Here is a 144,179-nt window from a genome sequence, read left to right as displayed (position 1 = left end):
CGGGCAAAGAGGGGCAGCTGTGAGCAAGTAATTTTTACCCTATATGAATTACTCCCATAAATTCAACACAAAATAATTTCTTTTAGTAGTTGCAATTTTGTGAATTTTCGTGGCATTTTAGGTTAAATGTTTGCATCTGTCTATGTATTTTTTTTTGTTTAAGGAAAAATACAAAAATATGTGCATTCGCATTTAGGGTCTAATTTAACATTTTAGGATTAATCAAGTAATTAAGTTATTTTATAAAAAGGTGAAAAAACACAAAAATGGTCATTTTGCACCTTTTAATTTTAATTTGAATCTTGAGTAGTTTTTCTTTAGTTTATTAATTGTGGCAATTAATTTGCTAAGACATTTGAGTAGTAATTAATTTAGGTTTAGATTGAATTTTAGTTTGAATCTAAAAGAAAATTGAGAAATTAGAAAAAATTGAAAAGAAAAGAAAACAAAAGGGGTTTTGAATCAGATTTTTTGGTCCTTATTTAAATTCTCAATTTCCAAGCCCAAACCAAACACCTTTGAACTCGCCCAGTCCAACTCATAACCCGTCCCTGACTCGGTCCGGTTTCCTCCATTTATCCAAACGACCCCGTTTAGGCTAGGTGTTAATCTGGGCCATCGAGATTAGTTAATCAGACGGTCGAGAACTAAGGGGTCTTTTAATACTTATATGTCCGAATCCAGACCCCCCTCCTCTTATCGTCTCTCATTCTCACCTCCTCTCAGAGACCAATAGGAACCCTAATCCGCCGCCCCTCTTTTCCCCACCTCAAGCGTGGCGGAGCCTACTCCAATCCCACTCAAATTAACACCAAACAACCATCACACTCTCCTCTTTCCAAATCCCAGACCAGTTTCCCTCGAACATGTCCCGAGCTCGTCGAATCTTAAGTTGAAGATGAGACCTAAAAAATGTCGAGCTCCAGAATCGGTAGATTTGGTACCGATTAAGACCAAACGGGCCTTGTTCAGGTGTTTTCATTTGAGAACACGTGATTGGGACCCTTTTCGGTCAAAATTGAGAGTTTGAAGAAGAACTACGCGGCTTGGCCAGTCTGTTTAGGTATCTTTACATTTTGGTTGGTTCTTTCCTTGTATTTTTCTGTTTTCTAAAGTCATCTTTCTTCATCGCGTTTCTGTGTTTGTGTTTTCATAGTATGCTTGTTGTTATTCATGCATGATTTGTCTGATAATCAGCTTAATTATCTTGTTGTTTGTTTAGAATTAGGTAAATCATTCTCGTTTTCTGTTTTGGTTTTGGGCTTTGGTTTAAACTTCCCGTCTCTTCTTTCTCCTAGTTTTTTTTAGGTCAGTTTTGTTTAGAATATTGAATCTTTGATTGATCTAAAGTGATGCTTAAAGACCAGCCCAAGAAGGATTTGAATTGGGTCTAGTTCAGACCCATTCACTTGGGTCATTTGGACCCGGGTTCTGCTAGGTTGGGAGGGTAAATAATCAGGGCTAGAGGGGTAGTTTAGGAAATTGAGGAAGGGAATATTTCTGTAACTACCTAGGGAAGCTTCTAGGAAGCTGGGATTGGGGTTAGTTGTGAATTTTTGGTTTTCAACTAGGGGTATCTAGGCTATAATGAAAATTCTAAAAGGTCTTAATTGCAAAACTGAGACTTGGAAGCTGCCCTAAAGGTCTTGCCTATAAAGGCACTCTACCTTGATATTCAAGGCAGAGGGGGGAAGGGAAATAATCTGAAAAAATCAAAACGACTAAGACTTTGAGAGAAAGATACTGTTCCATTACGTTCCCTTCTCTGATTCCTGAATTCTACAACTTCTGAAGCAACTTGTGATTCATTTGGAGTTTTAAAAAAACGGTTTGAATTAGAACTTGTGGCTGATTTTCTGGGATTTGAAAAGAATCTGTCATTTTGCTGGTATTGGATTTCAAAAATGGACTGAAATTGTTATTTTGCTATTAATCGTTGCTGCTAGATTGCTGCTGATCTCACCCTCTTCTCCTGATATTATGTAGCTATTTTGGTTGCCCCAGGTACACTTTCGAATCACTGCAATGGAACATATGGATGTTGAATGAAAAATGGTGTTCACATGTCCAGATTTCAGTTTTTTCTTTTTTTGTCTGATTTGAGTAATTTTGTTATGGTCTGATGTTCATTGATCAGCTTATTTATAGTTTTCAGTAAATATCATATAGTGGTCTGTAATTGTGAAATTGGACTTTCAGTGAATGTCATGTAGCGGTCTGTAATTGTAGAGTTGGACTTTCATTTTATTTCAGTAGTTTCAAGTGCATTTGAATGGATTTTTAGTTTTGCATTAGAGGTCTAATGGCATGGTGTACTACTGCTGGGTTCACTAGTTGATACACTTGAAGAGTCGATAACTTTTGCTCAAATAATATCAATTTAAGGGCTCTTAAGGTTGTCATCTTTGAGGGTTGATTGGACTATTCTTATATACATCAGTATATTCAAATAGGTGTATGCATGCTAGTAAAGAATCTGTGTTGTTTAATGTTGAAGGTTTCATGGAATTGGTCTATTAATTGACTTGGACCCAATGTTTGGAATTGGACAAGGTTGAGTCCACGTTAGCAATGGCATTCTTCTGAAATCATGTGGACAATGGGCTGGGTCCAAATATCGCGTTCCCTTTTACATTTTGATGTTGAATCCATGTTAGGAATTCCATTTTGAAATCACGTTGATACTTTGTTAGAGGTCATGAATGCTATTATACTTTAATGGTGAAACAAACTGTAGGTGAACTTTGTAACGTCATGTGAGGCATCTCTGTTCTTGAATGTGATTTGGTATTAAAAAAAAGACATTTCATAGCCGTTTAAGTTTGGCAAAAGTGGTCAATACTTATTTAACCTTAAGCTTTTTTATGAGAAATGTAACTTGTTTCAAACAAAGACCATGAACCCTGCAGTTGGGCCTTTGTCATTAACCGAGAGACGTCTGAAGCCTCTCAACTGATCTAGTCTAGTTTTAGGCTTTACGTCGAGCCCAGTTCCTTTTAATTGCTTGGTTATTATTACCTGTGTTCGGGAGCCGTTCCTTTTCCAAATTTGGTCCAGTATAATAATTGCGTAAGCTACTCATAACTATCTAATTTGATTTAAACCTCGACTCATTAGCTTTATTTGTCTTCTTAAATGTGATCCACTTTAATTGATCGAGGCGAGCCATATTGTATAATACAAGTAATTTATGGCCCTCATGAGTTTGTTTAGAAACCCTTTAATTAGAAATTGAGGCGTGCATTTAGTGAATTATCCGTGGCCCTCACAAAGTCGCAAACGCGTAGTTGCTTTAGGCGCGTTATTTTAATAATTTACCTTCCTAAACTCGGGTGCTCATTTATGTGACCTAAATCCAAAATCTCAATATTGTTAAAATATGTCAAAGACCACGGGTGCATTTATGTGACGTGGTTCAAGACATATCTAATAACGTTGCAATCTTCCTAAAAATGAATAAAAGCGGTTATAAAGTTAAAATTGCACCATAGGCTAAAACATGTACTAAAATCAAGTAAATAGGCCGATTATAACAGTTGAGCGACCACGGAATCCGGGAATGTCTAACACCTTCTCCCGGGTTAACAAAATTCCTTACCTGAATTTCTGTGTTCGCGGACTGTAATACAGAGTCAATCTTTTCCTCGATTCGGGATTTAAACCGGTGACTTGGGACACCATAAAATTATCCCAAGTGGCGACTCTGAATTATTTTAAAATAAAATAATCCCGTTTCGATTGTCACTTAAATTGGAAAAACTCCCTTATACCCTTGCGGGGGTAGGAAAAAGGAGTTGTGGCAGACCTCGATTTTGGAAAGAAACCTCGATCCCGAACTCGACATCCTGGCCTTTTGACGTGGTATCTTTTTCTCCATCGAAGGACGAAATCGTGTAGCCCCAATTTCCGCCGTATACAATCAACTGTGATATCAAATCGGAAATCAATTAATATGAATGTAATCACAAATTTTAGAGTTAACCTCAAAATATATTCGCTATCAAATGTTTGAATTATAGCAAATCTCCCCATTTTGTTGATTCTCAAGTAATTGACTAAGATAATATTATATGCATATACACCTAGCTATTATTTTAAATAAACTAATCAAAATTTTCCTTCTCCAAATTTTAAATTAAATATCAAAATGCACCTAATGTTACCTAAGATAGCACGTATATTCATTTAATTATAATATGAAATTTTTCGCTCCATAAGATAGTTTATAGTACCAAATTTGATTAGCACGTTAAAGCACTTTTTGATTAATTTTCAAAATTAGGTACAACAAAGCATGCGGGGCATTTAATCAAAATAAATATTTATTGCCATAGCTCAATTGTTTAAGTATCACAGTGGCGACATCATCATAAAATCAACAATTTAATTTATAATTACTTTTTTTTATTTGTCTGTCGTAAATTCATAAAATGTAAAAAACAAACATACAACACAATAAAACAAATATTTTTACTATTCAATCTAATCAAAATGATACGCGATTTTGCCTTCAATCAAGATTAATGGTTTTGGCAATATTACACGAAGACGATATAATTATATTATTTGACAATTTGTTTATGAGCTCAACCACAAGTTTCACAAATCTTCACATAGATTCTAGAGAAGTAAAATATACATTTCTATTGTATTTAGTAACTAGTGTTAAATAAATTTCTTTTTTTCATGTTTTCATACAACTTTTCTGAATTTTCTAAATATCCAAAGCAGTAAATACATTGAAATTCTAGAAATATGGCTTACTTTCTGACTATTTTCTTAGAACTTTCTTTCATGTTATAGATAGAGTACTTTTTTTTATTTCAACAGAATGAGTATTTTCTTTTCATGATGTAAAGAAAGTATTTTGTTACATTTCAACAAAAAGAGTATTTTTTTTTTCATGATATAGAAAAAGTATTTTCTTTCATTTCAACAAACTAAGTATTTTCTTCTCATGATGTAGAAAAAGTATTTTCTTTAGTTTCAACAAAATAAGTAATTTCTTTTCATGTGTAGAACGAGTACTTTATTTTTTAACAAAAAATGAATATTTTCTTTTTATCTATGGGCTCAAATTTCAACGTTGTTCTTGTGTAAAAAAAAGTAAAGCAACACATTAGTTTCTTTGGGTTTATGTGACTTTTTTAAAAGAATAATTAAATTATTGAAGAAAATAAAATCCTGACAATGTTGGGTAATTTTTTTTTTTTTTTTGGGGGGGGGGGTGGGGGGAGGAGGGGTTAACCACAAGAAACATGGGTATTTCTGAGAAGGGGGGGCGGGGGTGAATAGGATAGCATAAGAAATTATTTTCCTAAAAAATATTTTTTTACTCTCTAACCAAATACTAGAAAATATTTGCCGAAAAAAGTTTTTCTCTCAACCAACCGAATAAGAGAAAATAAGTGATAAAATCACTCATTTTTCAGGAAACTGTTTTCTTTCATACCAAACACGCCCTCAATGTAATCTTTTTTTTTTTGCAACAAAAAAGAAAAATCGCAATTCAATTAAAAACACCAAGCTACTCTAGTTTTTAACCTTTAGGTAAAAGTATGTTTGGACCAAAAAAGAAAATAAATTAAAAAACGTATATGATTAATGTTTGGACCAAAAAAGAAAATAAATTAAAAAACGTATATGATTACAAAGGTGAGTGAAAAGTCGTTGGGAGCGGCCTTTCAAAGTAATTAATAGCATGTTTGGCCAAGCCGGAGAAATCAACTTATTTTGAGAAGTGCTTTTGAAAAAAATGTTTTTGAAAAAAGTACTTTTGGAGAGAATCAGTTTGTGTTTGACTAATCAGTCTGAAAAACACTTTTGAGAAATAATTTGTGTTTGGCCAAGCTTTTTAGAAAGTGCTTTTAAGTGTCAAATTACGAATAAGGACATGAATAGATTTACTTAATAATTAATATTATAAGTAAATAAATAATATCAAAATTTTGTTATTACATGCAATAATTAAAAAAAATTATTTTATTTAAGTAAAATATGAAAATAAAATTAAAAAGTACTTAATTCTTTTAATATAAGTTAAATATATTAAAATTCCTTCAACAAATATAAAAGCATTCACCCCTAAAGTCACTATATATTAGAAAGTTTCCTAAAAATAAGAAGAAATATTTATAAATTGTTATCTTAAGTATTAGGTTTAAGGGTTATTTTGGTATATACTATATTTTGTTAAGGGTATTTTAGGTAAGAAGAAAAGCCAAAACTGCTTCTGCTTCTGCTTTTGGAAAGAAGTTACTTTTTTCTGCTTATCTGAAACTGCTTCTGCTTCTTCCCAAAAGCACGTTTTTTTTTTCCAAATAAGCTTGGTCAAACACCTCAAATTAGGAAAAAAGTACTTTTGGGGAAAAAAACACTTTTTTTGTCTTGAGAAGCTTGGCCAAACAGGCTATAAGCCTGGTTGGAGCCAAAAGTGTTTTTTTTTCCTCAAAAAAGTATTTTTTTTCCTCAATTTGAGATAATTGTCCACTTTTTGGGGGAGAAAAATTATTTTTGGATAGAAGCAAATATAATTTTTTGAGAAGCAGAAAAGGTAACTTCTCTCCGGAAGTAGAATCATTTTTGAATATCTTCTTACCAAAAATACTCTTAGCAAAATCTCATATATAAATAACCTTACTTAGCTTAAACTATTAAGTAATATATATTATATATTATATAATGACTTTTCGGATGAACTTTCATTGTTAAATGATTTTTTGATTTATTTAAATCATCTCGAAAGAATAAAGTACTTCACAATTTTATTTTCATATTTTACTTAAATAAAATATAATAACTTAATTATTATCTGTAGTAATAAATATTTGAGATGATTTATCTAGTTATAAAATATTAACTATTAAATAAATCTCTTAGTATCATCATTCATAATTTGATACTTAAATTGCTCAAAAGTACTTTTAAATTTATTAGGCAAATATAAATTGTTTCTTTACAAAAATATTTATTAAGCTGATTTTTCATTTTTACGGCCAAACATGCTACTCCATTAGTCTTCTCGTATTTGCCCATGTCTCCCGGTGGGATATTTTTTGAAAAAGCGGCTTGGGCGTCACAAAATACTACTCCTATTTATTTTTTTCTTTTTAAAAAATCTTTTATCTTTTTAAACACTCTAATGTTTTGAGGGAACAGATAATGTGGAAAACCCGCCTTCCTCAGCATACGTTACAGCTCCATTGATACGCCTATGGTGGGTAGTTAACTTTTAGGGGTTGGATTTGGTGGGGAGTTGGGGATTTGAAAATTTTAAGCTAGAAAATTCTTCTCGCTCGTCACTCGGAGCTTTTACAAGTATAGCAGTTTTATCCATCCATGGCCACTGCAGCAAAGGCATCCCTCCTCTTCTCTCCCTCGCCGGCGCCTGAGGGCTTTCTCACAACTCGTCTCTGCAAACTCTTCCCCACTCAAAAGCCTTCTTTTCCCACTCCCGCTTCCTCCTCCTTCTCTTCTATTACCTTATCTAAGGTCCTCAGTGCCGATGCTGTATATACCAAATTGCCTCCCCGACTACGGACTGCGAGGCAGGAGCAGGAGCGCGACGCCATTTCTCTCCTAAATGAGCGAATTCGGCGGGAGCACGCCAAGAGAGATCAATCCCACCCTCTTAGACCGGCCATGGATTCGGAGGAAGCTGATAAGTACATTCAGCTGGTGAAGGAGCAGCAGCAAAGGGGCCTCCAGAAGCTCAAAGGCGACAGAGCAAGACAAGCTGGTGCAGGTGCAGACGATGCAGCTCAAGCTACTTTTAGTTACAAGGTGGACCCTTACACTCTCCGTTCCGGCGATTACGTGGTGCACAGGAAGGTCGGAATTGGACGATTTGTCGGCATCAAATTTGACGTTCCCAAGGATTCCAAGGAGCCTATTGAATACGTCTTTATTGAGTATGCTGACGGCATGGCTAAATTACCCGTTAAGCAGGCTTCTCGTTTGCTCTATCGTTACAATCTGTACGTACAACTTACCTTTTTACTTACCACGTAGAAGTTATACATTTATATGTACTAGTAATTCTTTATTCCTTGAAGAACTACTTTGTCAGTTGGCTACATTGTCCAAGTTCCCAAGCTTATTGAGCTACAACTCATTACACTGCTATTCATTTCCCCCCTTTTTATGGTAACTAAAGTCATGCAATAACTTCTTTCATTCATTTGGAGAAGATTTTTGCATACTCACTGTCATGGGCGGCTTTCCAGCCATGCCCCATGACCCCTGGATAGACATCTCGTAAAGCAGAATCTCATTAAGAATCTCAGGAAGACATTAAGACATCAGTTGCTTAGGCTTACGTCGCCCTTCCAAGGAATCTCAGGAAGGCGCCGCGTAACAATTACTTAGGTCAGTGCAGTTACTGTCCGCTAACTGAGGTCCCCTCCGTATGCTAGACTAGATTGTCAGTGTCGTACGGGAAAACCAATGTCAAGAGCAATTGAGAGAACAGAAATGAAAATTGAGATTGAAAGAAAGCTTGATTGTATTAATGAAAGCTATTACAGAAAAGCAACACGGTGTCGAGGGGGAGAGACACCAGTACACAGAATTGTTTGCTTGCTAGAAAGTTTGACTGCTTGATCCCCCCCTCTAATAGTACTTAAAAAAAATAAACCAAAGCTACAAGACTAGACTTGACTAAGCTAGAGAAACATAATGGAAGTAATGAAATAAAACTACTCTATATTTACAATGAAAAGAACTTAGTTTTCTACAAGGCAGAAACAGGTCCGTTGTCAGTAGCATTGTCTTTGGCATCACGGTCTGCGCGCGGCACTGTTGGCATCTGCCTGCGGCTGTGCGTTGGCGAGGGATATCGGTAGGGCGACAGAGGCACATGCGCGCTTGTCACTTGGCGCGGCCAAGACCACGGGGCCGTCCGTGGCGTTGGGAGGCTTGCTAGGACGTCACGGGGCGCGCTCAAGGGGTCATGGGGCATGGATGGAAAGACGCCCATGACATCACAAATGCATATATTGCTCCAAGCTCCAATACATCTCGAAGGGGCCTTCTCCTTTTGGGTTCCAAGTAGAGGGCATACCTCCAACAAAGAATCATGTTCTGTCTAACGGAGTACAGTAGTTTTCTCGAGTGGAGACTTAGATTTGCAGCTCTCAATCCAAGCAGTATCTTGAATAATATTTTTCCCAGTCACGAGGACAGCTGCTCACTAGATCGCTTAACATGTCTTTTCAACTCAAGGTAGCTTCATTTTCTTTACAAGCTTATCTGCCTTCCAACCCTTGTTAATCCAGCATACTTCTTAGTGCCTAGAAAGTAGGCATCTATCACAGTTTAACATCTACAAGACCTACTGGAACATGTTCCTTGTGCATGAATGGTGGAGAATTACAGTATTTAAGAATATCGTCATTTTTACTGCATAAAACGAATGATGAGTTTTTAGCAAGACCGGCCCCTCTTACCAGCTATATCATCATGGAAAGATAGCCAAGTAATAAAGGCCTATTTGCTGGTTTCAGCCGATAGCATATATCAAGACGCCGTAGGAGCTTTATATTTTGAACTGTTCTAGCTACTCTTTATATTGCTCTGGTCCTTTTGATTTGAAGGCCTCTCTTTCAATTACCAAAGGCTGAAAAGAAAAGGAAATGGATCTGCTCTATCTATGATTATCCTTAGCGAAATCACTGCATATCACATTTCCGGAGGCGAGATCAGGGTCTGATTCTCGTTTTGGAAAAAATAGTAATTATTAAGACGGAGATACATGCTTTTGCCTTTTATAATCCTTCATCATCATCCTTGGAATGACTCTCTGAGTTATGAATAACCGTGGGACCAAGGGAAACCTGGAAATGTTCTTTATTATCAATTTCGTGTGTCAGAGAGATAGTCTAACTCTGCAATTTGATTGGTGCATTTTTAACTTTTCAGCCCTAATGAAACCAAAAAGCCACGGACTTTGAGCAAGTTAAGTGATACTAGTGCATGGGAGAGGAGAAGGATGAAGGGAAAAGTTGCAGTTCAGAAAATGGTTGTAGATTTAATGGAGCTATATCTACACAGGCTAAAACAAAAAAGGCCTCCATACCCAAAGACCCCAGCCATGGCTGAATTTTCATCTCAGTTCCCTTTTGAGCCCACACCGGATCAGAAACAGGTTTAATTGTCTCTTCTGTATCTTTTAAATTCTGACGTCAACCTGCAACGTGTTTTCTGCGAAATATCAGCTGTTGTAGGTTCTTGCCATGTGTATACTTTAGCTGCAATTATTGTTTTTCATCCAGCTGGTTCAGCAAGACATATATGAAGAAATTTTAACAACAAAGTAAATAATAACAGTGTTATCTCTTGCCACATTCTGGTCAAAATAACTTATTGCTACTCTTGGTCTGAAAAGTTTAATCATTTTTACTGGTTTACCTGTAATGGGAACCTTTCTTTGTTTCTTACAGTTTGGGTTCCAATGACAGGCTTTCTTAGATGTGGAAAGGGACTTGACAGAGAGGGAAAATCCGATGGATAGATTAATTTGTGGAGATGTTGGTTTTGGTAAAACTGAAGTTGCACTTCGTGCCATCTTCTGTGTTGTCTCTACAGGGAAGCAAGCTATGGTTCTAGCACCAACTATAGTTTTAGCTAAACAACATTTTGATGTTATCTCAGAGAGATTCTCAAGATATCCTAACATCAGAGTTGGACTTCTTAGCAGGTTTCAGGTGCATAACTCAATCCTTAGCTATACATGGTTGATTCCTAATATGCACTTTCTACTTGAACATCCTTCATCGTTTGAATAGTTGTTGGTTTGGTAAAAGAATGGTGCTTGCCTTCAGAGCTTCAATGTTTAAATTGCTCTTCATATAGTTTTTGACAAAATCTATCTTCTTGCATCTCATGATTTCTTAAGATTAGCTTTGACAAAATCTATCTTCTTGCATCTCATGATTTCTTAAGATTAGCTTTCTTGATCAATAGGTCCACGGCATGAAAAAATTATCTTAAGCTCATTAGAGTGCCTTAAAATAAGGGATTCCGTTAATAAACTGCATGCAAGTCAAACTGACGTAGACACATTAAAAATTATGTCTGTTGAGGATTTTATACAGTTTGAGGTCGTGTAAGCTGTTTCACAAATCGTGCTTAGTTGATTGTTATTTATTTTAAAATTTTTACATTGTTGAAATGGTTTAATATTATTTTATATCTGTATACTGCATTTAATTGTTGTCTGCCTGTTTGATTTCATTGAGAAGAAACAAAAAGAATGACTTTTTGAATGCGCAAGGGAAGTGTACGAAACTAGAAGTGATGTCTTTTTCCTCTTTCTTTTCTGGTGTTTTCCTTCCAAAATCTGAGTGGTAATGGTTTCTCAATGTGAACTCTTTACATATATTATTTTTGTTTTAGTTCTTTGGCGTTGACACTGTTGTTTACTTCGTCCAAGTAAACACCATAACCTGTATTCTAAGTCCTAATTTTAGCTTACTTTGCAACCTACTATTGCTCTATCAAGACCAAGTCAGAGAAAGAGGAGTACTTGAGTATGATTAAAGACGGACGCGTGGATATTATTGTTGGGACGCATTCACTACTTGGCGATCGGGTTGAATATAATAATTTGGGTCTACTTGTGGTTGATGAGGAACAGGTATGCCCACATATCTAACTGCGATTGTTTTTTGGATCATTTGTTTGTCATTTGCATCTAAAGGCAGTAATATTTCGGATTTAGTCATGGATGAAATAGGTTGGTGACTTGTGCAAGTAAGGCCTTTTAACGAGGGAAAAGTATGCCTAATCTCCCTTTTTTTAATTTTTAGTTTCCCTTTTAATTTTTAGTCTCCCTTTATAATGAGGCCAACTATGACTACATTTTCTTATTGTCCTATGATGATAAAAAGCTCGAAAAGAAACTTTATCCAGAACCCAAAAAAAAAAAAAAAACTTGGATAGAAACACCAAGGCTCAACATTCTTGCATTCTGCACGTTTTCTAAAATTGCTTCTTTTGATTGTTTCTTATTAGTAAAGAGTGATGTACATTCATATGGCCAACCCAGCTAGCTTGGCATTGAGTCATAGTTATTGTTGTCATGAGTGATGTACATTGGAGAGAAGCATCAAGGAGGTGGAAATGTTACATGTTCAAAAAGGAATATGAACAAACTAGGAGTGGGCGAGGATCTGCAGAAGGTTGTACAAAAGAGTAAAAACTAATTGGCATTGGAAGTTGACAAACTGCAGAATTCTTCACACCCACTCACACTCTCTCCAATACCATAGATAAATTTGTTCGAGGCAAAGGCAGGGGCGGAGGGATAGCATTAGCTGCGGGTTCGGACGAACCCAATTGCTTTTGCTTAAACCTTGTATTTGTATTAGAAAATTCATAAAATATGTATAAATATTTAATTGCAAATCCAGTAACTAAGACAAACTATGGCTATGAATAGTAAGGTGAGGCCTTTTATTTGCCTCAATAGGAATAGTAAGGTAAGGTTTAGCCCGGTATGTGTTGCCTTGGTCCCATGTCTTTGGAAAAATATCCACACGGCTATGAGATTATATGCCCTCGTGAGACTTTGCCGGCAGCTACACCATGAATCCTCTACATGAGGCTGCCATCTTAAGGCAATGTGAGGCGCAGAGGAGTGATTATATAGCCAAGGCATATGGGTAACAAAACCGGTGCTATTGTCCCCCTTATTTGTACTTTTCCTAATTGTTGCATTTTTATTTTCATTTATTAATAAAAAACTAGCCCTAGGCGCTTGCCTAGCGGATTGCCAAAAAAAAAAAAAAAAAAAAAGACAAACTATGGGTTCAGTGATAAATTCAAAACCCATAAACTTCAAATCTTAGCTCTGTCTCTGGGCAAAGGTGTATTAGCTTGTTAGATTGGGCAAGCTTAGAATGCTATTTCTTTCTTTTGATAGGATCCCTATGACCGATTCTTCATATTTGATCTCCATCTGAATTGCTCTTCGTCTTTTCAGAGGTTTGGTGTAAAACAGAAGGAGAAGATTGCTTCATTTAAAACCTCAGTGGATGTTCTTACACTTTCAGCAACGCCTATTCCGAGAACTCTCTATTTAGCATTAACTGGATTTCGTGACGCTAGGTAATACCACCGGGTTTGTTTCAATTTATCAAAGCACTGACTGGCTGTTGATGAAGTATCCACTATACTGTTGGGCACCTCCAGCAGCTGAAATTGGGTATCATTCATTTAGCAGTGTCAATGTTGGCTAGAGTTGACCAATTGTGAAGTTACATTCAACTCTACATTTTGCCTGCTCAATTTTTTGACTGTTTTGCTTTATGGCTTCCCCCATTTTCTTTTCCCACTCAAACAGTTTGATCTCAACACCACCTCCCGAGAGAGTTCCGATAAGAACACATCTTTCAGCTTACAGCAAGAACAAAGTAATAACAGCTATCAAGCATGAATTGGACCGTGGTGGCCGAGTTTTTTATGTCTTGCCCCGCATTAAGGGTAATGCATTCTGTGCCTTTTATGCACATTAATTGTGAGTAGCATTATGTAATTTGGTGGCCATGCTGTAGAGGAGTTTGCTGAAGTTCATCCATTGTACTCTTTGTAGTTACATGGGTTTGTCTATTATTCGCAGGTCTTGAAGATGTTATGGAATTTTTAGAACAAGCATTCCCACATGTTGAAATAGCTATTGCTCATGGAAAGGTGATTGTGGGATTAATTGAGTTTGCTTTAAGTTCTGGAATTGATAGAATATTCATGTTTATTCAGTCTTTTGACGTTAAAGATATGAACTCATACTTACATAGCATCTACACTGCATTGTCCAGTTCTAGTGGTCTGACATGCCATTTCATCTTTTTTGGCAGCAATACTCAAAACAGCTTGAGGAAACTATGGAAAGATTTGCACGGGGAGACATTAGAATTCTTATATGTACAAACATAGTAGAAAGTGGCCTTGATATTCAAAATGCAAACACAATCATCATTCAAGATGTTCAGCAATTTGGACTTGCACAATTGTATCAGGTTTTTACATTCTCTTGCCTAAACAAATAGAAAACTTTTTGTTGTCATATTGTCTTCCAGTCCTATTGGTAGTTCCTTCATGCATTGTATAAGTGACATTGAAACCAGGAGGCAGATCATTTGTTTTTATCTGCTTAGTTTTCTTAGGAATAAGTGATGAAAACATAGTTTACTTTGATACAAACTTTTGTTCAATTTTAGATGAAGTAGACATTCTTTGACAGCATGTGTTGTTAGCGCAGCTCTGAATTAATACAGAGTCTCCCTGTTTCCTTAATGTACATGATTAATTATACAAGATGATTAATGCTGCTAAAAGAGAAAATTTACCTTTTGGGATAAATCATACAAGATGATTAATGGTGCTAAAAGAGAAAATTTACTTTCTGGGATAACTTAGGTAGCTTGGGGTTTAGTCAGTTCAAACTTTGGTCCTCCAGGTGGACAGCGAGTATTTGTCACATTCAAAAACTCCTTGTAGTCTTGAGATTACATCGAAGTTCAATAGCATACATAGTGCTATTTTCCTTGTAGTGGCATTTGAGCCAAGCTCATTTTTATGAGACAAGGGATTGTCGCAGAGAGAGAACAAATGTGGTTGAATCAGTCTTTTGTGGTATTGTAAAGTCTTCTATTGTTTCTTTCAAGAGGAATCTCTGGGGTTTGGTTCTCTTATTGACCATGGGGAACCACCTGGCCTGCTATTGCAGCTGAGGTGAAGCCAATTGATTTCTTCAACTCAAATAATGTAGTGATTTCAAACTCCAATGAAGAAGCATCTTTTTTCTCTTTGCCGGTTTCCCTTTCATTGTATTTACTACTAAAGTTGATTGGTCAAAGATTTTCAGCCCTTAATTTCAAAATTTGGCCCCTTCCACTGCTAGCTAACTGATTAACTTGTCTCTCTTAATAGCTTCTGTTGATACTGTAGTTTTTGCAATTCAGATGTCCTTGAGCGGAATTTATGAGACTCATATATTTTTACCATGTGCTAATCAGGGCATGATGACGTGCTGCTGACAATTCCATATCTTAACTTTGCAGATTCTTAGCGATTGTGGTTATTGATCCTTGGAATGCTAGGTGCTGTGACTTTGATATTCCTTCTAATTCCTACTCCCTCTTTGATTACTGTAGTTGCGTGGAAGGGTCGGACGGGCAGATAAGGAAGCTCATGCACACTTATTTTATCCTGACAAATCACTTCTTTCTGACCATGCACTAGTATGTTCTCTTTCCTCTATATTCTTCTATTAACAAGATATGTAGGAGATGATTCTTATATTCTGTCATCTTGCCTTTATTTTGGTAATGTTGCGGTATTTTCCAACAGAACAAGGGTTCTAATTTTATCTTATCAAGGACGAATTCTAAGATTTTTCTTTATTATGGCTGTAACATGGCATTCATTTGACTATTTAGGAGAGGCTTGCTGCTCTTGAAGAGTGCTGTGAACTTGGCCAGGGTTTTCAGCTTGCAGAAAGAGACATGGCTATTAGAGGATTTGGTAATATTTTTGGCGAGCAACAGACAGGCGATGTCGGCAATGTGGGCATTGATCTCTTCTTTGAGATGCTATTTGAAAGCTTATCAAAGGTCTGTTTCCGTCATCCTTTTACTCCATTATTTCTAGTTACAAAGATAAAATTGACTGGTTTGTGCCTAAGCTAGCATTGCTTTCTGCATGCTATCCTCCTCCCTTATTTTGAGATTACTAGTTTCTCGGCACGTGCGTTGCACGTGTATGTCGAGTCATGTATTAAAATAAAAGGTTTTAATGAATAATTATACATGAAGACTATAAATTATAAGTTTCATACAAACATGTGATTTCTTTTACTTATTTTGATTTTATGAGGTACAAACATGTAAAGTTGGTCATGTAACAAACATATTATAATTAAAAATTGTTTGACTCTATGCTTTATTTATCGTTATCGTAAAGTATTATTTGTGGACAAATTTGAAAAGATATCCTTGATTTTTAAGGGGATAAAGTTGAATTTTCTTGGGATAAACACGAAAGTTCATTCTAAACAAACACCAATATCTGAAAGTTTGTTCCAAGCAGACAACAAACTTTGCAAACAAACGATTAACTTTAGGCACAGAGTAACTCTATTACCGAGTAAAACCTCCTCATATACATGATGTTGACTAAATGAGCAAAGTTTATGTAAAAGAAACAATGCCAAAAATGTCACGACAAAAAGATCCATCGCCCATGTACTCATAGTAAACAAAATATATTACCTTATTGTAACCTTTTCAATATTGTTTGTCTTTTCAAAAATTAAATAGTCTCTTTTACTTATGAATAATTGACAGACCCTAGGTTAATTGAATCAAATTGCTATTATGAATTAAAATATATCAGTCAGCTAAAATTAAATCCAATTAAGTGTTTAAATCATTTAAGCACATGTAGAATAGAAATACAAATCTTAAGTTTCAGTATGAATCACTTGATTTGCGTAGGTTATTCTTTACCGTAAGCAACATTGATCCTCAAGTGTTTTTAAATATCTCTAACTCTATCTATACAAAACTACAACTTTTAACTCCAAAAGGATCTGTAGCTAGATTATTGAAAGATGTTATCCAAGGCATTATTTAAGATAGTACCTGCAATTTCTTTTCTATTCTTCATCCATCTAAAGAACTTCATCCTAAATATCATATGCCGCAGGGTGGCGGCCGCCATCAAATCATTTCCCCCTTTTTTTTGTCTTCAAAAGTGAGATGTGTATTGGATCTATATATACCGAAAGGTTGAAAGAATTTTACTAATTATACTAAGTGGCAACACTTAGTGTTTGTGCAGCCTCTTAAGAAATATTGTGGGTGCCACGAATCTCGATTTCAGGGGAAATATCTTTGCCTTTCATAATTTTGAATCAAGGAAGCAATTACATGGCTTATACACATGTTTTCAAGTTTCGCACTCTATGCTCTAAATATAATTAGAACCTAAATTGTTTATCTCGTCAGTTTCTACTTTATTTAGAATTGTCAAGTACAAGGGAAAACAAAGAAAGTGAAATAGAAAACAAAAAGGATTCAAAGGAGTAGCACAATCCTTTATTGAATCAGACCACGATACACATAAATTGAAGAATCACATTGGATCATAACCATCCATCCTAATATTTATATATATTGAATTTCATAAATCACAAAGAATAAATATTAAAGAATGAATAGAGTAAAGAAAGGAGAACCCGATTTTGTTGTCACTTTATTGTTTAGTCACTTTGGAATTGACTTTGCCTTCCATGAATATTACTTTATTTCCTCAAAATAAACTATGAGAAAGAAGGACGATCCTTTGGATAAATATAGTAGCATTGGCAAGAATCATTGCATCCAAAGTTTGCATCCTTTGATCCAAAATGTTGAAACGGCATGAAAATATTTGCACGACAGTTTTGAGAATATGCTTCCTAACCGTGTAAACTTATTGGCTTCACATAAGGTGTCTCTTTGAAGCGTCGGGTCTCTTTGGAGGCTTTATTATTATTATTATTATTATTATTATTATTATTATTATTATTATTATTATTATTATTATTATTTTTGAAATAATTAAATAGGATATTAGGTTAATAAGAGGGGTATTAAAGTATTTAACTTTTCACTTTTGGGGTTCTTGCTTTTAATATAGATGATACATCTATGGATCAGCAATGTACCTCTCAAAATGAAAGAAAATTGTAATGAGATCTGTTATCTTTATTTGTATTCCAGGTTGATGAGCATCGTGTAATATCAGTTCCTTACCATGCAATGAAGGTATTTAATGCTCTCATATTTTCCATAAGTTGATATGTTTTTCAAGTATAAAATCCATTATACGTCTGCGGTTGTGTCTCCACTCCCCAATACCTAATGCTTGCTGCTCTTTTGAGGAACTGTCATTAATCATTAAGAACCAGAGAAATTCAAATCTTAAAAAATGAATAATTTTACAATAACAAACCCAGTGTAATCCCACAAGTGAGGTCTGGGGAAGGTTGTGTGTATGCAAATAAGTGTAACCCCACAAGTGGGGTCTGGGGAGGGTAGTGTGTATGTACCTGGTAAAGGTGGAGATATTGTTTCTGATAGACTCGGATAACTACTATAATTAGTACTCCCCCATTTTAATTTGTGTGAACTTATTTGACCGGCCACCGAGAGGGAGTAACTGTTAAGCCGGGTTTGTTAGCTAAAATGTTGAGTATGATCACGTTGATTTCCTAGGCACGTGGAAACAGCTTCATATAGGAACTTTAGACTAGTGGTTCTACAAATAGCTTGTACGAATTTGTGCCTCCTGTTTAAAGTTAATCTGCTTTTGTAACATCGAATTGTGAAAGATATAGCCTATATTTTAACTGCTACTTTCATTGGCAATTGCAAATAATGTGTATAACCTTTTAAAATTCTCACTTCCTGTCTCAGCTTGATATCAATATAAACCCTCATCTTCCTTCCGAGTACATAAATCATTTGGAGAACCCCATGCAAATCATTAATGGCGCTGAAACAGCAGCTGAAAAGGACATTTTCAGCTTGATGCAATTTACAGAAAATCTGAGGCGTCAGTATGGCAAAGAACCTTACTCTATGGAAATCCTATTGAAGAAGCTTTATGTCAGAAGAATGGCAGCAGATTTAGGAATTACCAGCATATATTCTTCAGGAAAGATGGTTGGCATGAAAACAAACATGTCAAAAAAGGTTTTCAAATTGATAACTGATTCAGCAACTTCAGATGTTCATCAGAATTCTCTGATTTTTGAAGATGGCCAAATAAAGGTATGGTTTTGCTGAGTTTTACTACCTTGCTATGCCTATAATAATCCCCTAAGGTTCCATTTTCTTCATTTGAAAGAATTGGAATTTAATTAATGCGAAAGGCAAGTTTTCCATATCTAAGTGGCTTTGTGTAATGATGTGTTCAGGCTGAACTGCTCTTGGAGCTACCTAAAGAACAGTTGCTGAATTGGATCTTCCAATGCCTAGCGGAATTATACTCTTCATTACCGACCTTAATAAAATATTAGTCCTTTCAGTGAACTGTGATTCTTTACTTCATCAAGTAGGCAGCCCCATGTCCATCGCTATTATAGGGTCCTGGGCATTTGGTTTTATTAAGAACATTAGAAGCTTCTCTCTCCGGGGCAGTTGGTTTAATTATGAACATTAGAAGCTTGTCTCTCATAAGCGGCTGTCTCCCCATGTACATACAGTATGAAAAAAAAAGAGATAGACCTGTATCGGCTATTAAAGCATATATATGAAAATCCAACTGGCACTTTCTCCATTCCTCTTGGGCAATCAATCCATATCAGAAGTAAAAGCCACGGGGAGTGCATTGTCTTCCTGATACAAGGTACTTAACTTTCGAATTCAATGAGGTTTATCTCTGGTCCGTTCTTTTTATCTTTTCAGTTTCTATTTTTGCCTTTTTACTTTTTGTCTCCTAATTGTCTGAGATCTGGTTTGTTTTTTACTGTGCAGGACTAGCACCTTTGTTTAAATAAAGGATATAGGATATATTAATGGACTATCAAAATGATTTTCTGTTTCTTGTGAAAGATTTGTTTATGTGGCAATTAGGATCCTCATTCACCCAACTTGAATAGGGAAAGAAGACGGGATCATAATTTGTCTTTCATGTTTTTCCGGATCCATGACTCCTTTCTCTTTATGTTAGAAGATGTCACCTCTTCATGACATTTTCTCTGAATTATGGCGCTTCATGGAATTTGTGTTGCATATTTTTTTCATATCATTTTGGCAAAATGTGATTCAAATCTAATTTATGTGTAATTCTTCTTATTAGCTAAAATTACAAAAAGGATCAAGAGATTAAAAAGCGAACGATCCAATTGAGACCAAATTATTTTTTCTTACGGACAGTACAAAGAAATTTCTTGTCAATTACTGACATTAAATTTCTTGTCAATTACTGACATTGATTCTAGCGGTCTAGCCTACGAAATTCCAATCGAAATGAATCCTAAATTACTGTCTATTGTTTATATTATACCATGTAGCCACCTTTAAAACAACTTATTGTAATATAACCAGCTTTAATATAGTAGTTGAAAAGTAGCCAGTTGTCCAGTTAAATAAGCTTAAAGGACTTTTTCGCCCTTTGCTCATCATCGTACCTGAAACCTATTTGCGAAAGAGTGAAACTCAAGTGGAAAATCGATCTCATAGCGGGTACAAACACACTTTTTACAACATTAGGTTCAGAATCCAAAATGGATATGAGAAATTGAGAATGCGATCAAATAAGAACAACGTTCCTTAAGCTTTCGCTCTTTTCTCACCAAGTGAGAATGGACCTCCTTTTTCTGTCCAACATGTTTTACTTCAACATGGTCATTTGGTTGGAAAGAAGTTATCTCAAGATTAATTATTCCGGGATTAGATATTCCACCTTTCATGGGATAAAAAAACACTATAATTCCGGGATAATTAATTCCGCGATTAATTATGCCGCAATTTTCTCCCAACCAAACATGAGATAAATTCTTCTTAAATTTAATCCCGAGATTAGTTATTCCTTATTCCTCCATGTACTGTTTGATCAATCTCCTTCACGAACTGATAAAGATTCAAATTGCATTTACATCAGATCTTATGCTAATTTAGTTTAGTCCTTCAAGTGCTCTGATTTGGGTGTTCACTTATTCTCAGAAACTTGGGATGATAATTGTGTTATATCGTAGTTGTAATCACGTAATTAAAGAGGCAATAAATCATAGTATCAAATTGAACAAACTTGTCCTCATATTCAGTCCTCCATTAAAAGATTATCAACTATGAATTTATTTTTAGTCAAACCGACAATTTGAAAAGCATGAGGCACTAGTCACGCGCGTTGAGCTGTACACGTCTTTTTTTCTTTCTTTTTCTTCTCAAGATATTAACTACAGTTCTATCAATTTAGCAGATTACCTCAATGAGGAAAAATATAAAATTATACGTTCTCACTATCACTGGAATTCAAGTGGAGCTCTATTAGTGCACCCCACGACTTGTTTCTAACTTTGATTCTTGCCATCAACGTAGTCATTTCTGTTATACATCTTGGCAGTTCCCCAGTCTTTACTCTTTACTTCCGTTGGGTGGGTGGGTTTTGCCGGGGGGGGGGGGTATTGTAAGGAACATGTCTCCACAACATGTCCCCCTTCTCCTCCAGCCAATGCCCTATTGTTCTAAAACTAAATGAAGAGAGCCACATAATATCATATGTTAATCTTGGACACTTATCTTTCTTTGTTTCTGGTGGAAGTGCATTTCCTCTCTCTCACCCTCTTTGTATTCCGTTGGCAACAAGGGGAAAAAAATAGTGAAGGGAAAAAAAAAAAAAAGTACTCTTCCATTTTATCAGATAGTTATAGTCCTAACTGAAGGATGACAAGCCGATGTTGAGGTGGCATCCATCTTTCTATGATTTCGGAAGGTAACAACATATGTCATCTCAAGTTTTAGCACCGTTATCCAAATTAGATGCAGCGAGCCTTTTCTTGTTTGGTGGTGAAAGTAATTTATAATCGAGCAGATTTCCAACCTCAAAACAACAACAACAACAACAACAACAACAAACCTATACCAACTGCATTTTAATAACTAAGTCCTGAAATGATGCACAAATTAGACGAGCCATGAAATACAACATCAAGAATAAATACGTGTTCGCACAGCAGCAACACCAAATCTCGTGGTTCCAAGACGAACCAAGGAAATCCACCACTGCTGAAAAAATTAATACCATATTGCCATTTCAAGATGTTGATAGAGGAATTTTAAAACACTCAACAATACCATATAATATAAGAGGAGCAGCGGACAGTGTGTCCATTCACAGTGCGCCACTATTGTCTATTTCCAACCTCAGAACAACACCTTTGTTGCCCAGCCGGTAACACCATTCCCATTTCAATAACCTAGCTAATTCACTTCCTAATCGCCTGAAGAACAGCTCCTCTTTCAGGCTTTCAGCCACTGCTGAAAGTACGATTGCATCTTCTCACGATATACAGCATTTCCAACATTGACAGTAGGAATTATCTTTTCTGGCCTCAGAAACTGCAAAACCAAATAGTTCCATTATTGGGATATAGCATAATTTTGTAAAATATAAAAAAAAACATCCACTTGGGAATTTTACCAGTTGGCAAAGATGACATTAACAAAATATTCAAGTAGCCAAAAGAAATATGGAAAAACAACTCAACCTGAACAAATTCCTGCAGCTCTGTGAAACTAGAATGCTCACTATATGGAACTCCTGCAGGAAATTAATGCAGTAGAGGAGTTGAATCAATACCTCAGCCAAACAGGTCCCACAAAAAGCAGTTGTAACATACACTAAATGACACAAATTATAGATTAGAAAAATTGTGGGATCTAAACCTCCAAAGAAGCACCAGGTTATCTCACCATAAATAGTGATGTTGCCTTTAGAAGTGGGTTTTATTAAGTTTAGATTCTCCCCAATGGTCTCTGAGTAAGTCCAACCTGAAAAAAAGACAACGGTAACGATCCTCTGCATGAAAAAAGGGACAGAAATCCAATTAAAAAGACGGGTCACAAGCTATAAGTAACAAATATGAGTTACCTGTTGGTCGGAATGCCAACATTCTAGTGTACTGTCCGTCTTGTGATGCCAAATAACGCTCCAGCATCTTAGAAACATCAACAGGAGAAGTTATAAAGGGAAAACGCATCAATCATCTAAAGGAGGTACTAATGCAAACCTCAAATTTCAAGGATGATATAGGCAATATGTGTAAAGGTGTATCTTTCCTGTTTGTTGACAGATTTTCAGAAATTCCTGCCCAGCCAAAAGACTGAAGAATGCGCCTCCTGGAAGCATTTGCATATATTTTTACCTATGAAGTATTTATAAGAAAATCCAGTCAGCTAATATTTCGTACAGAAGTTCACTTTGTTAAGAAAATAGGCAGCATAAAGTTTAGCTTTGAAGAGGACACTTGAAGCAAACTTGTAGCAAATCGTTACCTTGTCCCAGAAAGACAATGAAATTTCAATAGTTTGGTGCCATATGACATGCTATTCATCCATAAAGAGAAGGATTTTAGAAACCTAGTTACACGAGTAAAGCAGTTTCATAACAACAACAACAACAACAACAACGAACCCAGTTTATTCCCATTAATAGGGTCGGGGGAGGTAGTGTGTACGCAGACCTTACCCCTACCTTATAAAGATAGGGAGGTTGTTTCCGATAGACCGTCGGCTCAAGGCACAATGGAGATAAGGCAACAAGTAGCAAACAATAGTAACAACAATACATTAAGGTAACGTGCACGAATGACACAACATGTAATAGCAAAGAATCATGAAGAGCAAAGCAGTTTCATCTTCTGTTAAATGGTCAATGATGTATTTTATAGCAATAACTGACAATTGTTCATTGCCTTTGATGCCTTTATAGGGCTGCTAGATATTCATCAAGTGATAATATGGATTAATATCGTAAAATCGACCAAAAAAAGCATGAAATAGTCAGCAGCTAAGATACCCCGAGTGCCTTGGAAATTGCAAAATACACATGTTCTTTTCCGATGCTGTATGCACCAACAACCACGATGGTTTTTGGATAATTATTCAAATATGTTCTCGTGACGCCCACAACAAATTTCAAAACTTCTTCTTTGGAAGGAAACCTGAAATATCTCAAAAAAATTTAATATCCACCACAACTGTGAACAATATATATCCACGACAGAATACAAAGAGATTTAACACCTGTACTTTGGATTGCAATATGTTGTGTCAAGGTATAGTATATTAATACGTTGGCTTGCAAGAAGTGGATATGATTGCATCAGCTTCGAAGCCCTAAAGTCTCCAGTGTGCAAGTAACATTGTCCATTTGGGAGACGGAAGTGAATGAGAGCAGCACCAGGACAGTGATTAGCATCAAGCATAGAAACTTTGATTCCTTTAAGGTCGTATTCAGTACCTAGTTCCAGAGGACAGATGAAACTGCAAAAGAATCAACGGGACTTAATATCCTGTACGCTTGTTTGAGGTGGGAGGGAGTAAAAGAACCCAAAAGAGAAGAAAAGAATATGAAACTTTTATTGTTTTTCGAGTAATACACCTGACAGGGCAAAAAAGAGTCCTTACGATGGACTAACATTAAGACAGATTCTAACTAGGCGAGCAGTCAGGTTGGTACAGTAGATAGGGCCATGTGACCATACTTTCGTCAAGCCAATATAATGATCGGCATGGAAGTGACTAAGGAAATAGGCAGAGCAGCCTTTGACTGGACCATAGCGAAATGCGTCAACAGTGAAGGGCGTTCCTGCATGAATAAAGGACTTAAATGCTGAACAACAGGACATTGTGGAGTAGTTGCACTCAATATACATGAGAAAACCATGAAAACCAATTCCCAATTAAGTGTGTGTTAAGAAACATTGACTGCCCTAGAGCTGAGCAATACAGGATAAGTTAAGATGCCAGACGGCTAAAAATATGATGCCACAGTAGAAAGCTCAATAGTATTGTATACTTAGCCAGTGACTGTGCAAGGGCTATCAGGCAAGACAAAGCTTGGACATTCAGATCTTACATTGTTCAAGGATAAGTGATAATCAAAATCCTTCCTGGGACTGAAACACATAAAAAATTTCACCTTTTAAGCATCCCCCCCCCCCTTTTTTGAATGTTATCTAGCTAGAGATTTCAGAATGAGTCATTATTAAGAAGTTGACGTTCAAAACGAAATTCCCACAAAGCTTATAGGTCCTGTGTTTACTGATCAATCTGCAATGGATGTGTAAAAGATTAGTAGCCTGAAAGAATGCATCTTTTGCTCAATACGGGGGCACGCTTAATCTAAGAGTGATTTAAAGAAAAGGAAAAGAAAATATCAGCAGAATTTAAGGAGGGTCCAAGAAGAATTAAGGATGAGACAGGAATACAATGGAAAATGGAGGAGGGCTAGGGTTGTGAACAGACCCGGAATCCTCTTATAGAAGGGGCAAACGCGTTGGCTTTTGCAGGAAGCAAGAGAAGTAGTGGTCTTTTGGACGCTCTTGCTCTTTCCAGGATTCTCAAAGCCCCACAGCTGGAATAGATTCGTCTGCTTGACGTTCTTGCTCTTGCCATGGTCAGCAGGATTCTTAAGGCCCCACGACTGGAATAGATTCGTCTGCGTCAGTCTTCTCTTCTTAACACTGGAGGAGCATATCTGCTCTGAATATTCCAAATGGTGCGTTGTTTCATCGTCCTCAAGGTTATCGGGTTGAAAACAGTTCTCGCCGTCGTCGTCGGAATACGAATGGAAATCATCAAAGGTACAATCACTTATTACCGTCTCTTTCATCAGCTTTCGCCCCTCCTTGCACTTCTCCATTTCCGGACACCGGCGGACATCCTAACTCTTAGGCCCCCCCATTCTCATTTCACATTCTTCCCGGCGGGAAACTATCTTTTACTCGCAAAAAACAAAACATATGTATTATAGAAGTAATAAAGGGAGCTTTCTTTTTCTCTTCCAACAATAAAGAGAGGTCGAACGTGGACCTTTGTACTCCTTAGGTATTCCTTTGTTGGACATGAGTAATCGTTCGGTTTGGATCGGTTTTTCCCTAAAAAAGAAATTAAATCAACTAAGTCGGTTTTTTAAATATTAGAATCAAACTAAATCAATTAAGTCGATTTTTTCTCGATTCGGTTTATGTCAGTCTTTCGATTTTTCTTGTCGGTTTTTTCTTAAACATAAGACGTATACTATCAAACACACATTTCGGCGACCACATTTTCAATGTAGCACTATCAAATCAATTGCTCTTTGAGAAATCTATTATTTACCAAGATATATTGATGATAATTGAATTCAAATAGTGATGAATAATTTAAGTAATCAATTGAAAATATATTATTTTTAACATGAAATAGATTCTTACACTTAACAAAAGAAAACTACCAATTAAACTATAATGTAAAGGTAAAGAACTGTACTAAAAGTGCAAATGATTAATATTTACTATAAAAATTTTAAAATTTTGTATAAAAGTATACATATATATAAGTGTAATAATAAATTTAAAATAGCTACTCCTATATTCGGTTTGGTTCGGTTTTTTTTAATTAAAACCAAAATCAAACCAAATTTGATCGGTTTTTAAATTTCAAAACCAATACCAAACCAAACCAAAAAGTATCGAATTTTTTGGTCGGTTTGGTTTGGTTTTCGGTTTAGTTCGGGTTTTCGGATTTTTATAAACACCCCTAATTGAGACTTAGAAAAAAAGTAGGTACTATTACTAGTTGAAATTGCATAAAGAGTATTTGAAAATTTCCTGTGTTTAAACAGTTGTGAGAGAAAACTTTTAATTCCTTTTTTCAAATTCTATTTTCCACACCAAATTTCATATTATATATTTCAAGTTTAAAGTTAAAAATAATTTGATAAATAAACACTTATCCTGAAACTCTCCAAATATTATTTCAAATTTCTAAGCCTGAATGTATGATCAAATTAGAACGAAAAATTGGCCATCCGAAACTATTTATACGACTTAGAACCACACATAAACTATAGGGTGATTTGCAAAAAAAAAATTACAATTTAAAACTCTCGATTTGAGAATTTTATGTAAAAACGAGCTAGTGGCTCGTAACTTTCACAAACGATTTATGATGTTATTCAGAAGTTATGCCAGGCGGAAGAATGAGAAATTTTCACATATATTAAGCTCCCGTTTGGCAATAAATTTTGGAAACTTTTTTCAAATTTTATTTGCAAATATGTTTATTTTGGTAACTATGGACAATTTTATTAATTACCAACGCAAGAAATGCAAAGCCTAGCTAGACTTACCTAGTCCGGCTGATCTATATCTACATGTTTCTAACCAACCCCTGAAATGATAATCATCTGCTTTGCTAGGGAGATATGGCACACCTCATATGGAGGGTTTCCGTTTCTCCATGTAGCTACAGTCCCCCATTACCCCAAACCCCAACCAGACACTGCACCACAAATTAGAAAATACAATGTTTCAGCATATTGTTGACTGCAGGCTTAGCTCTCACATTGCAAACGCATTCTATTTCTTTGGCTATGAGATCATATGCTTTTTCAGTATTCTCATGGACTCTAGTGTTTCTTTCCCTCCATATAACAATTACATACTCAGCATATACTTTTTTGAACAAAGATGCTTGCTTGGTCTTCCTTCTCGGTCTTTTCAAATATGTTTGTTTATAGATTTTAATCACTTTTTGGAAGATTTTGAAAACACAATCTTCAAATTCCAAAAATAACTCTAGAGTATTATTTTTTTTAAAGTTTTTGAAGTTTTGAGCTTACAAACTTTAATTTTTTTTCAACTAAAATGCATGTCCAAATACAATTTCAACTTTCAGAACCCACTATTCATCTTATGTTCAAAAACTTATTTTTTCAAGTTTCAACCAAATCTATATCCAAACGCTAGCTAAAACATGTATAACTGAGAAGTTTCATCATAAATTAAGACAAGTATTCACTTGATTAAAATAGTAAACGAATTATTCCGCATAACTTCAAAGAATATAAAAATCAAGCAAGGACCATCGTTATGTCTATAAAACTTTTTATGACAAAAAATATACTATAAATTATTACAATAAAAATAAATACTCGTGATGATAAAAATAATTGAATTAATAATATATATATATATATATATATATCGTCGGTTTGATTAAGAACTTTTGGTTATCAATGTAGTAAAAGGAGTGATATTGTATGACAATATAGTGAAAGGAGTGAGATTGAACGACGTCATTCATGAACGAGGGAAGCGCCAACAAATTACCTAGTTATTTAAACGGGGAAGGGTCAAAAATACCTTTTTAGTTTCAAAAATTATTTAAAGTTACCCTCTGTCATACTAATCGAGCAAAAATACTCTTTCGTCACGCTATTGGATAAATATACCCCCGAGTTAAAAGAGAGGCCACGTGGCAATCATTTAATCTATTTGATCCATCTGGGTTTATTTTTATACTGACCCGGCCCAATATTCTGTACACATCCTAAATGCTAAACCCTTATTCAACCACTTTAAAATCTGAACCTAACTTTTTGGTCCTTACTTCATCTCATTCGTTGGACCCTTTTATCTGCAAGTGCACTCCGAAGAACACAAGAAATGAAGGTCAATCTCTATCTACACATCCACGTTGATAAACCCAAGAAAACAAGGGTTAAATCTCCGTAAGAGTAAAAGATACAACATGTTTATATTTCTTATCACTTAGATCTAATTATTGTTGGCAACTTTTTAGAGTGGTATAGATGAAGAAGGTGGGTTTATTTCTCACTGTTTATCCAAAAATCCGAAAATAAACCTTATAACAATAAGAAGAAGAAATTGTAGTAAAATGACAACAGGAAAATTACAATAACACTGCAATATTAATATAAATAAATATACGGACTAGCTTGAGTCGTGTTGGGCACTATCTTAATAAACTATTTCAGCAGTATGAAATGTTTCCCCAGGATTAAACAAGCTTACCTCTATTTTATTTAGAGGATATAGGAATCAGCAAAATATTTATATTACAATAATCCAACAAGATTGAAAAGAGAATAAGGACAAAGAAATTTTATAAATAAAATTGAAAATAAGAGAAGTTAAGCGAGAAAGAGAAGAAAGCTAAGTAGAAAGAGCTTTTTGTTTCTGATTATGGAGAATTGTGTAACCAATGGTGACTATTTATAGTTGTAATTGCATGAGACTTGGTTTTTGCATGGCAACAACGTGGCAGAAGATTTGCCGCTTATCATAGCCTTCTAGAAGGGCTAAGACATTTGTCAAAAGGGCTTTAAAATATTGCCACAGTCCTCCACTATTTTAAAGACCTTCAAAAGTAAACTTGTTGGATTTGTATGGTCCAAATGCACTTGGTTTGGTGTCTTTTGGACTATGAATCAAATTAGACCGATAAAATTTAATTCACATAATTATTGGTAAAATATAATATTTCTATGAACCAATAATTCTTATTGTAAGTCAGAGATTTTTATCAATCACAATTCGACCCTCACAATTTTGTTGTTCAACGCGGTTTTGCACCACTAGGCCATGCGCGTACCTGGTAATTCATGAGAGCTCTAGAGACTAGGTCAAAATCTCATAGCCATTGCCTCACTCCACTCTCATATAGGTGAATTCATCAAGTGTATACTGCTTTTAAATACACCATAGTCACGACCCGAAATTTCACCGTCGAAACCGTAATGGCGCCTAATATTTCACTTGCTAGGCAAGCTAATGTTAGAACAATTTATCCTTTTTAATAGTCTAAAATTAATTAATGAAGAAGAACTGATTTAATTACAATAATTCGAAATATAAATGTGGAAGCTACAACTGTAAAAACATCTAAAAATCCATGAACCTGGTGTCACAAGTGCATGAGCTTATAGAGTAATACATACAAGGGTCTGAAATAAATACAAAGCTGTCTGAATGAAAATACACAGCTAACTAGAAAGAAGAAGGGGGCTCCAGGAGATGCGGGCACTGAGCATCCGTACCTCAAGTCTCCGCAACTGTCCAATCCAAGCACGCTAATAACATCCGTTGGGATAGACTCTAAAATCTGCATAATGTGCAGGGTGTAGTATCAGTACAGCCGACCCTATGTATTGGTAAGTGCCGAGCTTAACCTCGATGAACTATTGACGAGGCTAAGGCGAGTCACCTACACTACAACCTATATCGCAGTATATAATAATGACAGAAAATAGGATTGCTAAATAGAATTAAACAGTCAACTGAAAGTAATAACCACAGCCTCAAGAATAAACCAGTGTCATCTAGAATCTACCAATCTTTAATAGTCTGAATACAAATGTCGGAAAAACCAACACATCTCAAGAAATGGAAACACATAAGTTGTTGCGGCGCGCAACCCCATCCCACCAGACAACACAAAATCCTCCCTTGTTTTACCGTAACAATATCATCAACAGTAAATAATATGTATATATTGCGGCGCGCAACCCGGTCCCACCATATATCAATATCAATATCACAGTTCACCCTTATTTCACCATATCAATCTACTCTTATTCCACATGTTGCGGCGTGCAACCCTATCCTACCATATAGTATGAATTCACCCTTATTCTACCATATCAATCCACCCTTATTACACTTGCTGCGGCGTGCAACCCGATCCTACCATATCAGTACCAAATACTCAAAGCACAATCAAATCAATAGTCAACCACAAAGTCTTTACGATTAATAAATACCAAACTGAACCAAATGGAACTTGTACAATAACAAAATCTACACGAGTAATACTACACAACGAGACCAATTCTGCAATTGACAATTAGAAGGTGCAAGTAAATCAATTTAAACAAATAGCAGGGAATCATGAAACTATGGAAGAACTAGCATCGTTAACAGAAGAAGATATTGATTAATAAGTAGCAGTTAAGCATGGAAAGCATTTAGAGCATATAATAGTAAAGACATGAAAGGAAATAATTAAGGAAAAATGAAAAATCAAGGAAAACAGATAATTTGGCAGCGTATAAGCAATCGTCACCTTGCATATATGCCACTCGCATGGAATTCACATAGCACATAGTCTGAGGGGTCCCTAATTCTCTCAAGTCAAGGTTAGACACAATACTTACTTCGCTCCAAAGATCACTCAAAGCTCAACCACAACCTTGCCTTTCAAACACGCCTCCGAATCGACAATATCTAGCAAATTACCAACCAGACGATTCAAATTAAGTCTTAAGAACTACCCATGATTGTAAAGAATTCAATTTAGGTCATTATTGAAAAAGTCAACAAAAGTTAACACCCGGGGCCGCTTGGTCCAAACCCAAAATTCGGACCAAAACCCGATTACACATTCACCCCCGAGCCCGGTTATGTGATTTATTTTGGAATCCGACCTCAATTTGAGGTCTAAATCCCCAATTTACTAAATCCTTAATTTCTACCCAAAAAACCAAAATTCCATCATGAACACTTTAAATTTTAGATTAAAACCTTGTGAAATGTAATGAAAGATTAAAAGAAAATGGGTTAGAATCACTTACCAATGATTTGGGGAAGAATGGTTCTTTGGAAAATCGCCTCTAAGGTTTCTTGTTTTGAAAATTTGAAGAATGAATTAAAAATCCCGTCTAAGTCATATTTACCCAGATGCAAATGTCGCAAATGCGATATCATGTTCGCATTTGTGAACATCGCAATTGCGAGAAAGAGGTCGCAATTGCGAACTCCTTCAGAAATCCCATTGATTGCAAATGTGATAAAACATCCGCAAATGCGAACCTTGCACCCCTCACAAATTTGGTCTTTCCTTCGCAAATGCGAAGATTCTCGAAATAGTACTGAGTCGCAAATGCGACTCTACCTTCGCAAAAGCGGACAGGACAAGTTCGCAAATGCGAACTCTAGCCTCACAAATGCGAGTATATGGTGGCCCAGCTACTCTTCGCATTTGCGATGAGTAGTTCGCAAATGCGAACCCCTCAGAGGTTGTAAATGCGATGCCTGATCTCGAAAATGCGAGATCAGAGGCCTGCAACAAAATCTGAAACACCACCAACATTTTCCAAGTCAAATTTCACTATGTAGCCTATCTGAAACTCACCCGAGCCCTCGGGGCTCTACACCAAACATGCACACAAGTCTAAAAATATCATACGAACTTGCTCGCGCAATCAAATCGCTAAAATAACACCTAGAACTATGAATTGAACACCAAATCAAATGAAATTTTCAAGAAAACTTTGAAACTTCTATTTTTACAACCAGTTGTCTGAATCACGTCAAACCAACTCCGTTTCTCACCAAATTTCACATATAAGTCATAAATAAGGTTTTAGATCTATACCAGATCCCGAAATCAAAATACGGACCCGATATCCAAATTAACTATTGGTTAAACATTTCAATTTCATTAAGCCTTTAACTTTCAAATTTCAACAAAGTCCGATATATCAGGATATGGACTTCCGAATTTGATTCCGGGCATACGCCCAAGTCCCAAATCACGATACGGACCCACCGGGACCGTCAAAATACGAATCCGGATTTTGACATCTATTTGATGGATAAAAAAGTTTGCGGATTGAAGTTAAGGCAATTAAAACTCGAATAGAAGAAATTTTAGTCATTGGTGCAAATGTATCAAAATAATTTATATTTTATTTTTGAGAAAATTCTTTAGGTACTAACCGAGCTTTATATTTATATATAGATCCATCGAGACTAAATTTCTTTTTGAAAATCCATTTACAACCAATGGGCTTTGCACTAGGAGTTAAATCTATTAAAATCCATGTTTTATTTTTCAAAATAGAATCGATTTCAACTTTTATTGCCTTTTTTCAATAATTAACTTATGAAGACGATATAACTTCAGAATAATTTGATGGTTCATTATCGACAAGAAAAGTCTGAAAATTATTTTCATTAAAAAATATTCTTTCCTAGGCCTTTTACTTCTTCTCAGTTCCTCGTTAGAGGTAATTTCATTATTTGTTTTAACAGGTGTATGAGAAATTTTATTAGATAGTGGATATAAATATTCAAAGAACTCAGCATTCTTTGCCTCAATTATAGTATTGTAATCAAGCATATCACTTTTTAAAATAAGAAATCTATATGCAACACTATGTTCAGCGTATCCAATAAGCATGCAATCAATAGTTTTGGAACTTATTTTTCTCTTTTTAGGTTCAAGAAAAAGAACTTAAGCAAGGCACTCCCGCACTTTTAAATATTTCAAGTTAGATTTATAACCCCTCCACAATTCATACGGAGTTTTGCCAGTTCTTCTATGTGGTATTCTATTTGTAAGTGACATGCAAATAAAATAGCTTCACCCCACAAATTATTAGGAGCATTAGAAGTAACTAACATAGAGTTCATCATCTTTTTCAATGTTCTATTTTTTCTTTCAGCTATTCCATTTGACTCGGGTGAATAAGGCGAAGTTACTTCATGAATAATTCCATTTTTTTACAAAAATCATTTAAAGATAAATATTCTCCACCTCTATCAGATATAATTCTCTTGATTTTTCTACTAAGTTGATTTTCAACCTCAGTTTTATAAGAAATAAAAGCATTAAATGCATCATTTTTATTTCTAAGCAAATACAACTTAGTATATCTAGAAAAATTATTAATAAAAGTCACATAATATCTTTTACTACCTCTAATCATAGTCTGCTTTAAATCGCCTAAATCAATGTGAATCAAGGATAATAGTTTAGTTTCTCTATTTACAGAAAAATAAGTCTTTCTAGTACTTTTAGCTTCAACACATATTTCACATTTGTCAATATTATTTGAGTCTAAACCAGATATTAATTCTAGTGACTGCATTTTTTTTATATACACGACATTAAAATGTCCTAGTCTAACATGCCATAAAGAAATAGACTCAACCATATAAGCAGGAATAGATACATTTCCATTTATAACATCATAAACATTAAGTACAAAGAGTTCTTGGTTACAATAGCCCTTTGCCACAAACACATTATTTTTGGTCATTATGATCTTATCAGATTCAAATGACACTTTCACTCCGGCTCTTCCCAATAAGGATACAAAGATCAAGTTTACCCTCATAGTAAAAACATGCAGTACATTAGCAATGGCTAAAGTTTTTCCCTAAGTGAGTTTCAGGAGAACTTTACCCTTACCCAAGACTTTGGTAGTACTTGATTCTCCAAGGTGGACCTCTTCTCTATCATCATCTACAAGACTGTAAGAGGAAAATGCTTCTCGATTTGCACAAATGTCCCGAGTAGCCCCAGTGTCTACCACATATTCTTTTGCATGTGCTACAATATTTACTTGAGAAATGGCAACTACAACAATATCACTTCCTTCATTAAGTTAGCTTTAGGAGTATTAGTTTTTCCTTTGTCATTTCCTACTTTGTACCTTCACTGTGAGGCATGATGGTCTGGTTTTCCACAAACAAAACAAGAGCATTTTTTTTTCTTTTAAGGTTAGGATTTTTAGACTTGTAACTTTGAGACTTATTCTTGTACCTTTTGCGGTTGTTGCTACTGCTTTGCACTAAATTTGTATTAAGAGTTGTCATCCTAGATGTGGCAGATTCTTTTCTGTTGGAATCTTCAATTAGGATGTGGGTCACAATTTTCTCAATGGTGAAATTTTTCTGTTTGTGTTTTAAGTTATTTTTGCAGTTACTCCATGAGTCAAACAGCTTCTCAACCAGTACTCCAGCAACAAACTTTTCTGGTAATAACATCCCCTCGACCTTCAAGTCTTCTAACAATTTTTGATATTCGTTGATTTGCACGTTCATCTCTTTATCACCTCTCGTCTGCCATTGATAAAAATTTTCTACTATAAATTTTTGTTTTGTAGCATCTTCACTAGAGAATTTTTAATCAAGGCTCCCAGATAGTTTTTGCTTCTTTATAACTGCAATACACATCAAACAATTCATTTGAAATAGTTTGTAATATAGTATGACGACATATCTTGTTGGCATGTTGTCATGATTCCACTATTTTATTATCAGTGTGTGGATTAGGTTGTGGATGCAGTAGTGCATATACAATACCATGAACATCAATCAGTAAGAAAATACGTTCTTGCCAACGCTTAAACTTTTCATTGGCAAAAATTTCGATATTTGACACATCTGGAAATGACGTGGCATATGATAGTGCAACTGGAACTGGGGCAGCGGAGGCAACACCAATATTGGTAGTATCAGTAGTATTTTCAGCATCAATGTTATTTGCCATAGTTTCTTAGATTGTAGTAAAATGACAACTAGAAAATTACAATAACACTGCAATATTAATATAAATAAATACACGGATTATCTTGAGTCGTGTTGTCTTAAGAAACTATTTCAGTAGTGTGAAATGTTTCCCCAGGATCAAACAAGCTTACCTCTATTTTATTTAGAGGATACAAGAATCAACAAAATATTTATATTACAATAATCCAACACGATTGAAAAGAGAATAAGGACAAAGAAAATTTATAAATATAATTGGAAATAAGAGAAGCTAAGCGAAAAGGAGAATGAAAGCTAAGCAGAAAGAGCTTTTGTTTCTAATAATGGAGAATTGTATAACCAATGGTGGCTATTTATAGCTTTAATTGCATGATACTTGATTTTTTCTGTGGCAAAAAAACGTGGCAGAGGATTTACCACTTTTTACACTTCTTTTGCCACTTATCATAGCCTTCTAGAAGGGCTAAGACATTTGTCCAAAGGGCTTTAAAATATTACCACATAAATCAACAGAAATTCAGTACGAGAATTTAATTTCTGAAAAATTTGTTGAAGTAGCATTACGAGGAATGAGTGGTGTAAGCTTGTGCAACAATTAGAATTCGGGCAACATGTGAAGAAAAAGAGGTTAGCTTTGAGACCAATTTAGAGTAAAAATAATGGGAGTGACAGTAGCACTGAATTATTTGAAAGAGTAATGTCAAGGAATCCAAGATCAACTGTTTATGGAGGTTGATTGGAAAATATTATATAGTTCTTTTGGTAGTAGGATTTATGAAGCCTATGCAACTAAAATATTTGAAGGTATGGTTATGTTTGTTTAGATTGAAGACTTAGAACTCGGGGAAGGGGTCGCCAGGGACGTTGAATAAGGGTTTAATTTCTAGGGTGGATATTTGGTATCGGGGTCGGATTACTGTCAAAATATACCCTGATGGACCTAATGGCTTAAATGGCTGCCACATGGCCCTTCCGTTAACTTGGGGTATATTTGTTTATAGTAAGACGATAAGGGCATTTTTGCTCGATAAGTATAACAGAGGGTAACTTTAAATAATTTTCGGTAGTAAAGAATATTTTTAACTCTTTTCCTTATTTAAAATTGAAAACCAATACGCTAATGACTAGTCTTTACCGACCGACAGGAAGGGTAACTCCTGAAAGGGTTGATAAGTTGTCACGCCATTCTTTTATGAGGAAATGGACCCCTCAACCACAACCTCTAGTTTGTGAAATGCCATATAAGTACTTTGTAGTAGGAGTATTTTTTCCAGAAAATAATTATCTTTGAAAACAATAGAGCATATAATATTATTACACGGAGTTCTTTTCATGCTTTGCCAGGAACGCAAGAAAGGAAAGAAGAACCAAAGACTCATAGCCATCATCTTTGAGTTTTCCTGATCAAATTTGTTTTCTCCTTTGGCCGTTGAGCTTCCAATTTCATGTTAGGGTTCTTCCCCCCCCCCCCCCTTCCGCACAGGATTTAAATCTGCAGTCCGAGAAAGATAAAATTTGATATCTTTATGTGTATATATTAACTACCACAAGAAGAAAAAAATGAAGTTCATTGTTAGATCCGCTTAGCTTCTGGCTTTCCTTCAAATTTCAGACAATACATAGGTTTAAACCTGCAGGCTCATTTCAAGGTAAACTTTCTCAAGCTCCTTTATCTAACCCCACTTTCATTTTCCTAAACTTGAAGATCATTTTCGCGAAAAATTATTACTATACATTATGATCTCCAGTCGATCTTCATAATCTCTCTCTCTTTTTATTTATTTATCACTTCTGCTTGGTCTTTGACCTTCGGTGAATTCTTTGATAACGTGTCTGCCTATTTATAGTCTTCCAAGTCCCAACCATCAGAGATCTGATTGACTTCCGTGGTGATGCTCCTGCTCCTAAAGTTGCAAAAGCGGTACTCATTTCACTGTGGACAAGTATTTCTGATCTCTTCCATCCATGGGCGAGTGGGTAATTGGAGCGGTTATCAACTTGTTTGGTAGCGTTGCCATTAACTTTGGAACCAACCTCCTTAAATTAGGTCATGACGAGGTACTTTCTACCCTATATCTTACACAACTACCTGCCCTGTGCTTTGCTTATTTTTCCCTTCACAGCTCTACTTTTGCTATTTTTTAATTTATGGTCGTATAGGTAGTCTTAGAGTTTAGCCAAATGTGTCATTGCTTAACTTAGAAAAGAGGAAATTGATTAGCTCTAGGTCTAAGTTTGGTCAAGTATGGTGTCCATGTCTACGTCAAATTATAATTATTGGGACCTCCATATTTTATCATATGCAAGACTTTTTTTTGTTGATAAGAAAGTAAAAAAGAAGTCTTTCATTTCATGCTCAAATCTGGAATGCAAGACTTGCTGCTCCAAAGGGAATACGTTGGCATTGAACTTAAGCTTTATCCACTTTTCCAATTGTTTCTTTTCTCTCTCTATTTTTACTTTTTTTTTTTAATCAAAGGAAATAGGATTCCCAATGGTAGTTTTGAGTTGACGGATGACTTTATACAAATAACTTGTTTGTTTGTACACTTCCATTCCCATTACACCTGTCTATATATGGGTTTCTCTTTTAGTCACAAACATTGATTGGACGCAATAAGAAGTATTCATGATGCATCAACGTTGAATTTAACATGACATTGTCTGCTTAGGCGTTATTTTTTTCTCTCTACAAACTTGGACGAGAGAGATGGATAGAGCATGTTCTTTTAGCCTTACTAATCTATCCAACAATCTCAAATGTGAGTATTAAAGCAGATAATAGTGACTCAATACGGTTGGGCTACAAATGGAATTGTGATACACTTTGGTTATGCGGTGTTATAACATAGCTGCATAAGAAGTGACTCAAATACTTATTGATTTTAGAGATTGCAATATGGTTGGATGGAGGATGTGATTGAAGCTGGTCAGTGTCTTTCCATAGGTAATATTACACATATATGAAGCAAGAATGTTTGGTTTTAACTTTTAGGGTGATAAGTGCGAGCAGGAAGTAAGAAGAGTGGACTCCCATGCGTTCGAAACCTGTACCTAAGTGGCATAGGGCAGGGAGCTCAGTGAGCTACTGAGCTCCCCAATAATCACCCAAAAGTGGGTTGCAAGAGTAATTCTTGAGGCAAACGATTAGGGGCTTAGGCCTTAGGAGTGGAGGATGCCCCGAGAGTGGCCAATTAATCTGTCCATATCATATTAACCACCTTATCGCATGTGATTGTTCCATCTCATGGGGATTGGGTTTTAAAGAAGAGGCCTTTTATTGGTTACCAAGCATTAGCTAATTATGAAGGATTCAAGGAATATCCAGTCTTCTCCTTTTCTGCCACCAAACAATTGATAGCAATACGGAGTGATATACTGTTTCCTATTTCCGTCGTTCTGTCCAAGAAAGTCCCCCCCCCCCCCTTCTTCCCCCTTATCCAGTAAGCTTCTTTTGTTTAATCGCCATTGTAATATATCACAGAGGGATATAAGGAGTTTATCAGCCAACGGAACGTTATCTACGTGTTACCTAATTTACTCACTCCGTTTCAATTTATGTGACACACTTTCCTTATTAGTTCGTTCCAAAAAGAATGATACATTTTTATATTTGGAAATAACTTTACTTAAACTTTTTATTTTAGCTATTTTACTCGTGAGAAAATTTTGTAGCTGTACAAATGTTAATGACCCAGTAAAGCTTTTAAGACCACAAGTTTCAAAAGTCTTTTTTTTCTTAAACTTTGTGCCTAATCAAATTACGTCACATAAATTGAAATGGAGGGAGTATGTATCTTGACATCTCCTCTTCACATGTCCGAACTATCTCAACCTCGTTTTCCATATCTTGTCCACTGCGGAGACCATACATACCTTGCCCCGATTATCTTCATTTCTAACTATATCCCTCCTAGTATTTGACTGCCATGTGTTCAATGGTTGGAATTAGTATAATCCCCTAAGATCATATGCATTTTATATTTATCCGCTGCATGTTATGAGAGGTTGGAGTAATGATTTATTGTTCTGACAGTATTTTGATATTTTTTGTTCTTTTCTTTCTTTTCTTGTTATCCTCCTTACCGGAGGCTCAACTTGTATTTTCTTAGCAGCTCTAATGAATCATAAGTATTTCAGAGGGAGAAGCACTCTGTGCTGGGTAATGAGGGAACAGATGTAAAAGCTACGATGAAGCCTATTATATACTTCCAAACATGGAGAGTTGGTAAGCATTGCTTTCGTTTATCCCATTACAAGTATCTGATCCTTTTCTTTTACTGTATTGATGATGTGAACTTTGAAGCAGGTATTGTATTCTTTGCTATAGGAAATTGTCTCAATTTCATTTCATTTGGATATGCTGCTCAGGTCAGTACTTATTGGTTCTAGTTCTAATTTGTCTTCATATTTCGTGGGCTATATTGACTTTTGGCAAGGGAAGTAGGTAGATTTGAGATAGGGGGAGGGAAGAGGGAAGAGGGAAGAGGGAGAGATTACAACCAACTTGCCCAATGTTGTGTTGGCGTGTAAATTAATGGGGTTAGTGCTTGTAAGGTTTGGGCTATAACCCAACTTACCCAAACTTATTTCTCCTTAATTCTTATCTTTCACTGAATCTCTTTCAGAAAAGGCCCAACATCTGGAGAATAAGAGGGGAAAAAGAATCAAAATAAAATTAAGTGTTCTTGCTCAACATCCACTTCTTTGCATTTTCATTTTCTTTACTTGCCTTTTCATTTTACTGTTATAAAAGGTGTTGAAACAAGCTTGTGAAGGTGTGTGATAGACATTATATTTGGTGAACAAGCCTCATAGGTATTATCTATTGAAAATGATTTCATGTTGTCTAAAAATGATTTTTGATTTACTTATTAAAAAGAAAAGGTTTTTTGATTTAGTTTAACCTCCTTTTTCTTGGTTTTCATTTTTTGTTTCAGAATTTCTACTAACTGATTTCCCATGGTTGAAATGGTGCTTAACTCGAAATTGTTTGTTTAAAAGAAATAAGACAAATAAAATAGATTCTTGCCTTTCTCCTAATTTTATTTTCATAGTTTACTTTTTATTGAAGATGAATATAAAATAAAGAAAAGTTTCCTCTTATTGCTAGTTTTTCTTGGAGGTTGTTCAAACAATTCAATTGGTACTAGAACAGGTACTTGGCTTGAATCTCACCGCCACATGGGTGAAAAATAGAAGTTTATCCCCCTCTTATTGTTTAACCTTTTATATGAGGTAGTGATAATATCCACAAAACCTTACAATTAGCAGGTGGTCGTTGCCAAGTTAAATGAACTATGAGTCCAAGTAGTATTCCCATGAGAAACTAGTTCATTAGAAAGTAAATATTTTTGATGAAGATCAATTAGAAAGTAAATAATAGGTTTATCACAAATATTTGTTGGTTCAAATGATCACTTATTATGAAATCGTTAAGTATACTAATTTTATCTACTAAAACAACCAATTATGCAACTGAAAATAACACTTTAGGACGAAAGCCATGAATAGAAACCTCAGGTTATGAATCCCTTTTCTTCCTAATTGTGGTAGTTTTCAATCTTCTAGCCTTGGGCACGTAACTACTCACACTAATCTGCCAATTATAGAAGAGTCTTTTCGTCAAAGGCTCATTCGAGAGGTGCTTAAGCCCTGAAGGTCAGTAAAGGAAGCTTTGCCTCGCTTAAGTTGCGCTTTTGTGTAGGCAAGGCAATAAGCCATGTGCCTCATTGCCCATGAGTTGTATTTTGAGTAGAAAGGGCAGCCCGGTGCACAAGGTATCCCGCGTTCACACAGGATCCCGGGAAGGGCCTCACCCAAGGGGTGTGAAGTAGACAGCTACCGTAGCATTAATGACTGCTTCCGCGGCTTACCGTTGTTCCAAGGCTCCCCTTCTGTACCTTGAGTAGATCGTTACTAAAGCAAATATAATTGGAAAATAAGTATATGAATTGTTAAGCGAATGAATTTATTACCTTTTTTCTCGAATTGCATATATATTTTTATTTTTTACCTTCATTGCGCCTTTTCTTACTAAAGGCCACACTTTGGTTGCCTTTGAGCTTAAAGCACCAATAGACCTGGAGTGCTTTTTAGAGCTTTTCACCCTTGACAACACTGCATTTAGCATAGGAGGATTAGTTAGAATGCTTTAGTAATAAGCCTAACTCTATGGATATGCAGGATGGAAGGATATCTTCCGACTCTCAGTCACAAATTAACCTAAGTAGCTCAATTAATTAGTTAATCTGGCGTTGTTCAATATGAACTGATTTGAGTTCCCGTCCCAACGTCCTATTCAACCTATTATGGACACCCTACTTGTTGATTAGACTAGTAGAAAAAATACAAAGCAAGATTGAACAAATGAACATTCATCCAAGAATAACAAGAGTGGAAGAATCATATTAGATTAACAAAAGCATTTGTGGTTCATCACAATCCTTGCTAGGACGGTTAGTTATAATTCATATTCAAGAACAATGCAAAACATAGATAGATAAAAAAATCCATGAAAGGATATGAATAAAAAGAATAAGATTCAGGGAAAACAATATATCTTAGTCTTCAATCAGATAACTCTCCTAAGGTTGTGTTCTTTGCGTTGAAAGGAATCCCAAGGGTTGTTCTCCATCAAATGCTTAGATTTTAAGAATCAAAAGATGACTATTTAAAGCTTAGGGTTAAAAAGTTGCGGTCACAGTCACACCGGTAAAAAAGAAAAAGGAAAAAAGAAAGGAGAGTTGCGGTCGCAATTACCATCGCGGTTTGAACACTAGCTCAAATCAATTTCAGCACTTCAATTTGGCAGTCGGGAGTTAAGGTGCCGCAGTCGCTGCAGTACTTGGAACTCTTATCTCAGTTGGACTTCTTTTTCTCTCTCTCTTCTATTCGTCATTTTTTATTTCCATCTTGCTTTCTCATTACCACTTCTCATCTAATCTTCTTCCTATGCATAAACACACAACCATGAGATTTATCCAAAAATTAATCGAAAACGACTAAAGAATAAGTGCAATTGATACTTGATAGGGGAATTGCCACAAATATTATGCAAAATATCACACTTATCAGGTGGTTCACACAATTCAATACAATTTGCTTGTATTTTGACTAATCTATGAAGTAAATCATGCATAACTTAATTTACATTGATGTAGCATAATGGTAAAATCTTAATATGGATAGCTTCTTAGTTCTTAGTCGTTATTCAACACACGTGAGTGAACTTAGTACTTATGTTGCTACTTTTAGAAAAGTAAAGAAAAGAATAAAAAGAAATTGGTCTAAACAGAAATAGGGCTTTAGTTTTTTCTTTAACTGACAGGTTTACAAGAAGTCCAGCGGTTGGGTACCAGCATATAGCCAGTTGGACTACAGGGATGTAACCTGTTCGGTGTACTAGTGACTACAAGGATTGGGTGTACCATCAAGGCTAATATTTCGCTCCCATCCCTGATTTGGTCACCTTCCCAGCCCATCAAACATTTTGCTGGTCAGGTTGATTACAATAGAAGGATCAAAGATTGATACTGCTGCAGTTATTCTCCTGCTCATCTCTTTGCGTGACAAATTATCTGTTGGCTTTTACACAGTATCAGTGCATTAGCAGCAATGTTTACCTTTCTTTGATGATGTATATTTTTGTTTTTTCCCTTCATCATCGTGGCATTTCCTTTTCGGCAGTCACTTCTAGCAGCTTTGGGATCTATACAATTTGTCTCAAACATCGCCTTTGCCTACTTTGTTTTGAACAAAACAGTGACAATCAAGTAAGCTAACATTTAAACTTCTTCTATCAAAATCAATAAGGATCTGAGTCTAAACTACCTGCAATTCAGAGAATTGATTGTTGATTTATAGTACTTCCTCTATTCCAATTTAGATGACACTTTTTCCTTATTAGTCCGTTCTAAAAAGAATGACACATTTCTGCAATTGGAAATAATTCAACTTTAAACTGTTCATTTGCTCCATTTTACCCTTAATGAAAAGCTTTTATAACCACACAAATGTCATGGCCCACAAAGCTTTTACCTCTTAAGCTTTTAAGACCACAAGTTTCAAAAGTCTTTTTTTCTTCTTAAACTCCGTGCCGAGTCAAACTACCTCATCTAAATTGAAACGGAGGGAGTAATTATTATCCTTGTTATACAAGCTACAGTCTGATAATATCTTTCGCATTGCAGAGTATTGGTAGCTACTGCCTTTATTGTTCTTGGAAACATCTTTCTTGTAGCCTTTGGCAACCACCAGTCACCTGGTATGTGATGGAAGGTGAAGATTGTTGTTTTTGTTATTATATCTTTGTTTTACCATGTGTCGTTTATAATTGTCCTATATCATGACTGTAAAAAAGATTGGGTGTCTTCCACAGAGTGTCATATTTGTAGAGTATCATATCTTTTCTAGGTTCTCTCAATATTGGTATACTACTTGTATATGGGAGTTGCTCCCAGTATAAATAAATTTTTTTACCTTGTAAGAAAAATGTCTCATGCCATGAAAATCTTCGGGTTTAACGCAACCGGAAAAGTTAGATTATGAGGTGAGGATTGTTCAAAATCATATGAAGAGCCCATTTCCTCAGCCAATGTGGGACACTTCAGAGTAAATGGGGATGCTAAGAATTTTTTCAAACAATAGAAAGATGTCATTCTTGAAGACATACTAAAAAGAAAGTGTGTCACATAAAATGGGATTCAGGGAGTAACTTTTTAACATATTTCAAACTTTGCATATGTACAAGCATATGCTCCGGTTTCTTGTAATGCATGATTGTTATATGCTTCATTACCTTATGAAAAACCAAACAAAAAAAAAGAACAAAAGATTGTTACATGCTCCCAACAGATTATAATTTATTAGCTTCCTTTGTTTGTAGTTTACACGCCGGAGCAGTTGGCTGAGAAGTACAGCAACATTACGTTTCTTCTTTACAGTCTCACTTTGGTCTTAGTTGTTGCTTTACATCATTCAATATACAAGTAAGTCATGATGGTACAGTCAATAATTTCTGCACATTCTTTTAGTATCAAGTCATAGTATATTGTTTATGTAATGTGCCAAGTTACGCTGACTTCTAAAAACTTAGCCTGCTAGAAGTAATGTACTTGGGATATATTCCTTCAAAGTAAGTTTCATGTGAAAATGAAAACCATTGGCTATAAATTGTGCCGCTTGCTCCTTATGTTGTCTCTCCCGCCTTCCTCTTGCGCATCAACTTGTTCTTCGTTCTCCAAGCATACTTATTCCTGCCACAGCTAAAGTGACTACTATAAGAATTGCTATGTACCCCTTCCTATTCTTCATGGCTATAATTATACTCAAATAACTACTTAAGTGAGAGTATTTCTACTTTTATAAATCAGGTTCACAGGAGATTGCTCTTAGTTGTTTTATATGTTCAATGGAGTTAAGTGCCCAGGAAACTAGTTTAAATAGACAAAGTGAGCCTTAGCTGATACCTTCAGGGGCTAAGTTTAATATTCTACATTTTGATAATCTTTACTGAAAAGATTGCTCTCCTTCACAACATATCATTTGGTTCCATTCTTAAATTTCATAACCAATCAAACCAGAACCAATAAAATGGGCAGTGGGAGTAAAAATTAGCAGGAATTACAGGGTCACCGTTGCATTTAGAGGCACGTATACTGGTAAATGTAGAAGTGGACGCTAAGGAGCTGTTTGGTCAGAAGTTTTTAGAAAGAGAAACTCTCCCTTCTCTCTAGATTCTCCCTGGTTTCAGAAATACAATGCTCTCGACAATCGAACTGCTTATTTCTGGACTGATACAAATTTTCCAAGTAACACGAGACTTTTTTTTGGAGTGAAATATCATTAAAGGCATCCATTGCGGCAGACTGTCCCATCCTATTGACCAGTTGAAAATTTCCTCTGATGAGGTTGTCCTGAGTGAGGCATGCCCCTTTTAGCGCAGTCCAAATGAAGCGTGATATCTTTGGGGGGAGCTTGGTTTTCCAAACTAATTTCCAGTGCCATAGATTGACCATCATCTTATTAAAGCTCAAATGTAGCCTGCTGTTGACTGTGTAAATACTGCTGTAACTCCATTTCAAACTGTCTCCAACCTGATTATCAATGTTGCAATTCTCCAGATTTTTATGCAAAGTCGAGAGATCTTCTATTTCCTACTCGTGTAAGTTCTTCCTTAGGTTAAGTTCCAGGAGTTACCATCTCTGTGCTGAGAAATAGAAGAGTTTTGGTATCTGGCTATGCTGAGTAGGTTTGGAAAGCTTTCTTCAGTGTGGAATCTCCTATCCATTTGTCTAACCAAAATCTAATGTGATTCCCATCCCCCTACCTCAAAGTGAGTGTTCGTGAAGAATTCCCCCCATAGTTTATTTATGGTCTTCCACAATCCAGTTCCATGCGCTAGTCTGGTTGGTTTGGTACACCAGTGAGTGCTACTGCGATGTTTAGCCATAGTTACCTCCTCCCGTAGACCCTTGATTAAACCTCCAGTGCCACTTCATAAGCATGCACTTAGCCACTTACCATGTATAGCAAGATCTTTGATACTGAGGCCACCAAAAGCTTTAGGGAGAGTGACTTTGGATCACTTCACCAGGTGTAATTTGTGTGCTTAACTGTCGCTTTCCCATAAAAAAGTACTTCTAATTTTGTCAAGCTGCTTTAAGACTTTGGCGGGGGGGGGGGGAAGGGAAGAGACATACACTGTTGATCCTTCCTCCTAATGAGAGATACTGTTTTTGCCATGTAGTAAGTTTTCCCCCAAATTTTCTACAACCCTATTCCATATTTCAGTCGACTTGTGTTTGACACTCAAAGGAAGGTCCAAATAAGTGGATGGAAAGCAACCAACATTGCAGCACATGATAACCAACTCCACTAGATCAGGTACCATATTAAGAGGGTAAATTACACTTTTCAGCATGTAATATGGAGACCAGACATTGCTTCTAAAATCATGAGGGTGAGGTTTAGGTATAGAACTTAGGTTTTTTCAGCACCATATAAAAAATGTGTCATCTGCAAGAGTAGATGTGAGATAGACACAGAGTTAACACAACTATTTCCTATCCTGAAACCCTCGGGCCACAGTATCTGCTTGGATTTTTCTAGCATACAGCTAAGCCCCTCCATATCAAGGATGAAGAGGAAAGATGAAAGAGGATCGCCTGTTTGATTGCTCTCATAGGAAAAAAGAAACCTACTGGACTTCTGTTCATAAGGATAGAATACTTGACTATACATGTTGTATCTTATCCATCTAATCCACTTTTACCCAAAGCCCATCTTCCTGAGTATTGAGATTAAGAATGCCCAATTTAGCTTGTCAAAGTCTTTTTCAATGTCAAACTTGAATAGGAGACTTGCTTCCCCATTTTTCTCCTTCCAATTCAGGACTTCATTAGCAATGAGTAGCATCTATGATTTGCCTGCCTTTAATACAATCATTTTGGTACCCTGAACCTGAAACCAGTTTTCTAATTATCCTTCCGTCTTTCAGCCAGCACCTTATCTGTGATTTTGTAGAAACTGACAATAAGGCTGATAGGTGATAGGTATGTAGTCACTGAGTGCTGGCTCCCTTTCTTTTTGGAGCGAGGGCAATGAATGAAGCATTGAAGGACTTTACCATGTGACAGTTGTGATGAAAGTGATTGAGGGCTCCAAGCACCTCATATTTGACTATGTCCCAATTCTTATGATAAAATGCCATTGTAAAACCATTAGGTCCGCAAGCTTTATCAGGAGTACATGAGTTGATAGCAACTAGCACTTCTTCCTCACCAAAGTCTGTCTCTAGATCCTCCCTTTCTTCTACTGCTAAACATCCCATCCCTTTAAAAGTGGCTGTAGGTCTCCAGCTTTCATCCTGAATGAAGATTCTGATAGAAGTTGAGAATTTCTTCCTTGATGAGTTCTTTATCTTCAATAATCTACTCCCCCACCAATAATTTCTCAATGTTAATATCTTCTGAAAGAATTTGGTGTTTTTGTCACCATCCTTCAACCACAAATACCTAGATTTTTGTCTCCATGAGACTGCTGGATTTCCACTTTAAAGTTCATAATTTGAGTTTTTTCCTCCTGGGTTTGCATTCATCCTTAGGTAGCTTGTTCAAATAGGAGGAGTTCATCCAATGCTTTGCTTGCCCTGATTTCCACCTTGAGAAAAAAGCTTCTCTGTTAGTTAATTGGAATTATTTGAGACAACTGAGAATTTGAAGACAAATTAATAGGGAATATGGAGTAGTCTGCTCCCAGGAAACGGATATCCTTCTAAGCATCTCAGCAGTACAGAGCATGATGTTAAAATTTGAAAAACAAGGAATCATGATTTGTCATGTTTTCTGTAGACCTATATTGGAAAAAGAGGATCCTTATCTTGGTAGTTCTTGCAAATCTAATGTTAGTCATGCAGGAGAGGAGAATTATTGCTTGCTGTACCGATGAATGAAAATAAGCCCTGTTGGCGCATGCTGCTTCCATTTTCATATGCAGTTGTTTCAGGTGCTGTTGGATCATGTTCAGTATTGTTTGCAAAGTCTCTGTAAGTGGCATACATGGTTCTTTGCCTTCTGATGGAAGAGCTGGATCTTATACATTTGACCCTGGTTACTTCTGTTTTGTAGTTCAAACATGTTAAGATTGTCCATGTCAAGTGGTTATTCATTGCACAGCTGGTTCACGTATTCCATGCTCCTGTTGTTTCTTAGTACAGCTGGGTTTTGGGTAATAGAATGATGGACTTGTTCGTTGCATTGTCATTCAATTGTTGTAATATTGAATACTTGAACATGTGTTTCTTTAACTGATTCTGTTCTCGAATTTATTATTGTCGCAGATGGCAAGGTTAAATGAAGGACTTTCGTTCTTTGATGCAATACTTATCGTCCCTATGTTTCAAATCGCTTGGACTTTTTTCTCCATTTGTACAGGATTTGTGTACTTTCAGGAATACCAGGTTTGCTCTTTCTCCAGTGTGTACGGAAGGGCATGTGCATCTCCTCGCTTTTTCGCCCTTTCTAAGATGAATGTAAAGAATGAGAAAAGGATAGATTCTGAGAATAAATTGCTTGATTGTTTTCTCAAGTATGTTGGAGTTTAAATAGTTTTTGCAAGTAATCCTAAAAGGAAAGAAAAATAATTCCTATTTTTAATTACACAGTTATAAGGATTCTAAACCTTTCCCATATTTACAACGAATGAGCTCTTGCCATACTAATAATTTCTCGATTGGTAACTCTCTGTCAAGTTGGAGTGTACATATTTTATGCTTTTTTTTTTTTTTTAATTTTTTATTGTATGGTCTTAATATGCCACTAATACACTAAATTGTGGTGCGACGTGACTTTGTCAGAATACCTGCTAATTGTTCACTCGGTTTGATAAAAGCTGTCGAAGTGCACCTTTGACTCAAACTTTTGCCGAATGAATGACAATTTACTTCTCTATGCTTTGTTCTCTCATGAAATACCGGGTTTAGAGCAATGTGTATTGCAGCTTGATTGTCACAGATCAATTGAGTTGGTGCATCTCCTCCACGCCTCAACTCTTTAAGAAGTTGCTTTAGCGACATAAGCTCACATGTAGCCTAAGCCATTACTTGGTATTCTGCCTTTGCGCTTGATCTAGCTGCTACATCTTACTTTTTGCTTTTTCGGTGCAATAGATTTCCTCCTATAATAAGACCACAGTTCTGGTTATAAAAAAAAATAAGACCACAGTTCTAATTACACAATTATTTGGATTCTAAACCTTTCTCATATTTATAAGAAGTTGTTTCAACATTGAACTTTTCAAGTGAGTTTACAGACGAAAAACTAATACATTTTGAATTTACACAGGTATTTGATGCTTTAAGAACAACAATGTTCATTCTTGGAATGATTTCTGTGTTTGTGGGCATTTCTTTGCTAGCACCAGATGAGTCAAAAGGTATTGCTACTTTTGATCTCAGGTTCTCGGTAATAAAATGTGCCTAGGGCATGAAAGACTGAACAGTAATATCTGCAGGAGGTGAATTGAAGGATGGTTCTTTAGTTTCAAAAACTTCAAATTCTTCGCAGGATGAGGAGAGGTATGTAGTGACCTTATTTGGCAGACGTTGTCTTTAATTCCTAATGGTTAAAAGTGCTTAGCAATATGACCTTTATTTCCTAATTGCTGCCTTTTCTATTGGTAAATGTGCACATGCCAGGCTGTTCATGCAATCTGAAGACTCCCAAATTAAGGATATAAGATCATTTGGACGAGTTATGCTGATGAAAACTGCTAATATGATTGTCAAGGCAAAGGTTCTGTGTTTGTTTGTATTCCCTATTCCACGAAGGAGATTTCATGCTTACAAATCTAAAGGGTATACTTCCTGCAGGCTGCATGTTCAGTATCACTAGGCTTCGGGGAAGACTCGCTTCATGCATCTTCAGTGCTGGTGATGCCCATGGTCTCGTCGAAAATAACAGGCTTCCGAGGAGGTGGTCTTGATCGGGCTAAATTATTATCTGCTCGAGGCCCAGGTTGGAGCAAATTTGCAGTTGATGAGGACGGTGAGACAATCCTGGAGACAACTGCAATGCTGCCCCAAGGTATCAACTTGGACTAGGAGAGCGTGGCATTGATTTGTAGAGACCGACATGACAATGGTGGTTATTTCTTTGCCTTTATGGAGAATATTCAAGAGTGTCTTTACATCCCACTTATTTTGTGTATGCTTAATTCCACTCGTAGTCCAATATAAGGCAGCAAGGCGCTGGGTTGGGTTGGGGAGGGGAACAACAAATATGTTAGAGGTAGAGCTAGTAGCCTGATTTGGAAGGGGATTATAGTATGTTGACGAAAGCACTGCGTTAGAGTGTTCATTTCTCTTTCATTTTTTTAATAGAGGCAACTAATGATAATCTTATAAATTGTTTTTTGTAGTTTACGACAAACTACGCTGGACTGTGAGGCAAGATTTGGATACTTCTGCACTAGCTGCTGGCAGTTGATAGTTTGAGATAGTGTGATTGTTTTTCTAGTGTAAATAATGTTTTGGTTTCCTGTCTGGTGCATGTGATTCTGGCTGCCACCTGATCAACTGCATAACCCTTAAAAGAGATGATTCTTTTAGAAATATGAACTCTAGATATACTAAGGTCAAGAATTTCGATTAATTGGTAGGAGTGGGGTGGGACAATTAATAAAAACACAAAACTGCTTGTCTAGAATTACATTTATTTATATGCGTGTTGTACGGAAAAATAGTAGCAAGTTCAGATGTGACTTTGGTAGTTCACTAGGCACCGCCCACATTTATATTAAATGAACCTTTTTCTCTGCCTAAAATATTTTTTTCCTTTAAAATTGTTCATGTGAACCTTTTAGAAATCAAAGTTCAATCTTTTCTAAATTATTATATCATTTTAATACTACTATCTGTATTTTAATCAAACACTGTAGTCCTCCAGCTAACGCAGTATAGTAGAAGTTTAGAGGTGACAAACGGTCGGGTCGGGTTAGATATGGGTGAGTTGAAAATAATGTAAAACGGATAAAATATCTGATCTGACTTGTATTTGATACGGAAATGGATTGACCGACGAATAATATGGATGTTCATGGCTTCTTGAATATGATCAGTTTTGGGAGAATTTTTAATCTCTCAAATTTGAAGAACCCCCAGTTTGAGCCTTTGCAAATATAAAAGTTGAACTCATTAGCTATCCATATTTTTCTCACTTTTTAAAAACTTCATTATCCAACCCATTTTTAATAGATAATACGGAGGGAAACTACTTTTTTAATCCATTTTGCCACTTGTAGAACGACCAGCTTCAAAGCTTACCTTATCTAATTATGTACTGACAAACCAAAATGTTACAGGGCCGATAAATTGTTGGTTGCAGACTTGCAGTTCATTTTCTTTTGTCAAATTGCTAACAGTCGGAAAAAATCATACTCTCTACATTGTTAACTTTTGCGTAGCGGATTATCTTCACATTCATTGGCTTTCTAGAGTTTGATTTAATAAAAATTGAACAAGTAAAAAAAGGGAAGTCATAGGAAATTTTTTACAGATGCACAATTCATTAGCTCTCCAGTACATTGGCATATACAATATTAACACCTGATGGCTAGATTATGAATTATAACCAAGAAAAAAAGATTTCTTAATGCATACCAATTGTTCTAGACAGTAAAATTAAACTGGACAAAATTTTACCCTAAGCCAGCCCTTTACTCTCTCCTCTCACCAATACACCCTTAAAAAGGTGGATCCTTTAGTGCAAATTCAGACATTAGATAAGAAAGTCTTAAAACCAAATAGTTGACTTTGGAAAGTAAAATTTGTGGAATAATTGTTATCCTCCATTTTATTTCTCCTTTTATGATTCTTTTACCCTACTTACCAATTACCATAAATGGGCCATCAGTGCCTTGTTGATATGTTGTATATTACAGAATTAATCTCTATAGTACAAAATTGGGGATACTGTACATTGGTACAAAGAATGCATAAATTTTCCACGGACTTTGAGACTCATCGAGAAGGAAGATGGCTGCATTCCAGGACAAAACTCAACTTATATAGAATGACGGTGCCGCAGTTTCAATACCATTGAGGCAATTGCTCAACTTTCAAGTAAAATTTGGTGAATTGCGATGTCCATCAGCAAATTCTCTGACTAAACGCTTCAGAATTCTCCCCCCTTTACCTTGCATATGCCCATAATCACTTGTTCCCCCAACATTACGTCTGCTCTCAATATAGTCTGAAGCAGCAGCAGCAAGTGCCTTCATCCAAAGAGGAACCAAAGACTCTACTTCCCCCTGCTTTAGGTACTCAGCTGGTAAACTCTGTACCTGGAAAACGATTATGATCACACAAAAGAATGTCTTGATACAACTTTTCAAAAACGAATATTTCAATGCAATTCTCCGAACTTACTGTAGTAGCTGGAAATAATACAATATATCTGGAGAAGGAAAAAAATTAACCTACTAATGAAGTTAAAATAAGTGACAGACAGCATACAGAATAAAGCTAATATGTAAAATACCATAATAGTTATGGAAGGTCTGAACAATATGGCCAAAACTGCAAAAATTAATGGATGAATTAAAGGCTTTGAGGTAGCAAGAATTGGAAACAACAACCTGGAGATTACACATCTTCAATATGCTGATGACACCCTAATTTTTTGTGATGCAAAAGAGGAGCAGTTGAGATATTTGAGGATTATCCAGGTTTTGTTTGAAGGTATCTCAGGACTCCACATCAATTGGAAAAAGAGCCACCTTTTTCCAATTAATGTAGTACCTGAGATGGAGCAACTGTTACTAATACTGGGAGATGTACGAGGATCCTTTTCTGCTATCTATCTTGGCATGCCTCTAGGTGCTAAGTCTAAGTCCAAGGAGATATGGAACACAATCATTGAAAAATGTGAAAAGAAGTTAACCAGATGGAAAGCACACTATCTATCTATGGGAGGAAGACCAGCGAGGCGAGACGCAGGGTTAGCGCTTTTCTGCTAAAAAGGCGACTCACATTCAAAAAGCGTGCGCTTTTCTCGCTTAAGCGAGAAGCAAGCCGTTAGAAAAAGCGTGCTTAAGCGAGCAGAAGGCATCGGCTAGTTTTTTTTTTTTAAATTTTTTTGGCAAATAAACCATCTGTGAACAAACAACATACGCGACTTCTTCTCCAGCGAACTCCAGCGACGACCACTGCTGCTCCAACGACTTCTTCTCCAGATCTCGGTAAGTTTCTTCAACTTCTTCTTCTTCTTCTTCTTCTTCTTCTGTTCTTCTTCTTCTTCTTCTTCTGTTATTCTTATTCTGATTTTTTTCACTTTTTAAGCGCTCATTTTGTGCCTTAAATGACTTCTTCTTCTTCTTCTGTTATTAAAAGTGCTCTGTTTTATGCTGTTGTATGCTCTGTTTTCTGCAATTTATGCTCTGTTTACTGTTTTCTGCAATTTATCAGTGAATTAATTGTTATTTTTTTTGGTTGTTGATTGTAGTAAATTTAATTTGATTATTCAATGGCATCAAGCCATTTGCTTAATATGTTATTTTTAATGAGTCTTAGCCATTTATCTATGCCTATTTTTTTTATTTTATTTATGTGTTAAATTGCGCTTCACATGAAAAAAGCACTTCGCTTCGCTTCGCGCTCCTGTGAAGCGAGGCCTCGTTGCTTTTTTGCGCTTAACGCTTTCCAAAACACTGAGGAAGACTGATTTTGATCAATTTAATACTTGACTCACTTCCTACATATATGATGTCACTTTTTCCCATCCCTGAAAGTGTCATTCAAAGACTGGATAGACTTAGAAGATTTTTTTTCGGGCAAGGAAACAAAGAAAAAAGGGTGTTCCATTTAGTGAAATGGAAATCTCTCATTATTGGCAAAGACAAAGGTGGGCTAGGCATCCGAAATTTGAAGAATCAAAGCAAGGCCCTTAAGATGAAGTGGTTATGAAGATTCTCTCAAGAACCTCAAACCTTCTGGAGTAATGTCATTAAAGCTAAATATGGAGAAGAAAACAATTGGGTATAAAAGAAGTCAACACAACATATGGGGTCAGCTTATGGAGATCTATTAGAACACTTTGGCCTACAACGAAGGCCAATCCTACATCAAAGTGAAAAATGACACCAAAACCTCCTTCTGGAAGGACAACTGGCTGGGATCTGGAAGTTTGATGGAACTCTTCCCTGATATGTATGGCTTAACTCAACACCAACAAAAGACTATCTGAAATGTGGTCTCCTCAAGGTTGGGATCTGATACTTAGAAGAAGAATGCTAAATGATTGGGAACTGACTAGATTGACAGAGTTGTACAAGCAACTGGAAGTCTTCAAAGGCCTTCGGAATGGAATGGATTCACTGTGGTGGAAGGGCCACAACACAGGCATCAATAAGGTGAATGTTGCATACAAGATTCTTAATCACACTAATCTACAGATTACTAATTAGCCATGGAAGCATATCTGGAAAGTCAAGATACCTTACAAGGTATCTTGTTTCACTTGGTTACTAGCAAAGGAGGCAGTTCTGACCCAGGATAATCTCATAAAGAGAGGGATCCCACTGTGCTCTAGGTGCTTTCTATGTGGGGAAACAGCTCTAAGATTACTCTCTAGGTGCTTTACACTACAGGATTACAGATCAACTATGGAAGATATTTATTAATCTCAGAGGTATCTCCTTGACAATGCCCTCTAAGATTACTGAAGTGCTTACTAGTTGGGATGAAGCTGGAACTGGAGCTGGAAACAGAGATAGATGGAGGACTGTCCCTGCATGTATACGGTGGACAATCTGGAAGGAGAGGAACTCTAGGTGTGTAGAAGATCAAACTGAATTGTGTTCTTTTTTATTTTTCGTGTAAATAAAAGTCGCCAGAAGATACTGTATCAATCCTAGAAGTTTTAAAATACTGCTAGGATTGTAGATCAGTTAGTCTTTCCTTTTGTTCTTTTGTACATATGGTTTCAGTACAACCTATGTACTGTTATATATTAATACACACAAATGTTGCCATCTAAAAAAAAGAAGCATAAAATATAGAATTAACAAAAGCTGACCATTTCATTAGCTTATATAAGTGCTTCCAGAATAACAAGCTTCCTTCAAGATGGTTTGGGCATGTGAAGAGGAGAAGCACAAAAGCTCGAGTGAGGAGGTGTGAGAGGTTGGCCTTGGTTGGTCTGAAGAGAGGTAGAGGTAGGCCAAAGAAGTACTAGGGAGAGGTAATTAGGCAACACTTGGCGTTGCTCCAGCTCACTGAGGACATGACTCTTGATAGGAAGGTGTGAAGGTCGAGAATTAGGGTAGAAGGTTAGTAGGTAGTCGAGCGTGTGTCTTCCCCATACTGGTAGTATTAGTAGTTAGCCTTGTATTCGGTTATTGATAATCTTTATTACTACATTTTTTCTTATTATCTTGTTGTTGATACTGCTTGTCTCCTTATTATCTTGTTGTTGTTACTGCTTGTTTTCTTATTAGTTTGCTGATGGTATTGTTGGTTGTTACTGCTTTTTTTTTCCTTGAGCCGGGGGTCTACCGGAAACAACCTCTCTACCCTCAAGGTAGGGGTAAGGTTTACGTACATACTACCCTCTCCAGACCCCACCCGTGGGACTATACTGGGTTTGTTTTTGTTGCTTCCTTCAAGGAAGTTTACTGAAGATCAATGTCTCAATTATTGTAGAAGAAAAGCAATTTATTGAGTGCATGAACAGCAGGATCAATTTTAAGCGACAGACTGGCACACAGAATAAAGCTAACATGTAAAATATGCATAAATTATAAAAGTAACAAAAGTGGACCATTTCAATAGCCCATATAAGTGCTGCCAGAATAACAAGCTTCCTTCCTTCAAGGAAGTGTGCAGAAGATCAATGTCTCAATTATTGTAGAAGAAACAATTTATTGAGTGATTAACAGCAGGATCAGTTTTGACAAAATAAATGAGAAGGCACTTCGAGAGAAAGAGGGGGGGGGGGGGAGGGGGAGAGAGAGAGAGAGGGGACTGACTGCAGAATGAAGCCATCCATGTAAGGAATCCCAGCAAAGATGAGCCTTCCAGGTGGTTCTTTCACTTAAACTGCACATAGCAGCCAATTGCTGCAAAAGGGTTGCAGACTTGTGAACCTGTTGAGGGAAACAATAGTGTCAGCAAAAAAGACCATACAGATCTCCAGAATCATCCTACTGTAGCATTCGAAGGAAAGTTGTTCATCACTCCTGCTTTTTTTTCAAAATGGCTTGGAATGCTCCACCAATAATACTGAGCTACTCGATCGTCATGATAATATTTCCTAGTAAGAATTAAGAAAGGATCCGATTCTAGCAAAATTGTTTCAATACTAATAAAGTTTCAATTGCATATATGACAGCTAAAGATTAATTAAAAAATAAGACTCTAGCAGCCTACAACACACTTGCAAAATAAATACTCTAGATACAAAACAACCTGCACCAAACTTGATTGCTAGCACTTCTTTCTATAGTATCTTGAGGAAAAGACATGAGCTAATTCAATTTACCCTTGACATCGCAGAAACGCCAAGTAAAGCATACATTAGGTTTGACACGAGGCCGTCACCACTGTGAGATATGACTTGTATTGCCATAGAATCAATTGAACTATCAGAAATACCAACTATGCTTTCCAGTTCAGAACCATGTGCAAGGGATTCAACCAAAGCATTTAAGCCTGTCTCCAGGAAACCTGAAGCACAATATCAAGTTAAGAGTTTCTCATTAAGAGTTGAATAACACATCATCAGATGTAAACCGTACTTTACTAAGGTCAGAATCAGAAGAGAACTTCGATATCATGAACAGACCAAGGACTTAAAAATGGTCTTCAACAGCCATAACAAATTATAGTTGCACAAGTAGTACATATTTCATGTAAGAACAACAACAACAACAACAACAAACAAAACCCCAGTAATTTCCCACAAGTGGGGTCTGAGGAGGGTAAGATGTACGCAGCCTTACCCCTACCCTGGAAGGGCAGAGAGGCTGTTTCCAATAGACCCTCGGCTGGAGAACGGATGAAAAAAGTAATGGCAATAAGTAGGAATAACAACAAGATAAAAATAAGACTGAAGCCAAGAAAACAGTTAAACTCTAGTTAGTAATAACAATCTATGAATAAAAGGATATCATACTAACACTAATGCTAGCGAACTGAGTAAGACAAAGAGAAACATTCGACTACCTACTAGCCTTCTGCCCTAATCTTCATTAAGGTGCACTATTAAATGGACTTCACAAGATTTGGATTATGCATAAGGATTTGATCAAGCTATTGCCATGTTTCATTATGGCTTGCGGTTCTCATTCATAGCAGATCGTATCGGACATATTTAATGTAGCAAGTTTCAACATTTAAAGTATTTTTTTGGATCGGTAAGTTTCAAGATTTAAGGTATTGCTGGATAGAGAAGCATAGATGGTTGGGTGATGACAGACAGCCTAAGCATTTTTGTTCCAACCATTTTCAGCATCTCAAGTAAGATGGACACGACAATCTTTTATCAAGTTCACATGTTTCAAGATAGAGGAACCTTGTGGAATTTGCAAATTCATGAGAAATCTACAAGATTGGAGGTATACGCATTCTATAACCTAATGGAATCATTCTATAAGCAGAATATCATACAGTCCAAGCGGGATAGTTGGAAGTGGAAAGAGATGAGAAGCGATTTATTCTCAATGAAATTCTTCTTACACGGGCTACTAAAAAAGAGAGGACACTAGTTTTCCACACCTACCAGTTTGGATTCTCAGAGCATCGAGAAAAGTATGTTTTTCTCACATGCTTTGCAGCAAGGGGTCTATTCTAATATCAGAAAACTTAAGGAGAAAAAGATTAACATGTGTCGATATGGGTCAAAGCAGAGGATTCAACATCAAGATCTAGACTTGACAGATTTTTGTTATCTACTACATGGGAGGAGATGGTTCCAAATGTATTATAAATCCCTTTGCCCAGATTGAGTGCGGACCATTTTCCTATTTTGTTCGATGGACGCAGAAAAAGACCTACGAAAACCCCCTTCGGATTCGAGATCATGTGTTTGAGAGTAACATACTTTGGAGAGAGATGACGGGATGGTGGAATGGTTATCTGGTTACAAGCAAGTATAAATAGCTCCTCACCAAGATATTGAAATTGTTGATAGGGGAGATAAGTGTGTGGAATAAGGAAGTGTTTAGAAGGAAGCTAGGAGAAATGGGTTTGTTGTGCAAGCTAGATGTTAAGAAAGCATAGGATCATATCAACTGGGATTCCTGGACTTCATTATGCTGAGTATGGGCTTCGAGGACAGAGGAGAAATGGATACGATTTTGCATATCTACAGTCATATGCTTGATATTTGTGAATGACATGCATAGTAGATTTTTTGGTTACTCAAGGGGGTTGAGACAAGGAAATTCATTATGCACCTTTTTAGCAGACCAGTATCCTTCATGCCAGCTAGCTCCGAGATAACAATATCTCCTTTGACTGTAGTGATAGCTAATTCTCCGAGAAAGTTTGACTGCCATTTACTCTCTCGTAATGCTTTGGCATAGGAGTAGTTCTCATCAGTAGTTCTGGGAGGCTATGTCACTCCACCCCGCATTTAAAGCTAATTCAGGAATTATTATAACCGACCTCTCATCTCCCAGAAGAGACAAAATACTCATATATCTTCCACCATTGTTGTCCTTCCTAGTGCAGAAATATTCTGTTAGGTGCTCCTTGGTTTTCCATCCCCTAACCATATTCCTCTGATCTTTCGAGGCCTCTTTAAGGATGTTGCAGATCCATTCCATAATCTTTCTGCTTAATGTTGAGCGTCTCATCATATTGCGGCTTCTTTCCACCCAGTCATACCATACGTCTTTGTTTGAAGCCCACCCGGTGATGTCAAAAGACTTAAAACCCACATTGAAGTAAATTCTATTTTCCTCCATGAGATCTATAGTAGCAGCTTGGCTAAGTAGTGAAAGAGAAGATGGTTTAATCAGTAAACACAGTGGGTGAAAACTGGGTTTCAGAACGAAAGGAAGGAATTCCGGTAGGGAGACACCGGAAAAGGTAGTTCTACAATCCTAAGAAGTAGGAAAGAGAAAGTTCTCAGGAAAAGTGCCCGGGAGCATTTTATATTATTTGCTTTTTCATTTTTTAAAGTTTATTGTTAAGTTCTCTACTTTTTATGACATTTGTACACTGAGAATTTCCCACAACCATATCAAAATTATTACTTTATTAGAAAAAAGGCATTATGTTTGTATAAGTTCTCTACTTTTTATGACATTTTTATACTGATATGTTTTGACAATATTAACAAAATTATTACTTTGTCAGATAAAGGTTCATCTACCTTGAGGAAGGGCCACCCCTTGATATTCTATTACAATAATATGATAAACTAAAATAAGCAGGAACGGTCGCTATGAGTATTGCTGAAGAGATGAGTAAAAAAGAAAAGAACATATTAGCCAGGCGGCGGCAACATACACTGATCGCCTACCGGTAGTGAAAGCTAATTTGTGAAAATAGATTCTACGCTAATAAGGTAAGTTAACACTCTATAATTAAATAAAAATATTCGAATATCACTGTTTACTTAAGGTGAAAGTCCTCAAGGGTCAGTGACGCACAGTCCGAAACTCAATGGATAATAGCCCGTCCTCTAACCTGTCCGCTTATGAACCGGACATTTATCTGCGGCAGGTTTCGAACCAGTGAGATGTGCCTAACCCACACATCACAAGCTGCGCTCTTACTACTAGACCAAAGTCCAAGGGTTTCACAAGATCAATGTTTTTAAAAGCAAAAAGTGAAACAAAAAAAACAAGGTCCATGGGGCTTAAAGCAAAAAAGCAAGAAGTGAAGCGCACTATTTACTAGAACTAAGAAAATATTAAACATCCATGATTTAGTACAATTAAAATGAAATTGTAATAAAATAATTAATTTTAACATCCAATATACCATAATCGCGATATCCAACCCTCAGTTGAAATTCAAAGAAGCGGCAAGTTCTCATTAGAGTATCTTTGTGCACCATTGTTTGAGGTGCAAACTTCTGTATAGCACATGGCTTTACCCATGAAGCAATAATTCTTCGCTTCACATCCCTTTATCGCTTTAAGTGACAAAGTGATAGATTTTAACAATACTGCCCAAGATATCCTATAGAATATTCTATGAACTTTTCCTTATTCAAGTACAACAAATCTAGAAATATATGAATCTAAGCACATATTATCTTGATATTCTAACATCAATAGCATGTAGAAAATTGGGTGCCACAAAATGCAAAAAGTTAATGAATTGTGAGACAAAGTTAAAGCAGGATATTTGATGGGTGGGGGGACTTCAACTCATTTTCCGGACTTACATGACATAAAAGACATTGCTGCTAGTGCTGCGCCACGATGCATAGCAGTGCAACATATAGCTGCCTTTTGAAATGACAATTCGAGGATGGAGCCAGAAACTACTAACACTTCCTGAGCACATCCAGAAAGAAGGTGTCAAAGTCACAAGTTGTTTCTCCAATTACGAAAACAAAATAACAAAGTTCGTACTCTCTCATCTTTTTATTTTTATTTTTTTTGAAATAAGCACCTGCATGCAGGTAAACAATAATGGAAAAACCACAAATATTGCTGCCATATTGACATGAATAGGAAGAGAAGAAAAACAGATAAGATAGACGAAGAGTTTTTCAAATAGCTAGTAATCATTAGGTTTAATCAAAATTTGTGGTCTTCTCTAAGCTAGTACATCTTGTGTTCGATCAATTTGGACAAATAAAGTTTACTTTGGTTTGCCATTGTAAGGAAGCAGCACAGCTGGGTAAACAAGTGGAAGAAGGAAAAAGGACTTTCATAAAAACCCAAGACATTAGCATTGCAATCATAACTAGACATAATACAAGATCCTGCGGATTCCAGGAAAAATAATTGGGACAGAAGACTAGCAAAGGAGTTGGAACACGCTGGTTTGCCAACATCTACAGGAATTATATCCGTCAAACGGATAACACAACTGCACCGTAAAAGCTGCCTAGATTCCTAAATGGCTGATAATCCTACTCAATATCCACCAGGTGAAGGAGGTGACATGGGCATAGAGAGAAAGGATTCCACCTACAAAGACGTACTAACTTGGCAAACGTTATAACTAGATTGGGAATACCCTAGTAGAAGAGAAGACACGGATATAATCGAGTGCGGTTCAATTTGAAGTGTGCACTTTGCTTCTTCACTTAAGGCCCAGTTTTATCCTTGTTTTTCTCCTTTATTCAGCTTTTAAGTCAAAATTTAAAAGTGACTGCTTTTCACTCGGAGCGCTTTGAGCCTTTACTGTATGAAACAGCGAGGACCCATTGCTCTTATTTGCAGAATAGCTGTACAGAACAGCGAGGTTGCTTTTAATAACACTGTTTGATATCAAAGGTCCAGGCTCCTCCCCTGAATTATCCAGTAACTTTTGACACCTTTATTGATGACGAATATGAGGTTGAAGCATCTGATCAAGGGGGAACAATTCCGGCAAGAACAATGGTAGTTGATTTCCCTCAATATAACAGGAAGCACGATCATTTGACGAGAAAGAAAGGGGCAGATTAAGAGGAAAACAATCTGGAGCACATGCATGAAGTGCATAACTCGAGATTGAAGAAAATGAAACCCCAGTAAATAGAATTATGCAATGTCTAAAATATGAAACTGCATGTACCAGGTCAAATAAGTGGGAAATGGTTCATATGTTTAATCTATATTGATAAGCAAACTGGAGTTACCTGGAACTACCTAGAAGGGTCCAGTAGGAAGCTTTAGCTTTAATCACGTGAGAAGGTTGTTCTCAAATCCAGAAAGGGTCTGAATTAGAAGGAGTCTTGGGAAATTGTTTCTGTTTGCTGTGACCAAGACATTAATGCGATGGTGGGAAGAAAGGAGATGACTGACCTGGGAAAGGAGGCAACAATCAGGGGAGGAAGTTGGGAAGTGGAAATTTGCTTTTACAAGGTGTTAGAAACTGGAAATTGGAGGAATGTCAAAGTGGGCGAGGAAGAAAATTCTCGAATTTGGAGTACTTTTTAGAGTGTCTTTCATAGGTTTGAGGAAAGAGTAATTGAGGTACTGTAGGACATAGAACAAAAATAAATGTAAGCAATGATGAGAAAGGAAGATATTTTTGGGAGGCGAGAAACACGAAGCACAAAACAAGCAACGGACCTACAATTAAGGTTAAATGACTTGTTTGAAAAAGATCATGGGCAAAGGAGAAAATGGGTCTAATTTCCCTTGCACTTTGCAACTGAAGTCTAAGTTTGTTTTTTAGCTGCTGCAGTAAGCCCATAAAGGCAAAAACGAGTCACTTTGGTAAAGAGAGGGTCGGAACGAGACACTTAACAGAGGGCAAACTTGTTCCATTTTGCATAGTCGAGGGACACTTTTGGCTCTTTACCCATTAATAAAAGTATAAGGGTGATATAAGAATAAAAAACTAAAATGTTAAATCATCAGATATTAACATGTAACAAAAACATGCAGGTAAATTGGATCTTTTAACCCGAAGGAATAATTTTCTCATATTTCAAGTTCCATAATCAAAATCAGTGTTTAATTAATATATGTGAGAACTAACTTTTTAATTAAACCTAGATTTCTCAAAGAGCATGTCTGGTTTCATTGTGTTCCTGATGTAAGCATTTTTTCTATATATGTTTAAAACTTGAACAAATATGATTGTTTCATTAATTTTGTTATCATATATATACAAACATAGGAAAGAGGTAACAAAAACCTTTGGAGAGCAGCGGACAAAAATAGATGTGAAATTAGCAAAGGCCTCAACCAGATCAGGCTCTTGATCACATATATATGAGGAAGTAAGAGCCATAATTGATGTTGACTTGGAAAATCTTTCAAAGATGCTGACAAAAAGATGTCCGTATTCTTCTCTACTGCCAAATTCCTCAATGAGAACAGACGCTGCAAAAGTTATTGATCAGCTGAAACAAAGGTAGTTGTATTGGAAATAGGAGCAACTCAGATAAGTTGCCAGTTGGCAACTCTTACGACTATCAAAAGAAGAAAAACAGATTCAAGCAGACAAAGCCACAATGACCTAAAACCATTTCCTGGTATAAATTTCCACAGCCAAAACACTAGTTAAAGTCATTGCTTCAGTATTGAAATTGAGACTTGTTCTAAGCAAAGTTCAGAGATATAATGATACTGCTTCTGCAGAAGGGCACAAGGGAAGTAAATACATCTAAGAACGAAGAATTGTACATGTCAAAGCTTTGAAGCAATTAATAACACTCTACCTGCTCTTATGTAGCAATCATGGCTTTGGAATGATACAAAGTTAGTCGACAAACAATTTAGCACTCTTGGCAAAACAGACGTGAAGTGCTGACCTGCAAATGTAATGCACTCAAGCAGTAAGGAATTATGTGATCAAGGTCTCAAATTTCCCTAGAAAAGTACTACGTACAAGAGAATACTTCAGTAAATAATTTGTCCTTGTATTGGTTCGAAACCTATAATACCCCCCCCCCCCCCCAATTTAAATGGCTTATATGTGCACTTGTTAATATGTGCGGATGTGTGATAGTGTGGGGGTGGAAGATTTTTGAGGTTTTGGTGGTTGGAACTTATATTTCTTGACTAGAATTAATTCGTTATCTCACACTGATATTAAATTGACAAGATACTACCATGGGTGATCACAATTGATGTTTTGATGCCGTAACTGAGGTTTAAGGTGAGTGGGAACCCTCTTTTTGGGTTGCTTTTCTGGGATTAATTGTGTTATATGTAAATATGCTCCTATTTGTTGTGTGGGGACATGCTTGTATATGCATTTGACTAGTTTTAAATGTACAGGAGACTATACATATGTGGCAATTGTATCACCAATTACTTGTTGTAAAACATGTTGTGCTTGTACTTACTTGATACACCCTATACACGATGAAAGACATTCTTGTACATGACATAAATGTATAAGCAAGTATCTTGTATTGAATAAGGCTATGGGTGGGAATAATATTTCTATTATATCCAACAACGAAAAGCTTTTGGGCAAAAAGGAGTCAGTTTTTCCATCTCTCGGTGGATTCCGAGGGTAACAAGAACAATGTGCTCTCTAACTTGGCTAGGTGCGACGGGAGGGGGGGGGTGATCCGATGACTAAGAATTTGAGGAAGAGGCAGATTACATGTGCCAGTTGGTGCTTCATGTGTAAAAGCTTGGAGAAGACGTGAATCGCCTCCTTTTACATTGCCTAATAGCGTCTCGCTTGTGGTTGGTAACACTGACATGGTTAAGGCTTGAGCTGGTGATTCTGTGCCCTCCAATAATAAAATTTATTACTCTATATAAAAAAACATATGTTTTTGTAAGGTTTTCTACTTTTTGGTTTAGTCCTTGTATATGGGTGTTGCCATGCCCTTTAATAATAAATTTTTATTACTTTATCTGAAATAAAATAAAAAGAAATGGGTCACCTGTACTAGCAAAACCGTGAGGCTACTACTTGAATTAATACACTGACAAATTAATCGCTCGTGTGTGGTGGAGCTTACTCCTATCCAGTTGTTCTAGAAGTTGGGTCAGTAGCGTATAAGCGTCCCTAGCTAGAAGGGGATTAGGAGAGCAGTTACTGGTCAAAAAACTTTTAATGGACCCTATTGCTACGTTATAGACAACGTGTGCCGAAAGTACCATACTCGTAATTATATTTGTTTATATATGGAACTATGTGCTTTAGTATTTTCGAACCTGTGTGTCGCCTATCCACCTTGGACGGAGTAACCATTTATTGAATCAGTAGACTCACCCCTCTTCTTACATTTTACAGACGTTGAACTGGGTTACTGTTGAATTGATAATTAACAACTGGTTTTGACATGTCTTTCGCGAAATCTATCGGATAAGATAACAATATTGCATAGTCCCTTGCTTATGCAACTATATTGGACATGTATACTTAAGTTTATAATCGAATTAGGCCTACTAGTTGATATAGGGACTAGGATGGCTCCGGGAATAGGGGAGACTCGGTCCTACTTACGGAACAACTTGGGAAGGTTTTGCTTGGGAGAAATCCCTAGTCGCTGATCATGGCCTCGACTTGGATCATGACAAAGTCTGTGCCTTCTCCTTCTGGTTTTGATTTCTTGTCCTTTACTTCGTTATATACTACTTAGCATGAAAAGATGCCATTTTTTCAATGACACATGAAAATGAAAATTTTTAGATACCAACATCTAAAGCCATGTTGTGGTCCAGAAGGTGACAAAATTACTTGCATAAATATAGAAAATGATAGGTAATAGTTGGTAAGCCTCCTCGATCTTGGAGAATTTTCACTTTCATCAAAGGAGAGGTAGAGGTGTGAGAGGTTGGCCTTGGAGGGCCTAAGGAGGGATAGAGGTAGGCCGAAGAAGTATTGGGAAGAGGTGATTAGGCAAGACATGGAGATGCTCCAGCTTACCGAGGACATGACCCTTGATAGAAAGGTGTGAAGGTCGAGGATTAGGGTACAAGGTTAGGTAGCCTAGTGTTTTCCTTGTTCATACCAGTAGTATTAGTACGTACTCTAGTATTTTATTGGTCTTGGGTTTATATTACTACCTGTTGTTTCTTTCATTTCAATCATCTTACTATTTTGTTGTTATTAATGCTTCTTTTCCATGGCTTCTTACTGTTGTTTCTTGCCATTTTTCTTTTCATTACGATTGTGCTTATGCTTTCTGAGCCGAAGGTCTATTGGAAACAACCTCCCTATCTCCACAAGGTATGGGTAAGGTCTGCGTACCCACTACCCTCCCTAAACCCCACAATGTGGGATTACACTGGGTATGTTGTTTGTTGTATCAAATAAGCTGATTGCTGGTTTTAGAGAATTCAAAAAAAAAAAAAAATCAGAAAAGAAGTACCCGATGACTGAATTGCTTGCGAAAGAGCTCTGCATGCTGCCATAGATAGAACAGCATTTCCAATGTGTTCCGACTGAAAAAGTTTTTCTAACATTTGCCAGAATACTCCTAGAAGCGCAATAAGAGGATCATCCAAATCCGAACCAGCAGAAGACTCTGTTGCCAGATGGCTGAATACAGTTCCCAACCTGACCAATTAGCCAAAGGCTTCGCTTAGAAAGGTATACAAATGAAAAGCATTGACCAGCAGGTTATTCATAGAAGTCCTTTACAGATGGGGAAAAACAAACATTCAGACTCCTACTGACCTTCATAGAAAAAGTGGTTTTGCAGAATGTACGCCAAATACCTTCTTTTAGACTCTTCGTGGTAATTAAGACAGACTTCACAGAGAACAAAATGGAAAAAAGTATAGCAGCAAATAGACATGTGATGATACAAATAATGCAGAATAAATTCGAAAAAAAGTAAAAAGAAAACAATTGAAAAATTAAGTTGTTAACAGAAGGGTTCTCAACAAAAAAATTATTCATCTTTAGGGATTAGGGAACACAACGGAAATCATAATATCACTTCTGATATCTTTCTTTTGAATCAGTCATGTGGAGGGTATGGGTTCACTTTCAAAGTAAATGCTATGTAATAACTCAATTTTGCATTAAAAATCTCATACTAGGTTTTGCGTTTTTGGGAAGAAAAGAAGGTAAGATTTTATCTCACTCCTTTTATTAATAGCATACTACCAGGAAATTCTCAGATGAGGTATTGGTCCAACAACGGCAGAAATTTTCAAAATTGGCAATGTGCTGTCCGGTGATAGCTTTGCACAGAAACTAGAAAGCAGAATAACATAGAACAAGAATTTTGTGAATGTTACATGTCAATTACTCTCACCAGCAACTGCAAGCAAACCTTACTAATAAAAAATATAAAGAATAGAAAAATATTTAAAATGCAGATGCAAACAATAATATTGCACAGTAGCAATTGGTTCAAACCTATGTAAACCTCTTCTTGCGCCATTCACAAACTGAGAATAAGAAGCAGGATTATGCCTTAAAGAGTGGTCTTGATTTTCATCAATCTGAAACAAGGAATTTAATTCCCAGTTAGGTAAGCTTAGAGGACAGTTAATAAACAATTTTCAGTACTATGCATCATGTGCTTTTGAAATGACCCATTTCCACCACTGAAGCTGATTCTGGAGAAAGGTGAAACTAAAGGGATAGGGAACAAGGGGAACGAGCTCAGAGAATGAATGTAGAGAGCAGAACTCGATGGTGTGCGGAGGTGGTCAAGCTGAACCTTGAACTCTAAACCATGGACTACACAACAAACAAAATAATTGCAATAACGCTTTATTTAGAAGAGGAAAAAGGAACAGTAACAACACACAGAATGATGAAGAACCTCATAGCTTGCTTGAACTCCTCTACAAGCAGAAGATTGCAATCACACAATATAGTTATAATAATATTATAAGTTCATGACACGACAGAGATACAAGAAAGGAAAGAAGATGAACTTACTAGTTTGCCAATAGCTTCATAGCAAGGGGAGACCAATCTAGCTAACAAATTATTCTTCAGCTCCTTGTTAGGAAGGGAACCAAGTATCAAAGTAATCGCGCTGACTACTTTTTCTTCATCCTCTAGAGGCAAATGCCTCTCATCCAAACTCTAAGAAAAGTATGTCAAACACAAGGAACAAGAGAAACAAAACAATTACACTTTAATTATCACTCCAATAAAAGATAAACCAAAACTTACCGATCAAAGAGACAAGAGAAATATCAATACTTATTACTAAAAGGTGAGCAAGACAGTGCAACTGAATTGTTATGTTTATCAACTTTTTGTCCTAAAATATCCCTCCAATCACCTCTACTATCAAGACAAAGAAAAAGGATGATAATATCATAATATTGAAATGAATAGTTATTTTCTTTTTGACTGTTTAAATGGATAGTTATGTTTTCAACTCCACTCACTTTCTATATCAACTATCTTATGCTCTTTTTTCTATTTCCATTTTAAATTTTCATTAAATTTCAATAAACTATGAACATATACACTACAAGTACATGACGTCCAGTCAATAATATTGGACCATCATTTCAAACCATTGACTTAATAACCAAAGCTGGGTTTTTTCACCTGAGAATGATACTGCAATACAAAATTGACCCAGCAGCATATACTCAAAGAACAAAGACCTAGCACCTTCAAGTAAAAAAGATTTTGAGACACCACATGGTTTATATAGGACAAACCTCTCCAATCCAAAGTAAGATCTCCAAACTTGAATGCTCATGCATAGGCGCAGTGGCATCTTCACATAACTTGAGCAAAGCACTGGCACAAGCAGCCGAACATAAAGGTTCTGAGATGCCCGTTGCAAGAAATAATCTGAAAATAACATATAGATATTCATGGACAAGGTACAACAAACCACCCAAAAACAAGGGAAAAAAGAGATATGTGGTTGATAGTGGGCAAAAGAATTAGTTTTCACCTTCACAAATAGAAAGAAAAACTTTGCAGAAGAATTGAGTCGGGAGGATAGTGTTTGAGGAAGAAAAGGAGGAGGAGAGGGCAATTCATGGTATTATACAAACAACTGTAGAAAACGTACATTGTGAAAAACAGGATGTGGGGAATCAATTTTAACCAAATAGGAGAGGGGGTTCTAAAAAGAGAAAGTTTGGGAGCAGGCAAAACTTATGCTTTGGGAATAGGATAAATCCCCACACCCATTCGGTGAAGCTTTCTTCTAGCAGGTAGGAGCACAGTAAAGGCAAATTACATAGTACTCCATTCATTTTATATCCCTTGATAAGTTGATAAGAGCAACAACATTGTTTTTCTTTGCAATTATAACAAAGAAAGAAGGGGATTCTCCATTAGAGCATTTGACCTGTAAGTTCTATAGAAAAATAACAAAAAATGTAGTTTTGTAGTAAAATGTATCTAGATTCATTATGTTTCAACATTGTATTCTAATAATGTAACGACCCAACCAGTTGTTTTGAGTCCTAGCGTCCCGTTGTCTGACTTGAGACCTTGAGTAGGTTCATATTGTTTTATGACTTGCATGTATGGTTGGTTCGGGTTCCGAGAGGTTCAGAAGTAATTTGGAGTACTTAGTTTCTAATTAGAGGCTTTAAGTTAAGAGAGATGACCAAAGTCAACATTTTGAGTAAACGAGCTTGGACTCGGGATGGTTTGGAGGGGACCCGAGGGGCTCGGGTGGGTTTCGGCGCATTTGGAGCAAGTTTTTATAGATTTGAAGTGTTGAAACGTGGTTTTCTGCACTTGACTTGACTTCAGAACTGCTCCCAATCTATAAAGCATTTGGTGAAGATACCTTGACGAGAGTTGTAGCCCTTTGAATCAAATTTCCAGAAATTTAAACCGTTTGTCATTCCGACATCTGTACAAAAAGTTTTGACTGTTATTCTAAATATCTATATTGAAAATTTCTGCACTTGTGTATATAACCCCATTTCGTACTGGGACTTTATTTTATCACTTTTGGAGCTAGTGAGCATGGATTGAGGCAATTTTTGAAGCGGCTTTCACCTAAGACAATGGGGCGGGTGATTCTCACTCATATCTATGATTATAACATGAATCTATCATCGGTTTTGCCTTCGAATCAAGGACTCAAAAGAGAAAAAGAGGATTTTCGAATGGAAAGCTAAGAAAGTGTATTTTGGGGTTTTGATCACCGATTTGGACTCGATTTGGAAATTAATCACATATTTGGACTCGTAACGTTATGGGTTAGGTATCTGACTTTTATTTCGGGATTTGACCATATGAGCATGGGCTGAGTTTTTGTTGACTTTTGAGATTTTGTTAAAGATAGAAGCTTTAATATTTGGAATTTATTTGACTTCCCTAAGCATTCTTTGAGCTACATAGGGCTCATTTGACAGATTTGGATCTACAAAAGGCGAATTTTGAAGAATAAAGCTAGCCCGGGATAAAGGTAAGTATCTTGCTTAACCTCGACTTGAGAGAATATTCCAACGAATGGCTTAATGCTTATGTGCTATTCTGTTGATTCATCTCCAAACAGGAATCCTAATTCTTTAATAATCACTTCAGCTCTTTCATACTTCTGACGTCGACTCATCTTGCTTGGAAGTCTTAAGAATGCATCAAAAAGATCCAGTGGGCCTTTTTGCATGGACTTGGGCTTGCTTACTGGCTTCGCTGAAGATAGGATTCCCTACCCGATAAGTCTGGCTAGGCTATTAGGCACCTACATGCTATGTGTTTGGGGGTGACGTATACAAGGTGACGAGCATATATGTTGATACAAGGATTTCTATGCTTGGAGCTGAATTTAGGCTTTTTTGTGCCTTGTTTTGGTACATGCTCTACTTGTGATATGCCTTAATTGTTGGTCTGACTACTTAGAGCTTTCTTATTCGTGTTAGAGATCATGTCTAGGTTTTTGATGCTTTATTTGGACATGATGGCTATTTGTATGTTGGATTACATGTTGGATCAGTAGTCATACATTATACATATGTATACATCATGCATAGTGATTATCTCTTGTGCACATGCATACATCCCTAAATGTTTATTTCTCTGATCCATATGCATCATAGATATTTATCTCTTTGTTCATACGTATACAACCCCACTTGTGGGATTATACTGGGTTGTTGTTGTTGTTCATATGTATACATCTCTGCATATGGTTATATGGACTAAGGTTATGGCACGATGGTTTGTGTCATGCGGGTTAATATGATTGTGGCACGATGGTTCATTTCTTGTGGTTGATATGATTATGACTTTTTCGGTTAAATATGATTTAGGCACAATGGGACATGGATTGATGATTGATTGTGGAGCTATAATGATCGGGCACATGGATTTGGATGCATCCCTATGGAGTCAAGTGATCCATTTCACCTTGGGTCATGTGTTGCGTAATGTTATTAGACATCGGAGAGGTTTCAAACACAGGGGATGTATCTGTTGATGTAGAGTTTGAGTCTTTATTATGCATTGAACATTCTAGACTCATGTACACAAGATCATCCATTTTACCTTGGGTCGTGTGTGCGCAGTGTTATTGGCCACCGAGGAGGTGTCGATTGATGTAGAATTTGAGTCTTTATCATGCATGGACATTCTAGACTCATGTAGAAACATTCATGCATATCATCTACATATGCATATTCATGCATTTTACACATACATGGAACTTGTTAGCAGGTTGTTGGACACTTGGAGGGTATCGAGTTGATGTAAAGTTTGAGTTTTTATCATGCATAGGCATTCTAGACTCATGTAGAAGAATTTGAATTAATGCTACTTGTTAAAGAGCTAAGGCCTCATTTGTTTTTTTTTTTAAGATTAAGACATCTGAATTTGAATACACGTCTGAATATTAAGATATATATTATGATTAAGACATTTGAATCTGAATATGAAGATGTGTATTAAGATCTGAATACTAAAAACTTAAGATTGTTTTTTAACATTTGAATGTATAAAATTTATCTTTATTTGAAAATTAATAAACATAAAAATTCAAATGAAATACTAATTAATATAATCTAATATTCTATCAATAAAATATATAGTTTTTTAAAATATGATAGTTGCTGATGGTGATGGCTAACGATAGTGCTTGTGAATACCGACTAGAGGCGGTAGTTGGTGATAGTTTTGGTTGGTCGTGATGGTTCAGCGTAGTAATTAGTGGTGATTGATAGTGGTGGTGATTATGATGGTGGTGGGTGGTGACAGTTAATAATGGCGGGTGGTGGTGGTGGTGGTTTATAATGATCGGCAGTACCAGCTATGTTTGTTGATGGTTATGGGGTGGTTAGTTGTGGTAGTTGAGGTGGATAAATTTTAGTTGTGGTTGAGAATGATGGTGGTGGGTGGTGGTAGTCGATGATGGTGGCGGCTATGATTGAGGATGGTGGTGTTGGTGGGTGGCATGGTAGTAGTTGATAATGGGAGGCGGTGTCAGCAGTTAATAATGAATATGGATGATAGCATCTTAATGAAATTAAGCCTCTCTTATATATCTTAATTATACAGATCTATTCAGACTCATTAAGTGGCTGTAAAGTAAAAATAACAAATACACTTAATGATTAAGATCTGAACAATTAAGATTCAGACTTTAAAAACAAACAAACTTAATGTCGGAGATCTGAATGATTAAGATTCAGACCTCCATTAAGTGCAAACAAATGAGGCCTAAGAGTCTCTAATAAGGCTGACTAGGAAGTGCATTTGGAGAGCCAAGCACTTGGGGAAGAGTCGTAGCAAGCAACTGTGAGAATAAATGTGTTAAAGTTTGAGGGAGGAGCCCCCAAGGCCTAGCTCAAGTGGCAAAGGGTGGTGGATTTGTGTCTTAGGTCACAGGTTCAAGCCCCCACACCATGCAAAGCAAAGCCTGGTATTTAAGTGGAGAAGGGTAGAGGGTTGGGCCCATTATCCACCGAGTTTCGAAGGCTGCGGTTGGTCCAAAGAATCGGCCCCAGACGGATTTCTCGGTCATCAAAAAAAAGTTTGAGGGAGGATGTGGACCATCCATTGCTGCACTCAGCCACAAACAAGGGACATTGGTTGAACCTGCTTAGAATCCATGGGTGATGCCTTGGACTATTAGAGACTTCATTTTAAGCTGGAAATCTAGGAGAAAAAAGAGAAGTATGGGGAGTGGCATGCTGATGACTTGGTGCAATTTGCAGAGATTTGCATGTAAAACTATCCCAAAGGAAGAAAAAAAGAAAGTGAAGCAGAATCAAGCTGGTTTAAGCAAAGCAAAATTCCAGAAAGAAAGCCACCAGCAATTGTTTTTCGAGAGAAGTACAATCTCCAAAAAGCTAATTAAAAACGATAAGACCTCAATATAGGACCCTACCAAAAACTATAGCTAAAGTTTCCAAATTACCCTTACTATTAGTTTTAAACAGCTTTGCAATTAGAGACAAAAAGGTTCAAAACCAACCCTACAGCTTAAAAGCATCAGAAAATAAAACAAAACCTAAACTGATAAGACATGGCCTGCTCCCGCACTGTATCAACATATGTTTTGGTTTCTATCTTATTTGAAAGAACATGGAAAGAGAATTCTTACAGCAAAGATCTGGCGTTAGTTTGACAAGAAGATATCCACTTTGAATAGGAAGCAACAACCTCTGCAGCTGATTTGTATACCTGGAACAGCAAACAAGAAAAAAATGGAACATAATTAAGGAAAGGAGGAGGTCAATCAAAAGGTACTAAACATTGCCATAACTCAGACCTAATGAAGCAAATAGTTAGCCCAGAATTATTGTCTACAAAATTTTCAGTATGCTTATCTTTCTTCCTAACAATTTCATCAGTTCTTGCAATCCCCTTTTGTCTTTACAAGGATAAGTGAAACAAGGAAAATCGAGTAAGATAACACATACAAGTCTCATGAAGCCCTTAGCATCATCACGTGGCCTACTAGATAAAATTGTGACCAAGGGAATAATAAAAGAGAAATCATTCTCTTGGGCTTCCGTGATAATAACTTCAGCTATCTGAAACAGAAAAGAAATCATACAGTGAACTTCCTAGAATAATCAAGTTTGTATCATTCTTATAAATGAAGCGTAAGCAAAAACATAATCAGTAAAGTGATCATTAACAGAGAAACAACATGATTTGAGAATGCAAACCATATGTGAAGCCAAAGAAAAGTGCAGAAGGCATGACACACTAATGTCAAATTACCAGCTCTTTTACAATCAAATCATGCAGGACAGTTAAAGAGGATTGCTGAAAACAGCAAGAGCTCGAAAAAAGAAATAGGTCTCTACAGAAAATATAAGTACATGATCACAAACTATGGCTGAAAAATCATGTATGTATTCCAACAAAACAAAAGAATGTAAAGAAGGATTTGCTTAGAGATATCTCGAAGAAGCAATGTGATCACAAAAGAGCGTAAAAGGAAGGAGTGACTTCAATCACTTACTATTACATTGCAAGATTGTTCAATGTCGGGGAATTTAATGCCTGGAAGCCTGGCACTTGCAGAGATCTGATGCAGAGCAGGAGAGAAGAGAGCATGGCAGTAGCATCTCAAGCAAATAGTGATTGTATGGATTTGTATCTCTAATTCGTTAGAATTTTTTATTAATCCGAATTAGTTAGAAATATTCTATGAAAAGAACTATGAATATACATTTAATATTTTTTTATGCGGGTGGTGCCCAGGCCAGCTTGCGCACCTAGCATGCTCTGTATTAGTTTCATAAAATGGAAGAAAGTAAAAATAAGTTTTGTGATTCCGACAAAGACAAACTGCTGAACACAAAATTAGATTTAAACAAAAGATTTGGTTTGTTAAGTATCTTTGAGAAATGAAATCACAAGGCGCAAGAAAAGTACCTTTTCATTTAAGAGGAATAATCTCCTGAATTTATTGGTTGAAATAGAAAAATCAGGTGATAAGCCTTGAAGTGCACTAGTGACTACAAACATAAAATTATGACAGAGGGAGTTCATCGTTTAAAGATCTTGAGATGCACAGGAGATAAGCTGGGAAGTTAAAACCATCTTACAGGATGTGACCTGACACTGTTACTTGGGCAGTGCAGTATGAAATTCATGTCTACTCCAACTAGTAATCATTGGGTGATTTTGGGCCAAATCTTGTGTCACTTGGAAGGAGCACCTGCCACTTCCAACTAGGCGGTCTGCTCTATAGTAACCACTTACGTGTTTCAGATGCAGAATGGGGGATCTAACACTGCGTGGAGAACAAGAGGATACAGGTCTTGCTAGAGATGGAGTAGCAGAAAAGGTAAAAAGTAGTGGTAGTCCCCCGATCTAGTGTTGAACCAAGGTAATGAGCTACGCACAATCCATGTGCAAGGTAATGTAGATATGCAGTTGATAGATGAGGTTTGGTCTTAAGACCACTCAACCTGCTAAGTTGTGGTGTGATAATCATCATGCTCTTTATATTGTTTCTAACTTAGCATTTCATGAGCGAACTGAACATATAAAGATTGATTGTCGCTGTTGAAGTGTGTGACCATCTCATCTAAAAAATTTAAGTTGTTAGAGAGAGCACACTTTTATTTACTGATGTCTTGAACATGCCCCCTCTCATGCGGGCATGATTCTTTTTCATGGGCCAAGCACATGGAAGTTCTTTTTGATAATGGGTGACAGTAAGACTCGAACCAAGGACCTTTGCCTTTTCTAATACCATGTTGAAGTGTGTGATCATCTCATCTAAAATCTTAAGCTGTTAGATAGAGCACACTTTTTTTCTTTTTTTTTTAATAAGGTAACATATAGATAGAGCACACTTTTATTTACTTAATTATGTCTTCATAAGTTGTTTTGTTTACAAAAAGATTTAACAGAAGATTATCTCGATAATGCATATCATGATACGAGAAAAGTTAGGTGATATCTTCACAAAAATTCTGAATAGAGCTCCAACGTGACAGTGTTGTAAAAAGTCAACCAATAATGCGTATAATCAATCAACATGTATTTTGTAGTGGTAATAAGTTAAGAGTAATTATAGGTACTTATATTGCAGGATAGATTCCAGGGACTAGTATCCCATTAGTTAAGAGATATACTAGGAAGAGCCGTACACGTAATCTTCCATTCTACTAAATGCGGGTGAAAAAAAAACCCTTTTATGGCATAATCTATATACTAGATGTGAATATTGTGTTTACACAAATATACGTGATCATGACATCTAGTGCATGTACAGAACATATATAGTTACACCGCAATTGGAGATGATAGGATAGAATGGCATGGAGGTACTAAGCGATATGGAAGTTTAAAGCACCAACAAAAGTCTCTTGTTTCACATTGAGTGAAATTTACAATGCAATCTCCAAGCTGGGAAATCTTAGAGAAAGGAAACCTATTTATGTAAGTTCGTGTAGTGGAGCACTTATACTTACATTGTTGAACGGATAGATGGCATTAGGCAGTGGGCCAACTGGGCTCTTCCACAGGTATCAGAAGCTACTATAAGTTGAAGGGTCGAGCAGCTTGGGAACTGAGGGCATGGAAATCAAGCCGGTAGTCATTTTATGGACAGTTTGATGAAAGGAGTAGGTGGATGTTTCATGGCGATGAGACGAATTTAAGAAACATCAAGAGCTCATTTTTCTTTCATTTACAATTTTATCGTAAAGTGTTAAAGACATAATTAAGTAAATGGATCATTATCAAAAGAAGTTCCACGTGCTTGACCCATGAAAAAGAATCAGGTCGCACATGAGAAGACATGTCGAAGACATATTTAAGAGGCTGTTTGGATTGGCTTAAAAGCTGGTCAAACCAGCTTAAAAACATTGTTTGGCTTATTTTGGAGTTTGTCGAACACCAAAAGTGCTTTTAAACCAGTGTTGTCAAAGGCTCATTTAAGGCGCGCTTAAGTCTTGAAGCTCAGAAAAGCTCAAGGTGGGCGCTTCGCGTCGCTTAAGTTGCGCTTCAGTATAAGGCAAGGTACTAAGGCATGCGCCTTATTTCCCATGAGTTCTATCTTGAATCAAGCGTCACTAACAACAACAATAATCGGAAATAAGTGTATTAGCTGCTAAGGGGAACATTATGAATGAATTTGTTACTTTGTTCTTGAATTACATATAAGTTTTTTTTTTTTTTCATTGCGCCTATTTTAACTAAAGCCCACACTTTTAAGTGCGTTTTGCGCTTCAAGCCCAAATAGACCTAGTGCACTTTTTAGAGCTTTTCGCCTTTGACAACAATGTTTTAAGCCAAAATAAGTCAAAAGCAACAAGTTGGACATACCAGCTTATAGCTTGTTAGCTTAAAAAGTTTTTAAATATGACCAAGACTTTTACATTATTATTCTTTACATTCTTTTACAATCTCCAAATAGTACTCCTACGGAATTACAAGAAACTCGACTTGTTTTACATTACAGACTGATCACCTTTAACAAGTCCAACAAATCAGAAAAGTTTAATACACTGTTTCCCCTTTGCCAATAGTACAAGTTTTGGAGACATCTGAACTTGAACAAGGATAAATGCTCTTTTTTGCCTTCAAAGCACCTCATATTCCTTTCCATCCAAACAGTCCAAGCAATGCATAAGGGAATAGCCCTCCAAACATTTCTGCTACTTGCTTCTACCATTCTCTCTTATATGAATTTCACTCATAACCAATTTTGAACAAAGTGAAAGGTGGTTCTACCAATTAATGTGTAAACAATACTTCTGGGATCTGGTACTGAAACCGTAAAGAATTTGGCATCTGAACTTGACAATATCAGCAAGAAACGAATTTGAAAACCATCCTCATCTATTACGTTTGTGGGGGCAAATCAAATTACAAAATGATCATTTATGGAATATAATCCTCAACTATTACTTTTTATTTGAACGCTTTGGGAATTTGAATTTCTTTTTTCTTTTCTTTCACGTTACAAAAATGATGTTTTAGTTAAATTTTGTCGGCTCTGGCTATCTGAATGCTTATTTTTATACGAATATTTTGCACTATTTAACTTTGCTTTTCACTTACAAATTTTAATCAAATTATTAAATATTGAAGATTATATGTTATTTAAATAAATAAATTATATTTATTAAACATAAATTTATATACATTTGATAACTTAAAGTTAATTGAGACACAAATCAATTTGTATTTGAACTAATTTAAACATAAAATATTGGAAAAATAAGCTCAGTTTTCCTATTGACAGTTTTAAGGATATTTCAATCATTTTAACAGAAAAAAATGTTTGTCAACACCTTTTAACCAAACACATCAACTTATTTTCAGTTTTAGCACTTCATCCAACCACGTAATTGTTTATTCATAAATTCAGCTCCGACACTTTAAAAATTGTTCCTCAACACTTAGTGCTTGAAAGCTACTTAAATTCAGCTAAACCAAATAGGCTCTAAGTAATTAAAAGTGTGTTTTCTTTAATAGCTTAAACTTTTTGATGAGATGGTCACAAATTTAACATAAAGAAAGAATTTTTTTTGTGCAGGTAGATGGTTTTTTTGTATGGATAGATGGGTAGCTTACATTCGATGATATAAATGTTTTGGAACCATTTGGTGAATTGGAAAACTTACATTGAATTATTGAAATAAAAACAAAATACATTTGGACATTTACTTGGCGGTTTATCAAGGAAACATTCAAACACCTAACCTAAGATGAAGTAAACATTTTGACAGAGATTTTAATAAGTGGAATTTTATTGTCAAAATGACATAGGAATAGATCATGACCTTATATCTATCAAACATATTTATGAGGATACCTTAAATGCAACTTCTAATTATTATTTAGTTCAGCTTTGGATTTCGAAAACATTATTTTATCTCTTCCAAACATCTAAAATAGGATTCGTAATTTTGATTAACAGCAGTTTAAGTATTCGAGCTCTATAGCCAGATATAAGTGCATTGGTGCAATTAAAACTAGGTGTTAACTACAGCAATTGAGCCTCTGCCTCTCGCACACAGCTGTGTGAGTTCATAGCACAGCTAAAATAGAGTCAATGGTCTATGCTATTAAGTACTAAGCGTTCTCACTGTTCTGAAACACTTTTACCTCACAACGCTACACATATCAGTAACAGGAGTATAGATCAATCATCCAGCAGGTATTGTCGCATTAGAATCATGCTTCCACCTCTACCAAGAAATTGATGGCTAAAACTATCCACGGTTTATTGCTGCAGCGGCAGTTATTAATGTAAAATATGCTGTTCTTCCTGCATTTTTGAAAAAAGAATTTTATGGTTTATTTTCTCTTCTGTTTGTCCTTTATGTTTTTCTTTTCATTTTCTGCTTTAGATTCTGACCTTTATCCCAACGCTAGACCACAAAGAATTCAGTATATAAATGCAGCATTAAGTAGGAGATGAGCACAAGAATGCATATGTTACTGCCAAGGCTTTGGTTCACAGTACTAACCGCATTAAGTGCAAACATTTTGGCTTCCACCTCCTTCCAAGGAATATTTAAGCTGTTACTGGTCCAACCTCCAAGGAAGATCTGATATTTAATACAAAAGCAAAAGTCATTTGACTAATAGAAGAAGTTAGATAACAAAGTTGCTATCTTGAAAATAAGTTCCAGAAGTATTTAAAAGGCTGTCAAAAGATGAAAAGAAAAAGAATTTTAAACAGGGAAATAACCAAACAAGATCATTATTTAGCAGTAACGGCAAAATATGAAAAGGAAATACTGGATAGGAAACTAGATATGAATAGTGGTTGAATGTTTCTGTTAAAGATGAGAGGGTAAATGGATGGTGCCAGGTATTGATAGGACGAGAAGGAAGTGAGGTGACAAACTTGAGCAACCAAGAAAATGCAAATCTGAAGCAAAAAACATGTCCAATCATTGAAAGATGAAGAACTTGAAAGGAAATCATTTGCTTCTCGGGTTAGGCTCAAATTACAGTACATATTTCTGGAATTATCTGGTCTAGTTTTCTGAGTCAAGAATGGAAACTAAGGAAAAACCTGTGCAGGAATTTCCAGGATTACACTATGGCTGCTACTCAAAATAATTGTAGAAATCAGAAAAAACTAATTCAGAAAACTTCATAGAAGATTGGGTGTCTTTTGTAAAGAGCCATACTTATTTCTGAGGCTTTTTTTTTTCTGGTATACTGGTTGTATAAGGGTATTTATACCCTTCATTAATGAAATCATATAACTTTATCAAAAATAAAATTAATTACCAAACTTTTGGGCTAATGATACCTTCTGGATAAATGCTGTAGAACCTAAAAGCTGACAAACATCCACTAGAAGTTCTGTCAGGTTCATCCTGAATTGTTCAAGGCTGTCAGGCAGGTCAACCATTACTCCATCACCATAAAAGGTAGAATCATCCACCTGTTTAAATCGAGACCCATAACACAAAATAAATAAATAATACAATAAAAGACTAAGAAAAAGATAGAATTAGTTTGGGGTTACTTTTATGCACGAGAACAATTAACAGTATGTACACGGAAGGTTACTAAAAGCTAGGAAATTATTCCGAACCTAGTTTATCAAAATGATTTACAGCCTACATTAAAGATTAGTGTACCACAAGAATCAGGTGAGGACATTGGGAGGAGACTCGGATAATTTTCCGCTTGTGATGGGGTTACACCAAGGATTTGCGCTCAACACGTTCTTATTTGCCTTTGCGATGGACGCACTGAAGCACCATATTCAAGGGGATATGCCATAGTGTATGTTATTCGTTGATGATAAAGTACTGAATGATGAGACGCGAGGCAGTGTTAACGAGAAGTTGGAGGTTTGGAGACAGACCCTAACGGCTTCAAGTTGAGCAGGACTAAGACAGAATACTTGGAGCGCAAGTTCAGTGACGTGACGGGGAAGAGGACATGGACGTGAGGCTTGATTCACAAGGAAATAGGAAGATTGATGAGGATGTCACACACCGTATAGGGGACGGGGTGGATGAAATAGAGGTTAGCATCTGGTGTCTTGTGTGACAAGAATGTGCCACCAAGACTTAAAGGTAAGTTCTACAAAATGGTAATTAGACCGACTATGATGTATGGGACAGAATGCTGACCAGTCAAGAACTCCCATATCCAGAAAATGAAAGTAGCAAAAATGAGGATGATGAGATGGATGTACGGGCATACTAGGTTGGATAAGATCAAGAATAAAGATATCAGGGTGAAGGTGAGCGTGGCCCCCATGGAGGGAAGCGAGGTTTAGATAGTTCAGGCATGTGAAGAGGAAAAGCTTAGATGCCTCAGTAAGAAGGTGTAAGCGGTTGCCTTTTGCGGGTATGAGACGAGGTAGAGGGCGGCCTAAGAAGTATTGGGGAGAGGTGATCAGGCAGAAGATGGCGCGACTTCAGCTTATCGAAGACATGGCCCTTGATAGGAAGGTGTGGACGTCGAAAATAAGGGTAGAAGGTTAATAAGTAGTCGAGCATTTTTCTGTTTCGTACCGGGTTTTTTAGGGCTAGTATGTTGTTCTTAGATTACTAGTATTACATGTTGTTTTCTTACTATCTTCCACTTCGATCTCCTACTATCTTGCCGTTGTTACTGCTTGTTGTTATTGCTTTCTCCCATTTTGTTTTGGCTCTTAGATTGCTGGTATTATCTTTCTTGCCATTGTTATTGTTATTGCTTAATTTCTATTGTTCTTTTATCTTCTTGGGGTCTATCGAAAACCTCTCTACCTCCCAAGGGTAGGGGTAAGGTTTGTTTACACACTACCCTCCCCAGACCCTACTAGTGAGACTCCATTAGGTTTGTTGTTGTTGTTGCTACCAATGTAGTACAATATGTTTATATTTACTGAAATATCAACGCATGAGCACAAATTTTACGTGTCTACCAATCAAATTTTAGAGGCAGCCTCTAATGACCAAATGATTATAGACCATCAAACAAGCTTGTGAGAAAGTGAGAATTAAAAATTGAGAGAAGAGAAGAGAAAAACAACTAACAATCCTTTAGTGCAGGACAAAATAAGATAAGAGTCTTCAAGATTGGATGGTAAATTATGTCAGACATCCTATGAAATTATTGCAGGTAAGTTCAATGGTTTAGGGGACAAATGGAGGAGATGGAACAAATTATGCATTTCTACTATTATGTTCTTTATTCTGGTGAATGGGAGTTGTTAGCGGAAACGTAAAAGAAAGAACACAAGATTTAACGTGGTTCGGATCAAAATAATCCTACGTCCACCAGAGAACAATTGCCACTTTTAAAATTAACAAAGGAAGGGGAGATTTCCCAATTACACTTAAGAGAATTTCTCTCTTAACTCTCTACTCACTACAATGTATTGTATTATTTTGGGATGATTTCTACAAGTGAAGGAGTGCATCTATTTATAGAGGTAAAGACCTCCTCTTGATGTCATTGGTGACATCAAACTACCTCCTCTTGATGTCATGGGTGACATCAAAGGAGGAAGCTTCCTCCTAGCATCCACACCAACTCTTTCCACCAACTCTTCCAATTGGCATGCCATTGTTGACTAAACATAAACCAACATTTTCAGCATGCCATTGTTAACTAAACATAAACCAACATTTTCAATCTCCACCTTGGTTTGCGTTTCGAGCGTGTGAACAACTCTGGCCAAAACTTCTAAGCTTACTGGGCAACCCCGTTGTAAGAAACAAGAAGAATCAAACCATTGTTGAACATACCACCTCCACCTAGCAACTGTTCTCTTCGGAGTTGCATCAGTTGATGCACACCCCCGCCAAGTCCTTGCAGTGTGCAAACTTAGCGAGCGGGACTATCTTGGTCAACATGTCTGCAGCATTATCGTCTGTGATAACCTTCACGACCTTGATAGTTCCCTCATCAATAACATCTCGAATAAAATGAAATCTGACATCAATGTGTTTAGTGCGCTCATGAAATCTCTGATTTTTCATTAGATGAATAGCACTCTGACTATCACATCTAAGAGTTGATTCCAGCTGAACCAAACTCAATTCCGCTACTAAACTTTTCAACCAGATAGCTTCCTTTACCGCCTCCGCTGCTGCCATGTATTCTGCTTCTGTCGTAGACAAAGCGACAATCGACTGCAAAGTCGACTTCCAACTGACGGCACTGCCAACGAGGGTAAAGATGTATCCAGTTGTGGACCTTCTTCTGTCAAGATCTCCTGCATAGTCAGAATCCACATAACCGAGAATTGAAATACCTGTACCACTTTTTCGAAAGGTAAGACCAACACCAGAAGCTCCTTTGAGATATCTCAATATCCACTTGACAGCTTCCCAATGCCTCTTTCCTGGGTTGGACATGTATCTACTTACCACACTTACAGATTGAGCAATATCTGGACGTGTGCATACCATAGCATACATAATACTACCAACTGCACTGGCATAAGGAATCTTTGACATATGCTCCACCTCATCCTCGGACTGAGGCATTTGTGACTCTGAAAGTTTAAAATGAGGAGCTAATGGTGTACTTACAGGCTTGCACGTTTGCATATTGAATCTTTCGAGAACCCTTTCAATATACCTCTTCTGAGAAAGATGTACAACATCGTCTTCTCTTGAAATCTCCATACCAAGGATTTTCTTTGCAGCTCCTAAATCCTTCATGTCAAATTCCTTACTCAATAGTTTCTTCAAAGCATTTATCTCTGTAATGTTGTTAGCAGCAATAAGCATATCATCAACATACAACAGTAAATAAATCATTGAGTTACCAGACATCTTCTTGTGATACACACAACTATCAAATGCACTCCTTGAGAATTCATGTGTAGTCATGAATGCATCAAACCTCTTGTACCACTGTCTAGGGGATTGCTTCAAACCATACAAAGACTTCTTTAGTTGGCATACGTGATCTTCTTTTCCCTCAGCTAGGAAACCTTCAGGTTGATCCATATAGATTGTCTCTTCTAGATCACCGTGTAAGAAAGCAGTTTTGACATCAAGCTGTTGAAGCTCCAAGTCAAATTGTGCAACCAATGCTAGTAGCACGCGAATTGAGCTATGCTTCACGACCGGAGAGAAAATCTCATTGTAGTCAATTCCCTCCTTTTGGCTGAAACCTTTTGCAACCAATCTCGCCTTGAACCTAGCATCTTCCACTTCAGGAATTCCCTCTTTCTTTCGGTAGACCCACTTGCATCCAACTGTCCTCTTCCCCTTTTGTCTTTTCACTAAGACCCATGTCTGATTCTTGTGAAGAGACTCCATCTCTTCAGTCATGGCTAACCGCCATTGTGCGGCATCCTTGCAAGAAGTTGCTTCAATATACGAGGAGGGCTCCAGATCTTTAATCTCTTCTTGTGCAGCTACGAACGCATATGCAATCAAGTTTGCTTGATTTATAAGGCGTTCCGGTTCTCGTGTCTGCCTCTTCTCCCTCCCCTTCGCAATTGTGTATGGTTCATTGACAGCAAGTTCTTCAACGCCTACATCTTCTGACTCATCTTTAACCTGAGTCTCTTGATCCTTTTCCTTGGCAAGCTCCACCGGAAGCTCCACCTGCTCGTTGTTCTTGTTTCCTGAAAACTCCACGGAAACTTTACGGGGATCAAGTATAGAGGATTCATCGAAGGTGACATCTCTACTAACTATAAATTTGAGTAAAGACAAACACCAAAGTTTGTACCCTTTTACTCCATCCACATACCCTACGAATATGGCCTTCTTAGCCCTTGGTTCAAGCTTTCCTTCATTAACGTGATAATAAGCTGGACACCCAAATACTCGTAAGTATGAATAGTTAGAGGGTTCACCTGACCATACCTCATTCGGAGTCTTAAAGTCAATTGCCGATGCTGGAGATCGATTGACAATATGAGCAGCAGTGTGAACTGCTTCAGCCCAAAATACTTTGGACATTTTGGCTTGTAGGAGCATACAACGAGCCTTTTCAAGAAGAGTTCTGTTCATTCTCTCGGCAACTCCATTCTGCTGTGGGGTATGCCTGACAGTCCTATGTCTTGAGATCCCATGAACCTTGCAGAATTCATTAAACTCTTCATTGCAAAACTCCAAGCCATTGTCTGTGCGAAGATACTTGATTTTCCGCTCCATTTGATTTTCAACCAAAATCTTCCACTCTTTAAATGCTTCAAAAGCATCACTTTTTGCCTTCAAAAAATACACCCAAACCTTTCGTGAGAAATCATCAATAAAAATGAGAAGATACCTCTTTCCGCCCTTCGATGGAAGTTTAGAAGGACCCCATAAATCTGAATGGATGTAGTCTAGCACTCCTCTTGTCTTGTGTTTGCCAGTGCTGAAGCTGACCTTCTTCTGCTTCCCTAGAACGCAGTGCTCACAGAAGTCAAGCGTGCTGATCTTCTCACCTTCCAAAAGTTTACGATTGCTCAACATCTCCAGTCCACGTGCGCTCATATGACCCAGTCTCATGTGCCATAGTCTTGCCTTGTCATCATTAGATAACTGCACTGTAGATGCATTTGCAGAGCCAACAATGGTGCTTCCGGCCAATGTGTAAAGGCCGTTCTCCAGCTTGCCTTTCAGCATGACTAAAGAACCTTTAGTCACCTTCATAGTTCCTGCTTCGCTCATGTACCTGTAGCCTTGTTCATCCAGAGTACCCAAGGAGATCAAATTCTTCTTCAGATCAGGAACATGACGGACTTGTGTAATAGTCCTCACGATTCCATCATGGCAGCGAACCCGAACTGAGCCAATGCCAACTATTGCACAAGTTGCATTATTGCCCATTACTACGGTTCCTCCACTTTTCTCGTAGCTGCTAAACCAGTCTTTTCGGAACGTCATATGCAGAGTACAAGCAGAGTCTAACACCCATTTGTTTTCATAACTACTATTATTATTACACGATGTTGTTAGTACATAATCATTATCAAAATTATGTACCTGTTCAACTGTAGATGCACTCGCCTTTTCCTTGGACTTTGACATTGGGCAATCTCGTTCAAAGTGCCCCTTCTTGCCACAACCCCAACACTCTGTATTCTTCTTGTTCACACGAGACTTTGATCTGTGCTTTGATTTGGTCTTTCCCTGTTGGCTAGTCCGGCCTCTTACAAAGAGGCCACTTGCCTGGTCATCTCTATCTCCTTCAATGTGCCTCCGCACATCACTAGAGTTAAGTGCCTGCCGCACTTGCTCAAGCTTGATAGGCTCCTTGCTATACATCATTGAATTCTCAATATCACGATATCCTGAAGTCAATGAAAATAGCAAAGCACATGCAAGCGTCTCCTCCTCCCTTTTAATTCCTGCAATCTGTAAGTCCATGACAAGTTTATTAAACGCATCTAAATGATCTTGTAACGAAGTACCTGACCCCATCTTAAATGTGTGAAGACGCCGTTGTAACAACATTCTTGTTGTCACTGATCGGTCTTGGTATAGCCCTTCTAGCTTTTCCCACAACTGTTTGGCCGTCTCTTCGGTACCCGTACTCACTTCACAAAGCACGTTAGGTGCAAGGGATAGTTGGATTGCACTCAATGCATCCCCTTCAATCTTCTCCTTGTCGGGAGCTGATATATCCGTAGGATACTTTCCGTCAATAGCATGGATTGAACCTTCCCTCCGCAGTAACGCCATCATCTGGATCTTCCAGATATTGAAGTTGTTGCGTCCATTGAATCTATCAATTTCAAACTTCATGGAACTCATATTTGCTTGTTCTTTCTCCTTGGATCGTTAAAGAATCATGTCGCTCTGATACCAATTGTTAGCGGAAACGTAAAAGAAAGAACACAAGATTTAACGTGGTTCGGATCAAAATAATCCTACGTCCACCAGAGAACAATTGCCCTTTTAATATTAACAAAGGAAGGGGAGATTTCCCAATTACACTTAAGAGAATTTCTCTCTTAACTCTCTACTCACTACAATGTATTGTATTATTTTGGGATGATTTCTACAAGTGAAGGAGTGCATCTATTTATAGAGGTAAAGACCTCCTCTTGATGTCATGGGTGACATCAAAGGAGGAAGCTTCCTCCTAGCATCCACACCAACTCTTTCCACCAACTCTTCCAATTGGCATGCCATTGTTGACTAAACATAAACCAACATTTTCAGCATGCCATTGTTAACTAAACATAAACCAACATTTTCAATCTCCACCTTGGTTTGCGTTTCGAGCGTGTGAACAACTTTGGCCAAAACTTCTAAGCTTACTGGGCAACCCCGTTGTAAGAAACAAGAAGAATCAAACCATTGTTGAACAGGAGTCCATGTTGTTTCTTTAGGAGTTTGAGGGGGAGTGAGACAGGAAGATCTATTATCTCTCATGTTATTTATATTAGTGATGGAAGTGTAGAGCAATATGATGGATATGGCGGTCTCTTGAAGTCTTTTGAGGGGTTTCTTAGCTTCGTTTAGAGGGCATAGCAACATGATGGTCACTCACCTTTTATTTGTAAACGACATTCTTTGTAATGCAGAAGTTTTCCAAGATACCATATTTATGGCAAATTCTTATCCGGTTCCACCTTGTCTCGAGACTCAAGATTAACCCTAGTAAGTGTGAGATGAGTCTTGTATTGAAGAGATTGCACAGGTGATGGACTGCAAGGTGGGTACTTTACCTATTACCTACGTTAGATAGTTAATATAATGGTAAATAAGTATAGTCCCACATGAAATAAGATTAATGTATGTATTGTGTATTGTTATAAATAGGGGTCGATCAGTGTATGTATTACGTATTGTTATAAATAGGGGTCCTTGTATTATAGTTAAACACATCAATAATATATTTTTACCGTGATATTTCTCACATGGTATCAGAGCGACAGTGAGAAACATCTGGGGTAGAATAAAATCAATCACCGTGCGTCTTTCCGGTGACTCATCAGATCAGATCTGCGTAAACACACTTTCATTGAGGGTTGTGCAAAAACCAACACCACAATTAGGTTCAAAAAGCACTGGCCACCAAACCCTAGTCAATCTCTCCGGCAACAAGCCCCTCACGTGCTAGCAAAAGCTAGGGTTCCGCTGAGCGCGTGAGTTCACGCAGCGGCGAGTGCAACCTTTTCCGACAACATTTTGACAAAGCTCCTTTAGGACAGTTTGATCGTCCACTAATTTCGAGCCTACTCATACTTTTTTCTTTTTACTCCGATCACTTTGAGATTTTTCCGGCTACTACACTGATTTTCCGACGGCTACAATGATTTTTCTGACGAAGCTTCTTTTGGACAGATTACTCACGGGGTTATTCTGAGTCTATCCATTGAAGTCTCATCAAATTTTGACAACCTTTTTTTATTTTTTCGGCAAGACTTGTGCAAATTCCGGCGATTGATCAGTTTCCGATGAACCACATTGTCCTTTTCTTCAATGAATCTGTGAGTTATTATTGTTCTTGATTTGTTCTGCTATTTTGTCCAACAATGTCTTTGGGACTAGATGTTTTGGTTCTAAAAGCACGGGTTCTGAAAATTCAAGTTTAATGATTACTTCGGAATCCTTAATGAGAAGTTCAAACTACTTAGCCTGGGTTTCTTCTGTTGAGTTGTAGTACAAGGGTCAAGGTGTTCAAGATCACCTATCCAAGAAGGTTAGTGATGGAGATGAAAACGCCAAAGCACAGTGGGAAAAGATCGATGCTCAGTTATGCAGTATCCTACAACGATCTTGTAAGGCCTCGTAAAATTCTTCCTAGAAACCGGGATATCGTGGTGCCAAGTTAGGGGCGGTTCGGACTTTTTGGATTGAACTGTGCATTAAAAAGTTAAAAGAAGATGTTCGCAGAAGAATGCATTTCTGCGGCCCATTATGCGGCCGCATAATCACTCTGCAGACCGCATATCGGCCGCATAGTGAGGCAGAAAACTTGGCCAATTTTGAGGCCAGTTATGCGATTAATTATGCGATCGCATAATCGCTTTGCGGGCCGTATATTGATCGCATAATCGTCCTTGGGCTTTTGCGAGGGGAGGTTCTGCGGTGCATTGTGCGACCGCAGAACAAGTATGCGGACCGCATACTGGTCGCAGGCCTGGGCGGAAAACTCAGCCCTTAAGGGCTATTTTTGCGGTCACTTTGCGAGCCGCATAACCATTATGCGATCGCAGATCCGAGTCGGGGCTCCAGATTTCTAAATTTTAAACTCGACTCCATGTCGTTATAACTTATGCAATGGCTCATTTTAAGCCTATTTCCTGGTACTTCTAGAGTGAGAAAGAGGGTCTAAGAGGGAGGAAGTGTCCTTAATCAAAATTGCTCCACAAATTCTTGTTTAAACTTTAAAGAATCGATAAGTGAAGTTCCCCAAGTCTTCTCCTTAAAGGTAAGAATCTATGCCAGTTCATAATTTTGAAATTCTTCTAAAATGTGTAACTACCAAGATAGTTCATAGGCTTGGGGTTTATTTGTTTGCATGCATGGGTTGTGAAGGAACCTAGGATGAATGTGAGCTAAAAATGTTAAAGGATGGGGTATGGGTTGGTTGAATCTTTCACAAAAGGCCTTAAAAACATATCTTTCTAACTTTTGAATCATCTTGTGACATTTCTAAAATAGATTAAAGGTGCTAAGGGTCCCGGAATTTATGGTAGAACGTAAAGAAAAGCTCTATTGATGTATGTATGGCTAAAAAATCCTCCTCTTAGAAATTGAACCCCCATAGTGTCCATACAATTGATGTAAGTCTCAACCTTGACTGAGGTAGAAGATGAGATTCCATAGTGTTTGTGTTGTAAGAATTTATGTGCAAAAATGTATTTGAATGCTCCCATTATGCTATCTTGTCACTTGAGAATGTGTTAAAGATATGGAGTATGTGTTGAATTGCCAAAGTATGTGAAAGCCTCTATATGTCCATGATTCATAAATTCTTCTGTGTATGTACTTAATATCTTGAATTGGAAGGCTTGTTGACAAAATTGATAATAATGTGAAATAAGGGAAAGAACTCGAATTATGAAATGCGGCCAAGTGTGATATAACAATTGTGGCCACTAGTGCCGAAGAAACTGAAATATGTGAGGGAAATATGGAATGAGATGATTGATGGAAAATGGAAATGTCTTGAGTGAGACAGCCTAGTTGATCGGGCCGTGATCGGACGCCATGTCGCACACATGGTGGTATTGTGCTGGAAATTGAACCGGAATTGAAACGGGAATTGAGATTGTGGAAAAATATCTCCAAGGAGATGACCTAGCCGATCAGGTCGTGATCGAACTCTGTATAAGAGTGCGATGATATTGTGAATAATGAGGTAGCAATGCTAATAATGGCCTAAGTTAAATCTATAAAAATCTTACTTGAACACTTATGTGATCCCTTATTTGATGTTGTGGTGTTATCTACAGTTTTTAATTGATTTTGTGATTACTTCTTCTTGTACTATTGATCTTTCTAAGGAGACGGTGTTTAAGTTATGCATACTAGTACTATTCGACAATACTAATGTTCCTTTTGCCGGGGGCGCTACATTTTTGAATGGATGTAGGTGGTTTCGCAGTAGACAGTGCGGATCCCAGATAGCGGCGCATCCTCCTCTCAGCAGTCTTGGTGAGCCCCCTTTCTTCCGGGGGTCATGTAGTACATCTTTTATCATAAGTTACCACGTTTTGAGGTATAGCCAGGGCCTTGTTGCCGGCATTATCATGACTGTCTTTTGTATCTTTTTAGAGGCTCTGTAGATGTTTGTGTGGGTTGTGTATGGGTGTTGGATGGATCACTGGACTGTGTTGTATTTTAAACTCTTGTACCACTAAATTGTAAACTGAATGTAATTTTGGGAACTTAACTATGGCGTAATGAATATGATGTAAAATGAACTAGCGATGTTTATATGCACGATCTCTTCCCTGTTTAACTAATGGTAACGCGTTCGCTTTTTGAATCATGAACGAGTCGGGTAGGTAAGGTCTAATAAGTTTGCTCGACCGGGTTGACTCGGTTGAGCGCCAGTCACGCTCCCCGAGGATGGGGCGTGACAGATCTATTGATTCCAAGTTGATGCCTTTGTTTCGTCCATTCCAGACATGTCATTTAGTTTGGGAAAAGACTAGCACTTTATACACTAATGATATATCTTGTTTCTATGATGTGATATCACGGATGACAAACTTGAAGAAAAAGGAATTTGATATGTCTACTTACTTGGGACAAGTACAGGCAGTCATGGAGGAAATTGAGAATTTGATATGCTCTCTTGAGCCGAGGGTCTCCTGGAAACAGCCTCTCTGCCCTTCGGGGTAGGGGTAAGGTCTGCGTACATACTACCCTCTCCAGACCCCACTGGTGGGATTATACTAGGATGTTGTTGTTGTTGTCGGCTAGTATTGAAAAGCAACAAGAGCAACGACAGAAGATGTTTCTAGTTCTTACACTTGCTAGACCTCCTAATGACCTTGATTCAATGTGTGACCAGATTTTAGCTAGACCGACTATCCCTACAAGAATTATTCTATTACTTCGCCTTGCTGCATCACCCAGTGATCTCATCACACCCATCACACAGACAGATGACTCCTATGTTCTCACATCAGAAACAGTGAAAAATCGGGCATCTCAAACTATGGAGAATAGACGATGAGAAGGTCGTTTTGAAAGATCTCGACCCAAATGTTTTTATTGTAATAAACTTGGACACACTCATGAACTGTGTTATTCTTTGCATGGTCGACCACCAGAAATGCTCATGTTGCTTCGACCGAAACTACAAGTAGCTAGGGATTTTCTTTATCTGAAGGAAAATATAATGAGTTCCTTCAGTATTGAGCAAGTAAGTAGACATCTCCACAAGTAGCTTCGGTGCTCAGACCAATACTTCTGTCGCTGGTAATTCTTTTGCTTGTGCTTTCCAGTCTAGTACTCTTGGACCGTAGGTCATGGACTCAGGCGCTTCTGATCATATCTCTGGTAATAAATAACTTTTGTCAAATATTATGTATTCACCGTCTTTTCCCGCAATTACTTTAGCCAATGGGTTACAAACTAAAGCAAAAGGAGTTGGACAAACTAATCCCATATACGGGACAGACGATTGGTACCTTAAGCCACTCAATCCCTCCATGGAATCTCTCGTTACAGATCCTCCAGCCCTAATTCACAGATATTTAGGATATCCGAGTTTATCCAAGCTTCAGAAGATTGTGCCTAGATTGCCTAGTTTGTCTACATTAGATTGTGAGTCGTGTCAGCTTGGGGAACATACCCGAACCACCTTTCCGCGTAGTGTTAAGAGTCATGCAGAGTCTGTTTTCTCTTTAGTACATTCTGATATATGTGGTCCTAGTAGAGTCAGTTCAACCTTGGGATTTTATTTTGTTAATTTCATTGATGATTATTCAAGATGTATTTCGCTTTTTTTTAATGAAAGACTGTTCTAAGTTGTTTTCTATATTCCATAGTTATTGTGCTGAAATTAAAAAAACAATTTGGTGTTTCTATTCGCACTTTTCGCAGTGATAATGCCTTAGAATATTTATCCTCTCAGTTTCAGTAGTTTATGACTTCTCAAGGAATTATTCATCAGACATTTTGTCCTCATACCCCTCAACGTAATAGGGTTGCAGAGAGAAAGAATAGGTATCTCATTGAGACTGCTTGCACACTTCTCATTGAATCTCATGTTCCGTTGCGTTTTTTGGGCAATTTAGTTCTCACAACTTGTTATTTGATTAATCGGATGCCTTTATCTGCCATCCAAAATCAGATCATTGTATTGTTTCCCCAGTCATCTTTATACTCTCTTCCCCCTCGTATTTTTGGGAGCACATATTTCGTTCATAACTTAGCCCAAGGGAAAGATAAGATAGCTCCTCGTGCTCTCAAATGTGTCTTCCTTGGTTATTCTCGTGTTCAGAAAGGATATTGTTGTTTCTCACCTGATCTTCGTAGGTACCTTATGTCAGCTAATGTCACATTTTTTTAGTCTAGAGCTTACTTTACCTTTCCTGACCACATTGATATATCTAAGGTCTTACCTATACCGACTTTTGAGGAGTTTACTATAGCTCCTCCTACACTCTCAGCCATAGAAGTCTTACCCATACCAACCGTTAAGGAGTTTAGTGTTGCTCCTTCTAGATCCCTAACCACTTATGACTTATCATTGTCGGCCACGCCCAACTGATTCACGTCCTGCACCTAACCCTACTCCTACTACGGACTTGTCTCCTAGTTCACCGATTGCACCTTGGAAAGGTATACAAACCACAATTAATGCTAATCCCCATTATGTCGGTTTAACGTGTCATTGTGTGTCATCACCCATTATGCTTTTGTATCTTCTTTGTACTCTATTTCCATCCCTAAGTCTACAACTGAGGCAATGTCTCATCCAGGATGATGATAAGCTATGATTGACGAGACATCTGCTTTGCATACGAGTGGTACTTGGGAGCTTGTTCCTCTTCCTTCAAGTAAAACTACTGTTGGTTGTCATTGGGTTTATGTAGTCAAAGTTGGTCCAGATGGCCAGGTTGATCGTCTTAAGGCTCGTCTTGTTGCCAAAGGATATACTCAGATATTTCGGCTCGATTACAGTGATACTTTCTCTCACGTGGCTAAAATAACATCAGTTTGCCTTTTTCTATCCATGACTTCTATTCGCTATTGGCCTCTCTATCAGTTGGACATTAAGAATGTTTTTCTTCATGGTGATCTTAAGGATAAAGTTTATACGGAGCAACCACCTGGTTTTGTTGCTCATAGGGAGTTTAATGGCCTTGTATGTCGCTTGTGCCAGCTACTTTATGGTCTAAAGCAGTCTCCTCGAGCCTGATTTGGTAAGTTCAGCACAGTTATCATGGAGTTTGGCATGACTTGGTGTGAAGCTTATCAATTTGTGCTTTATCAGCACTCAGCTTCAAATTTCTGTATTTATTTGGTGGTTTATATTAACGATATTGTTATTATCGACAATGATCAAGATAGTATTACTAAGTTGAAGCAACATCTCTTTCAGCAGTTTCAGACTAACATCTGGGCAGATTAAAGTATTTTCTGGATATTGAGGTCGCTCAGTCTAGCTCAGGTTTTGAGATCTCACAACGGAAATATGCCTTATACATTTTTGAGGAGATAGAGATGTAAAGCTTAAGAGTAGAGTGAGAAATGACACGACTTGCAAACAACCGTGATACCTCAGCCAAGGGGCATATTTTCCCTCCAATTTCCAGATGATCACAATGAAAGTAGCACCTAAATGAAAGATGAAACCAGGGAAAAGGAATAATTTGGAAAATATCCCCATATGTGATACCTTAGGAAACCTTGTTGAGTGACAAGTCTATAAGCACAATATTCTTTCCATATGTGATACCTTGGGAAACCTTGTTGAGTGATAAGTCTATAAGCACAATATTCTTTCAATTATCACAGATACACTCCCCGTGAAGAATAGAAGTTGCCATATAACTTTATTGTAAAATCCAACAAATCCACATGCTAGTTAATGAAAAGAGAGGCCAATAGAGCAATTTGTGGGATGGAAATAAATATAAGCAGAATAAAGAAATAATATGCACTACATATGCATGCAAATAGAAGCTAACCTGAGAACGCAACAGAAGAGCATCCAACAACGCCGAGAAAACAGGAAAAAATAAGACCTTGACGCTCTTAGCATTTTCTCCACTATCTACATCCAGGCCCAGGATGAAGCTGGCAAGACTGCACCTGCAAAGCGAGAGTGTTCTTGGATAGGGGAACCGTTTGAACTACACATTTCATTTCAGCAATCTGCTCTGGACCCTGTCAATAGCTAAGTAACAGGCCCCAGTTTGTACAAAGTAACTTTATCAGGAAAAGGTAAAAGCACCAGAACTGCAAAGTCGAGTCTGCAATCTCCCAATCTTCACTTGGAAATGAAACACAACTGCCATCAGACAGGACATGTCAGATACTGAGATGTATTAAAACTGCATTTTTTTTAAATAAGTAAAAGATGTTTTATTAATGTTTTATTGATGTTTTATTAGATGGACCATGAAGGTCCCAAAAATTATGTACATCAAAATAGAACTTCCCTATCCCCTCGTGATTGAAGGGATTCTAAGAAATTTACAAAAATATCTTGTAGCTTCATATTACACCAGGTATTATATGTGAAAACTAGACCTAACTTCAAAGCATCTCTTGCTTCTTTCTCCCCAAATTATCCAAAAAATGCAAATGGGAATCGTGTTCCAGATCTGCCGGAGGTGCTTCCTGACATTCTATCCTTCCATGCCAACAGAGCTTCTTTAATAAATTGAGGCATCACTCATTGAATCCCAAAATACTAATAGATTAAGGCACCATACCTACAACGTGTATGTACAACGAAGGAGAATATGATTAGTAGATTCAATCTCATTGTGCACATGTAGCACCTAGTACAGATAATGCACCCTTTTCTTGTAGGTCTTGAGTTAAACATGCTTCTGACATTGCTAACCAGCCAAAACAGGCTGCTATTAGGGAGGCTTTCATCTTCCAAATCAACCTCCACGGCCATTTGTAATCCTGCTGGTTTGCATAAAATTTTAGCAAGACTTCACGGTAAACTTTCCTTTGCTATCAGCTTTCCAAAATAATATGTCCTGCTCTTTTGCTAATAAATGGAAGCTGTCAAGTTGCAAAAAAGATTGAACCAACCTTTCTATTTTCCAGTCGAAACAATTTCTTCTGAGCACTAAATTCCATCCACCTCCAAGTCTATCTGCCACTATGGCTTGTTGTTTCGGAACTAAGCTGTACAAATCTGGGAAGGAAATCATTATGGGGATTCCTCTAGCCAAGGATCCTCCCACATTTATTTCTTCCTCCCATCACCAGCTGATATCACTGTCAATAATTTAAATTCTCCCCATAAGTTTCTTATTTGTTTCCGTAGTGCAAACCCAGAGGAACATATCACTTGTTTGGTACACCAACAGTTTACCGTTCGATATTGAGTAGCGAAAACTTTTTTCATAAAACATCTTGATCACTGCTAAACCTCCACAACCATTTAAACGCTTTGTGATTTAGTTTCAAATCCCTTGCCCTATTTCACCACACTGTTTAGGAGTGGTGACTCTGGACCACTTCACTAGATCAAATTTATGGCTCTCTAGATTCCCTGACCATAGGAAATCCCTCCTTAGCTTGTCAAGCCGATTTACAATTTTTTAGGGCAATACATGTAGAGACAAGTACTATGTCCGTATCCCCTACAACAACAACAACAACGACCAAGTAAAATCCCACAAGTGGGGTCTGGGGAGGGAAGTGTGTACGCAGATCTTACCTCTACCCCGAGGGGGTAGAGAGGCTTTTTCCGATAGACCCTCGGCTCAAGAAGACGAAAAGAGACAATATATCAGTACCATCAATAAAATCATAGCAATAATAATAACATCACAAGAACCAGTAAACAGATAGAAAGCAAAAATAATAACTAGTAAATAAGTCCCGACACTATGAAAACAAAAGAGTAGTGTGAACACAACATTGGCCACTAGCAGTCTAAGACAAAATCCTATCAGACTAGCCTCACACTGGTACGAGTTAGAAATATGCTCAACTACCTCCTAACCTACAATCTTAATGCTCGACCTCCACAGCTTCCTATCGAGGGCCATGTCCTTGGAGATCTGAAGCCTCGTCATACCCCGCCTAATCACCTCTCCCCAATACTTCTTAGGCCGCCCTCTACCTCTCCTCGTACCCACCAACGCCAATCACTCGCACCTCCTTACCGGGGTATCTGGGCTTCTCCTATGTACGTGCCCAAACCATCTGAGCCTCGCTTCCCGCATCTTGTCATCCATGGGAGCCACGCCCACCTTCTCCCGAATATCTTCACTCTTAATCTTATCCATCCTAGTGTGCCCGTGCATCCACCTCAACATCCTCATTTCTATTACTTTCATCTTCTGGATATGTGAGTTCTTAACTGGCCAACACTCATCCTCATACAACACGGTCGGTCTAACCACCGCTCTATAAAACTTACCTTTGAGTAGCGGTGGCATTTTCTTGTCACACAGAATTCCAGATGCTAACCTCCATTTCATCCACCCCACCCCTATACGATGTGTGACATCCTCGTCGATCTCCCCATCCCCCTGGATAACCGACCCAAGCTACTTGAAACTGCCTCTCTTGGGAATCACATGCGATCCAAGCCTCACGTCCATGCCCGCTTCCCTCGGCTCGGCACTGAACTTGCACTCGGTATCCCGTCTAAGACATTATTTATTAGTGTAAGTCTTACCCAACACACCTTTCAAGATTACTCCTTGTCTATGTTGAGCACCCAGTGGTAAACAAAGGTAAGTAGCATGAAAATGTTACATTTACATACTAGTATTGCAGCCAGGGATTGAATGTTGTTCACTATGTTCACTGGAAACAGGCAGCTCTTGGACAGATTTACGGGAAGTACTGATAGTATCAAGGTATCATTTGCGTACAGCAAATGTGAAAGATCCAGCTGATTATTACCCCCATTTCCCACTCTAAACTCTTTGATCCAGCCTTTTCTGCCTGTGATTTTTAACATCTTGCTCAAAGCTCCCAATACTTACCGTAACGAGAGATGAGATCCCCTTGCCTTATGCCTCTTTTTGATGGGAAGTAGCCCACTGGTCTGCCATTAATGAGGATAGAGAACATCACAGAGGTAATGCAATCTTTCATCCAATTTACCCATTTGTCACAAAATCCCATGTGTACCAACAATTTCAACAGAAAAGACCTGTTTAGGTGGTCTTTGGCCTTTTCCAAGTCTAATTTACAAACTATTCCAGCTTCTCCTTACCTCATTCTTGAGTCTAACACTCATTGGAAACTAAAATTGCATCCGTAGTTTTTCTCCCATGGATAAATGCATCTATGTGCCTGAGATCAATCTGCCCATTACACTTTTTAGCCTCTCAATGAGGACTTTAGCTATGATCTTTTTAGACACTGCCTAAAAGGCATATTGTCTAAAATCCCAATGCTATGTAGCCTCTTTCTTTTTTGGAGATAATGCAATGAAGGTCGCATTTAGACTACAACAACAACAAACCCAGTATAGTCCCACAATTGGCAGAAGGTTGCATTTAGACTCTTTTCAAAATTCTCTTCCAAGTGTAAATATTCAATTTTTTCCATCAGATTTCAGGAGCTTTATCTCCTGCCCTCTTTCTTAATGTCATGAGAACTTCTTCCTCTGGAAAGGATTTCTGCAGCCATTCCCTGTCTGGCTCTGAAATTTTTTTCAAATCTTGGTCCATCCAATCTGGGCTCCAACTTTCTGCTTCATGGAACATATTTTTGTAATAACTCAAGATTTCCCCTTTTATTGCATCTGGATCCTCAGTTTCTGTTCCATCAACCAGCAGTTTATCAATGTTGTTATACCTTCTGTGTGTTTGCCATCATCTCAAAAAATGTTCTTGTCCCATTCCCTTAACCATAAATATCTGGATTTTTCCCTCCAAGGTGTCTCTTCAACTTTACCAGTCACTTCCAATTCTTTTTCCAGTGTGTTCCTTGGAGCTATTTCCTCCCTTTTCAGATTTCTCTCTTCTGTAACTCTGTCAAACAAATAATAACTACGCCTCAGGTCCTCAATCTCAAACAAGCTTGAGGTCGGTTATATGAACCCTCATTGACCATGTTTCTACTGTAACTCTGTCCAGTTGATGTATTTTTTACAGAATAGTAGCTGTTTCTTGACTTCAAACACCTCAGAGTTCCATTTTTTCATATCATTCTTTAATATTCTCAGTTTACTGGCTAATACCTGGGTTCTAGAGATCCCTGCACCTTATAGTAGTTCCACCAATTTTCAACCAGATCCACAAAACCTTCACAACTTCTAGATAATAGCAAAAACAATGTTGACAGTATCCCCAATAATCTACTCAAAGATTGATTCTCAAACAGCCTATTCCTTATAAAATACAACTGAAGAACATATCAGGATAGACAGTGTCAACTAGATAAAGGAGCATTAACTTCACTTGGGACCATACTGATTCTTCTACTTTATATCTCAATTGAATTCATTAATGCAAGCGCCTCTCTTGGTGAAAGAAGCCAGCAATAGGGGAAGTATAAAGAAAGCTTCAGATTTACAGTCAACTATGCTTACGATGGATTTAATCAATGATGATAGAACCAGGATTTTATGCTTTCATACTTTGAACCTATGTAAATGAGTTGCTTGCAACACATAAAGCAAATATAAGAAATGGCATCTGACCTCAAGAGTGCATCAGTCAGTACAAATGCTTCAGGACTTGCTTCAGCAATCAAAGAAGGAGCCTATTATAAAGGGAAAAAATAGCTAATTAGTTTCGCAGATCCTTGATGCTAAGTTTTTGAAGCATAGGTAGGACTCATTTAGTCTATTTGACTGCAAGAATCAATAGAGTAGAAGACCCTTTTCCAGCTCGGAAGTTTGAAAATACTTACAGCATGACCAATTTCTGACAAAAAACAAGCAAGACCACTTATCACAGTCTCGTCTCCACTGTTAAGAGCTGGGAGAAGAAGTATATCTCTAAGAAATCCAACTTTGCATAACAAAACTTGTGGTATACACTGCAAACGCAAAAGTACAATAGGTTCGTTTAAAATCCAAAGAAGAGAACTAACTTGGACCAATTTTGTTTGGCGTAAATCTTCCAGATGGATCCCATATTAGTTACTTTTTGATGAAATAAGTAATTTTATTGTTTGAAAGGGAGAATCCCCCATACAATATGCACAACAAAAGTAGAAAATATTAACAAGTATGATTCGCTACTAATAGCACTCAATCATGCACATATATTTTCAATTCTTCAAATGCGCTTCTCTTTCCTTCCATATAGTTCACATGATTTCCAACAGAGCTATCTCCCACGCTCTTCCAATTATTTCTTTCTTCAGGACTTACACCCTGCAAACATATATCTAATACTTTTTGGTATTATTTGTTCCACCCCAAATATGTTTCATATGGTACACCACAACTAGTACGCTATCAGGCAATGGAGCAGCAAATGATTCACATCTTCCCTGCATCCTTACACATAAGAGTACCAATCAGGGGCGGTCTACATAGAGAGGAAGGGTGCATCGCCACCCACAATCCTCGGTCTGGACAGTGTATGTGTATGTAGACACATAGAAGAAATAGTATAATTATATTAAAGAGGCACCCACATTTCGAATTGCTCAGGGTGCCGCCAGTCGCAAAGGGCCTAATATTTAAACTAAGCTGCTGGAATTCGACTCCAGCTAGCTACTAGCAACTGTAATCTTTTTGTTTGCTGCAACAATTAGTTATAGAGACATCCGAGTTCACCTATTCTATTGTCCTCTTATATTCTTTCTTTTTCTTTAGTTCCTGGTAACTTGTTTTTATATTTTAATTCTTGTTGATTTTTCTCATCTTCTTTTAATGAAAGATCAACGCCAATTTCAAATACTTTTTCTTTTTCAAATTTCAACCAAATTATGTCTAAACAGCTCCCAAAAGTTTCTTTTTTCCCACAAAACCTTCTATCTCGCGTCAAAAATAAAACCCTCTTCTTTTTGCCCCAATTCCTCTGCCAGCACCACTTCATCTTCATTGTCCGACACTCACCTTCCCATTGCCTTGCCGCCGCTGCTACACCACAGACTGTCAGTCCACAGCCCCCAGCCACTGTAAGCCTCTATCCTGTTTACTTTTTGACACCCGGAAAATCCTGGCCACCTCTGGTACCAATGGTGTAACTTGGCCACGGTCAAAGTTTTAAAGCCCCTCATCTTGATAGATTTTCTAAGCTCTTTACACTCCATGTAATGTTTGATTCTCTTTGGATGTAACTACTTCAACTTCTGTTGTTATACATCAATACAGTCTCTACAATTACTTATCAAAAAAAGCCCTTACACAATCCACATGAGACGACTATATAAGTTAACACATTCCAAATGTCCAACCCTAGAAGGTGGGTGTTAGAATGTCAATTAAGTTAACTTTTGGAGTTAAGTTAGGCGTAAGGTCCATTTTCTTAACGGCATATCAGGCCAACTTTTGGCTACCCAATTCTCAAAATAGTAAACTTACGACTAAATTTGTGTGTGAACCTCGAAATTGAATCACAATGTGAGGGTGTTAGCTTAAATACGTCTGAGATGAGTTATAAGGGCTTATAAAGATCTTGGTCACTTTACATATAGTTTTAAGGTTTTGGGTTGGATATTTTTTTTTAAAATGGTCAGAGCCGGACTCATCTTCGTAATTGGTCTATCCAATGTTGGACCACCCATGATATATTACTTCACGCTCCAAATGTCCAATTCATGGGGAGAGTATATGTATTTTCCCATCCCTTTTCTCTGTTTTTCTTAAAATAAATAAAGAAACCAGTGGAGAATCTCACATAATTTACTATAGAAGAAAATGAATCTTTTACCTCATGTCGACTCACTAGTTCAGTCAGAACTTCAATGGCTAGATCAAATGAAGACGAAACCTGTTAGCCATTTAAGTAGGTAAATGGGCATTAATAACTTCTGAACCTGAAGCAACTTGAAGAAACCATTAGACCATTACCAATGCATGTTAGGTTTAGCAATACATATTACCTGTAAAGAGTTGAAAACGAAACTCAGAAGTGGATGTCCAGCCAAAGAGCTAGGGGGAATCTCCGAGAAACAACCAGCTCGAACCTATTAAACAGAGGTAGGCATAAAAGACATATAAGAGAATACAAGAAATACTTTTGTACCTAATTCTGGTACCACTCCCACTCAATGACAAAATGTTGTTAGATAGTTTATGTATATATTAGTATGCTTAGTCCCACATTGGAATAGGAGTAGTATGTAATTTTAGAACATAGATATAAATAGGCTCCTTGTATTATAGTAAAATAAACATGTGTTAGCGGAAACGTAAAAGAAAGAACACAAGATTTAACGTGGTTCGGATCAAAATAATCCTACGTCTATCAGAGAACAGTTGTCTTTTTATTATTAACAAAGGAAGGGGAGAGTTCCCAATTACACTTAAGAGAATTTCTCTCTTAACTCTCTACTCACTACAATGTATTGTATTATTTTTGGGATGGTTTCTACAAATGAAGGAGTGCATCTATTTATAGAGGTAAAGACCTCCTCTTGATGTCATTGGTGACATCAAACTACCTCCTCTTGATGTCATGGGTGACATCAAAGGAGGAAGCTTCCTCCTAGCATCCACACCAACTCTTTCCACCAACTCTTCCAATTGGCATGCCATTGTTGACTAAACATAAACCAACATTTTCAATCTCCACCTTGGTTTGCGTTTCGAGCGTGTGAACAACTCTGGCCAAAACTTCTAAGCTTACTGGGCAACCCCGTTGTAAGAAACAAGAAGAATCAAACCATTGTTGAACATACCACCTCCACCTAGCAACTGTTCTCTTCGGAGTTGCATCAGTTGATGCACACCCCCGCCAAGTCCTTGCAGTGTGCAAACTTAGCGAGCGGGACTATCTTGGTCAACATGTCTGCAGCATTATCGTCTGTGATAACCTTCACGACCTTGATAGTTCCCTCATCAATAACATCTCGAATAAAATGAAATCTGACATCAATGTGTTTAGTGCGCTCATGAAATCTCTGATTTTTCATTAGATGAATAGCACTCTGACTATCACATCTAAGAGTTGATTCCAGCTGAACCAAACTCAATTCCGCTACTAAACCTTTCAACCAGATAGCTTCCTTCACCGCCTCCGCTGCTGCCATGTATTCTGCTTCTGTCGTAGACAAAGCGGCAATCGACTGCAGAGTCGACTTCCAACTAACGGCACTGCCAACGAGGGTAAAGATGTATCCAGTTGTGGACCTTCTTCTGTCAAGATCTCCTGCATAGTCAGAATCTACATAACCGAGAATTGAAATACCTCCACCACTTTTTCGAAAGGTCAGACCAACACCAGAAGCTCCTTTGAGATATCTCAATATCCACTTGACAGCTTCCCAATGCCTCTTTCCTGGGCTGGACATGTATCTACTTACCACACTTACAGATTGAGCAATATCTGGACGTGTGCATACTATAGCATACATAATGCTACCAACTGCACTGGCATAAGGAATCTTTGACATATGCTCCACCTCATTCTCGGACCGAGGCATTTGTAACTCTAAAAGTTTAAAATGAGGAGCTAATGGTGTACTTACAGGCTTGCACGTATGCATATTGAATCTCTTGAGAACCCTTTCAATATACCTCTTCTGAGAAAGATGTACAACACCGTCTTCTCTTGAAATCTCCATACCAAGGATTTTCTTTGCAGCTCCTAAATCCTTCATGTCAAATTCCTTACTCAACAGTTTCTTCAAAGCATTTATCTCTGTAATGTTGTTAGCAGCAATAAGCATATCATCAACATACAACAGTAAATAAATCATTGAGTTACCAGACATCTTCTTGTGATACACACAGCTATCAAATGCACTCCTTGAGAATTCATGTGTAGTCATGAATGCATCAAACCTCTTGTACCACTGTCTAGGGGATTGCTTCAAACCATACAAAGACTTCTTTAGTTGGCATACGTGATCTTCTTTTCCCTCAGCTAGGAAACCTTCAGGTTGATCCATATAGATTGTCTCTTCTAGATCACCGTGTAAGAAAGCAGTTTTGACATCAAGCTGTTGAAGCTCCAAGTCAAATTGTGCAACCAATGCTAGTAGCACGCGAATTGAGCTATGCTTCACGACCGGAGAGAAAATCTCATTGTAGTCAATTCCCTCCTTTTGGCTGAAACCTTTTGCAACCAATCTCGCCTTGAACCTAGCATCTTCCACTTCAGGAATTCCCTCTTTCTTTCGGTAGACCCACTTGCATCCAACTGTCCTCTTCCCCTTTTGTCTTTTCACTAAGACCCATGTCTGATTCTTGTGAAGAGACTCCATCTCTTCAGTCATGGCTAACCGCCATTGTGCGGCATCCTTGCAAGAAGTTGCTTCAATATACGAGGAGGGCTCCAGATCTTTAATCTCTTCTTGTGCAGCTACGAACGCATATGCAATCAAGTTTGCTTGATTTATAAGGCGTTCCGGTTCTCGTGTCTGCCTCTTCTCCCTCCCCTTCGCAATTGTGTATGGTTCATTGACAGCAAGTTCTTCAACGCCTACATCTTCTGACTCATCTTTAACCTGAGTCTCTTGATCCTTTTCCTTGGCAAGCTCCACCGGAAGCTCCACCTGCTCGTTGTTCTTGTTTCCTGAAAACTCCACGGAAACTTTACGGGGATCAAGTATAGAGGATTCATCGAAGGTGACATCTCTACTAACTATAAATTTGAGTAAAGACAAACACCAAAGTTTGTACCCTTTTACTCCATCCACATACCCTACGAATATGGCCTTCTTAGCCCTTGGTTCAAGCTTTCCTTCATTAACGTGATAATAAGCTGGACACCCAAATACTCGTAAGTATGAATAGTTAGAGGGTTCACCTGACCATACCTCATTCGGAGTCTTAAAGTCAATTGCCGATGCTGGAGATCGATTGACAATATGAGCAGCAGTGTGAACTGCTTCAGCCCAAAATACTTTGGACATTTTGGCTTGTAGGAGCATACAACGAGCCTTTTCAAGAAGAGTTCTGTTCATTCTCTCGGCAACTCCATTCTGCTGTGGGGTATGCCTGACAGTCCTATGTCTTGAGATCCCATGAACCTTGCAGAATTCATTAAACTCTTCATTGCAAAACTCCAAGCCATTGTCTGTGCGAAGATACTTGATTTTCCACTCCATTTGATTTTCAACCAAAATCTTCCACTTTTTAAATGCTTCAAAAGCATCACTTTTTGCCTTCAAAAAATGCACCCAAACCTTTCGTGAGAAATCATCAATAAAAGTGAGAAGATACCTCTTACTGCCCTTCGATGGAAGTTTAGAGGGACCCCATAATCTGAATGGATGTAGTCTATCACTCCTCTTGTCTTGTGTTTGCTAGTGCTGAAGCTGACCTTCTTCTGCTTCCCTAGAACGCAGTGCTCACAGAAGTCAAGTGTGCTGATCTTCTCACCTTCCAAAAGGTTACGATTGCTCAACATCTCCAGTCCACGTGCGCTCATATGACCCAGTCTCATGTGCCATAGTCTTGCCTTGTCATCATTAGATAACTGCACTGTAGATGCATTTGCAGAGCCAACAATGGTGCTTCCGGCCAATGTGTAAAGGCCATTCTCCAGCTTGCCTTTCAGCATGACTAAAGAACCTTTAGTCACCTTCATAGTTCCTGCTTCGCTCATGTACCTGTAGCCTTGTTCATCCAGAGTACCCAAGGAGATCAAATTCTTCTTCAGATCAGGAACATGACGGACTTGTGTAATAGTCCTCACGATTCCATCATGGCAGCGAACCCGAACTGAGCCAATGCCAACTATTGCACAAGTTGCATTATTGCCCATTACTACGGTTCCTCCACTTTTCTCGTAGCTGCTAAACCAGTCTTTTCGGAACGTCATATGCAGAGTACAAGCAGAGTCTAACACCCATTTGTTTTCATAACTACTATTATTATTACACGATGTTGTTAGTACATAATCATTATCAAAATTATGTACCTGTTCAACTGTAGATGCACTCGCCTTTTCCTTGGACTTTGACATTGGGCAATCTCGTTCAAAGTGCCCCTTCTTGCCACAACCCCAACACTCTGTATTCTTCTTGTTCACACGAGACTTTGATCTGTGCTTTGATTTGGTCTTTCCCTGTTGGCTAGTCCGGCCTCTTACAAAGAGGCCACTTGCCTGGTCATCTCTATCTCCTTCAATGTGCCTCCGCACATCACTAGAGTTAAGTGCCTGCCGCACTTGCTCAAGCTTGATAGGCTCCTTGCTATACATCATTGAATTCTCAATATCACGATATCCTGAAGTCAATGAAAATAGCAAAGCACATGCAAGCGTCTCCTCCTCCCTTTTAATTCCTGCAATCTGTAAGTCCATGACAAGTTTATTAAACGCATCTAAATGATCTTGTAACGAAGTACCTGACCCCATCTTAAATGTGTGAAGACGCCGTTGTAACAACATCCTTGTTGTCACTGATCGGTCTTGGTATAGCCCTTCTAGCTTTTCCCATAACTGTTTGGCCGTCTCTTCGGTACCCGTACTCACTTCACAAAGCACGTTAGGTGCAAGGGATAGTTGGATTGCACTCAATGCATCCCCTTCAATCTTCTCCTTGTCGGGAGCTGATATATCCTTAGGATACTTTCCGTCAATAGCATGGATTGAACCTTCCCTCCGCAGTAACGCCATCATCTGGATCTTCCAGATATTGAAGTTGTTGCGTCCACTGAATCTATCAATTTCAAACTTCATGGAACTCATCTTTGCTTGTTCTTCCTCCTTGGATCGTTAAAGAATCCTGTCGCTCTGATACCAATTGTTAGCGGAAACGTAAAAGAAAGAACACAAGATTTAACGTGGTTCGGATCAAAATAATCCTACGTCCACCAGAGAACAATTGCCTTTTTATTATTAACAAAGGAAGGGGAGAGTTCCCAATTACACTTAAGAGAATTTCTCTCTTAACTCTCTACTCACTACAATGTATTGTATTATTTTTGGGATGGTTTCTACAAATGAAGGAGTGCATCTATTTATAGAGGTAAAGACCTCCTCTTGATGTCATTGGTGACATCAAACTACCTCCTCTTGATGTCATGGGTGACATCAAAGGAGGAAGCTTCCTCCTAGCATCCACACCAACTCTTTCCACCAACTCTTCCAATTGGCATGTCATTGTTGACTAAACATAAACCAACACTTTCAACATGAATAATATATATTTTCCATGCTATTTCTCACATGCTATCAAAGCAGCCAAAGATTCATCATTGTGCAAAAATACCAGCAATTCTGGGAAGAAGGAATCAGTTAACCGGAAAATTTTCCGGTGACCGTAGGTCTATTCGCGTGAAAGTTCATTTCCGTCAGACTAGTGCAAAAACCAACACTACCACGAGGTAGATCGGCTTCCGGCGACTAAACGGTAAAAATATATCCAGCAGAACCCCTCTCATGCGTCCCCACGGGGTAGAATATTTTCCGGCGAGATTTCAACTCACGCGCCAGCACGTGAAGCTTTTTCCGGCCACTCTTTGGCAAAACTTCATTAGGACAACTTATTCAGGAGGTGATTTCGAGCCTACCCTCACCGAGTCTACCCTTCCAGATTACACAAAATTTCAACCTCTTTTTTATTTTCCAGCGGAGATTTCCAGATTCCAGCGACTTTCTTTTTCATATTCCGGCGACTGGTCCTATTTTTTCTTCACTGTCCGAGCCTACTCACTCGATAACAGTGAACAACGTTTTCTGGTGAGTAGTGCTTTTTTATTTTTCCCAAAATTCAATAGTGTTTGTTGCTTGAACAGTGTTTTCTGGTGTGAACAGTAGCTTCTCATATTCTTTGGGAGCTAGGACTCACAACTTAGATCTGAGAATTTCCGTAAAATCAGAATTTTCCACCAACATATTCCAGCAAGTTCAGTCATATTCCAGTTTTTTGCAAGTGCTTCTGGCCACATTCTCTCTGGACATCGTTACTTGTCTATACTCGGAAGTAATTTGAATTTAATCGTAACAAAATGGGAACTAATACTTTGAATAGTTGAATGGTTTCTTTACCAGATTAAATTGAGTTCCTTCATTACAAAGCACGTAAGCAGACATCTTCTGAGATAGCTTCTGTTGTACAAACAGGTAATAGCGTAACTTGTGTCTCTCAATTTTCTTCATCCGACTCTTGGTTCATTGATTCAGGTGCATCTGATCACACTTCTAGTAACAAGTCTTTTTTCACTAATATTTCGTATTCTCAATCTTTCCAACCGTCACAATGGCCAAAGGGTCTCAAACCATGGCAACTGGAATAGGTCAAGCAAGTCCACTTCCTTACTTACCTTTGGATTCAGTTCTTTTTGTTCTCGGTAGTCCTTTAGTCGTTAGTCGCTTAGCCAAATCACTTAAATGCTCAGTTTTATTTCTTGATAACCTTGTTTTTATACAGGAACGCATGACGAAGCAGATTATTAGTACCGAGCATAAATCAAATGGACTTTATTACCTTATCCTTGCTAAATCATATGGACTCACGTCTTGTCTTTCTTCAACAGTTTCCCTAGAGTATTTGTCTTCCCTATTTCAGCGGTTTATGAACTCTCATGGGATCATTTATCAAATATTTTGTCCATACATATCTCAACAAAATGGGGTAGCTGAAAGAAAGAATAGGCATCTCATTGAAACTGCTCGTACCCTACTCATACAATCTGTTACACAACGCATTCTTGAGATTTCTTGTAAAGGCGATGTAAGGCTAAGCAACCGATGTCCGTGTGGTTACTTTCCACCAACCTGGGGGCCCCCGTAAGCTAGACGAGACTGTCAGTGCCATACGGGAAAACCGATGTCAAAAACAATTGAGAGAACAAAAAAAGAATGAGAATGAAATAAAGCTCGATTGCATTAATGAAAGCTATTACAGAAAGGCAACACGGTGTTGAGGGGGAGAAGCACCAATATAGAGAATTATTTGCTTGCTTGAAAGTTTGACTACTTGATCCCTTTAATAATGCTTAAAAAAATTAACCAAAGTTACAAAACTAGACATAAACAAGCTAAGAGAATCATAATGAAAATACAGGAAGTAAAACTACTCAATATTTACAACAAAAGGGACCTAGATTCCTGTAAGGTAAAAGCAAGTCCACTGGCGTAACTTGGAGGGGTTGCAACCTTATCTTTAGCATTACGATCTGCGCTCGAGGGTTTGGATGCAGGGCATGGGTTGATTGCGCCGACAACGGGCGCGCGCTGGGGCGCAACTTGCTGAGCGGCGTTGTTGGCATCTGCATGCGACTGGGCGCTGGCGAGACCTATTGATGGGGCAACAGACACAGGCGCACTTGTCACTTAGCGCGGCCAAAACCACGAGGTCGTCCATGGCGCTAGGCGTTGGGAGGCTTGCTAAGACGCCATGGGTGCGTCCAAGGGGTCATGGGGCATGGTTGGAAAGCTTGTCTTCCTTCAACAACTTGTCCTATTACTGATTCACCAGATTTATTACATAAACAGTTGGAACATCCAATTTATCAAAACTTCAAAAAATGGTACCTGGTTTGTCTCACTTGTTCACTCTAGAAAGTGAGTCAAGTCAGTTCGGTAAACATACTCGCTCCCATTTCCTTAAAGTATTTGTCATCCCTATTTCAGCGGTTTATGAACTCTCATCGGATCATTTATCAAACATCCTGTCCATATACATCTCAACAAAATGGGATAGCTGAAAGAAAGAATAGTCATCTCATTGAAACTGCTCGTACCCTACTCATATAATGTCATGTTCCTTTGCGTTTTTTTTTTTGTCGGGGGAGGGGTTTGTAATTCTCACATCTTATTATCTTATTAATCATATGTCATCCCCAGTGATCCAGAATCAAGTTCCATTCTTTGTCTTGTTTCCCCACTCACCTTTATTCTCTTTTCCACCCTTTGTTTTCAGGAGCAGTGTGTTGTTCATAACCTTACTCCAGGAAAAGATAAGTTAGCTCCTCGTGCTCTTAAGTGCATATTTCTGGGTTACTTGAGAACGCAAAAGGTATATCGATGCTATTCACCTAACCTCCAACGGTGTCTTATGTTTGCTAATGTTACCTTCTTTGAAGCCAGCCATACTTCACATGTCCAGCCGTCCAGGTAATCACTTAGATATTTTTGAGGTGTTACTAGTTCCATCTTTTGGAGATTCAATCACTATCTCCCATTCATCTTCCTCCACAACTCCAGCTCCAACACCTACAGCTTCAATTCCATCAATTACCGCTCTAATTCCAGCTCCACCACCTATAGCTCCAGTTCTATCACCTATAGCTCCAGTTCCATCACCTAGTCCAGTTCAACCTTTTACAGCTCCACCACTCCTGACTTATCATCGCCGTCTAGCATCAAGTCCAGTGTATCGGATCCTTCACCTACTGTGGACTTGTCTCCTTCTAGTCTACCGATCACACTTCGAAAGGTATTAGATCCATTCTTAATCTCAATCCCCATTATATTGGTTTGAGTTATTATCATTTATCGTCACCCCATTATGCCTTTGTGTATCTTTGTCCTCTATTTCTATCCCTAAGTCCACAAGTGAAGCGTTATCTCATCCTGGATGGCGACAAAATACGATCAAAGAGATGACATCTTTACATGCTAATAGTAAATGGGAGCTTGATTCTCTACCTTTAAGGACTTCCTAAACGAAGACACCAGGTCACTGAAACGAACACAAGGCTTTAGCAAGCCACCCAATGTAGGATGAATTACCTCTCATCCGTTCTAGCTACTCCACACTGGCCTTAAAAGCACCTACTTTTCTTTCTTTTTTGAGTGGGAGCGAGATACCCTCGAGCGTTGTATGGGTTGTGATATTTGTGGTAGCGGGGGTAGAACTCGAAAGGCTGGCCAAGGTTGTGTCCTTCCGAGCGGACGAGGTCGGCTCAGTGACCGAGGGCTTGCGTGGAGGCGGCATGCTAGTGGGTGTATGCAGTCAAAGTTGGTCCAGATGGTCAAATTGATCACCTTAAAGCCCGCCTCATTGCCAAAGGTTATACTCAAATAGTTAGGCTTGATTACAATGATATTTTATCTCCCGTGGCTAAAGTAATATTTGTCCATTTTTTCTATCCATGGTTCTTGTTCGCCATTGGCCTCTCTATCAATTGGACATTAAGAATGTTTTTCTCCACAATGACCTTCAAAATGAAGTTTACATGGAACAACCACCTAGTTTGTTGATCAGGGAAGTCTAGTGGCCTTGTATGTCGGTTGTGATGGTCACTCTATGGTTTGAAATAGTCTGCTCGAGCATGGTTTGGTAAGTTTAGCACAATTGTTCAGGAGTTTGGCATGACCCGTAGTGAAGCTAATCATTCTGAGTTTTATCGGCATTCTTCTCAAAATCTGTGTATTTATTTGGTCGTTTATGTTGACGATATAGTTATTACAGGGAATAATCACGATAGTATCACTAGTTTGAAGCAACATCTCTTTCAGCACTTCCAGAATAAGGATCTAGGCACATTGAAGTATTTTCTAAGTATTGAGGTCACTCAACCAACTTAGGTATTGTTATTTTACAGCAGAAGTATGCATTAGACATTCTTGAGGAGACAAGAATGACAGGTTGTAGACACATTGACACTTCTATGGATCCGAATGTTAAACTTCTACCAAGACAAGGGGAGACTCTTAGTGATCCTGCAAGATATAGGCGGTTCATTGGTAAGTTGAATACCTCACAGTAACTGGACCTGATATCTCCTTTCAAGTGAGTGTTGTAAGTCAGTTTATGGATTCTCCCAGTAATAGTTGGTGGAATAGAGTTATAAAATCAGCCCCAAGCAAAAGAGTATTGTTCGAGAATCGAAGATCGAGGTCATGAGCAGATCGTGGGCTACACAGATGCTGATTGGGCAGGATCACCTTTTCGTAGACGTTCTACGTCTGGATATTGTGTTTTAGTATGAGATAATTTGGTGTCTTGGAAAAGCAAGAAACATAATGTGGTTGCTCGATCTAGTGCAGAAGCAAAATATCGAGCAATGGCTATAGCAACATATGAGCTAGTTTGGATCAACAGTTGCTCAAGGAGTTAAAATTTGGTGAAATCAACCATATAAAACTTGTGTGTGATAATCAAGTTGCCCTTAATATTGCATCAAATCTGGTGTTCCATGAAAGGACTAAACACATTCAAATTAACTGTCATTTCATCAAAAAAAAAGATATTCTAAGGAGATATTGCTATAAAGTTTGTGAAGTCGAATGATCAGCTTGCATTTTCACCAAGTCCCTCACTGATCCTCGTATTAGTTACATATGTAACAAGCTCGGTATATACAATCTGTATGCACTGGCTTGAGGGGGAGTGTTAGATAGTTAATATATTTGTAAATAATTATAGTCCCACATGGAATAGGATTAGTATATGTATTGTGTATTATTATAAATAAGGGTCAATTAGTGTATATATTATGTATTGTTATAAATAAGGGTTGAATAGTGTATGTATTGTGTATTGTAAAGGCTCGGGTAAAGACGTTGATCATCACTTTTTGCATTGTAGAGTGGCTTCACGACTATGGATGATGGTCCTTAATTGGTTTGGTTTACATTGGGTGATGTCGGGCACAGTAAAAGAGGCGTTATATAGTTGGGCCTACAAGAGTGGGAAGAGAAGTCCAAGGGTTTGGAAGGTTGTTCCTTTAGCCATTTTGTAGGTCATATGGAAAGAGAGGAGAGGTTTTCAAGGGGTTGAGATTGACTTTGTAAAGTTGCAAAACAGTCCCTTGTCTTTAGTTTCTTTTCGGTGTACCTTGAGGTGCTATTTGTATAGATGATTGGGTATCTATCGGTGAGAACCATGTTTTGGTGTAGGTTCTCTTTTTTGGCATACTGTTTGTATACGGGGTTCTCCCATTTTTGTGTTAATAAAATTATTTACCTTATCTTTTTTTTCTTTTCATTTAAAAGAGTAGTTAGTTGCTCGTACATGGATTGTTTCAATTTGATTCTCCGGGACTTTTTGTAGGACTACTGCTCGAAGTAATTTCCTCCAAATTCTCTTTTCTTCCTATTTTATTATCAACAAAAATTGTGTTGTCAACAAACAGATGTAAGAAAAGATGCCACCCTCTTATGTAAAGGAAAAAGAAGTCCACTTAAATACCTTTGCATATCAGAGGGAAGCAACCAACAAAAAATCCTTAGCTCATACCATAAAGACTCTGAGTGGCCTCAGTCTCAGAGACATTCCAATACAAAAAGCTAATATGGGACACCCCATAGAATTTTACAACTCCAAGCAGTTTCCCCATTATTGTATAAAAAATATTTATGTCAAAAGCAAATAGAAGTGTTCTTATGAGGTCGAAATAACTCAGAACAGGCATAAGGTTAAGCATGACCCTCAAACCAAAGAAGGCAAACCATACTGCGGGTCAGTCAGAACATAGGTTGACAATGAACTGAAAGACCCTGCTCAGGCCAGGATTGACCTGCACCAGGTTTTCTATTAACCTAGGTTGACAATCAGGTTTTACATAGTTGCAAGAGTTCCCGTTTACAAGGAAATTAGAATATTGGGTTTCTCCGCACCATTATACAGAGTACGGACTACACCTGAATCTTGGTCAGTGCAAAGAGATAGAGAGGGAGGATCAATCAGTAGATTTTTTTATGTCTCTAATCAGATATACGTGAATCAAATCCTTTTAAAATTTATAAAGAGAGAGAAAGAGAGAGAGAGAAGATAAATTAAATACTCAAGAACAAGTAAGATTTGCAGAATCTAGTTGCCGGTGAAGAGTTAATGACAATTATTGATTAATAGAGCCACATGCCAGTATTTATCATCATATTATTAGCATTTTTCACTGGGTTTGTTGTTGTTGTCGCTGTATATCAGGTCGTCATATCTTAACCTTTTCCGTAAAACGACTTCGTTTGGGGGTTTGAAACAGTCATTGCTTATTCTTTTCTAGTTATTGATTGACCACCGAAAGACATGGGTTGACGTATATAGTCAAGATGAACTTACCCAACTTAACAAACAACGCAAAATTTTTCTGTGCCTGCCCTGGAGTTGAATGCTACTGTCAAAACTCTTATCACTCTGACGATGAAGGAACTCAAGAACCACTGAAGTATGCGAGAGAAGCTGCTCCTTGCATAAAAATATACATGTAAGAAATAGAAGCTGGATAAAGTGCAGCAGTGCTTTCCAAAGCATCAACTTTTCCAAAAAATGTGCAGCTCTAAAGAGAGTTCTAAACCTCTCGACCATACTCGCGTCGCTGAGCCGAACTAGTTCTGTGATCAGTATTCTGATCTTCCACAACTTCTGGAAGGACTGTCAGCATTTCCAAGACAGCAATGGTGCCTTCATCATGGTTTTCCAAACTTTGGAGACTGCAAAAGAGCTTCTCAATTGGTTGGCCATGCTCTACAGCGTGAAGCATGAGCGCAGAGAGAGCAAGACAAATTTGAGTCAACAGCTGTTTCCAACAAAGTAAACATCTCAGCAAAATAAATAATTAATATTTTTAACAACAATAAAATTTTGAGCAAGCAGACACTTGAATCACCTGTGGAGGGCCTAAACAAAATTTCTTAGCAGCCAATAGAAGAGCATTTAGCAGAGCATCCTTTGCTCCCATTTGCAAGTAGCTTCCTTCATTTTGTATCTGTAAGCAATAAGGTATGAGCAACCTCAAAAAGCAGAAATAAGAGACATGACTCTTCCTTTCCTAAATCCAGCACAGTACCAACATAATGAAAGTATGATCAGGTGCCATTCTGAAATATGACAAGTTAAGAGGCTATTCTTTACCAGCCAACGTCACAATGAAACTTATTAACAAGACACTAAATAACACTGAAGAAACAATGTAAGCAGCTTATGGCTAATGTACTGATATCACTTATGGTAAGTCAGAGATCCACAGAATAACGATACAGATCTACTCATAATCACGCAATCTAAGTTACAGAAACTAGGGTTAGAAGCAGCATGTGTTAAGTCTTCCCCAACCATAGTGTTACCCCGCCCCACCCTACCTATCTCCTCATTTACATTTTCAGGTTTTCTTTGTTTTTTAACAAATTAAAAATAATCCTTTTATCCTTTTTTATGCATTTAAAATCATCTCCAGTTTACTTTAGATTTTTTAATTTATTATTTTGTGATTTTTCATTATTGCTCCTTTAAATTGCAACCAAAATAACTTGAAAAGAGTAAAATCTTGATTATTCTATCGAGCTTGGGAATTTCCAGTAATTATGAGTGTATACAACTTTGTTAAATTACTGATTCTAGGCACGATTTCATCTACTTTCCAAATCAAACCATACCTAATCAAATTGAATTGACCCTAATTAATGTAAATCTTGTTCAAATCTCTAAGCTACCCCTAAAGTTGTAGCGCACACAAGTTTTCTATAAATGTATTCAGCTTGGGGTCCTCAAAGGGATTTAATAAGAACACCTGCTAAAGTTTATTTGAGTTTGTAAAGTTTGTGGCAATGTGTATGAACTTAATTGTTTACCTAATAATATAGCAATACACCTCCATATGTTTATCCTTTCATGAAAAACTGCATTCATATTACTTTATCAAAAAAAGAATGAAAAACTGCATTCTTGGCTATGTATAGGGAAGCTTGATTGTCATATATATGTATAGGGAAGCTTGATTGTCATATATTACCTTCATTTATTCTTGGCTATGTATAGGGAAGCTTGATTGTCATATATTACCTTCATTTATTTAACTTCAATGCGAATTAACTCTAGGAGAACTTGTTTTAACCAGATAAGCTCGCAGGTTACAAAGATCATAGCTCGATGTTCTGCGCTCTACAAAGCGCTAACACTTTGTCTTTTACTTTTCTAAGAGTTCGGGTTTCCTCCATCATCACACTGTATCAAGAAGTAGAACGTCTATCTGATAGAGAATTATCAGAATGCCCAACATCTAATTGCCCATGGTCAGACCATATCCAGGTGTGAATTATTTTGTCCCAATGACCACTATACGGAGCTTGTAGAAGCCAATTGACCATACTTACTGCAATGAAATCTTTGTTTCGTGTTCTATAGAAGCCAATGACCATACTTACTGCAAAGACATGGGATGTCATCGTTTAAAGGGGATAGATTACTCCAACTAAAAAGGTTCTTAAGACATTTGGCTTTCAGGGAACTACTGGGAGTTGAAATGCCATCAAAGTATCTACGATTTTTTTCTGTCCAAGAACACCAAAATATACATGCTGGGGATATCGGTTAGATCTTCTTGATGGTTCTGTCAACTTTCCAATAGCTCCAACTTTCAACTGCTCCTTTATCTCTTGGGGGATTGTCCAAATAAATGCCAAAAACTGAAAGGAACATGTGCCGCAGATCAGCAGCCACTTTACAATGTAAGAATAAATTGTTCTATTGATTCTGAACTATCCAGGCACAGCTATCCTCTCTTCACCACCTGAAAATTCCTTCTACGTAGGTTGTCTTGGGTCAAAATAGCACATTTGAGGGTTGTCTATGGGAAGCACATGACCTTTATAGGGAGTTTTGTCTTCCTTATAAGCTTCCATGGCCAAAGCTCAATTACTTTATTAAGTGCACACAGCTTGTTGTATCTTGCCCTAAATGAATAAGAGCCACCACTAAGGCCTCTCAGAAATAAATTATTTTACCTATCAAAAAAAATGAGCTACCAATGAGGTTGCCCCACCTTAGGTTGTCTTAGGTTTGTGTGCTCATTTGGAAGCTTTACAGAACTTTGAGATCAAAGAGTTCACCAAGTTCGTGTTTCTGCATGTTTCTCCTTAAGTGCAGATCCCTATATGTTCCTTGAGCTATTTGGGAGTAAGGTCAACTACTATCTGATAAAGGGAAGGATCAGAGTCTTTTAGGGGCTGATTGTGAAGTCACTTGTCCTTCCAAAATTTAACTAGGTGCCATTTCCAACCCTGAAGGACACATCATGAAAAAAATCATCTTTCAAACGGTAGATATGCTTCCAGAGACCAACTCCATGTGGGGATCTGTTCTGTTTGGAACACCAATGGTCTTTCTTCATGTATTTAGCATTCATTATTTCCTTCCATAAACGAGTTCCTTCCTAACCATATCTCCACCACCACTTCAAGAGCAAACTCTTATTGTGTTTGGCCAAGTCTCTAACACCCAGTCCACACCTTGCTTCTTAGGAAGAATTACCCTTAACAACTTCACCGGGAGAAATTTGTGGTTTGCATTATTTCCTTTCTATAGACAACATCTTCTAATTTTGTCCAGTTGCCTTTGGACCTTCCTTGGCATAGGGAAGGGAGGGTGACATGATTTATGTAGGCAAACTATCCAGGACACTATTGATTAATGCCAGTTTTCTACTCATAGAGAGGTAGTGCATTTTCCATGTTGTTAATCTTTTCTCCACCTTCTCAATAACTCCATTCTAAACTTTAGATGCTTTGCACTTGGCTTCCAGCGGAAGGCATAGAAAAGAGCCAATTTTACCGACTACTATTTCAGCCATTTGTTCCAAGTTAGGCACTATATTCACAGGATATATCATGCCCTTCTGCATATTAATGTGCAGTCCTGAGATGACTTCAAAAATTAGTAATGTCAGATTCAGATATTACATCTATAATTTTTCTACCCCACAGAAGATTAAAGACTCATCCGCGTAGAGCAAATAAGACACTAATTGAGTTTACAGTGTTACCGCCCACCTTGAATCTTTTAATGCACTTTGTCTGCTTTGTTTGTCTAACATTTGCTCAAACCTTCCATGGCAAGGATAAAAAAAGAGGAAAGGGGATCTCCTCGTCTGATTCCTTTCTGTGGGGAAAAAAATCCAACTGAAGTTATGTTCACTAGGATTGTGACAGTAATGAGGCTGAATTTAATCTATCTGACCCATCTATCACCAAACCCTATTCCCTCAGTAATGACAGTAGATAGGACCAACTTATTTGATGCTTTCTCTATATTCAGCTTGCAAAGGGTGCCAGAAAGACCACTTTTGAATCTCCCATTTAGTATCTCATTTGCTATAACTATTGCATCTTTAATCCATCTATTCTTCAAAAAAGCAGTTTGCTCTTCTCAAACTAGTTTCCCAATTACTATTTTAATCCTCTCAACGAGGAGTTTGGCAATTATCTTGTCGACACTTGCGATGAGACTTATGGGCCTGCCTGAAATCTCTGAGTTCTATAGCTCCTTTCCTTTTGGGAACTAGAGCAATAAAGGAGGCATTGATGTTTGATTTGACCATATAATAGTGTCGAAGGAAATGATTTAGAGCTCCCATAATGTTTGGTTTAATGAATTCACATGTTCTTTGGAAGAAAACAGTTATATATCCATCAGGCCAGGTCTTTTATCTAGTACACAAGATTTGACTGTTGCCAGCACCTTTTCCCCTCAAATGCTCTCTCTAACCATGCTTTCTCAGTTAGTGTTATGCTAGCCAAATTTTCAAGTTAGCATCAGGCCTCATTCTCATTGTAAAGACCTTGATAGAACCTCAATATTTCTGTCATGGTGGCATCTTTGTCTTCACTGATCTCTTCACCTATGTTTAATTTATCTATACAGTTGTTCCTTCTGTAAAAAATGGCCATTTTCTGAAAGTACTTAGTGTCTTGTCTCCTTCTTTGAGCTAGAGGCACCTGAATTTTCGCCTCAACGCCATCTGTTGTACTTTAAATTTCAATTGCATTGGTTACTCCTTTTCTGCTTCAGTCAAAGATCTACTCTCAGTTGCTTGTTCCAGTAATGCAAGATCCTCAAGTAACTTATGTTTTTGTGCATCCAATTACCAAAAGTCTCTCTATTCTAAACAGTGATGCCCTTTTTCAAACTTCTCAGTTTTTGTATTAAAGTGAAGTCTAGATTGCCCCAATTGTGTAGCACTGCCACCCCCTTTGAAAAGGTTTGATTGTTTGAAATTGTCATTCCACTCGGGGAATATTAGGAATCTCTCTATCCTCACAAGGTAGGGGTAAGATCTACGTACACTCTACCTCCCCAGACCCCACAGCGTGGGATATTACTGGGTATGTTGTTGTTGTTCTATTCTTGAAGCTTGCATGGAGTCTTCCCCTCTGAACCATGTGTAACGTGCTCCTTGAAGAGGAAGATCAATGATGCACGGGTCTTGAATAGTGTCAGAGAATGATTTCATTGCCCTGAACCCTAAGTAATATAAATCGTGCAATAATATCAATAAACCTGATATACTCAGACATCATGACCTTGCAATGTACGAAAAATTATAGACTAACCCAAGTTTGTCACCGAATGTTAAGCATAGAATTCAAAGATAATAATTAAAATGCACCAAACAACACTACGACCGACATCAACAATCTGCAAGTTTGAGATAATCACAACCGCATTATCTCCCTGCCAAAAATAAAAGGAAGAAGAACAAGGAAAATTTGATAACTTAACCGAGATGCTCAAAATCAAGATGCAATTGTTTCACAACCATTACATTCCCTCTCTGCTATCAGAAGAATTACATGACCATCAATGAATATACAGAAAAGGAGATACTATCGAGTGTACTGGGTATCCGCCCCATTACAACTTTACAAACAATAAGTTGTGCCCCTTTTGAAGTGTTTCCCTACCCCGTCCGGCTAAGATTTCGCCCCGCTTGCTGTCCAATTGGGAAACACCAACCTTAATGCATATAAATGAGGAGAAGGATTCATATGCAAAATAGAAAGTAAAGGGGGAGTAGAAGAATCTATTGGCCTCTGACCTTTCGCTTGAGAATCTGAGCGGCAAAAAATTCGACTTCAAAGTCAGAAACAAATTGCTGATGATAATTGGATGTCAGGATGGACGTGGCGACTTCCCAAGCAGCATCGGTCTGCTGAAACTGTACTAGCCATTGATTAGCAGCAACACGGTTGCACGATTGGCTATCGTGATTTAGCACGTGAACAGCTTGCGCGACCTTCATTTGCAGCTCCATTTGTCTTCGTCTCCAACTCTAAGAAAGCAACGGACATGACTCAATCATCAAAAACCAACGGCGACAGAACGATACCTAACTAACAGGGTCACAAGTCTCGGAAGGCCACAACCCATTTCAAGTATTGCGCTGTGCCTGTGCCCCTTATTTTTTTAATGGGTCAAGAGCCTGTTAACCCATTTTTAGATGACGGGAGTGTTTGGCAAAAAAGAAAATAACTTTAAAAAGTTAAAATTGGCTTAAAAAAAGCCAAAAGCCACAAGTCGGCTGATTTTGACTTTTTTTTTTTTTTAGCTTATAACTGTTTTTGACCAATTATTTTACCCGCTTATCCCTAATAATATTTATTATTCCAAAAATATCTTTCACAAACTTTTGAAATAATTATAATATCCAACTCAAACTTTTAAAATTTGTCAAAATGGTGAACTTATTTTGACTTTAATATCTCTTACATAGATTGTACTTAAGTTTGATTTTTTTTTCTTCTAAGAATTTAAACTCGTGTGCAACCAACAGTTCTAGTTGCATTGTAATTTCTAATTAACTATACGTACAACTTTCAAATAATTTTAAAAAGTACAAGTTTATTTTATTTTGATTTCCTAAATATTAGGAATTTTTACATAGTTCAAATAAGAAATTTAATAATAAAATGTGATAGTCATTTCATATATTTTTCCAGTAACTTGGAATTTTCAAGAAACAAATAAAAAATTTACATGGTTGAAAGAAGTGAAAAATAATTTATATTAATAAGTTTGAAATAAAATATTATAGTAATAAGCTTCTTTATAGTGTTAACAGCTTTAAGGATATTTCAGTCATTTTAATAGAAAAGGTGTTTATCAACACTTGTTTACCAAACATTTCAACAGCTTTTTTCAGCTCCAGCACTTTTATCCAAACACATAACTGCTTGTTTATAAAACCAGCTCCAGCACGTGTGCTTAAAAACTACTTTTTTAAGCCAATCCAAACGAGCTCTAAGCTTTTAAGATTTTTAGTGTTAAAATTAGGTAAATACTTAGCCACAACGGATGTTTACACCAAATTATATTAACTCGCTATGGTTAATTAATTTAATTAGATGAGAATGCATGTAATTTACCATGGTTAAATGATTGAAATTCATATGCAAGATACGTGTCATATATCTATTGGTTTGGTGTAAACACCCGGTGCGGATAAGTTTTTTCTGTTAAAATTATGGATTTTTATATATAAATTCATATCCACATCCGAAATTATGGGTTCAATTGAACCCGTAGCCAAAAGGCTACATACGCCCCTGTTCGCATTATTACCTTATTTTTTTCTCTTAACTTTTCCTTCCTTATTATTAAATAATCATATTCTATCATTTATCTTACTTTTTTATATAACTAGTTTCTCGGTACGTGCGTTGCCATGTTTATCGAGTTCATTAATGCACATTATTGCAATCTAACATTAAAATTATCAAAATAAAGTTTTAAGCAAGTATAAGTATACATGAAAGAATATAATATAAATTTTAGTGAATGATCATTGAGGATTGTCTTCGATTGATTTATTTATTCGAACCTACAAAGATGAACAATTAAAGTGTAATTACATACATATGATTTAAATACTTACCTAATACTTCCTTGTAGACGATATTCCTCGTGTATGTTCCTTCCATCCACTTTGGTTGGTCTGTCATAATTAGCACTCTTGTTGTCGATATTGATACCTCTCTTGAAAGTGCAACGTAAAGTTGTCCATGTGAGAAAACATGTTGTGGTTGATACAATCCAACATTGAGTATTGTTTGACCTTGTGCTTTATTTATTGTCATGGCAAAACATAAGCGTACAGGGAATTGTTTCCGCACAAATTTGAAAGGATATCCTTCATTTTCAAGTGGACTAAGTTGTATTCTTGGAATAAAAATATGTTTCTTAGCAGATTGACCCGTTGTAATTTCGGCATGTATAATATTATTGTCAAATCCTCTACATATCATCCTTGTACCATTGCATAAACCATTTGAAGGGTCTAAATTTCTAAGTAGCATGATGGGTGCATTTTCTTTCAAAACTAACCTATTTATAGAAATAGAAATATGTTTAATTTTATTTGTTTTTGTAAATTAAAAAGTATACACACACACACACACACACACACACACACACACATATATATATATATATATATATATATATATATATATATATATATATAGAGAGAGAGAGAGAGAGAGATAGAGAGAGATAGAGAGAGAGAAAGAGTTTAAGAGAAACTTTAGTGACATATTAGGTTTGACGATGTACCTATGTGGAGGAGGATTATTTGGTATTAAAGTATTGAGGTATTCTTCTTGATAGTAGTTGTTGGTATCATCTTATGCAGAGGCAAAACTAATAAATATCTTGCTTTCACCAAAAAACTTGGCTATCAACATTTCATTTAGTTGATCTACAAATTCATTTCTACTTGCTAAGATAGCTCTTTCTGTTATGAACTGTGCAGAACTGGAATGTTGATGTAGTGATAGAAATATTTCTCTTATCAAGCATTCATCTGGTCTTTCATCACTATTGTGTTTGACAACTATTAGTTCTGGAAGGCTTAATAAGTTATCCTTTACTGTTTGCTCGTCCCCATTACTAACACGAAGTAAGAAATTAGTGAAATTTGGATCCGCTTTTGATCTCATATTAGTTGTGAAATGTATATTTTCCATTAAAGGCCATAAATAGGATTTCACTAAACTTGTGTTAACCGTCTCTACTCTTGTTGATTTTGGAACAACTGGCAATACTTGTCGGAAATCGCCTCCAAAGACCATTACTTTTCCACCAAAATATGCATTGACATCCATTATATCGCGAAAGCTCCTGTCAACTGTTTCAATTGTTTGACGCTTTGCCATGGGTGCTTCATCCCATATTATTAATTTTGCTTGTCTTATTAACTTAGTAGTACTACTTTGTTTTGACATTTTTGTCATAGTTGTATCATTTGTTTGAAGAGATATGTCAAATCTAGAGTGAGCTGTACGACCTCCTGGTAATATTACAGCTGCTACACCACTGGTTGCAGTTGCCAAAGCTATCATACCTTTTGATCTAACATTTGCTAGTAATGCATGATATAAGAATATTTTTCCAGTTCCCCCAGGTCCATTTACAAAAAATAATCGTGTTGTTCCAGAGTCTATACTATGTAATATGGTCTTGAAAGCTTGTGCTTGTTCATGATTCAACTTTGATTGTGCCTCATAATCTTCCACAAGTACATTCATAGACGTTTCTTCAATTATTTCTTTACATTCTGAAGTGTTTTTTTGGCATGACTCTTGGTTGATTTTTGGTAAATCATATTTTTCAACACTTTTACCCATACTTTGTTGATAATAATTAGCACTTTTTAGTGTACATTGGAGTTGAGTAGCAGGCGAATTTTCATGCATCCTTCGAAAGTCTTCTGACATATCATGTGTTATGACTCAAAAACTGACCCGGTCGTGATGGCGCCCATCGTGATACTAGGCCAACCAACTATTACCCATTTCCTTCATTTTTCAATTAAAGACTTAAGAAAAAAATCACTTTTTTAACAGAAATCCAGTAAGACAAAAATAGAAATCAAATCCAGCGGAAAAAAATACAAGCCCGATCTCGGGTGTCACTAGGTCATAAGCAAACCGCAACTATCCGAAGTAACCAAGACTACATAGTGTGAGAAAAATCCAACAAAATACTACAAGGAAGATAAGGAAGGAGAAGGCGGAACTGATGTCACAACCCAAATCGAGCAACGAGCACCCGGTGCCTTACTCAACCAAGTACCAACGTAAAATATCTTTCTTATCATACTATTATGGGTAAATGGGTCAGGAAACTTGTCATGAAATAACAAGAATGAAACATAAGGGAATACTCAACATATGACGACCCAACGTGATATGCAAACTTATACATGTGACATACGAGCTTATAAGGCCGACATAATCATTTGTAAACTCAAAACATAAGCCGACAAGGCCATAAAAGTATCCATACACCTGACATCTATCTACAAGCCTCTAAGAGTACCTAATATCATAAAGGTTGGGACAGGGCACTGCCATACCAATCAATACATATCCAAAACATACTGACCAAATAGGCAACTCCGGAGCAAGTGGAGTGCACCAACACCTTCCACTGAGTTGATAGTCTACTTGAAGGAATGTCAACCTATCTATCGGGAGTACTGAGTATGTAAGGCAGGAAAGCATAAACAAGAACAGTAATGTAAAGAGAGATAGAGAAGATACAACCTGTAACATTTGAGTACATCTGGGTGCTACTGACATGAAATGTATAATACATATATATACATAAACTTTTAAAAAGTATACGCCTCTGTAGGCATCATCATCATCATTTCGTACCCGGCCTCAAAGAGGACTCGGTAAAAACGTACCCGACCATCATAAGGCTTGGTAGAATCGTACTCGGCCATGTGGAGCTCGGTAAACCCAATTGATCAGTGGTTGCACAATAGTTGTCGTATCCGGCCGACTATAGTGCGGCTCGGTAGAGTAAAATAGATACATATATATAATGCATGCTCGACTCATAGAATCACGTTCTAAACCATTTGGAGTGACTTAAGAACATTATGGACATCCCTACCATCAATACGAACCTTATTAGGATTTAAGGATTATACACACTTATTTAGAATAACTTTATAAGGAAAGAACAACACGGACAACCTTAGTTTCTAGGAGTAGATCCGTTATGAATTAGCGTACCGTTTATGTTCATGTCACTTTAGATCATGCCAAAAGAAAGAAGTAAGTACCTTAACATGCCTTGTATATTCTTCCCAACCTCAAGCTATGCAATTTCATGGCTCCTTAGTCTACAGTAAGAGAAATGACATTCTCATTATCGTTTAAGCGTCGTAACTATTCTGTATCGACCACAACCTATTTTACAATGAAATAATTTCTATAAACAATTTCTTTGTTCTAAATATAATTTATTTATTATATGCACAGTATAATTTTTCAACGAAGCGGGTTCAGTTGATACTACGTGGGTCCGCCCCTGTCTGAAAGCAGAAACGGATGAATCTGGAAACCAAAACGCATGGATTCTCAAAACTCCTAGCATTCGAGGTTGTATTTGTTAGGAATAGTCATTGTAACGTATTAAGTTCAAATTAAAACAGATTTAAATTTCTCATTTGTTATTATGATTAAATTTGTGTAATTATATGTCTAACTTTGAAATTTGTAGGTATTTACATTCGTCTGTATAATTTGAACTACATAGGGCCAAACACCAAGCATGCCCATTATTAAGAGTTGGGAAATTTTCGTTCTTATACCATATAGGAAATTATATTATCAAATATGTTCATAGTTTGCATATTACCGCTATGCTAATAGTATTTCTACAAAATATAGACAATTCACTAAATAAGGAATCATTGTAGCTGTGGGCTTCCTTATTTAGGCGCGCTAATATTGGGGAATTAAATATTCTTCCAGATATTTTATAATGCAAATCGCGCATTAATATTATCGACTGTTTCGATCCAAAATTTAGCGACTCTGTTTTTGCGATACATTGTGTTTCAACATTTTTTCTAATTTCACAAATCAAAAACGACTAAATCTTCTACTCCCTCTGTTCCAGTTTATGTGAACCTATTTCCTTTTTGGTATGTTCCAAAAAGAATGACTCTTTTCTAAATTTGGTAACAATTTAGCTTTAACTTACAATTCTACCCTTAATGAGAAGCTTTTATAACCACACAAATATTCTGGGCCCTTTTTGACTTGGTTAGGACCACAAATTCCAAAAGTCTTCATTTTTATCTTAAACTCTGTGCCCACTCAAATAGGTTCACTTAAATTGGAACGGAGGGAGTATAATTTTTTGCAACAAACGCAATTATGTCCAAAATCCCAATTATGCTACAATTGAATGAGAATTGGGATAGATATGGGAGATTTAGAGAATTTCAGGTTGATGGCATTGTAGTCGATGAGGATGCGAGTTATAGTCTATTGATTTCTACAATAGCACATCAATTAATGATCGATACATCCAAAAAATTATAGAAATCAAATACAAAGTGAAGGAAAAGAGAGCAACAATTCCACCATTGACAGCTATTAAAAAGTTTTGAAGCTTTGAATTTGAATTTGGGTTTTCAAAAATCGTTATTTGTTTGGATTGGATGTTGAAAAATCACAAACAGCCCAACATACCCCTATACCTTCATGCACAACACGACAACCATAATAGTGTCAAACAATCCGAAAATGTTACGACGAACGACCAACAAACAACCTTGCCATTATGTGGTGTTTCTCCGCACCCTTCCTCCGCTCAACTCCATAAAAATAGTAGTAAAAGAGACTACCCAATACCAACACGAAACAGCCCAAAAACGCTCCCACAAGTTCATCAACTCAAAAATAATTTTTCAGTTTACTTAAACATGTTTCGACTTGTCTTTTCTTTCAAATTGAGAAATACGACCAAAAGTACATAATTATACCTCTTATACAATAAACCAGCCATGAATTCAACTTAAAAATAAGTTCACAACTAGTCAACCATTACAAAAGAACAAACAACATACCATTATTTCGAAACTAGCTAGGTATATTCTTTACGATCGAGTTACAACTCGCAAACACATAGATAATGGAAGGAGAAGCATAAACTTACCTTGTACTGAGTATAACCCAAGAAACCTGGTCCTTCTTCATCAAAAATAAGTTCCTCAACACGGCTACAAGAAGGAGAAAGAGAAACTAGCAAGCTGTCCGGACTTTTCAGCACTAGAATCGCGTCGTAACACCCGGAATACCCTAGGGTTTGTGTGGGATTTTTGGGGAGGAGTTGCAGGGGTTCAATTAGGTTTTCAAGGTCTGGAGGATGTTTGAAATAAATAAGTTGATAATCCCTTAAAATACCCCTCTTGGCCGACTTGGGGCTTTTAATTAAGTCATCTCATTTTGGCAAGTAGGTGATGCACCTACTTGTCACCTACCAATCTGCGCAGTCTCGCGAAAATGCGAATATCTCTATACTTTGATATAGTATTGACAAACGGTTTAATGCTTTACAGACTAGACTCATAGATCTTTAATTTGGTAGGCATATCATCCCCTAATTCCAATTATATTGGGAGAAAAGCTTAGTTACATTTGACCTAATTTTCAGCACAATTATGAATGGAACTTGTGATGACCTTTTCCAACTTTTGTTCCATAACTCGCTTGACTTCAAAACATAACACCAACTATCATACGACTAAAATAACTCATATTACAATCTTTTTATAATGTTAATAACCCTAGTTTAACCCCAAAGTACATGGTAAAACATTCCAACTTGTCGACTTTCGACGAAACTTATTTTCTTCAATTTGTTTAGCTTTTAAGCCTTCAAACCCTCTTGCTACTTGGTATCAATGATATTAAATATTTGTAACCTCCACGTTAACATGATGAACTAACTTTGTAAACTTTCAAAGATGATTCCATTTTTGAGCTTACATTAATTGACTTATGACGTACTCGTACATACGAAAACATGGGGTGTAACATCATTCCCCCCTTTGGAACACTCGTCCTCGAATGTTGACTAATGCGCTTATCAGTCTCATAACCTGTAGCTCTTACAAATACTTTAATGTTGTCCTTGACATCTAGGAAACTGTTCTGTAAATAAATCCAAGGGCCTGGGTATTCCCCCCTTTAGGCCTCTTTCTAATACCACGGCCTGTGATCAGAATTCTTCCAATCTCATAACTGTTGTTACCTTCTGACATGCATCATGTACAACCGTTTACTTATATGTTTGCCTATGCGACTTTTTTCTCCTTTTTCCTCCAGCTTTTGGCCAATCTCTAGGCCTCACTTTGTAAACATATACAAAATTATGACATGATGTCCCTCTAGGCATTTATAGATGTACTAAATTTCTTCTCTTGGTACTTTGCCGAACTTATGACTATTGTTATACATTGCTTCATAGCCTTGGTTACTTATGCTTATGGTTTTATTACATCTAGGTAGTTCATATTATATCCTAACTCTTACTTTGGTTTACTATTACCGAGGTCTGCCACCCAGCTCCGGGTTACTCTTTCGTTGTTTGTCCTATATGTATAAATCTAAGTCCTTTAATGCTTCCTCATTACTGTTCATCTTAATAATAACGGTTTAATCTCATCTCATACTTTGTAACTTTTATCCATCCATTGGTGATTCACCATAACGTTGATCCATAATCTACCGCTGACAACCTGAAACCTCTTACATAGTACATTGTCACTAGGGCTTACGTCTCATCGGGGAATATCTGAAGTGACTTGCCCGATCCACCTAGGGACGATGCTATACTTCAATAACCATATTTCATAGCATCCTAATATGATTCATCTTATGGGGGTATTCAAATCCCGTGCAATTCATAAAATCCCTTCTCTTTAAATTATTCCTCAATCAAAGGCCTAAATGTCATCCTCTTATCTATCACAATTACACCCTTATTCTACTACTGGGGCAGCATTTCATCTCTTCTAATTGCTCCTTGCTTTAGACTCATCCATGTTAATTCAAGCTATACTGAGCTTTTTATAACATACATAAACCATCAGCTCTCTTGTTTGATGGGCTTAATACTGAGGTCTTACCTATTCTTATCAGCTTCTAACTCACCTTTTCTTATCCTTACTCCCATATACCTAAAATCTTGTCACTCTGCCATACTTTAGATTGCGACCTACACATATCTATTGTACTACTCACATCCTTCTTTTAACTTGCTAGCACCACCGATTTCCTTTTGTGCCTTCTTAGTTGTCTTTAAATGCAAGCAATTACTTTTCCTGGTCGTTCTGCCACTTGCTGCATGAATTCTTAGATTATCTTAGTGTCCGCGAATACTGGAATTTCTTGTAACTTATATGATCTCAACACCACCTTTGATTTTTTTTCCATTCATTAGCCACTATAGGCGCCACTTTCTTATGGATTGCATCCAATGTTGTAGTGAGACTATTGTTCCCAAACCAATTTTTCTTCAAGTTAATATGCTTAGGTTGAAGCCCTCTTCCTTATTTCTTGAGCTAGTCTTTCGTGGTAGTACTTATGAGAGATCCTCTGACTCCTGTAAAGCTACAAGCTTATTACATCGTATACCCGAAGAAATTTTTGATGTTGTCACTCACCTATAATTATCCTTAGTTACTTACCTCCGCGCCCCTGTGCTCGTAGGGTTGCTTCTGAAATTAAATTTTTGATTGTCTTCCTAGTGGCACCGTATTTTATTTTAATAACACTTATACCGTACCTTTAACAACCCCAAGTCCTATCTGAATATTTCTCAAGGATTACGACGTCATATCTGCGAGACCGAATTCACTATGTTGAGGTTCACTACATTTATCTTGCCTGATATGCTGATTTGTCTGTATCCTCTTGTCTAGCCATAACAAGGCTCTTCCTTAATCAATACTAACTGCACATTGGTCCATCCTCATATCTATATTCCACATAATCTCTCTTGGGTTATTTTTTTTGTCTTAACTTATCACTCGTACTGGCTCCTTATGTATCGACTGTTCATTTTGCACTTATTTATCAATATCGTCGAGTGCAGAACCCTTATTGCTTCTCCCCGGCATCATACTTGCATAATATTTTGGAGTCATATCATATCTGTAGGATCTGAACAGATGCATTCTCATTCCTTTCACTTTTTTACCGCATGCTTCCTTTACTATCTCATAGTTACCTCTTTATCTTTGTTATTTTTTTTCCACATCTTCACTGACATTTTACTCACCTTGAGGTAACCCTTCTATACCGGGGATAGTTGAATTTCTTACGCACATGGGTGACACTTAGTATAATTGGTACACTTAGCCCCTTAAGCTTAACTCTGCTCATTGTGCTTGCTTTAGGGAAGCGTCTTTCTGAATGACCTTTAAAGGTTATTTGTTCGTTGTCTATTCTATTATTATTGCAATGCTATATCTGAAATTCTCACGATAACGACTATTATAAACTCATTCGATCCCTTATTCATATTCGGTTTATCTTGTTTACCAGCCCATACTGATTTCTATTACTCTAGGGTCTAACCTTTCCTTCTGGTAATCACGTTGGAGTCACCAAATCATTTCTCGAAATGGGAATATGACTTTATGTCTTATACTCTTTTATTGCCTTAAAGTCCTGTCACCTCTTGTATTTTCCTTTACTTGACTATAAACTCTGTCATCGTGTCATATTTTAATTTATTGTTATCACCCATTTATTATATCTTACTCATAATGCTTCATTTACTCTCTTCTTATTCTCCGGCTAATATTTCTATCTATCACTTTATTCTGATAACTTCAACAAATCATTCTTTCACTTTTAGCTCCCCTTGCTTCATCTCATGGCTCTTTAGGTCACCTAGCATTCTCTCTTTACTAGGAACGGGAGCCATACAAAGGTAAATATTTATCCCTTCCAGGATTCCAGTGCCAATCTTCTAAATTTTTCCAGTCATTCTAGTATTCATATCTAAATGTACTATTCTAGCTTGCACTACCGGGGTGTCTTACAAAGAGAACTATTACCACATTTGCAATATCCTTCGGAAATGTTAGCTAATGATAATAATCCATCTACCTTTTTGGGTTACTCCAGCCCCAATTGGATCTTGCTATCCCTTTATTCTCTTAAACTATACATGTCAACTCCCATAAGGCATACAGAGATGGGCGTGGCCAATTGTACATAGCTCTGTTACTGTTGAATGTAACTCAGAATACATATATTTCTCCGCCTGAATTGTAAAAACTCAAACCTTCACTAACTGGTACCTCGTAACCTTTTTGAAGTTGCTTCTTTTACTTATTGAACTTCTATCCACCTCCTGATTCTCTCGTCTCTCTTTAACATATGGGTGGATAGATATTCATGCCTTGGGGCTCCTTATCAAGAAGCTCACACATCTTAGTACACACATGATCTGCTGAAGACCTTACATTTACTCATCATAAGCATGATGCAAAATCGAGTTCCATTGACTCAACTCTTCCACGACAAAATTTAATCTCTTACCAACAATCTGTTAGGATGAGGTATCATTGTGTTACGAATAAAATAAAATTTAGAAGTTTGAATTCTTACAATTGAGCTCTACCACACGATCTAGAGTAAGAAGAAAGAGTGACAGTCCTAAATGCCCTGCAGCCTCCTGCTTATAAGTGTGGTGCACTACACACCCCATAAACAAGACTCTACTAGACACGACTTGTAGACTCCCTAGGACAGAACTGCTCTAATACCACTTTTGTCACGACCCAAATCGAAGGGCCGCGACGAACACCCGGTGCCTTACTCAACCGAGTACCAACGTAAAATATCTTTCTTATCATAGTATCATGGGTAAATGGGCCAGGAAACTTGTCATGAGATAACAAGAATGAAACAAAAGGGAATACTCAACATATGATGATCCAACGTGATATGCAAACTTATACATGTGACATACGGGCCTATAAGGCCGACATGACCATTTGTAAACTCAAAACATAGGCCGACAAGGCCATAAAAGTATCCATACACCTGACATCTGTCTACAAGCCTCAAAAAGTACCTAATATCATAAAGGTCGGGACAGGGACCCGCCATACCAATCAATACATATCCAAAGCATACTGACCAAATAGGCAACTCCGGAGCAAGTGGAGTGCACCAACACCTTCCGCTGAGCTGATAGCCTACTTGAAGGAATGTCAACCTATCTATCGGGACCTGCAGGCATGAAACGCAGTGTCCCCAGGCAAAAGAGATGTCAGTACGAATAAAGTACCGAGTATGTAAGGCAGGAACGCATAAACAAGAACAGTAATGTAAAGAGAGATAGAGAAGATACAACCTGTAACATTTGAGTGCCTATGGGTTCTACTGACATGAAATGCATAATACATACACATATATATATATATACACACATAAACTTTTAAAAAGCATACGCCTCTGTGGGCATCATCATCATTATATCGTACCCGGCCTCAAAGAGGACTCGGTAAAAACATACTCGGCCATCATAAGGCTTGGTAGAATCGTACCCAGCCACGTGGAGCTCGGTAAACCCAACTGATTAGTGGTTGCACAATAGGTGCCGTACCCAACTGACTATAGCGTGACTTGGCAGAGTAAAATAGATACATATATATAATGCATGCTCGACTCATAGAATCACGTTCTAAACCTTTTGGAGTGACTTATGAACATTACGAACATACCTACCATCAATATGAACCTTTGTAGGATTTAAGGAACATACACACTTGTTTAGAATAACTTTATAAGGAAAGAACAACATGGACAACCTTAGTTTCTAGGAGTAGATCCGTTATGAATTAGCATACTGTTTATGTTCATGTCACTTTAGACCATGCCAAAAGCAAGAAGTAAGTGCCTTAACATGCCTTGTATATTCTTCCCAACCTCAAGCTATGCAATTTCACAGCTCCTTCGTCTACAATAAGAGAAATGACACTCTCGTTATCGTTTAAGCGTCGTAATTATTCTGTATCGACCACAACCTATTTTACAATAAAACGGACAACACCTCCCCTATATATATGACTTCACACTGGTCAAAACAATTACAAACATTCCAACATACCCCTATCACTTCATACACAACACGACAACCATAATAGTGTCAAACAATCCGAAAATGTTACGACGAACGACCAACAAACAACCTTGCCATTATGTGGTGTTTCTCTACACCCTTCCTCCGCTCAACTCCATAAAAATAGTAGTAAAAGAGACAACCCAATACCAACACGAAACAACCCAAAAACAGTCCCACAGGTTCATCAACTCAAAAATAATATTTCAGTTTACTTAAACATGTTTCGACTTGTTTTTTCTTTCAAATTGAGAAATACGACCAAAAGTACATCATTATACCTCTTATCCAATAAACCAACCATGAATTCAACTTAAAAATAAGTTCAAAACCAGCCAACCATTACACAAGAACAAACAACATACCATTCTTTCGAAACTAGCTAGGTTTATTATTTACGATCGAGTTACAACTCGCAAACACATAGATAATGGAAGGAGAAGCATAAACTTACCTTGTACTGAGTATAACTCACGAAACCTGGTCCTTATTCATCAAAAATAAGTTCCTCAACACGGCTACAAGAAGGATAAAGAGAAACTAGCAAGCTATCCGAACTTTTCAACATTAGAATCGCGTCGTAACACCCGGAATACCCTAGGGTTTGTGTGGGATTTTTGGGGAAGAGTTGCAGGGGTTCAATTAGGTTTTCAAGGTATGGAAGATGGGTGAAATAAATGAGTTGATAATCCCTTAAAAGACCCTTCTTGGCCGACTTGGGGATTTTAATTGAGTCCTCTCATTTTGGCAAGTAGGTGATGCACCTACTTGTCACTTACCAATCTGCGCAGTCTCGCGAAAATGCGAATATCTCTATACTCCGATATCGTATTGACAAACAATTAAATGATTTAGAAACTAGACTCATAGATATTTAATTTGGTAGGTATATCATCCCCTAATTCCAAGTATATTGGGCTAAAAGCTCAGTTACATTTGACCTAATTTTCAGCATAATTATGAATGGAACTTGTGATGGCCTTTTCCAACTTTTGTTCCATAACTCGCTTGACTTCAAAAAATAACACCAACTATCATACGAATAAAATAACTCATATGAAAATTTCCTTATAATGTTAATAACCCTAGTTTCACCCCAAAAGTACATGGTAAAACATTCCAACTTGTCGACTTTCGACGAAACTTATTTTCTTCAATTTGTTTAGTTTCTAAGCCTTCAAACCCTCTTGCTACTTGGTATCAACTATCTTAAATATTTGTAACCTCCACGTTAACATGATGAACTAACTTTGTAAACTTTCAAATATCATTCCATTTCTGAGCTTACATTAATTGACTTATGACGTACTCTTACATACGAAAACATGGGGTGTAACAACTGCGGTCACCAGGCAGCTACCTCGCAATCTCCAAGAAAGAGTCTCCTACCGGTATGATCAGCAACCCCTACCGTGCCTCGAGATACCTGGATATGCACACAGGGGTGCATGGGGTAACGTGAGTACACTAACTCAGTAAGTAACAAGTCCAACTATGGACTGACGGTAGTGACAAACCAAACCTTAACAGGTAGCAATTTAATTGTACAGAAACGTAGACATGCTTACAGTTCAAGTAAATTCTCATATGTGATTAAACATCGTATGAACAATATAGAGTATAAAACTTAGTAACCTCAAAGTACCAATGCACAAATAGCATGATTAATGTTACGTATACTACTTCCACTCACAGTGCTCAACCACTTGGTACTATATATGGACCATTCGGCCCAGGGAAGATCCATCTCGGGATATATACAGCACTGACTATAAGTCACCTAGTACCAAGGAAGCAGACCGATCCAGCCTCATGGAGAAGATCCATCTCCAATCCGATACTTCGGACAAGATCCATGTCCAAGGAAGATCTATCCCTCAATATCATCAACTGCGCTCACTAGGGGTGTAAAGACTCTGGAGGGGCTTTTCTAAGCCTAATCGCTATATCAATGCCAGCGAAGGCATGATCAATATCTCGCTGCGGCGTGCAGCCCGATCCCATACTGTCAATCAATATTGGGCTCTCAACCTCACTCAGTTAATACTCTCCAGTCTCACACACACGAGCTAGCTATGTCATGATACAAGCCTGAACAATGATATGATATATCAAATAGCAATAATCGAGACTGAGGTATGATATACTATGCATGAACAGGACTGAGTATAGAATATAAATGAAATTAATGACATGACAACAAGAAACGACCTTTCGGGTCTCAACAATGTTGGCGTGAAGCCTTAACATGATAATTAGCATGATTTGTAGCTCATTGGCTTAATCACATAATTACAATATATATATCAACATAAAAGAGTCACTAAGCGATGCCATGGAATGATCCAGGCCGCATTTCTCACGGTGCACGCCCACATGCCCGTCACTTGGCATTGCGTCACCTCAATAATAATCATAGAACACACAGTTCGGGGTTTCGAACCCTCAAAACTAAGTTTGGAAGCGTTACTTACCTCAAGCCAAGCCAAACTCTAGCCCGCGTTGCCTTTTCCTCTCGATTCGGCCTCCAAATGCCCTGAATCTAACCAAAATCAGAACCATAACATCAATCTATGCTAAGGGAACAAAGCCCACGCGAAAATAATCAAATTATATCATAAATCCCGAAATTGGTCAAAATCCGATCCCCCAACCCACGTCTCAGATTTCGATAAAACTCAAAAAACTAGAATCATTACACTCTCACGAGTTCATACATACCAAATACACCAAAATCCGACCACAAATGACCCTCAAATCCTTAAATCAAAGTCTCCAATTCCAAGCCCTAATCTTCCAACTATCCTCCTTAATTTTCCACTAATACCATGATTAAGAAATGGATAAATGTCCATAAACACAAATAATAAGGCTTAAGAAGCTTACCCAACTGAAACCCCTCGATTTCCTTGAAAAATCACAGCCCTAGCTCTCTTCCCGTCTTCAAAAATGGTGAAACTTTGCAAAAATTCGCGAAGGCATCTATTTATATGTTCTGCCCAGCGATACTGCACATGCGGTCAAATAATTGCAACTACAGACTCGCACCTATGGTCCCAGGTACGCACCTGCAGAAACTACTTATCCTCCCAAAATTACACTTGCACTCGAATGCCCGCACCTGCGCTTTCGTAGGTGCGCTCCACACTTCGCATCTGCGGCTCCTGTCCTTCACAGCCCTGGCCGCATCTGCGACCCTCTCTACACTTATGCGGGCATGCACCTGCGGTCCCCAATCTGCAGGTGCGGTTATGACAGAAAACTAAGCAGCTGAAGCCGTTCCAACAAATTTCCAAACTTCCCGTTAATCATCCGAAATCATCCTGAGTCCCCCGGGGCCTCAACCAAATGTACGAACAAGTCATATACTACTATTCAAAGTTATACCAATCTTCGGAACACTCAAAATAACATTAAAATATCAAATCACCCTCGGATTCAAGCTTAAGGATTCCAAAACTTCCGAATTCCGTAAATGATCAAAAAGTCGATCAAACTACCTTCGAATAACCTGAAATTTTGCACACACGTCCCAAATGCCATAGCGGACCTACTTCAACTTCTGAAATTCTATTATGACCCTTATATCAAAATTTCCACTACCATCCGGAAAGCGCCAAAATTCCAATTTCGCCAATTCAAGCCTAAATCTCCCCCGGACCTCCAAAACTCATTCCAATCATGCTCCTAAGTCCCAAATCACCTCCCGAAGTTATCGGAATCATAAAAACCGAATTATGAGATCTTTTACTAACAAGTCAACTTACGGTTGATGTTTCCAACTAAATGGCCAACTTAAGAGACTAAGTGTCTCATTTCTCTACAAAACCACTCCAAACCCGAACCGAACAACCCGATACCACGTAATATAACTGACAGTACATAAAGAAGTAGAAATAGGGAAAACAGAGCAATAACTCATGAAACGACCGGCCAGGCCGTTACATCATCGTAATATATTTCCCATAGATTTCTAATATCTGTTGGATTGCAATGAACTAAAATTGTTGCAAATAAACTTCAAAGAGCTGATGGCATTTTCAAGAAGACAGCCTCACGTAAACATTCAGAAATGCTATTATCGTATTCTAATAATCCTCTTTGTATGGCAGCTTCTTTGAAAGTTTCACATTTTTTTCCATTAACTGTTAGCAAATCTTCAAATGAAAATGGTCCTCTAACATGGTTCAGTAATAATCTCTCGTAATATCTTTCACCTTCTCGGGGATTAGCTATATTATTTATTTGTAAATGTTAATATGCATAATTTAAGAAGCGAATAATTATTTGAATTTAAGTAGTAGCTGGCTTACCAATAACAATCCAACCGATCACAGATCGTGTTTTTCTTTTTGTCAAAATTTTAGGCTGCAGATTCCAAACATAATGCTCTGAAAATTCTCTGTAAAGATAATTTCGTGTGTCATCGTCTATTGAGCACATCCTGAAATACTTGGTGAGTATAGTATGCTTTACAGTGTCTGAGGCCATCACATTTCTGAGATTTTCTTCTTCCAATAGTACACTTAAGTATGGATACAATAGTCGAACATAAATATTGATGTAGTTGCCGGTAAAAAAATTGCATTAAATATTGCTATATGAGTTAATTAATTTTAGTGCCTACTTGATTATCGGGTAGATGTAGTTGAAGGTTAATAAGTGGAGGTTGCATTTCACTTAGATTAAACTCATAAATTCTCTATAGTGCTTCTGGCGGAGAGACCCATTGTGCATCTTGGAAATTTCTAATTTCATCAACTATTTTTTCGCCATCATCCGACTCAATGTAAACTGCACACCTATCATGCCCTTCTTGTCGAGGTGAGAAAAGAAGAGGCTTTTAAGGCCTCAGAACACAAAATTTATTTTTAAAACAAGTGATGACCTTTTGGGTCATCACATTCTCCACCTATAAAACAACCGTTCATCCTCGAACGGACATAAGAAGGAAGTTCCTAAGTCAGAGAAAAGATTGGTATATTGGCTTCGCATATCGGACTCGGACTCCCAGGTCACTACCTCAACAGGCTAACCTCTCCGCTAAACACGAACATAAGAAAAACTCTTTGATCTCAACTGACGAACCTGCCGGTCTAGAATGTCTACCGGCTCCTCCTCATAGGACAAGTCCTTGTCCAACTTGACAGCCTGAAGTCTAACACGTGGGATGGATCGCCGTGATACTTCCGAAGCATGGACACATGAAACATTGGATGCACGGCTGATAAACTCGGTGGCAACGCAGTTCTGTAAGCCACCTCTCCCACTCGATCAAGAATCTCAAACGGGCTAATGAATCTAAGGCTACGCTTGTCCCTCTTCCCAAATCTCATCACGCCCTTCATAGGCGACACCCGAAGCAACACCCGCTCGCCAACCATGAATGCCACATCACGAACTTTACGGTCGGCATAACTTTTTTGCCTGGACTGAGCTGTACGAAGCCTATCCTGAATAATACTGACCTTGTCCAAAGCCTCATGTACTAGATCCGTACCCAACAACCGAGCCTCTCCCGGCTCAAACCATCCAACTAGCGACCGACATCGCCTACCATATAAAGCCTTATAAGGAGCCATCTAGATACTCGACTGGTAGCTGTTGTTGTGGGCAAACTCCGCTAAAGGCAAGAACTGATCCCACGAGCCTTCAAAGTTAATGACACAAGCTCGGAGTGTATCCTCCAAAATCTAAATAGTACGCTTAGGCTGCCCGTCCGTCTGAGGATGAAATGATGTGCTCAACTCGACCCGTGTGCCCAACTCACACTGAACTGCTCTCCAAAAATGTGAGGTAAACTGTGTACCTTGGTCCGAAATGATAGACACAGCCACACCATGAAGACGAACAATCTCCCGGATATAGATCTCAACTAACCTCTCGGAAGAATAGGAGACTGGCACAGGAATAAAATGTGCTGACTTGGTGAGCCTATCAATAATAACCCACACTGCATCAAACTTCCTCTAAGTCCGTGAGAGTCCAACAACGAAGTCCATAGTGATATGCTCCCACTTCCACTCAGGAATCTCAATCTTCTGGAACAAACCACCAGGTCTCTGATGCTCGTACTTTACCTGCTGACAATTCAAACACCGAGCCACATATGCAACAATATCCTTCTTCATCCTCCTCCACCAATAATGATGCTGCAAATCCTGATACATCTTAGCGGTGCCCAGATGAATAGAGTACCGGGAACTATGGGCCTCCTCTAAAATCAACTCTCAAAGCCCATCCACATTAGGCACACAAACTCGACCCTGCAGCCTCAAAACTCTATCATCTCCTAATGTAACCCGCTTGGCACCACCATGCTGCACTGTGTCCCTAAGGACACATAAATGAGGGTCATCATACTGCTGATCTCGGATACGCTCCAATAAAGAAGAACGAGTGACTGTGTAAGCTAACACCCGGTTGGGCTCAGAAACATCCAACCTCACGAACTGATTGGCCAAAGCCTGAACATCCAAAGCAAGCGGTCTCTCACCGACCGGAATATACGCAAGACTGCCCATACTGGATGACTTCCTACTCAAAGCATCGGCCACCACATTGGCCTTTCCCGGATGATATAAGATGGTGATATCATAGTCCTTTAATAGCTCCAACCACCTTTTCTACCTCAAATTTAGCTCATTCTGCTTGAACAAATACTGCAGACTCTTGTGATCAGTGAACACCTCACATAACACGCCATATAGATAATGTCTCCAAATCTTCAACGCGTGAACAATGGCTGCTAACTCCAAATCATGAACTAGATTATTCTTCTCATGAATCTTCAACTACCGTGAAGCATAAGCATTGACCTTGTCATCCTACATCAATACCGCACCAAGTCCAATACGAGATGCATCACAATAAACTGTATATGGCCCTGAACCTATGGGCAAAACCAACACCGGTGCCATAGTCAAAGCTATCTTGAGCTTCTGAAAGCTCACCTCACAGTCGTACGACCACCTGAACTGGGCACCCTTCTGGGTCAACCTGGTCATCGGGGCTGTAATAGATGAAAACCCCTCCACAAACTGACGATAATAGCTTGCCAAACCCAAGAAACTCCGGATCTCTATAGCTGATGTGGGTCTAGGCCAGTTCTTGACTGCCTCTATCTTTTTCGGATCTACCTGAATACCCTCTGCTGATACAACATGACCCAATAATGCAACTGAACTAAACTAGAACTCACACTTTGAAAACTTAGCATACAACTGACTATCTCTCAAAGTCTGAAGAACCACTCCCAGATGTTGCTCATGCTCCTCCCGGCTATGGGAATAGATCTAAATATCATCAATCAAGACTATCATGAACAAATCCAAGTAAGGATTGGACACTCAGTTAATCAAATCCATAAAAGCTGTTGGGGCATTGGTCAACCCAAATGACATCACCAAGAACTCATAATGCCCGTACCGAGTGCGAAAAGCTGCCTTAGGGACATCAGATGCCCTAATTCTCAACTGATAGTAGCCAGATCTCAAGTCAATCTTCGAAAATACCTTGGCACCCTAAAGCTGATCAAACAAATCATCAATCTTCGGCAATGGATACTTATCATTCTTCTTAACAAACAACACCGATGCACCCCAAGGCAAGACACTAGGTCTAATGAAGCTTTTATCAAGAAAGTCGTGCAACTGCTCCTTCAATTCTTTCAACTCAGGCGGGGCCATACGATACAACAAAATAGAAATGGGCTGAGTGCCCAAAGTCAAATAAATGCAGAAGTCAATATCCCTATTGGGTGGCATACCCGGTAGGTCTGAAGGAAATACCTTAGGAAACTCATGAACTACAGGCATAGAATCCATAGAAGGAACCTCAACACTAGAATCACGAACATATGCCAAATAGGCTAAACACCCCTTCTCGACCATACGCCGAGCCTTCATATATGAGATAACACTACGGGTAGAATGACCAGGAGTCCATCTCCACTCTAAACGAGGTAAAACCGGCAAGGCTAAGGTCATAGTCTTGGCATGATAATCCAAGATATCTTGGTAAGGGGATAACCAGTTCATCCCCAATATGACATCAAAATCAACCATGTCCAAAAGTAATAAGTCTACTCGGGTCTCAAGACCCCCAATCACCACTATACAAGAATGATGGACATGATCTACCATAATAGAGTCACTCACTAGTGTAGACACATATACATGAGCATTTAAAGAATCACTAGACATGACCAGATATGGTGCAAAATAAGATGACACATAGGAGTATGTAAACCCTGGATAAAATAAAACTGAAGCATCTCTACTACAAACCAGAACAGTAGCTATGATAACTGCATCAGAAGCCTCAGCCTCAGGCCTGGCTGGAAGAGCATAACATCGAGGCTAGGCCCCACCACTCTGAACTACATCTCTGGGACGGCCTCCTGCTGGCTGACCTCTACCTCTAGTGGCCTGAGCTCCATCTTTAACACCTCTACCTCCACCTCTAGCACCTCTACCTCTACCTATAGCTGGCTGAGTGGGCTGTGGAATACTCGGTGCCTGAATCGTGGCACGGGAACCCTAGTGCTGAGAATTGCTCGGTGCTCGAGGGCAAAATCTAGCAATACGCCTCGTGTCGCCACAAGTAAAACAAGCCCTTGGTTGTTGGGGCTGATGACCCTAAAAACTCTGAAGTGGAGGTGCACTGATAGGAGCTAGAGATGCATTATAGGACTGTTGATCAGAATACTGCATGTGAGAACCACAGCCAGTAGGGGCACTGTGAGAAGCCTAAAGTGCTAAATGAAATGGCTTAGGAGGATGACCCCTACCAAAAGAATCCCTACCTCCAGACGAGGCACCACTGAACCTACCAAGATGACGAGGTCTCTTGTCTGACCCCTGACCACCCCCTGTGATAGAACTATCTCAACTCTCCTGGCCACATGGGCCGCTTCCTGAAAAGAAATCTCACTTCCCTTCTCCTTAGCCATCTGCAATCGAATAGGCTGAATGAGTCCCTCAATGAACCTCCTCACTCTCTCTATCTCTCAGTGGGAATTATAAGAAGATCATGACTGGCCAAGTCAATAAATCTGGTCTCGTATTGAGTAACAGTCATAGAACCCTGCTAGAGACGCTTAAACTGCCTCCGATAGTTCTCCCTCTGAGTGATAGGAAGAAACTTCTCCAGAAATAGCTGAGAAAATTGATCCCAAGTCAAAGATGGTTACCCAACTGGTCTAGCCAAATAATAATCTCTCCAACAAGTCTTGGCTGATCCAGATAAGCGAAAAGTAGCAAAGTCGACCCCATTGGTCTCCACTATCCCCATGTTCCTGAGAACCTCATGACAGCTATCTAAATAATCCTAGGGATCCTCAGAAGATGCACCGCTAAAAGTGGTAGTGAAGAGCTTGGTGAACCTGTCTAATATCCACATGGAATCAGCAAACATAGCTACTCCATCACCGGTCTGAGCTACCATACTTGGCTGAACTGCTCCAACTGGCTGAGCTGCTGAAGTCTGAAACTGGGGAGCCATCTGCTCTAGAGTGCGGGTAGTAGGAGTCTGGGCTCCTCATCCAACTTGAGAGACAGCTGGTGTTACAGGAAGTAAGCCTGCCCTGGTGACACTCTCCATAAGGCCCACTAGATGAACCAGAGCATCCTGGAGTAATAGGGTAGCAATGAACCCCTCTAGGACCTGAGCTGGGCCCACCGGAACTGCCTGGGCCGGAACCTCATCATCAAACTTAACCTAAGGCTCCGCCGCTGGTGCTGCTGCTCTAGGTTGAGCTCTACCCCTACCTCGTTCTCTAGCACAACCTTGTTCTCGCCCTCTACCCCTCGTGGGAGCTGCTGTTGGGGCTCGGGCTGCTGATCAGTGGATGAAGAAGCGCATTTTCTCGCCATCTGCAAAAGAACAAAGTAGAAATTCAATTAGCATTGAGAAACCAAATCGCATGACATGAAAGAATAGATGTGAGGTTTTTCCTAACTATGTAGCCTCTGGGGGATAAATACAGACGTCTCCTACCGATCCCTCAGACTCTACTAAGCTTGTCCGTGAATTGTGAGACCTAAGTAACCTAGAGCTCAGATACCAATTTGTCACGACCCGAATCTCTCACCCTTGGGGGTCGTGATGGCGCATACTAATGAAAGCCAGGCAAGCCAATTATTCCAATTACTTAACCTTTTCCATATATTTTAATCCTTTAACAATGGTGAACAAACATCATATAAACATTGGAATTAAATAAGCGGAAGAGATGAAATGTAACAGTTTAATATTAATGCCGACACAATTCCATAAACTAAAAAGCTACCCAGATCTGGTGTCACAATTTCACAGACTATCTAAGAGTACTACAAATAAGGGTCCGAAAGGTAAATACAAGTTGTTTCAGAAATACATAGAAGAAATAGTATAGAAAGATAGGAAGAGACGCCAGGGCCTGCGGCGCCTACAGGACTACCTCGGGTCGCCTGAATGGACTGAAGACAGATCCCTCACTATGGTCCAAAAGCTGCAGCATCGGGATCTGCACACAGTGCAGAGTGTAGTATCAGCACAACCGACCCCATATGCTGGTATGTGCCTAGCCTAACCTCGACGAAGTAGTGACGAGGCTAGGACCAGACTACCAAATAAACCTATGCAATTATATCATATACAATGGAAAAATAAAAGCAGATATTTACAGTTAAAGATGGGAGTGGGAAAGCATGCTGTGGGGAGTATCAGATAACAACAAAATACCAAAGAGGAATGTAAAGAAACCAAAATTCAATTGCTAATAAGAATAAGAAGAATAAACACAGTATTCACTTTCATATCTTTCTTGTTGCAGGCGTGCAACCCGATCCCATTTCAAATATCACCGTGGCGGCGTACCACCCGATCCCATTTCATATATCTTATTACAGGCGTGAAACCTGATCTTATTTCATATATCTCGTTGCAGGCGTGCAACCGAATCCTATTTCAAATATCACCGTAGTGGCGTGTCACCTGCTCCCATTTCATATATCTTGTTTCAGGCGTGCAACCCGATCCCATTTTAAATATCTTTGTGGCAGCATGCCACCCGCTCCCATTTCATATATCTTGTTGCAAGCATGTAACCCGATCCCATTTACAAATCAACATCAATCACAAAAGAATCCCAGCAAGGGCACACGAGTATAACAACAACATCCCAGCAAGGGAGACAATATCGTAAACATTAACATCCCGATAAGGGAGACAATGTCATAATAATAACATTCCGGCAAGGGAGACAATATCATAAACAATAACATCCTAGCAAGGGAGACAATATAATGAATAATAGCATCCCGGCAAGGGAACCAACAATGATAATCATCATATTAAGCATGAATAAATCTCAACGGAGTCACAACAATTACAATACTAGACCCACGGGCATGCTTAACACGACGTATAGATACTCGTCACCATGACTATACATCGTACTCCACAATTAACACATAAAAAATAAGACACAACTCCTAATCCCTCAAGCTAAGGTTAAACCAAACACTTACCTCGATGCCACGAACACAATTCAAGCCTCAATTACCGCTTTACCTCTCATTTCCGCCACCAATTCGCTTGTATCTAGCCACAAGTTACTTAACTATATCAATAAATGCTAAATGAATCAATTCCAATGCATGAAAATAAGTTTTCCAATGCCTTTCCCAAAAAGTAAAAAATCAACCCGGGCCCACATAAAAACCTGAGGTTCGAACCAAAACCCGATTACCCATTCACCTACGAACCCAACTATATAATTTGTTTTGAAATCGGACTTCAAATCGAGGTCCAAATTTCCAAAGTTTGAAAAATCTAAGTTTTACCAAAAACACCCAATTTCCCCTATGAAAACCCTTGATTTTGAGTTGAAATAATGTGAAAAGATGTTAATGATTAATGAAAACGAGTTAGAAATGACTTACAATCTATTTGGAAGAGTACTTATCTTTGAAAAATCGCCAAAGATGTTTAGGTTTTCAAAAGGTTTGAAAAATGGTAGAAAATGCATCTAAGTTATGATTTATAGGTTGCAGATGTCGCAATTGCGACCAGGGTTCGCAATTGCGAACCCTTAAGGAACCTGCTATCTTCACATTTGCGATCGGATGTTCGCAATTGCAAACTCGCATTTGCAAAGGGGATGTCGCATTTGCGACAGCTGGGGATATCTGGGTTATTCGCAGTTGCAAAGAATTGCTCGTAATTGAAAGAAAGGCTGGCTAGGGCATACTTCGCAATTCCCAACCCTGATAGTCTCGCAGTTACGACATTTGACCTCGCAACCTGTAACACATACCAGTTGAAACCTGCAACTTCCTAAGTTCAATCCCACTCCGTGGCCTATCCAAAACTCACCCGAGCCCTCGAGGCCACAAACTAAACATGCACACCTACCTAAAAATATCATATGGAGTTGCTTGTGCAATCAAATCATCAAATAACATCAATAACTATGAATTAAACCCCAAATTCATGAAATCATTCAAGAACACCAAAATTTCCAATTTCTCAACTTTAAGTCCGTTTTATACCAAACCAATTCTGATCTTTACCAAATTTTACAGATTCAACCTAATTATTATTTCAAACTTGTACCAGGCTCCAAAACCTAAATACGGGCCCGATATCATCAATTTCAAACATCTTTCATTTCCAAAAACTCTTATATATTCCGGAAAATAATTTTCTTTAAAAATTTATTTTTCGGGCTTGGGACATCGGAATTCGATTTCGGGCATATGCTCAAGTTCCAAATTTTACTACGGATCCTACGAGACCGTCGGATCACGGGTCCGAGTCCGTTTACCAAGAATGTTGACCAAAGTCAACTTAATTTTATTTTAAAAGCAAAATTTATTATTTTCACAGATTTTTACATAATGGCTTTCTGGATACGCGGCCGGACTACACATGCAAATCGAGGTGAGACAAAAAGAGATTTTCAAGGCCTCAGAATATAGAATTTATTTCTAAAACAAGTGATGACCTTTTGGTTCATCACAGGTTGAAAATAATTTAGTGAAGAATGCAAATTTTATTTAATGCTCTGTTAGCACAATTTGTCTTTACATAATGATATAAGAAGAATTAAGTTTGCCGAATACAATAATACTTATACAAATACAACTTGACAATTATAGTATTTCAT

At 37.8% G+C, this 144,179-nt stretch overlaps 5 protein-coding genes across 11 annotated transcripts; 2 read left to right on the top strand and 3 right to left on the bottom strand.

The window, feature by feature from the left end:
• Positions 1–7,141: 7,141 nt before the first annotated feature.
• On the top strand, positions 7,142–19,749 carry LOC104230258 (ATP-dependent DNA helicase At3g02060, chloroplastic). Its single transcript, XM_009783024.2, has 14 exons — positions 7,142–7,976; positions 9,919–10,144; positions 10,458–10,703; positions 11,501–11,635; positions 12,983–13,107; positions 13,343–13,482; positions 13,619–13,689; positions 13,854–14,015; positions 15,153–15,239; positions 15,438–15,611; positions 17,763–17,807; positions 18,459–18,815; positions 18,962–19,392; positions 19,521–19,749. Exons 1-13 carry the CDS (start codon positions 7,339–7,341, stop codon positions 19,061–19,063), a joined length of 2,508 nt encoding a protein of 835 aa, XP_009781326.1. The 5' UTR covers positions 7,142–7,338; the 3' UTR covers positions 19,064–19,392; positions 19,521–19,749.
• A 1,876-nt stretch (positions 19,750–21,625) lies between these two features.
• Positions 21,626–25,556, bottom strand: LOC104230259 (DNA cross-link repair protein SNM1). Its single transcript, XM_009783025.2, has 9 exons — positions 25,017–25,556; positions 24,177–24,357; positions 23,793–24,032; positions 23,566–23,710; positions 22,778–22,912; positions 22,639–22,705; positions 22,461–22,538; positions 22,256–22,308; positions 21,626–22,106 (listed from the first exon to the last, which is right to left on the bottom strand). The coding sequence occupies exons 1-9, from the start codon at positions 25,411–25,413 to the stop codon at positions 22,008–22,010; spliced, it is 1,395 nt and encodes a 464-aa protein (XP_009781327.1). The 5' UTR covers positions 25,414–25,556; the 3' UTR covers positions 21,626–22,007.
• A 10,554-nt stretch (positions 25,557–36,110) lies between these two features.
• LOC104230260 (probable magnesium transporter NIPA8) lies at positions 36,111–50,158 on the top strand. Of its 4 annotated transcripts, none has more exons than XM_009783026.2 (15): positions 36,111–36,483; positions 36,682–36,892; positions 38,975–39,062; positions 39,144–39,205; positions 42,524–42,609; positions 43,027–43,100; positions 43,722–43,824; positions 47,253–47,381; positions 47,464–47,563; positions 47,676–47,795; positions 48,679–48,769; positions 48,848–48,911; positions 49,032–49,128; positions 49,206–49,419; positions 49,754–50,158. In XM_009783026.2, exons 2-15 carry the CDS (start codon positions 36,800–36,802, stop codon positions 49,819–49,821), a joined length of 1,389 nt encoding a protein of 462 aa, XP_009781328.1. In that variant the 5' UTR covers positions 36,111–36,483; positions 36,682–36,799; the 3' UTR covers positions 49,822–50,158. The 4 variants fall into 4 exon arrangements, with proteins under 4 accessions (XP_009781328.1, XP_009781329.1, XP_009781331.1 ...); XM_009783027.2 differs by having other exon boundaries at positions 49,206–49,476; XM_009783029.2 differs by lacking the exon at positions 36,111–36,483 and having other exon boundaries at positions 38,947–39,062.
• A 961-nt stretch (positions 50,159–51,119) lies between these two features.
• Positions 51,120–118,489, bottom strand: LOC104230262 (transportin MOS14). Of its 4 annotated transcripts, none has more exons than XM_070167587.1 (25): positions 118,116–118,489; positions 112,914–113,012; positions 112,602–112,823; positions 112,367–112,486; positions 100,346–100,429; positions 100,174–100,233; positions 98,198–98,326; positions 97,986–98,047; positions 93,585–93,641; positions 93,319–93,442; positions 79,063–79,197; positions 78,266–78,346; positions 73,291–73,356; positions 72,740–72,853; positions 72,421–72,500; positions 67,568–67,703; positions 66,825–66,974; positions 66,294–66,379; positions 65,296–65,483; positions 62,677–62,769; positions 62,151–62,338; positions 59,734–59,845; positions 55,873–56,057; positions 55,361–55,477; positions 51,120–51,676 (listed from the first exon to the last, which is right to left on the bottom strand). In XM_070167587.1, the coding sequence occupies exons 1-25, from the start codon at positions 118,329–118,331 to the stop codon at positions 51,452–51,454; spliced, it is 3,129 nt and encodes a 1,042-aa protein (XP_070023688.1). In that variant the 5' UTR covers positions 118,332–118,489; the 3' UTR covers positions 51,120–51,451. The 4 variants fall into 4 exon arrangements, with proteins under 4 accessions (XP_070023688.1, XP_070023689.1, XP_070023691.1 ...); XM_070167588.1 differs by having other exon boundaries at positions 93,591–93,641; XM_070167590.1 differs by lacking the exon at positions 98,198–98,326.
• Positions 118,490–120,699: 2,210 nt separating this feature from the next.
• Positions 120,700–121,602, bottom strand: LOC104247785 (ATP-dependent DNA helicase PIF1-like). Its single transcript, XM_009803884.1, has one exon. It carries the CDS (start codon positions 121,600–121,602, stop codon positions 120,700–120,702), a length of 903 nt encoding a protein of 300 aa, XP_009802186.1.
• Positions 121,603–144,179: the final 22,577 nt, after the last annotated feature.

The sequence above is a fragment of the Nicotiana sylvestris genome, chromosome 2 (genome assembly GCF_000393655.2).
Source record: "Nicotiana sylvestris chromosome 2, ASM39365v2, whole genome shotgun sequence".
NCBI lineage: Eukaryota > Viridiplantae > Streptophyta > Magnoliopsida > Solanales > Solanaceae > Nicotiana > Nicotiana sylvestris.
This window is presented reverse-complemented; position numbering and strand designations above follow the sequence as displayed.

What these genes read in the sequence shown, in the direction of transcription:
- LOC104230258 (XM_009783024.2), top strand. Translation starts at nt 7,339, where the DNA reads ATGGCCACTGCAGCAAAGGCATCCCTCCTCTTCTCTCCCTCGCCGGCG. An exon ending in TGTCTTGCCCCGCATTAAGG is followed by an intron (nt 13,483 to 13,618) that starts GTAATGCATTCT and finishes TATTATTCGCAG; the next exon opens with GTCTTGAAGATGTTATGGAA. An exon ending in TTGAAGATGGCCAAATAAAG is followed by an intron (nt 18,816 to 18,961) that starts GTATGGTTTTGC and finishes TGATGTGTTCAG; the next exon opens with GCTGAACTGCTCTTGGAGCT.
- LOC104230259 (XM_009783025.2), bottom strand. Translation starts at nt 25,413, where the DNA reads ATGGAGAAGTGCAAGGAGGGGCGAAAGCTGATGAAAGAGACGGTAATA. An exon ending in TGTCTTAATGTTAGTCCATC is followed by an intron (nt 24,033 to 24,176) that starts GTAAGGACTCTT and finishes ATTCTTTTGCAG; the next exon opens with TTTCATCTGTCCTCTGGAAC. An exon ending in AGGCAACATCACTATTTATG is followed by an intron (nt 22,309 to 22,460) that starts GTGAGATAACCT and finishes AATTTCCTGCAG; the next exon opens with GAGTTCCATATAGTGAGCAT.
- LOC104230260 (XM_009783026.2), top strand. Translation starts at nt 36,800, where the DNA reads ATGGGCGAGTGGGTAATTGGAGCGGTTATCAACTTGTTTGGTAGCGTT. An exon ending in CATTTGGATATGCTGCTCAG is followed by an intron (nt 39,206 to 42,523) that starts GTCAGTACTTAT and finishes CCTTTTCGGCAG; the next exon opens with TCACTTCTAGCAGCTTTGGG. An exon ending in GTATTGTTTGCAAAGTCTCT is followed by an intron (nt 47,382 to 47,463) that starts GTAAGTGGCATA and finishes TCTGTTTTGTAG; the next exon opens with TTCAAACATGTTAAGATTGT.
- LOC104230262 (XM_070167587.1), bottom strand. Translation starts at nt 118,331, where the DNA reads ATGGAGCTGCAAATGAAGGTCGCGCAAGCTGTTCACGTGCTAAATCAC. An exon ending in CTAAGGGCTTCATGAGACTT is followed by an intron (nt 72,501 to 72,739) that starts GTATGTGTTATC and finishes TTGCTGTTCCAG; the next exon opens with GTATACAAATCAGCTGCAGA. An exon ending in TCTTACTTTGGATTGGAGAG is followed by an intron (nt 66,975 to 67,567) that starts GTTTGTCCTATA and finishes TACTTTTCTTAG; the next exon opens with AGTTTGGATGAGAGGCATTT.
- LOC104247785 (XM_009803884.1), bottom strand. Translation starts at nt 121,602, where the DNA reads ATGAATGTACTTGTGGAAGATTATGAGGCACAATCAAAGTTGAATCAT.